General features: G+C 50.3%; 1 protein-coding gene and 1 long non-coding RNA gene across 7 annotated transcripts; one reads left to right on the top strand and one right to left on the bottom strand.

The window, feature by feature from the left end:
- Positions 1–3096: 3096 nt before the first annotated feature.
- SORL1 (sortilin related receptor 1) lies at positions 3097–49788 on the top strand. 2 transcript variants are annotated; one of them, XM_048328620.1, is made up of 49 exons: positions 3097–3330; positions 11876–11992; positions 12283–12408; positions 12686–12847; positions 13561–13628; positions 13901–14081; positions 15960–16061; positions 16811–16980; positions 17131–17323; positions 17498–17615; positions 18112–18185; positions 19801–19889; positions 20002–20180; positions 20871–21057; positions 22067–22195; positions 22414–22499; positions 24041–24213; positions 24383–24514; positions 24644–24735; positions 25353–25599; positions 26013–26151; positions 27036–27209; positions 27367–27480; positions 28472–28594; positions 28947–29066; positions 31258–31380; positions 31583–31690; positions 32121–32252; positions 32488–32619; positions 33257–33391; positions 33686–33841; positions 34218–34367; positions 34747–34875; positions 36348–36474; positions 37009–37178; positions 37430–37542; positions 37848–37952; positions 38857–38929; positions 40047–40129; positions 40387–40483; positions 41068–41252; positions 41722–41841; positions 41921–42085; positions 42838–43012; positions 43445–43551; positions 44442–44634; positions 44746–44958; positions 45540–45639; positions 49397–49788. In XM_048328620.1, exons 1-48 carry the CDS (start codon positions 3112–3114, stop codon positions 45605–45607), a joined length of 6573 nt encoding a protein of 2190 aa, XP_048184577.1. In that variant the 5' UTR covers positions 3097–3111; the 3' UTR covers positions 45608–45639; positions 49397–49788. The 2 variants fall into 2 exon arrangements, with proteins under 2 accessions (XP_048184577.1, XP_048184578.1); XM_048328621.1 differs by having other exon boundaries at positions 3257–3330; positions 31255–31380.
- LOC125338196 lies at positions 9168–104239 on the bottom strand. 5 transcript variants are annotated; one of them, XR_007208220.1, is made up of 7 exons: positions 103559–104239; positions 91917–92161; positions 16347–16642; positions 13840–15520; positions 13547–13693; positions 11724–11913; positions 9168–9244 (listed from the first exon to the last, which is right to left on the bottom strand). It is a non-coding gene; the product is annotated as an uncharacterized LOC125338196 (long non-coding RNA). The 5 variants fall into 5 exon arrangements; XR_007208219.1 differs by lacking the exon at positions 103559–104239 and adding an exon at positions 97135–97332; XR_007208223.1 differs by lacking the exon at positions 103559–104239 and adding an exon at positions 97135–97332 and having other exon boundaries at positions 14668–15520.
- Between the last annotated feature and the right edge of the window lie 19099 nt (positions 104240–123338).

Here is a 123338-nt window from a genome sequence, read left to right as displayed (position 1 = left end):
AGCTTTGCCGCTGCTTCTCTTACAGGACACACACGGGGTGTCCCTGCGCCCGTTCCATGAGCCCATTCCCCACGTTTTTCCTGACACCGGAGCCTTTGCTGCTGATTTGTTGCAACATCTTCCCTGTCCCACCCCACACGGGGCATTTTCTTCCCTCCTTTCAGCCCCCACACGATGCTCTGCCACACATCAGGGCAGGGCACATTCGTACCACACACTGAACATCCTCCTGAGAGAGACCCCAGCACACAAAGTGACCCCTGGGGTGTGAATGCAACAACCGGGTGCCTCTGACACAGCCCTGAGCCCTGCAGGAAACCCTACAACCATCATCATCCTCTGAGGAAGGCTCTGAGACCAAGGCCATGAATGGGGTGATGTCTTTGGTTCTTGTCCCTGGCATCCCTCTTTTGCTCCCTGACTCATCTCCAGCAACAAGCAATGGTTCCTTTAAGCAGCTTTGCTGTCTCAGTGAGGCTTTGTGGGGAGTGGCTGTTGCAGCCCCTCAGTCCCCTAAACCCTCTGGGACCTCTAAAGCTGAGACAGGGAAAGGTCTCGAGGAAGAGGGGAAGGAAAACCAGGGGGCCAGGGGCTCCTTGCCTTGCTCTTGGAGTTCACAGCTTTTGCTGCTGATGAAATCCAGATGGGCCTTAAAATAAACTCTGCACTGTTCCCCTCTCCCCTTTACGTCTCTTCTCAAGAAACAAAAAATACCTTGGCAAGGGAAATGTGTGTTTCCCTGCACAAAGAAAGAGCCATTCATCTGTGAGCATTTACCAGGGCTGGGGTCACCCAGGAGCTCCTGGCTAAAGCTCTCTCCCTGTGCCACCACAGGGAGCCCACAGGGGGACAGGGACCCTTCTTGGACCCTGCAAGAAGCGTGACACAAGGGCTGGGAGAGGGACAGCAAACTGCCCCACACCATTTTCCTCCATTTAGCACCTCAGCAAAGGCAGTTCCTCATTTCCTCCTATTTCTTATTCTATTCCTCATCTCCAGGTCCTTTCTGAGTCCTTCTCACCTGCCCACCACATCTGGCCCAGAGAGCAACTGGCTACAGGGATTCCCACACAGTGAGACTCCCTCACTGACTCTGCCCATACCCACGGTGACCTCCTGTCCTCCAGGGGGACATTACCCTGAGTCAAGACCTCTAAAAGCTTTATTAGGAGGGCTTATAATTGTATTGACCCGATAATTGAAACACACTAACTGGGTTTCTAAGTGAAAGCACCTCGGGGAAAGCTCTGAACAATGTTCCTGCTGTTAAGGCAAGTGAAATAAGGGGGAGCCAGACTGCCTCGGGGCTGTCCATGGGATTTATAGGCTCCCATGCCTTCACTGCTGGGCCACATCCATTTTCCTTGATGGAAATGCTGGAATGGTGCACAGCATGTGAGGCAGAGGGGTTGAAAGCCATCAGTCTGTTCTCAGCACCTCGGAGACACAAGAGGCCAGAGCCTTTTCTTAGCAGCAAAATCATGCCCATAAAAACCACCCCTGGCTTAAGAGAGACAATTTGGGGCTGAGCAACAAGCACAGCTCCACTTTCCTGTCATCTCCCAGTGTCATTTGAGTCTCCTGCCTCAAATCCTCGCCCCGCCTTCCCACCCCTGCGCTGGAACACCCAGAACACCCACGAGCCCCAGGCAGGGATGGAACAAGCTGCATTCTGAAAGGGATGCACGGTGACCAGGGGAGCAGAACCAGGGGAATCCCCACACCTGGGAGTCCAGCACTTTGAGCTGCCCCAGTAAATCAGAGTCATGGCCACTGGCATCAGTCCTGTGCTGTCCCTGCATAACCAACCAAGCATCATCTCCTGCACCAGTGAGTTATGGGCATGTCACCTATGCCAGTGTTTTATGGGAAGCACACAGCCACTGGCACAGCTCAAACCCACCCCCATGGGTGGGAGAGGTGGCAGAAAGCCCTGGAGAGACCCTGAGGGTCTCTGGCTTCCCACTCCCACCATGTCTCGCTCACCTTCCCAACTCTGCCCAGGTAAGAAGATGGCGGAAATTGAGATAAAGGCTTCTGGAGGGCTGCCAGAATCGTACCATGGGGATGCTCTGTCACAAAAACCTGAGAAATAATTTGCACCTTTTCCACTTGACATCCATCCACACCTTCACCTTCCCATCCAGAAGTGGACTTAGCTCTTCATCACACTCAGCAGCAAGGACCTGAACCCCCATTACCATGATTTTATGGTTCACACCACTGTGATTCCATCAAACCTCAGCCCGGACAATTCCGCCACTTCCCACCAGTCCTGGGGTGTTTTAGGCCCCCACCCCGGGCTGGGGGACACACCTGCAGGATGTAAGGGGGAGGAAAAATGCGGCTCGGCTTTTTTGGGGAAAACCTCACTCCTCCCCCAGAGAGAAGCAGCTGCAGTGCTTTTATTTTATTTGAGTTTATTTTATAGAATCCCAGAATGGTTTGGGTTGGAAAGGACATTAAAGCCCATCCAGTTCAACCCTCTGCCATGGGCAGGGACACCTCCCACTATCCCAGGTTGCCCCAAGCTCTGTCCAACATGGCCTTGGACACTTCCAGGCATGGGGCAGCCACAGCTGCTCTGGGCACCCTGTGCCAAGGCCTCACCACCCTCACAGGGAAGAATTTCTTCCTAACATCCCATCTAACCCTACTCTTTACCAGTTTGAAGCCTTTCCCCTTTGCCCTGTCACTCCACACCCCCTTAAACAGCTTCATTGACTTCAACACAGTTTCCTTCCATTCCCTCTTGCTCCCTTTGACTCGATTTCTGGCTGCTTCATTCCACTTTACTCCATTTCACAGAAATTCACTTGAACTTATTTCACTCCATCTCGACGGGCACCCGAGCATCCTCCGGAGAGAGAGAAAAGGAACGAGAGGGAGGAAAATAGGAAGAGGGAGAAGAAGAAGGAGCGGAGAAGAGGGGAGGGGGCCCGAGCATCCGTGCCCGCGGGGAGCGGCGGAGGAGGGGGGGGGGGCTCGCAGCGGCAGCGCTGCCCATGCACATTCTCTCCGGGCGGCGGCGCGGCTGCCGCTCCGCCCGGCTCGGCTCGGCTCCGCTCCTCCCGGCCCCGCTCCGCTCCGCCCGGCCCCGGCGGCACGAACATGGCGACACGGAGCTCTGGCGGGGCCGGCCGGGCCGCTCCGCTCCCCCGCCGGCTGCTGCCGCTGCTGCCGCTGCTGCTGCTGCTGCCGGCGGCCGCGGGCTCCCGCTCGCCGCTGCTGCTGCTCCGCGCCCCGCCGGCCCCCGCAGCCCCCGCAGAGCCCCCGCGGGGCCGCCGCGCCGCGCCGCGCCCGCCCGAGCCCATCCAGGTGTACGGACAGGTGAGCCCGCACCGGCCGTGGGGAGGGGGACACGCGCGCGGCTCGCCCCCCCCCCGGAGGGTCTCCGTCCACCGCGCTCCATCCATCACCCCCTCTCCCCATCCTCCCGCGGGGGTCGCGGCGCGTCCCGCCCGGGGAAGGGTCGGTGCGTGGGTGCGCGGCTCCGTGAGAACAGCGCGGGTTTAGGCGCCGCTGGCGCCTGCCCTCGGCTCTCCCCGCATCCCCGGCTCCCCCAGAGCCGGCTCGCCGCGGTCACGTTCGCGGTGGTACTTGCGGGCTCGTTCCCGGCGAGATGCGCTCCCAGCGGGATCAGCCAAGGGCACGCGGCGGGGATTCGGGCCGGGCATCCCCGCCGCTGAGAGCCGGGAAGGGACGGCGAGTCCCCGCGGGCGAGCGCCGGGGCAGCGGCGCCTCCAGGGATGCTCGCGGTGGGAGCCGGGCACGGAGAGGTGACGCCGGGGAAGACATGGCTATTGGCGAGGCACCGCGTCCTTCCCCGCGAGAAGGGCTGCTCTGCGTGTCTGAGCCATCCTCTACTGATCCTTGGAAAAGAAGGGGAGCGGAGTTGCTCTTTGCAGGAAAATACAGAAACTGCTGTTTCTGAAAGTACCCCTGCTCGGGCTCGATTCACTGGCAAGTTTTGCCATGAGGGCTCCCCCTCACCCCCTCTTTTCCATCTCTTTTGGGGGGGGGATGACAAATTACACTCGGACTTTCAGCAGTGGAAAGCTTCAGCCTTAAAGGTTCTACTTGATTTTTGATGTCCCCACATGCTGGATTACATTTCACTGCCCTACTTGTTCCTCCTCGCTGACACTGCCTGTGTCCCCATCACGTGCCCAACATGCTGGTGGGGAGGGGGGGGAGCCAGCCCACGGAGGGACATGGCACACTTGAGGAGAGGCTTCGAGCCTTCAGTGGCATCTGAAGGATAGTGCCTTCCCCCGGGGTGCTCTATAATTTCCCCTTTTAGCTACTCGTAGGATGAGAAGGAGCCGGTCATGAGGCAGGGCCAGCCCTGGAGCTGCTGGAGGGGCACATGCAGGGCTGGTGCTGCTCCTAAAGCCCTTCTGTTCCCTTGTTTAGGGAAAAGCTGCTTCTCCTCCCCTTGAAAATCTGCTTCGCCTCCTCTACCTCCTCAGCGTTTGGCTGTTTTTAGCATAACACAGCTACCCCATTTTAGAAGAAAACATGACACTTGTCTCTTATCTACGGAGAGACATTGGTGGCACTTTCCCTTCTGTCTCCCCGTGCCTTCCATCCAGCCCACCTGCCAGGTAGAGGGCTGCTCTGGCAGGAATGTCCCTGTCACCTGGGCACGGAGCTGCAGATCCAGGAGGGTGCAGTAACCCTGTCTCCATCTGGGACAGGACTAATAGGAAGCAGTGGGAGTTCAACAGTTTGCCATTGTTTGGGCTTTTCTCACTGCCTCAAGCTTCCAGAGGGGATTTGCCTGGAGAATGGAGTTGCTCTCACTGGCAGCAAAGCACACAGCACCCATTCCTTCCTCTGCTTTGGGGCAAATTTTACAGCCCAGGTGCATCACCGGGAAGAGTTGTTTGGTATTAAACAACAGTCCTGAGTTCTCCCAAGTGCTGCAGTGCTTTAAATCAGGGGTCTGTTTTAATAAAAGGGACCAGAGGGAGCCCGTGTGTCCTAGGCTGCGTTACAGATCTGACCACACAAGTCACTAATGCCTGGGAAGCCGGAAAAGCTGTGCAGCACCGTGCTCAGGGGTCTCGTGCCTGGTCACAAGCACCCAACAAGCCCCATGACCTCCCTCCCCCAGCTCTCTGGCACTCCAATCCCAGCAGAAAATCGTGCAGTCAAAGCACTCCTCCTCTCAGGGACATCAGCATAAGGGGCAGTGCTTGGACCGAGCATCCTCATGCCGTGTCACTGCAGTCCCTTATCTGGGACACATCCCACTCCCGTGCCTTTGGCAGGTCACTTGGCCATATGCTACGCTCTGGCTCGTGCCCCAAAACTCCCTGCCCTTTCCTGGCTCTCGACAGTGGCCCTGAAACAGGCTGGTGGGACAGCTGAGGGCCCAGGCTCAGCTCAGGGGTGCGGGAGAGCGGGGTTTGCTGCTGGTGTGGGTGATGACATCAGGGGAGCAGAGGGAGGCATGCACCGCTCTGTCTGGAACCAAGCAGGGGAAGAACATCCAAACCCTTTGTAGCTCCTCAGCAGCCAAACTCCGCTTACTCAGCACTGTCAGGAACAGGCCTGGAGCCCTCTTGCCTTGGACACCAAAGCGCAAGCACAGGATGTTGCTTGGATTCTTTATCTGGACCCTCACTGCTGATCACATCCTTGCTGGGCAGGCTGCAGCAAAACTTTCCAGGAACATCACCAAGTAACAGGACCAGCAGCCTAACCCCCTCTGTGGCTTTTCCTTGGTTTTTCTGACTCTGCAGCAGCAGCAATCAAGAGACTGAAACCCCAACTCTGGCGTCCGTCAGCTCCGAGACAGAGCGGGTTTTGTTCCCTTGCACAGCCCTCACCTCCATGGGATTGTTGGTGAGGGTTACAATGGACAGACTGTTTGAAGCAGGCACTGACACAAGACAGGACTTTTCTAGGATGCCACTGACAGCAGAGAAGCATCGCCAGGGCAAGAAAACTTCACCCCCTGGGGGCCAGCAGGGCTCCCTGAACCCTTTCCTCAAGCACGGCACCTCACCCTGCCCTCCTGCTCCTGGCACCAGCCCCCGGTCACCACTACAGTGGCTGGTCTGCCCCCCACCCTCCTGTCCCCTCACAACCTTTGTGCTCCTGCCTACATATCCCTGCTCAGACCTGGAGACAGGGCCTGGCTCCAGGATTCTCCATTTCCATGGAACCTCCCCACCATCCCACATAAATCCCGGCTGCCGGGTGTGAACCACATGGGCTGCAACAAACAGGGGAGAGAAAAGCAGCCACTTTGGCTGCCTGTGTGTGTGCTGGGCTGGAGGGTGACCATGGGCACGGCTGTGTGGCGAGTGTTGTGTCATGGCTGTGACAGACAGAGAGGAAAAATGCTGGGGCAGGAGCCCAGATTGGATCTGCTGGTCCTGAGGGGGAGAAGGGAGTTTTGAGAGCATTTACACTGCTAACACAGATCTGACCTTTACCTGCAGACATCCTTTGCCCTTCTTTGGAAAGGGTTTATCTAAAGCCACCCCCTAAAGCACATAGCTCACAAGAAGTCTTTGCCTTAAACTACGCTGGGACAAAAGACATCTTCTCTAAGTGCTGGTGGCTCCTGTGGCAGCCACTTCCCCTCTCTGCTGCCACTGCAAGGCTTGAGCCTCTCCCTGTGCCCATAACCTTCGTGTGGCTGTCACCTCTGTGCCTTCCTGTCCCCTGAACCAGTGTCAGGTTCTGCCCTAGCATCATTTTTCTCTTCCCCTTCTGGGGGGAGCTACTTCATTGCTCCCAACCTTCCTGTTTCCTGGTGATAACCAACCCTGCCTTTGAGGAAAGCACCGAGTTTTCATCATTTCCAGGCTATTTACTATGACCTGACCTCTTATCAGCCCACCACTTGACCTTGACACTGCCCATCCCTCTGTGCTGATGGAGACCTCAGATAACCTCCTCTCAAACGTGCAAAACTGGCAGAGAGCCTTGCTCCTCTCAGGAGACAGAGATGCTCTGCAGGGCGGATGCCATCCAGCCCTGGGAGCACAGACATCAGTCACGCTGCATCCTGCATCGCAACTGAACCGTACTTAATTTTGACCTACTTTGCCAGCCTGGCAGAGCCCTTCCCAGATCAGACTTTAACCTTCTGGAGGTGCCCTGGCTGGTGACAGCATGTCTCAGCCATGTCCCTTTCTTCCTCCTTTGTGTTAGCAGGTCCCCCTCCCCGTTGCTGGGTCTTTTGTGGCCACCCTAAGAAGGTTTCCTCGCTCCTGGCATTTGCTTTTTGCCAGAGCTCGATCTCTGGAAGCCACACAGTTCCTGCTCTTGGCACCGTGGTGGCTGGGAGAGGTATTTGTGGTTTTATCCATTGTTTTTCCCCTCCAGCAGCTTCCTCTCAGATCCTGTGAACGCTGTGGTGTCCCAGGGGCATCGCTCAAGCTTTCCAGAGCGGGAATGACAAGCTCATGGCGCACTTTAGACCTTCTCTGCCACCTTCATCCTTCATTATGGGGGAGTGGATTTCATCAGCCCTTCCCAAATCTGCTGGGGCAGCCTCCATTCCCATCACATGCCTGTCCCTCTATCAATTTAGGAGAGCCCAGCTTGTTTTTGGGGTTGTTTCTGGATTGCTGTCCTGACCCCAATCTTCCCCCTCCCCTACCTTTTCCATTCTCCTGGAAACAACAGCTCAGGGAGAGCTCTCTTGGTGGTGGCAGAGAGAAAACAGCCCTGCGAGCGGATGATTTCAGTATTAACTAAATTAACGCGGGGCCTGGCGCTCTCCAAAATGAGTCACCCGTGTTTCATATCAATGATTTCAGACCCTGGCATTTTCAGTCCAAGCCACAAGCAGCGCCACGGCAGGCACAGGCTGTATTTTAAAATATCATGGCAGGGCTGGAAACAGATGCTCGGGAGCAGAGCAGAAGGTGCCGTAATGAAGCTTTAGCGGGAGCGCGCGGGGAACGCGGCGTGCCGGGAACGCAGGAGCCACCCATGGCACTCTGGGGCCGGGCTCTTGCGTAAGCCCTGCCGGGGGAGGCACAGGGAATGGGGACGAAAGGCCTGGCACTTGTCTTCTGCAGCTTCCAGCGAGCTGGAATGAGGAGGAGCACGGTCAGAGCACCTTTTCTTTTTCTACCCTCTGCTATCCGGGCAGCAGCTTTGCTTCTGACCCCTTCTTCAGCCCCATCCTCATTCCCCCAGCTGCTGGGATCAAAATATTTAGCCCATTCCCCTTCTCCACGCATGTCCTGGCAGCCCTGAAGCTGTGATCCGAGCTGATGGCAACACTTGGATGGTTTCAGCAGCCGCTCACAGCCGCAGAGGACCCTTGCTCCCTGCCAGCCTCACTTATCAAACAGTAGTAATAACTTATTAACTATTTCGAAATTCCCCGGGAACTGCATTTGTTTGTGGGTCAGTTGGAGGATGGGAAAACACCCCAGTGATCCCTAGGAATCTTTGTTCTGCACTCAGTTTTACAGCACTGAGCCTCAGCCCCTGAGCTGTCACAGTGCATCACCTCCTGAGGAATCGTGAGCGCCCGGCCTGAGCTGCAGTCCCAGCCCTAGAGCTGGAGCATTAATCCTCAACAAAGCAAACCAGGGATACACACAGTGAGCTCCCAGCCCCGCTGGACACCAGGAGTAGCCCCTAATGCTGTCCTGTCACTTGTCACTGCTGTTACAAATCAGCCAGCACACGATGTTTCTGCTGGCAGCTCACCACAGCCAGCGGTGGGATTTCTGCATGGGGAAGTCACATTTCCCATGCAGAGCAGGGGCTCCAAGGCTGGGATTGAGAGTGCTCTGGGGAGGGAAGGGCTTGAGAGCAGCTCCGAGGAGCTGTTCCTGCCAGTCTCTCATCCCCTGACCACGCTGGAGCCCCGGTTTTCACATTTGTCACGTGCCAGGGGTGAGCCACCTCCACAACCAAAATCCTCCAAACTCCAAAGCTGGGCATAGGCAACCAAGAGGGACGTGACAGAAGGGAAGCTGGTGTTTAGGTGCCAAAGAACATGGATCAGGACTCTTCTCCCAGCTCGGGGCACTCGAGGAGTCAGCACTGCACTCTACCCACCCAGGTCCCCTCAGTTACTGACAGCCATCACCTCTCCAGGCTCAGCAGGGCAACCCTCCCATCTCAGCTCCCAGACATCCCCTCTGCCAGCCCAGCCTGGAGCTGCACCCCTGAAGCTCGTACCTGCTCTCGGAGGGCAGCTCCAGGGGCTGTCTTCTTCCCGTCCCATTCCTGTAGGGCATTCATTTGTTGGAAGATGCTGTTGACAAAGAAATAAACACATAGCAAAGCTAGAAACATTAACTACATTAACTACAGCTACAAGCAGCCTCTGCTGCGTCTTGGCTCCAGTTTTCACCTCCTGGACTTCATTTGGCACCTTACATATTAGGAGGACGAATTAGAATTTCATGCATATTTCATATACACTTAATGGCTTGGCAAAGACCAAAACGCTTCCCCATTAAGTGGAATTTATGCTAAATGCTGTTTCCATTAAGCACCAGTCACTGCCTGTTCAGAGGTTACACCAGTTCCCCAGGAAGGTGTCCCCTGCTAGGGGAGGTGGGGACGCTGTGACGGTGCCACAGCAGCAGGGCAGGGTCCCTAACAGCAGCCTTATTGCAAAGCTGTTCCACAAACCCCATCCTGGCTAAAGGGACACCAGCTGCTGTCTGTGGGGTCCTGGTTGGTGCTCCCCTGAGCCACCGGGGTCCCCACGGAGCTCTGAGGGGCTGCGAGGCGGCAAACACAAAACCGCACAGCTCCTAAACCCGAGCCACTGCTGTACAACCCCTTCCTGGGAGACTTACAGCATCCTTGTGCTGCCTTCTCCGGCTTTACACCCTCTACTAAGAGCTTCTCCAGCTGCTCCAAACCTTCCTGCTGAGCACTCCTCCCTCCTACCAGGGAGCCAAACCTTGCCTGCCTCCAGTTTGCCTTTAAATAGGGGCCCTGCCATAGTGAGGCTGCCTGGGCTCACCCAGCTCCTCAGGGACTAACGAAGCTCAGCTGGCTCTCCTGAACCCAAACACGTTGCCCCTGGTTTTTGGGTTTTACTGCTCTTTCGAAGTCTCCCAAAAGGAGTCCCACTGTCTGCTTTATCTTACAAGAAGAATAGCTGTAGAGTTTTACTGCTGAGGTTCAATCAAGGTGCAGATAGGAGTCTCCTTTGGTTTTCCTGCTTTTCAAACTCCTAGTGTCTGATTTCTTGTGGGAAAAAAAAAAACCAAACAAACGAGCAGTACTATTAAAAGTGACACTGAGTAACAAACCCCTCTTGACTGAGAGGATCCAAAGGGCCAAGTTTTGTGTTCCTAACAGTGCCCAACTCCAGCCCGAGCACAGCTGGGCACCCAAAAAAGCTGCACCCAAAATAACCAACAGAGATGTCGGAGATTTAAACGGGGTTATTCTGCTTCCAGAGGAGGGGAGGGGGAGCGGGAGCGCAGAGCTGCGCTGGTTCCACACCCGAGGCTGTCTGCTGGCTGTCTCAGCGGGCAGCAGCAATTCCTCCTTCTCCGCCCTGTTTCCCTGCATCCTCAAACAGCGTGTCTTCCTTTTCATTTTTTTTTAATTTTTTTTTTTTTCCGGCGGGCACGCAGGGCTCCGGCTGCGTGGCTTTGTAGCTGATGCTGCTGCCTGACCTAAATCTGCGCCGCGTTCGTGGCCCGGAGCTCCGGCGGGGTTTGCCCGGTGAGGGGGTCCCTGCCCGGGCAGCCGGGGGGCACCGGGCCCGGGGGCTGCTCCCTGCCGGGGCTGAGTTCGGTTCTCTTTCCCCTCCTGTGAGCCTATTGCATAAGAGGGATTTGAGGGTTTCTGCTTGGCTCTCCCCCCCTCCCTGGTCTCACAGAATAAAGACCTTGTTTTTCCAAGTGTTTCTCTTGCTGGAGGTTAAAGCAGCCCCTTCTTCCAGGCGGTGCTGCTCGCTGATCCCGGGGTCAGCGAGAGCTGCAGGTTATCAAGCCTAAGAAGGGCTTATCCCTGTATTTTTACAGTTTCCCGAGGCCCTGAGCTCGGGGTTAGCAGCCCTGGGCTGAGCTGTGGCGTGCGAGGGCTCAGGCACGCACGTCCTCTGCTGCAGGGAGTGGGGCACCCATCCATGGCCGAGCTGAGCTGCTGTCCCCGGCTCTCCCAGCACGCCTGCCTGTCCCTGCTCGCTGGTGACAGCCACTGAGGGTTTGTCCTGCACCTTCAGCTCCCACTGTGGTGATGCTGCGAGAGCTTCCCCATAGAAACCAGCGCTTTGCTGGCAGATACAGCACACACGGGAATAACGGCATCGTGTGTGCGCTGGAAATCGGCAGGGCCTTTGGAATCGTGGAATATCCAGAGCTGGAAGGTTCCCAGCCCCTGGCCCTGCACAGACACCCCAACAATCCCACCCTGAGAGTGCTGTCCAAATGCTCCTGGAGCTCTGGCAGCCTTGGGGCCGTGCCCATTCTCTGGGGAGCCTGGGCAGTGCCCAGCACCCTCTGGAGGAAGAACCTTTCCCTGAAATCCAGCCTAAACCTCCCCTGAAACAGCTTCCTGACAGCCCCTCGAGTCCTGTCACTGGTCACCAGAGAGAAGGCATCAGTGCCTGGCCCTCTGCTTCCCGTCAGGCAGAAAGCTGCCACTGTTTCCCTGTGGCCTCATCAGCCTGGATTTGCAAACACTTCTCAGTCCTTGGTGTGAGTTTTCTTTCTCATCATCCCCCGAATCCTATTTTTCGGAGGAAGAATAAGGGGAAAACGTACCCTTTCAGGCACATTCTGCCTACACGTTCAGGAGAGATGCCACTTTGAATGAGTTTTCCCAAAGTCTGGTATTTCCAAGGAGGGGTGGCACGAGCGGGAGCTTGCTGTGGCTGAGGCTGTGACTCAGGGTGTCCTTTCCCTTGGTGTTGCAGGTCAGCCTCAACGATTCCCACAATCAGATGGTCGTTCACTGGGCAGGAGAGAAGAGCAACGTGATTGTGGCCTTGGCCAGGGACAGCCTGTCCTTGCTGGGTCCCAAAAACAGCGATGTAAGTAACACCCCCTGGCCCTGTCCAGGTGCACCTTCTGCTTCTGGGCCAGGCAAGGTGATGGTGGCTGCTGAGCTACAGCCTGACTTGCTCTTGTGTCCTGAGAAACAAAAAAAGGCCCACGAGTTTGGGTAGAGAGGGACAAAATAATTTAATATCCTCTGTTGCCCCATGGGCTCAAGGCATGGTCGGGAAATCTCAAAGCCTTGCAGTTTAGTGAGTTTCCACCAAATCTGTCAGAAGGGAGCCCAGAACTTTGTGCTTCTCACTCTGGGGCTTCTCCTTTGCAGGTTTATGTGTCCTATGACTATGGGAAGAGCTTTAAGAAGATTTCGGAGAGGTTCAGCTTTGACGGGGGGAACAGCAGCGAGGTGGCCATTGCCCAGTTCTACCACAGCCCGGCCGACAACAAGAGGGTGAGGGCACGTGGCAGCTGGGGCTTTATCCCTGCTGTCACAGGGAGCCTGCACACCCCTTGGGCTGTCCCTGGGGCAGAGGTGGCATGTGCCAGGCACTTCTTGTATGGCTTGGTGACACTCAGAGTGTGGCGGGAGAGGGGTGGCTGGGACAGCCAAATTCTTCTCCTCCGGAGTTTGCCCTCCCAAAGGCTCCCCTGGGACATTGTCTTCATCGCTGCCAGCCTGAGCTCTGCTCTGACCTTCCCTTCTCCCCTGTCTGTCCCTCCACTCCCAGTACATCTTTGTGGACGCCTTCGCCCCGTACCTCTGGATCACCACCAACTTCTGCAACACCATCCAAGGCTTCTCCATTCCCTTCAGAGCAGCAGACCTCCTCCTGCACAGCAGGAACCCCAACCTCCTCTTGGGCTTTGACAGGTCTCACCCTAATAAGCAGGTGAGCACTTTGCTTAGGTGGGGAGCCAGCATCCTACCCCTGCCCTGCTGTGACATTCCCATGTCCCCCACAGCTGAGAGCCGCCCTGCCTTGTGCCAGGGTTCATGCTTTGGCCATTCAGGGTGTCTGATCTTGCACACAGAGCTGTCCCAAATTGGCCAGGACACTCCCTTCCCTACAGTCTCTCTTGTTCCTACCTCTGGAGAATGAGGATATAATACCTGCAGGATGGGTGTCTTACTTCCCTTCCTTTTCCTCCATCCACGCTGCTCCCGACCGTATCCATCACCCCAACAATCGTGGTCATAACTCACCACAGAGCCCTGGCAGCTGAGGCAGGATGACCTCTGCAGTGTTTCATGTGGGCCTGTGGTTTGGCTTTAGGTCCTGAATAACAAATTGCTGCTTGAATACAAACACTTTTTTCGCCCTTGGGAGCTATTGGGTAAAGATTGAAAATAGTTCCAGCACATTCAGAGAGACACAGTGAGTAAAACCTGGAGGTGAAACAGTGGGAAATCCTGCTGGTAGAAGGCTAAAGGCCAGTCTTTTGCTGTTTGGGGTGTTCTGTTAGAAAGCTTGCTGCTGCTCCAGGAGCTGCTACACGAAAAGAAGTCATGAGAGTAGTCATGGATGGACACATTGGGTCTCTTGAAGGATTGGGTCTGTTTGTGTCCCACTCCCACTGGCATTTCTCACCTTTGTCGTTGCAGCTCTGGAAATCAGACGATTTTGGCCAGACCTGGATAATGATTCAGGAACACGTGAAGTCCTTTTCTTGGTACGTATTGCGTGCACCCAGCTCCTGTCTTCTCTCATTCCTCACTTCTTGCGTTGTTTGCTGCCCTGTGGGAACCAAGAATCCGGGTACCAGGGTGTGTTCCAGCCCTGCCCCTGCTCCCCTCACCGTGCGCTGTGGGGATGTGCCACAGCGGGGTGGCAAGTGACAGCCACCCACACTGGCACCCAATGGTGTTGCCCATTCCCCCCACCCCATCTCCTTGCTCCTGCTGCCTTCTTCTCCAATCCCACCATGTCCCCTGTCCTCCCCAGGGGGGTTGAGCCCTACGACAAGCCCAGCACGGTGTACATCGAGCGGCACGAGCCCTCCGGGGCCTCCACGGTCATCCGCAGCACAGACTTCTTCCAGAGCCGGGAAAACAAGGAGATAATCCTGGAAGACGTTGAAGACTTCCAGCTCAGGGACAAATACATGTTTGCAACCAAGTCTGTGGTGAGTGACACGTGAGGAATTCGCCGCCGAGGGTCGAGGATGTGGTGCAGAACCACGGCGGGCAAGAGCATCTGCCAGGGGTGACGCCACTGCTTGCTGCACCTCACAGCCTTCAGAGCTCACATTTAGCTTGTCACAGAGGTGTCACCCAGCCTGCCTGGCAGCTGCCACCCCCGTGGGCTCACGCTGCCATGGACACAGCAGTGGCTGCCCGTGCCGCTCTCCCCGTGGTGTTTCCATACCCCGGCCTCCGGCAGGCTGGGCAGAAGTAGGTCAGCCTGCAGAGGGCTGGGACCCGGGAAAAACCACAGGATGGCTGGGAAGGACATCGGGGTGGGGGTGGCAGGGGAAGGGGGATGTGGCTTGGCAGCTCGGTGGTTATAGGAGGCTGCTTGTCAGAGGAGATTACCATCAAACGTGGACGAGGTCCAAGCAGCCTAATGTGCTCCAGCCTGGAAGGAAAGCTGGATTTTCAGTCTGTTTTCCTAAGAAAAGAGGATGTGGGTGAGCAAAAGGGGTCTTTTGGTCCCTCTGCAGCCAGAGCCTCCCTGTGCTTTTTACAGTTGTGGGCCAAATTTGGACAAACCTGAAAGGAAGCGAGGAAGTGTCGGTGCTTCCTCTGAGGGCAAGGCCTTTCTAGAGGATCAGAAACAGCACCAGAGGCACAAAGTCCTGATCCTTCTAGAATTGAAGGAGCAGCTTTCTTTTCAGAAGATGCTTTTCTCCCCTGCAGCTGCCATCGACTGTTTTAAGAAGGAACCTTTATTTAGGGGCGACTGCTGGCAGAACTCGGGAGGGTTTCCTAGGCAGAAAGTGATGGGTGTGTCACCTCTGGCCCCCTGAGCAGGCACAGCGGTGTCTGACAGAAGCACTTGCAGAGCAATTTCAGTTTCTCAGAAGCCTCTCTTGCAGGTAGTACAGTCTGTAACTCCCAGGGCCCGGCCCCTTGGCGCTGTGCCTGCTCTGTGGTTTGCAGGAGATTTTATCGAGGGCTCGCTGCTGGTGTTGGGTGAAACACTGGGGGTGGTTTGTGTCTCTGCAGAGAAGCTGCTCAGCTCAGGGACAGCATCCTGAAAGCACCAAGAGGGTTTGAGCTCCATTTGGGGGTGCTTTGGAGATTTTTCTGCTTCTGGAGCACTCAGGGGCCAGCGGGCAGCACGCCTTGCTTCCTCCTGCAGCTGTAATGGCTAAACATCAATAAAATCACCCACATTCCACACCATGGCAAACGCTGCTGGGAAATACTGAGACTGAGGGAGGCTGGCTGCAAACCCCTCATTTGGGAATCACATCCTCAGGTCTGGAATGAGGCACTTGCCTCCAAGCCTGGCCGCAGCAGGGGCGGTGCTGGGGAAAGGACAGGCTGCGTGGCAGCGGCACCCAGGGCTCTGACTTCTGCTCCTTTCCGTGGGAGGCACGGTTGCTTAGTGATACAGAGCCTGGGAAAAAAAAAAAAAAAACAGGCCGCTTATTTTTGGAGCCTAGATCTGGGTTTAGGTCCTCACCATTGGCATCCTGTATGAAATAGGTTGCCCCCAGCTTTTTTGCTTTCTCAGCTTCGCACCGGCGCCTTTTGTTTTGCGCAAATCGGTAAAAATAGGAAGGAAAGGACAGTGTGCTCTGAGGAAAGAGGAGGAATTAAAATCAGCCTGCTGACCCCCACCCAGCTGGCCAGGAAGGGCAGTTTGTCTCCTTGCTGAGCCCTGGCTGTGGCAATTTAAACCCTGAGCAGGGATCACTGCTCCCAGCATCGGGCAGCTGCCACGCTTTGCCCACATGCAGGGAGGGGGAAGTCCCAGGCACTGGGTGATCCCAGTGGAGATCAGGGTGACCTGGGGGGTGAGAGCCCCTGCTAACGTGTCCCTGTTCTCTGCACAGCGTTTGCTTGGCAGCTCACAGCCACCCTCGGTCCAGCTCTGGGTCTCCTTCAACCGCAAGCCCATGCGGGTGGCACAGTTCGTTACCAAGCACCCAATTAAGGTAAGTGGTGCTTCCCGAGCAGCCTCCCAGCTCCCTGCCTTGCCAAGGACACCCTGTGGCGTCAGCACCAGCTCCAGATGCTGCAGGAGAGGGAAGGGACCTCGAATGACCCTGCTGGGGGCGGTGGCAGAGCAAAGGCTCACGATGGGATGATCTTGTGGTTTACACGATGGCACCTGGACAGTCACCCGCTTCCGCCAGCACTGGGATGGAGGCTGGTGGCAAAGCCCAGATGCCAGAGAGGGGCTGATCCCACTGCTCTGACTCTGCTTTTGGGGACTTTACCTCTTCCCATGGCGTGGGGTGCACTGGCATGGCCTGGAGCATCCAATTCTTGCAGGCTGAGGAAGCCCAGGGCACAGGCAGGGCTTGCAAAGAGTCCTTGATCCACGGACCAGATGTGCCGTGGTGTCCCCAGGCTGGGGGGGCAATGAAGAAGGGCATGAGAAGCAAGTTCTTGGTGCTTGGCAGAGCAGTGGGGTGCACTCCCAGCCTCAGGGGGCTCCAGAGATTCAGCACGGATGGGGCTTGGCAACCAGTGGTGCTTCCAGGGGGCTTTGCAGAGCGCAGGACGGGAATCCCTGTGGGGGGAACACAACAGGAAAAGCAAAGTGAAGATTTTCCACCTGCTGAATGGAAAAAATACAAAAAGCTGGAAGGAAGCTAAGAGGAAATACAAACCAGCCTGTGTGTAAACCCTCCCTGTGTGCACACACACACACACAAAGCCCCTTCTTTGTGTCCCAAAGGAATATTACATCGCTGATGCCTCGGAGGACCAGGTGTTTGTGTGTGTCAGCCACGACAACAACCGCACCAACCTCTACATCTCGGAGGCAGAGGGCCTGAAGTTCTCCCTGTCCCTAGAAAACGTGCTCTACTACAGCCCAGGGGGAGCTGGCAGCGACACCTTGGTCAGGTAAGATGGGGCTCACCCGATGGCGAATGAGAACATCAACCAAAACCTGTGATTTCTGGCTAGGTTGGATCAATGCATTACCTTTGTCTGACGATCCCCCCTTCCCCAGACCCACGGGGGAGCTCAACTTCCACTTCACCGACCCCACAGGTACTTTGCCAACGAGCCCTTTGCGGATTTCCACCGCGTGGAAGGCGTGCAGGGCGTCTACATCGCCACGCTGATCAACGGCTCCTTCAGCGAGGAGAACATGCGCTCCGTCATCACCTTCGACAAGGGCGGCACCTGGGAGCTGCTGCAGCCCCCGGCACAGACCCACTATGGGGAGCACATCGACTGCCAGGTACCGCAGGCTGGGGTGGCACAGGGACAAGGCCCCCCAAAAAGTGGGGACGTGGTCTAGTGGTGATGGGCCGATGCCACGGCGAAGGAGTCCCTCCTCGCCTTTCCAAGCAGAGAGAGCTGCACTAGGTAGGATGAGGGAGGGATGTTGACCCACTGTGCTCTGCTTTCCCAGTTGTCCCAGGGCTGCTCTCTCCACCTGGCCCAGCGCCTGAGCCAGCTGCTGAATTTCCAGCTGCGCAGGATGCCCATCCTCTCCAAGGAGTCAGCGCCAGGACTGATCATTGCCACTGGTACTGCTTCTCCCTTGGCTCGGGGGGTGTTGTTGTCAGGACAGAGGAGCTTGGCACTATTTCGTTTGTACAAGCAGGTTATAAAATGCAATTAAGTGGTGCATTTTGCTGTCCTTTCTCTGCTGCAGTCCCTGTACAGTAATTACAGAATGAGCATTTCACTGCAGCACAGAGATGTGAGAAACCTGCTCTGTTCTGATCCTCTTTCCTGATCCTCATGAAGGGCTTCTTGAAGATTCAGAAATTCCTGTTTGTCTCGCTCTGTTCCTGAAGAACGCACACATTTGGTTTAATCATGTTTGTAGCCATGGGCTTTCCCCCCATCTGCTTTTAAAACTTGTAATAGCCCTTGAAATATTTGCTTTTGAAGGGATTAGTTTGTAGTGTGAAAAATCAGCTCCTCAATCACAGATAAAAATAGTTTGGAGGTGTCTGGCTTCCTCTTGAGCAATCACTTTGCATTCCTCAAGAAGGATGATTTCTCCCCTTCTCCCAGGCTCCGTTGGCAAGAATATGGCAAGGAAAACCAATGTTTATGTCTCGAGCAGTGCTGGAGCCAGGTGGAGAGAGGTAAGGCTGCTCTTACACCTGCCAGATCAGCCAGGGTGGTGGGGGAGCAGGGAGAATGTTGGTAGCAATATAGATAAGTTGCATTAAAGGTGGTTTCATATGAGTCCAAGAGCTGGAAGGTGCTCAATGCCTTAAAACTGAGGGAAAAAGGTCTTTAGATGAAGGACCAGAGCTGAACCTCTGGTGTGGGTGGTGGATTCAAACACAGGAGAGCTCCCTCCTCTATTTCTCCTTTTCACCTGGCAGGACTTTCCCTCAGCACGGGTCATTTGGTGTCTTTAAATGGGACTGACAGCCAGGACTTCGTCTGTGGGAGGGTTTGGAGAGGCTCTGGCTTCTTCCAGAAAAATGGGATGCTGTCCCTGGGTTTATGGGGAGTTTGCTGCTGTTTACTGAGTGGATGTTCTGGTCTGTGGCGGTGCTTGTGGTCCGCCTGTGCACTCTGCAGCCGGTGTAATGTGGTATTCCAGCATCTGCAAGCTATTTAATCCCGGGAATTGAGCAGCCTCCTTCTCCCCCGGCGAGTGCTGCGCGGTCGGGGTGAGGTCTGGGCAGCTGCAGCGGCGGTGGGGACACGCCACAGGTCTGGCTGCTGCCAGAGGTGGTTCACAGGCTGCTCCTGGCTCCAAAACCCAGCTGGAGAGCTGCCGTGGGGACCCTGCAGCCAGGCAGGAGCTCACAGATGGGGCAGGGTGTCCAAAAATGGAGACTTTCAGGTGCCAAGCTGCACAGGTTTGCCTTGAAGTGCAATTAAAACATGATGAGGGAGCACTGCCCCAAGTCACCAGCACTGACTGGTCTTTGTATCATGAGCAGAGGTGCAGAATGACCCAGCAGTGGAGCTGAGAGGCAGCACCACAACTCCCTCCCCTCGCCTTTGGCCAGCAGCAGGCTGGGAGGCTCCCTGCTCTGCAGATCACTGGGGTGATTTCAGAGCCCAGAGAAGAAAGGAACAATGCATTCAGTGCCCTGTGTAAGAATGTCCCCAAGTGTGACAGCACATCCTGTGAGCAGGGTCTGGCATGGATAAGCTCCCTGTTTTCATCCTGAAGTGCTCTGGGCTCCCTGGATGGGAAAGCAAAGCTGATTGTGTGCTGGAGGTGTAGGTGAGCGTGAAATCCAAGCTTCTTTCCACGGGATGCATGGATGAATTGTCTCCAGGGCTTGTTTCTGCATGCCATGGCCCCACTTCTCTCTGAACATTCACGAGACCTTCCACAGCCTGAGAACCAACCCTTCTCTGCAGTCCTGGGAAGGCCACGAGTTGCAGCTGGGTGTCAGGAGAGCCTCACAGACGTGACAGATGAGAGGAGGAGTGATGGGCTCTGGTTTCGTGTCATGGCGCTTCTTCCACTGATTCTTTCCGTGCACAAAGCACAGGAGGAGCAGAGTCCAGGGCTCAGGGCAGCTCTCACCCACAGCCATAAGGGGAAATGGGCTGGCTGTTCTCACCTGCAGATGGTGTCCCACAAACACTCGAATTTCTCGTGTCTCCACATGCTTGGCTTGGCCAAGGCTGAAGCATTAGCCTGGGTCAGGCAGAGTTTCTGACAAAGCCATTTTCCCCTCCGTTCAGCACAGCTCTGATCACCCCTCAGCACTGTCTCTCTTCCAGGCACTGTCTGGACCCCACTACTACACTTGGGGTGACCACGGTGGAATTCTCGTGGCCATTGCGCAAGGCACCGAGACCGACCAGCTCAAGTGAGTGTCAGGGCACAGGAACTGCCCCTGGTGCTCGGGCTGGGGATGGCAGAGAGTGCCCTGCAGCAGGCAGGAGATGCCCCTGACAGCTCTCCCAATCTCCTTTCTGCAGGTACAGCACAAACGAAGGGGAAACCTGGAAAGTCTTCACCTTCTCGGAGAAGCCGGTGTTTGTGTACGGCCTCCTGACCGAGCCCGGCGAGAAGAGCACCATATTCACTATCTTTGGCTCCTACAAGGAGAACGGCCACAGCTGGCTGATCCTGCAGATCAACACCACCGACGTGCTGGGTAAGGGGACAGGTGGCAGAGCCATCTCTGGGGTGGCTCTGTGGGTAGGAGAGAGGGCACCTCCTCGTGCCCTGTCCTTCATGTCTCATGTCCACGTGGACACAGCTGCTGAAGGCACTCATGTTCCCTGTGCTCTCCCTGTATTCCTTCCCTCCTCACTGAGGAATTTGTTGAAAAGGGGAAAGAAAAAACTTCCTTCTGAAGGCTTGTGCCTATGAATGTTTTATAACCCATTTCAGCTTTGATTGCGAGGCAGCATTTTAATCAAAGCGCAGTTAAACCCAGCAGACGAATTTGCTTGACTAAAATTTATCACTGATTCCCTCGACATTTTGTTGGGAACGGATCTGTTTGGTAACCAGAACAACTTCATTCAGATTCCCTGTCACTGCCACAGAGCTGCCTGTTCCCTCCTGTCACCGCGTGCCGCTGCACGCTCCCAGCTGGAACGCTCCTTGCCTCGCCTTTCCCTGTGGGACAGGGCTGGGGCCTTGCACTTCGGGGGAAGTTTTGTGCCAGAGGAGGGTGGAGAGGGAAGGAAGGGGCATTCCTGTGGTGTGGGGCTGGATGCCAGCACGCCTGGCACCCCTGGGCACCAGGGACATCTGCATGTCTCTGCCTGTGAACCCTTGGTCTGGGGTGCTGCAAGAGCTGCACCTTCCTGCACTCCAGCCTTGCTTCTCCTCTCAGGGGTCCCTTGCACAGAGAACGACTACAAGCTGTGGTCACCCTCGGACGAGCGAGGCAATGAATGTTTACTGGGGCATAAAACCGTTTTCAAAAGGAGGACTCCTCATGCGACCTGCTTCAATGGGGAAGATTTTGACAGGCCTGTCATGGTCTCCAACTGCTCTTGTACGAGGGAGGACTTTGAATGGTAAAATACCAATTAATTTCTTTTAGTCTGGATTGTAAATCCAAGATAAGTATCTGTGACCAATCGCTTCGAGTGAACAAATATCCAATTTACGTAGCTCGGAGTGTCGCTGCTTCATTTTATAGCAGAGAGGAAACTAAACAGAGTGAAAACATCCTTTCATTAATAACAGGGCATGAGACTTAATTAATGTCTTTAGAGGCTTTTGGGAGCCTCTGAAAGGTTCCACGGAAGAGGAATTATTGTTAATCCATCACCTTCCAAATGATAATGGATAATTTCCCATCCCAGACAGAGATCCACTAAAAATCTTTGTGATTCTTTAGCCACAGGGGTGCAGCTGGCCCTGCTATTGCACTTGGACTGCAATTCCCACAATCCTGACACTGCACAGCTTCCAGGAGCAGGAAACACGCTCTGGCAACCTGATGCAAAGGCCTGGGGTTAGAAAGGGAGCTGCTTTTCAGGGACTGTGCTTTCAGTGGAGCTCACCCCAGACCACTCCGGTCCACATCCGCCTGTCTGATGCTGAGACTAAGTCTGGCTCACCACGAGCAGACCGAGGGCAGGGCTGGTGGGATCCTGCCTCAGAATTCAGCCCTGGGCTCCCTGCAAAATCCCACTGACAAAACCTCTCTGCCCCGCAGCGGTTTCCAGAGAACAGCCGCACTGTCACTCCCATTTTACCAGCAGGACCAGCCAAGAGACAGAGCAGTGACCTGAGCCAGCCAAGCAGCAGGGCTGGGGCTTGCAGCCAGCTTTGCAGAGCACACTGGCTCAGCTCTGCCTCACCTTCCCCAGCCTGCCCAGCCACTGGCAAAGCTGATTTGCAAAATGTTCTTGAAACGTCCCGGCTGGCTCGGAGAGGTTCTGTGCAGCCAAATACCAATAACAAAAGAACAGTCACTTTGGGGTCTTAAAAATTCTGTGCAAAAATAGACTCATAGTAGAGCGTGGCTGCATTTTGTGCTTTTCCCTGTCCCTCCTTACATCTTTCTTCTCCTTGCAGTGATTTTGGCTTCAAACTGAGCGATGACTTATCCTTAGAAGTTTGTGTCCCTGACTCTGAGTTTGCTGGGAAACCCTATGACCCACCAGTCCCTTGCCCTGTTGGCTCAACCTACAGGAAGACTCGAGGGTATGTTCTGTGCTTGGGAGGGCAACCCGATCTTCCAAGTGCTGGAATTTATCATTAAAAAAACCCCAAACAACCACAAAACCCACAAAAGTGGCAGCAAACAAACGGCATGTTAGGACATACACGGCAATTAAACACCACAGCTTATTGTGGCTGCACAGGGTGGTTTGTTCACAATTTTTTCCATGGAATAAAGTGCCTGGCTCTGTGTGTTGCAGCTACAGAAAGATCTCTGGGGACACTTGCACGGGTGGAGACATCGAGTCGCGGCTCAAGGGGGAGCTGGTGCCGTGCCCGCTGGCGGGTGAGTGTGTGCAGGATCTGCTGTGGGCACAAGGGCTCCATTCATAAAACCTTTGGCTGGTGCCTGAGGGACCAGGCACAGAGTCCCAGAGGGCTCTCAGACAAAACCTGTGACGCAGGGCCCTGGGTGGGTTACAAATCGCCCTCTCCTGTCCTGTGGCCAGAGCTTCTGAGGGTCCTGCTTGGGAGCAGCGTCTGCCCACAGTGCAGAGCCCTCTGAAGCCCTCAGGGGCAGGCTGCAAGCAGGAACTCTTTTATCCTGGTCATGTCCTTGCTGTAGCTGGCTTGAACCCAACCAGAAAGACAGGAATTAGATCAAAGACACCCCAATCCTTGGGAAGATCCCCTTGGGAATGTCCCACCCTGTGACAGCCACCCTGTACAGCTGAACGATGGCCCTTTGGGGCCAGACCGGGGCTGCCCTTCAGCCCTCGCACCTCTGCCTGCCAAAATACACCCCCCATCCTTATTTTCTCCTCTCAAACATACAGGGCACTGTAACAGTCCTGTGCCCCTGTGCTGCCAGAGTTATTTGCATTCTGCTCGTTACAGCTTTAATTTAATCTGCCGTCACGAGCTGCGTGATCAGCATTGCTGCCGTGCTGCAGCTCCGGAGCCTCAGGCAGGGCAGGGGCTCATGGAAGGGCTGGGGAGCTGAGCAGGGCAGGAGGTTTCCCCTGCGCTGCCCTAAAATTTTTCAGAGCGCAAAAGATATTCCAGGTGCTCAACAGCGCAGGAAAGCATCCCCTGTGCTGGGACTCCTGCCAGCGCTGCACTTAGCTTCACTCCTGACACGTTATTCACCCCTCCGAGCCCTCTTGAGCTATTTGGAGAGCTGTGTCGGGCATGCTGAGAAGGGCCCTGCTGATTGCAAAATAAACCTGCCGTCCCCAGCGGGCCGGCCTTTGAAGTGCCGTGTTCCCAGAGTGTTTGCGGATCGTCTCCGGCTCTCTCCATGGTAACAATTTCATGTACAGTATCTGTTTCATATCTCCGTATAATCTCATTAGGGATGCACAGCCAGAGTTACCTACTGACATTAGCTCCACTCATTAATAGCATTATTGGACCTGACCGGTGGTGGGATGATGCCCGGGAAACTTTGTCCCGAACCAGGATCCCATTACCAGGACTCGGCTCCGTTTGGAAACAAAACCCACTCTGGGATATTTCCTGTGGGGCCAGCGTCCCTGAGGACTTGCAGATTTGCATCACTCCCACTCTTTTTTAATGTTTTTTTTGGAGGAAGAGGAGATCAGTATTTTGTTTCCCATTGGCAGCACTAAAGTGGGAAGAAAGGGGTTGGGGCAGGTTCTGCCAGCCGTGCCTCCTCCTCCTCCTCCTGGACCAGACAATGCCCACAGTGTGTGCCCAGCCCTATGTGAGGCTATTACCACATTCTCATTAACCTAATCCCACTGAGCCAAAGGCTCTTTGCCTCCCCGAGGTGCTAAGACCAGGGGTGAAAAACACCTGCTATTTTCTTTTTTTGCCCCTCAAGTAGCCCAGAAATGGCCCCTAAATCAGGCACTGTTGTTGCAGAAGAGAACGAGTTCATTCTCTACGCCACCCGCTACTCCATCCACCGCTACGACCTCGCCTCGGGCGTCAGCGAGGAGCTGCCCCTGGCCGGGCTCAGGGGGGCTGTGGCCCTGGATTTTGACTACGAACACAACTGCCTGTACTGGGCTGATGTCACTCTGGACATTATCCAGGTGAGCCACGAGCAGGGAGGCATCACCTCCTTGCACCCGGGTGTTGCATCCACACCCGAAATGGAAATGTTTGTCCTGGTACTCCTCCCCTCCGAGCTGCCTGTCACCTGACCTTCAGGCTGAGGCAGTTCCTCATCTTTTAATCTGATTATTTTAATTTTTTTTCCAGCGTCTTTGTCTCAACGGCAGCTCTGGGCAGGAAATAATTGTAAGCACTGGGCTGGAAACAGTGGAAGCTTTGGCTTTTGAACCTCTCAGCCAGCTGCTCTACTGGGTCAATGCTGGGATTCCCAAAATCGAGGTACAGCTCTGCCCACCCGTGGCAGTGCTTATTTTATTAAGGAGCAGTAATTGCCTGACACAGATTTCGTGTCACTTCAAGCAGTGCCCATAGCAAACACACCTGTCCTGGGTTTGGTTTTGGGTCTAGGTCGCCAATCCAGACGGAGACCTGAGACTCACCGTCCTCAACGCCTCAATACTGGAGCGACCCAGAGCCCTGGCTCTGGTTCCCCGAGATGGGTAAGACAGAAAACATCACAAGTATTTCCCTCTATTCCCCAGGGAAACTGCTGATCCTTCACCTCCTCAGGGAGGACAGCTTGGCGAGGTGAAATGGGGGACAGGCACAGCACAGTCCTGTCCTGTGGAGCCCACTGTCCCCATAGTGTCCCCAACTAAGGCACCAACTCCCTCGGGGCACCGATCACAAACTGTTTATTCCTTCCTACCCACACATACCCATTAGCAAATAACTTTTCCTGCCAGTAAAACTAGTCTGGTCAGCGGGGAAAGCTGCAGGTGAGAAACCGAGCAGTGCTCGAATTCAAGAGCCAAATGCAAGTTACATCTTTCTGGGGTTTGGCCTCGGCTGCAAACGTAGCTCTGACAAACCCGAGCAGTTCATGGCAAGGTAACCTGCAGCTGCACTCCCACCACAGAGCTTGCAGCTGAAAAGCCTCTGTGCTGCTCATAAATCTGCTGGTGGTGCTCATTAGAATTGCAGAGCTCCCTGTTCAAAGGCATGTCGGGCAGGAGACATGGAATGTAAAGCATTCCAACCTCTGCCTCTCCTAACCTGCTTCCTTTTGATGAGCTGCTCTGGGAGGATTTCGAGTAACCTCTCTGCCTGCTGCCAGGCTGATGTTCTGGACAGACTGGGGCGACTCCAGGGCTGGCATCTACAGAAGTGACATGGACGGGTCGCTGGCCGCGTGCATCGTCTCGGAGGGCGTGCGGTGGCCAAACGGCATTTCTGTGGATGACCACTGGATCTACTGGACTGAAGCCTACATGGACAGGATCGAGAGGGTCGATTTCAATGGGATGCAGAGATCTGTGATCCTGGACAGCCTCCCTCACCCCTATGCCATTGCCGTATTTAAGGTTTGTTTCCCCGTTGTCATTTTTTCCGTAGCATGCAGGCTCTGAGGCTGGTGCTGGAGGAGCACTGAGCACACTGAATTTGAAGGACAGGGATGTGATTTGGAGCAGGCATGATGCTTGCTCTCTTTCTGCTCCCGGCACATTCCCACAAATCCCTGAAACGGGCAGGCAAGTGCAGTCAAACCCAGGACCAACATTCCCAAGCAGCTGCACTGTGATGTTTGTCACCCAGCAGATCCCATTCCTGCTCGAATCCCACCTCAGGCCTTCCTCTTCCTCTCCCCGTTGGGCTGGGGACACTTTTCACTCTCAGTGTCCCCCCACATCCAGTACTGAGGGTGATTAGTGCAGCCCTGATGAGCATGGCCCTGGTGCTGTCACTCCTTGTGCTAAGAGCCAAGCCTGTGTTTCAGAATGAAATCTACTGGAACGACTGGTCACAGCTGAGTATTTTCAGAGCATCCAAAACCAGCGGCTCCAGGATGGAGATCTTGGTCGGCAGACTGAATGGGATCATGGATATGAAAATCTTTTACAGAGGAAAGACAACAGGTAATCGTGCACATGATCCTCCCTGGGATTTAGGAATGTGTTCATCCCTCATTTCCACAGGTTCCCAGCCATCCTGGCTTGCATTTCCTGAATATATCCCCATTTCTGCAGGGTTTGAGTCACTCAGGCACAGTCATAAGGAATGAGTTTCATGACTGGTATAGTCTGCTTTTTGGCTGCCAGGAGAGATGCTCCCCGTCTGGGACAGAGCTCGTAGGGCACTTGGCTGTGTGGCACCTCGCAGTTTATGTCACAGATCCTGGCTTTTCCATCAAGGTGTTGTATAGACCAAAAAACCACAGGATTTCAGGGCTGCACCAACTTTGTCCTCCTTTAACCTTCTGTCTGCGCTGTGACAAGGCACTGCTGACCCCCTTGTGCTGTTTATACCCATTTTCAGATGAGTACAAGACCACTGACGGGCTCAGCCAGCCAGCAGCCTGCAGGAGACTGGGGGGACAAGAGGCACTCTGGGGGTGTAACTCATATCCTTTGGTAGACCTCCAAAGCCACTTGGATGAGTTGTGTCCCTTAAGGGCCAATCTTTCCCCCTTAAAGGCCCTCACACTCCCTGGAGCAGATGGCTCTGTGCATTCCTAGGGGTGACCTCAGCACTCAGCCCTGCAGAGCTGGCTTTTAGTGGGATCTGAATCCAAAGCCTGGTGAAATTGGGATTCCCGTGCCTCTGTTCTGGGCTGGCTGGTGACACTGGGATTCCCGTGCCTCTGTCCTGGGCTGGCTGGTGACACTGGGATTCCTGTGCCTCTGTCCTGGGCTAGCAGTGACACTGGGATTCCCGTGCCTCTGTCCTGGGCTGGCTGGTGACACTGGGATTCCTGTGCCTCTGCCCTGACGTTGTCCCCTTCCTCCCTGCCCTGCTCCAGGGCAGAACGCCTGCATCACCAAGCCCTGCAGCCTGCTCTGCCTGCCCAGGTCCAACAACGGCCGCAGCTGCAAGTGCCCCGAGGGGGTGGCCAGCACGGTGCTGCCCAGCGGGGAGCTCAGGTGTGACTGTCCCCACGGCTACGCCATGAAGAACAACACGTGCATAAAGGAAGGTAAAGCCCTGCTCGGCTCTTGCTGCTGCCCAGTGCTGAGGTGGTTTCTGCCGTCACAAGAGGCCGGCGGGATCTGTCCTCTGTTGGGGAGGAGAGTGGCTCATTTCTGGAAGCACAGCCTCATGCCGGCTCGTTTCTGTTGTCCCTCCTGCCCCAGAGAACACGTGCCTGCCCAACCAGTACAGGTGCTCCAATGGGAACTGCATCAACAGCATCTGGCAGTGTGACAACGACAACGACTGCGGGGACATGAGCGACGAGAAGAACTGCCGTGAGTGTCCTGCCTTGGTGGCACTGGCCTGGCCACATTCAGGTGTCTGCTGGGGTGGCATCTCACCCGAGCTGATGGTCCACACTCCTTTCACAGTCAGGGAGAGCAAGAGGCGCTCTGGGGGTGGAACTCAGCTCCTTTGGTAGATTCCCAAAGCAAACTGGATGAGTTTTGTCCCAATCCCCTTAACCAGATGAGGCATCAGTGTCTAAAGTTTGGTGAGACTGATGCCAACTGTCTCTTGCACTAATTGTCTTCTGAAGCTAATTGAGGGCACAGCCAATGAGGAAAAGAGAGCAGATAGTGCTGACATGGGCCTCTTGTTGAGATAATAAATCAAGTTCACACATTAAAGATGGAGGTCACCTTTTTGTGCAAAGTTGGGACAGCCAATGCGTGCAGGAGGGGCAGATGTTCCACAGCCTTGGAAGGGTTTGGATTAGTGCACTGTGGAAAAAGGACTGGATTTGAAGTTAGGAATCCCTGAAGGACCAGGAGAGAGGCTGTTTATGCCCATTTTGTACCAGAGTCCAAGTCTGAGTTCGCTGTCTGACTCCAGGTGTGGGAAGGCGTCTGTGGGTACCCATTCCTCAGAGAGATGTCACCAGCTTGGCACAGAGCTCCTGCCTTGGATAGCAGCACTCATGCCCAGCTTCTCCCCTGTTTTGGCTGCCCTGTCCCATCCCACCACCTGAGGTTTCAATCCCCTTTGTGGGGAGTAGATGGCTCTACAACCTTGGCTTCTTGCTCCCTGCCTTGGAAGTGGACATCAGGGGCTTCATTCCTGATCCCCAGACAGAAAACTGACCCCTGTCTGCTCTGCTTTACATGGAGTGCCTAAAAATGGCATTAAAATACAAGAGCAGTAATTCAGCTTGCACTGGCAGGAGTCTGTCCCTGTCCCTCCACCTCCCTGCACTCAGTACACACCCTCAGACAACAGAACCCATCTTCTACCACCACCACCTCCTCCTCCTCCTCTCTCCATCAGCCACCACCGTGTGTGACACCGAGACCCAGTTCCGCTGCCAGGGCTCGGGGACCTGCATCCCTCTGTCCTACAAATGTGACCTGGAGGACGACTGTGGGGACAACAGCGACGAAAGTCACTGTGGTGAGTGCCCCCACTCAGACCTGCTCCCTTGTGCTGCTCAGAGCTGCTGCTCCTCTGGGTGCTGCTCAGAGGTGGCGTAGGGCAAGATCCTCCTGTTTATCCAGGCTGCCTCCTCCTCACTGACTGGGGACTGGGAAGTGGGGACAGGACCAGCATTTACAGGGTATTTGGGAATTAGGGACAGGACCATGGCGTACTGGGAAATGAGGGACAGGAGAAGAGAGCGAGGCCGTGCGCTGGTTCTTCCCCTCGCCATGTTCCAGCTGGGAGGCTTCCATGCCATCATTATCCAGCTTTCCTGCTCTGCTCCTTGGGTATTCCCATGGCCTGAAGCCCGATATTTTGTTTGCAGAGGCTCACCAGTGCAGGAACGATGAGTTCAGCTGCAGCTCAGGGATGTGCATCCGTCTGTCCTGGATGTGTGACGGGGACAACGACTGCAGGGACTGGTCAGACGAAGCGAACTGCACTGGTGAGTGCTGGGGTGTGACCAAGAACCTCCTGCTGCAGACACTTTTTACCTCCGGCCTGGCAGACACTGGCCAGCATCTTGTGCCTCAGTTTCCTGGCTTGTTAGAGCACCTTGGGGTGATGTGATGCTCCAAACCCAAGGGTTTCTTCCCCCCAGTGCCTTAGGGCTCGCTGGCAATTTGCTGACAGCTCTGAGATGCTCACACAGTGATCCAGTTTTGCTTTTTACCTGCAAGACTGCACCCACAGGCAAAGCTCTGTGGAATGGGAAGTGGTTCTGTGGCTGCTGAGCAGCCAAAGGACTCTCCTGGCAAAAAGGGCTCCCGTGTTGCAGGGCACTGACAGCATTTCACAGCTTTCACTCTGTGTCCTTGCCATTCGTTTGGTGCAGAAAACAGACACGTTCTTTGCAGCTTCTCCACAAGTAATTGCTCTCAAGAAGAGGCAGATTTAGTTTGGGAAGTTTAGTTTGGCAGTTTTAGTCCTCTTCTGGCAGCCTCATTGCTCTGTGGGCTCAAAAACCTGAAGAGGGTGTCCTAAGCAGGGAGTCCCACATGGAAGACCCACTCTTGCCTTTCTTACAACTCATATTAAAGCAGCCTGGCTGGCAGAAATAACCTTGTTCCTGCTCTGTGCCTCCTGTGCAGCAAGGCCTGTGAGCCCCAGTGTGTGTTTGGAGCTGAAAGCCACAACACTCAGCCCTCCTCACCACCACAGCGATGCTCCTCAGCAGCCTCCTGAGGTTAACACCCACACAGAGCCTTTTTCTCTTTAGAAAAGCCAACAGATAGCAGCGTATTGGTCTTTTCCACTAAAAATAATCAAGCAAAAATATCAACCAAGCCCAAAACCTAAATACTTGCAAGAGAAGAGACTTCTCAGAGTAGGCAGAGCATCAGCCCATCCGTGAAACACACAAGGTTGTATTTTTCAAGCCATATGTGGGATATTTCAAGATAAAAGCACTGTTTTCCACGGTGTGGGCAGAGATCCATGGGGAGCCTGTAGGGACCAGGACAGCCCCTGGGAATGCTGGCAGCAGCTTGGCTCTGGCAGTCTGGAGCCTTTGGGACAGAGAGCAGCACCAGCTGCTGTCCTGGGGCTCTGGCACGAGGATTTAGGAGATCGCTCTCAGGTCCCTGAGCTCCTCTTTGCTCACCCCTGTGGCATTTGCTGTGCCTGGAGCACCCAGGGCTGTAGCCTGGTGGATCCTGGTCATTAGTATTCCATGAGCGTGGCTTTCTAAGAAGGTTTAATTTATATTGGTATCACTTATCTCTCATATGAGTTTCTCCAGAGAGAATTACCATAGGAAAGGAACCTACTTCAAAAAGCGTGTCGGGTTTGTAAAGCCTGAAGTTGGAATTATCTAAGAGGATCACAGTTATTTGAGGAACATTCTGTCTGACTTCACCGGGCTGCAATTATTGCTCTTATCTAAAATAATTACATTTCACACTGAATACCTAATAGAATATTACTGCCACCAGATTGTACTGTTTCGAAATATCTGCGAGTGCGTGTCACTCTCCGACCTAAAACTCAGGATCATGCCGTTTAATTAAGTTGAACATTGCTTTTCCCAATAATTCTGAACGCTCTCCTGCTTGAGGAGCAGGATTTGTCTCTAAAGTGACAGCACAAACCAGACTGCAACCCAGATACCCCACAGGCAGATATTTCCCTGACAGGAGCCTAAGGAAAACCCCCAGGGAGAATTGTATTTCTTGTTTGCTTTGGCAACATGGAAGAGCCTTGTTTGCCTTAATTAAAAGCTCGCTCTGTCGCTGTCCTGCCCTGCACGGGGGACCCTGCAGCTCCGCCAAGCCTTGCTTGATCTCTGTGACGCTTCTCACCATCTCTGGCACGATGCCGCCACTGCCACCTTTGCACACACACCCCAAGGACTGAGATCAAAGGGAGACAGGCTGCTGACTTTGGGGAGAGCTTTGGGAGATCTCTGCCCTCCGAAAGCCATCCCCGAGGCACAGCAGGCTCGTGATCAAGACTGGCATGGAGAGGGAAAGACCATGGGGTCCATGGGGTGTTGCTCGTGCTGGGACCCGCTGTGGTGGGAGATCCTGGTGCAGGGGAAGGAGCGGGGTGTGGTGGTGTGGCCTGACTCACTTTCAGCTCAGCAGGGCCATGCTGACACCCCACACTCAGGTGTCCCCCTGCTCTGGTTTCAGCAGTTTATCACACCTGTGAGGCCTCCAGCTTCCAGTGCCACAACGGCCACTGCATCCCGCAGCGCTGGGCCTGCGACGGCGACGCCGACTGCCAGGATGGCTCTGATGAGGACCCTGCCAACTGTGGTAACGTGTCCTGTGTGTGGGGGGGACTCTGCCACGGGTGGGAGGGATTTCTGCACACCCACCGAGCTAAACCAGCTACAAATTCATGGCACAGCCCCCACCCCTCCAAAAGCCGGCACAGCGCAAAGGCAACCATGGCTTTTTGTAGCTAATTAACGAAACCCTGAAAACCACACAACATCCACCCAATTCTGGATTTCAGAGAAGAAGTGCAATGGCTTCCAGTGCCCCAATGGCACCTGCATCCCAACCAGCAAACACTGTGACGGCATCAACGACTGCTCCGACGCCTCGGATGAGCAGCACTGTGGTGGGTACCGGGGCCAGGGGGAGCTGCTGGGGCCCAGCAGCGAGGGCTGACAGCATTTCTGGTCTGTCCAAGCCTGTCCCACTGGGAGTAAAGCCCTGGGAGATAATGGGAAAGCCTTAGTGTGCAGTAGTCACAAGCCCCCTGTGAAATCGGCGGGTCAGCAAAAGGCAGACTGGGACAGACTGGGAGGACATTGCCAGGGACCTGACCAAACCCTTCCTGTGCCTGTGCCCACCCCGAGGGGTTATTTGGGGGGGGGGGGGGGGGGGCAGCCTGTGCAGGGACACAGCTCAAACCATTTGTCTTGGGAACTTTCCCTAAGTCCCTAAAATCCGCCCGCTGCGCTCAGGCGTGCGCGGATCCCAGGGGCTGACGCTGCTGTGTGCAAGGACAGCAGAGGTGCCACCCCCTGTCCTCCCCACCCCTGCAGAGCCCCTGTGCACCCGCTACATGGATTTCGTGTGCAAGAACCGGCAGCAGTGCTTGTTCCATTCCATGGTGTGCGACGGCATCATCCAGTGCCGAGACGGCTCGGACGAAGATGCCAACTACGCTGGGTGCTGTAAGTGTCACCCTGGGCACCTCTGCTGAGGGATGGGTGGGCACAGAATGAAACCAGAGGCGTGGAGAGAACCAATAATATCATGTGTTCCACTACCAGAGAGCTGCCAGCTCTCCTAAGGGGTGGCTCTAGACCGCGATGCTCTGCTCAGAAATCTGAGATTGCCCCGAGTGTGCTCCTTCCTGCTCAAGCTTTCCTGAAGCCCTTGATCTTTACACCAAACCTCTCCCTGCAGCCCAGGACCCCGAGTTCCACCGGACCTGTGACCAGTTCAGCTTCCAGTGCCAGAATGGGGTGTGCATCAGCCTGGTGTGGAAGTGTGACGGGATGGATGACTGCGGCGACTACTCCGATGAAGCAAACTGTGGTGAGCAGCACCCCCAGCGCCTCTTGCCACTGCAGCTCCAGCTTCCTTTGGATTTCAGGAGCATGGAGTCCTGTCTCCCTCACGTTTTCACTCGTGTGCATTATGTGTGTGAGTGCAGCTTTCTCTGGGCACATCACAGCGTGTCCTACCTGGACATCAGTGTCATTTCCCTCGTACTGCAGGCAGGTAAAGTGAAGCACACTGAAAACCTGGCACATCTTGTGCTTGACTGACTCTTCTGTGACCATGTTTACTGCACAGACTCCCAGCCCTGAGCAGACAGGCAGTTTTCAGCCAAACCCAATATTTACCACTGTTCCCTGGGTGGCTGTAGGAGCTGTACCCAGCCAGGCGAGGCAGCTGCAGCCTCATTTCGGAGTTGCAGGGTTTGCTCCTCCATTTCTGCCATGCTCTGGTGAATTCTGCTCTGATTTTGAGATCAGGGGTGGTGTCTGGCCACGAAGGACGCAGACAAAGCAGTGGTGGCAACAGAGTGAGGACTGGGAGGAATGGGAATGCTGGGGATGAAGAGAAAGGAATGTGCTTGTGCTGCTCAGGGCGATGCTCTCACCTCTCAGCTGTGCTGAGGGCTGCTGAGGTGACCCTGTGGCTCATGGGACTCTCCTCTCCTTGCCAGAAAACCCAACAGAAGCCCCAAACTGCTCCCGGTACTACCAGTTCCAGTGTGGGAACGGGCACTGCATCCCCAACCGGTGGAAGTGCGACGAGGAGAACGACTGTGGGGACTGGTCTGATGAGAAGGACTGTGAGGGTAAGGACGCAGTGCTGAGGCTGTGACACGGACATGATGGGGACCAGGACATGCTGAAGGATCACTCTGCCTTCCCACAGCCCCTGTGGCTCCAAAAATGCCCCATGAGTGGGCACTCTCATGCATGTTTTTACCCTGTATTTCTGGGTACCCTGATTACAGACACAATGCAGATGAAAGCACCGGGCTTGTGATGCCTCACCTGCTCCCCTCTTCCCTCTGGGTCAGCAGGGAGCAGGCAGAGCTTACACAGGAGCAGGGCCCTCAGGTCAGCTCTCCCTGGTGTATTTTTAGGGTCTCCAGTTCATCCCCTTACCACGCTGATCCCACCGACGTGCCTTCCCAACCATTTCCGCTGCAACAGCGGTGCCTGCATCATGAACAGCTGGGTGTGTGACGGCTACAAGGACTGCACGGATGGCTCTGACGAGGAGGCCTGTCCCACCTCCAGTAAGCTTCCCCCTCCCTCACCCCTTCCCTTTTCCCACATCACATCTGCAAGGCATTCTGGCCTTTCAGAGCCTTGCCAGGTTGCGGGGTTAATTTACGCATGGTGTAAAATGTCCTCCGGCCCTGGGGTCACCGTCCTGCCACCAACTGGGACACTGCTCCAGCGGCGTGGGCAGGACATTCCCTGCAAAGCAGAAGCTTTCCCAGCCCTCTGCAGTCAGGAGAGAGGATGGCTGAGGCGTCATCCTCTCCACCTGCTGGATGGAAGGAGATTGCCATCTAGTGGAGTCGGGACCCGGGCACCGCGCTCGGTCCCCGCTGCTGCCGGTGCCAGCCCGGCGGTGCCTCCGGTGCTTTCCTCCCTCTCTGTGTGCAGGACCCAACGTGACAGCCACGTCCCCAGCGCTGCCGGAGCGCTGCAGCCGCTTCGAGTTCGAGTGCCAGCAGCTGCGCAAGTGCATTCCCAACTGGAAGCGGTGTGACGGAGTGAGGGACTGCCAGGACGGCACGGACGAGAGGAGCTGCCGTAAGTGTGGGCAAGGGACTGGGTCCCACCTGGATCCTTCCCTTGGGAGGTTCCTTGTGAGGGCGGGGAAGCCTCTGAGGAGGCTTTGATTGCTGGTGAAATCCTTGCAGGAAAAAAAATCCTTTACAGAAACCAGAAATCCTTTACAGAAAAAAAAAAGAACAAAAAGCCCAAGTGGTGCTATTCCCATTAGAAGTCCAATTGTTGCTTTTCCTGGGATAAGCACCAGGTTCTTCTGAAGATACAGCCAGAAGGAGACACCCCAATATCTGACACGTCAGCCTGAGCTCCATCTCTGACACGCAGCCACCTGCAAACATTCCAGTGCTGCTGAGGGGACTTCCCTGCCTCAAGCCCTGAACTGTTCTGCCTTTTTCAGCTACTCAGAGCAGCCTGTCATGCCCCAGTGGTTTCAGATGTGAGGATGGGGAGGCCTGCCTCATGCTGACAGAGCGCTGTGATGGATATCTGGACTGCTCAGACAGCAGTGATGAGAGGAACTGCACAGGTAAGCAGCAGCCCTCTCCCATCCCTCACTCCCTGCTCCCTGGCAGCACATGGAGGAGCTCTCCTGGATTTGTGACCTTTCCCTCCCAACATCCCTGATTTATCTGCCTCTGTTCAGTTGTCCAAGCTACCTCCTCACCCATTTATCACCAGCTGGGACAAACTTCCCAGCAGCTTCTACATTGACAATTTGTCTTCCTCAGAAGACAGCACCTCAGACACAGAAAAAAAAAAAAAATCATTTTCGGATGTATAGGAGCAAAGGTGTCTATTTTACATGGCCCACAGGTGAAGCAAGAGTCTCCTGCTCTGCCCTCCTTTGCAAGGTGACCCTGGGGATGTGGCACGTGCCCTGCTGCCATCCCTGGTTGTGCCACGCTGGCCCTTGGTGGCCCTGTGGGGGCAGCGGGACAGAGCCCGCCCTGGGCTGTAACAGCGATCGATCGCTGCCTCCGGCCACCCATGAGCTTCAGCTGCTCCCCCGCTGAACTGCTGGGGGGGCCAAGCATCAATCAGGTTTAGTTCTTTAATTAAATATTGATTGGGAGAGGGCAGCAGGTTCAGGGGAGGGGGAAGGCATTGCTGAGATGCACGGCTCGGCTGCTACGCCAAGGGAAAACCATCTCTTTTCCCTTGGAAAAATTGTCTTGCCCTGCCTGTCCATGGACCCACGTGCCTGCTGGGTTGAATTCCAGCTGTTCAGGGAAAACACAGCAGCAGCAGTTTGCCTCTGCTCTGCTCGGTTTCTGTTCAGCACCAAAGCTGAGCACCCCAGCAGAGCCGAGCCACAACACTGGGATTTGGGCTCCAACACGTGGAGAGAGAGAGAGGTGGGAATGGCCTGGTGGGAGCAGGGCACGGATTTGGGGCATTCCAGATCAGCACCTCCCGTCCCCAGCACTGCCAGGGCTGGCTTCCATGGTGCTTTTATCCCCTAAGTGCCTCTGTGAAGGTCAGGCAGTGATTCAGCCACAGAGCTCGCGTCAAGGCGAGCCCCAGACTTGAACTGCCAGCCTTTGCTTGGGTGCTGCTGCTGAACACGAGATGAGATAAGGAAAAACACGCAAAGAATGGCCCTGGAGGGTGACAGGGACAGCACGGACTGATCACACCCAGGAGAAGGGTGACACCGAGCAGTTTGTACACACACACTTCCAAAACTCCCAGTATTTCATCAACAGCCACACTTTATCTTTCCTCAGGGGAAAGGAGATGCTTGCCTGACGCAGCATAAAGACATTTTGAGTGGAACTAAGAGCACCAGGGGTAAATTCCTGCTCTGAACTGCCCTCTGTGAGCGCAGTCTTCTCCAGTGATAAATTAAACATCTCATTTAAATGGTGCAGACACTCTTTCAGCCAGTGCTGTTCCTACCTCCCCTGTTGTTCGTGTTACAACCAGAACTGCTGTTTCTCTCCTGGGCACAGGGTTTGTTTCCCTGCAGTAAATTAACTTTTCCCATTGACTGCTCAGATGACACAATCGTGTACAAAGTCCAGAACCTCCAGTGGACGGCTGATTTCTCTGGTGATGTCACCCTGACGTGGGCTCGGCCAAAAAGGATGTCCTCAACCTCCTGTGTCTACAACATCTACTACAGGTACACCATCCCTCACCTGCTGTTGTAGCAGGTAAAGAGGGCAAGCGTGAGCACAGGTGTGCCTGTATTTACTGCAGAGAACTGCACAGAATCAGGCCTGAAACACTCAGAGCTCCTTAATCAAGTTCTGCTCAGAAAATCTCATATTTGGTAGCAAAAGAGACACAGGTGTACTAAGAGGGTATTTGTGACAAACTGTGTTGGTTTTCTCCCTGATTATTTACTCAAACAGTAAAGTTGTTAAAGTCTTTTTTTTTCTCCACTTGGGCCTCGTCTTTGTGGGACCATTAACAGCCAGAACAAAGATAACAAATTTGAGCACAGCAGTTGTATAAAGCTCAGGGGCTTATAAGTCACCAAGCCATGGTTAATTCAGGCTTTCCAACAGCATCTTTTCAAGATTGGTGGTGTGGCTTTACCAAAAAGAAAAACGAGCAGCAACCTTTTAAAATGGTTCCATTTTTCTGGCACAGTCTGTGTGTTCTGTGCTACAAAAGCCCATCCTGACGGGAGGGGTGTGGCTCTCTCGCGCAGGATGGTCGGTGAGAGCATCTGGAAGATCTTGGAGACCCACAGCAACAAGACCAACAGCGTTTTGAAAGTCCTCAAGCCTGACTGCACCTACCAGGTGAAAGTGCAGGTGCAGTGTCTGAGCCGGGTCTACAACACCAACGACTTCATCACGCTGCGGGCGCCCGAAGGACGTAAGCAGAGCTGCTACTCCCAGCAGTGCCCTGGCAGGTTGCTGCTGCTTTGGGCTAAAAAGTAGAGATATCCCTGCTATGAGCAAAAAGGGTCTTTCCATAAGCTTGGGAATTGTGCTGGATGGGGAGAAAGGGCCATCCACCCCTTTTGTCCCGATTTTTCAGCGTGCTTTTCCCCGCACGTTCTGCGCACACCACTGCGACTGGCACCAATATTTCTCTTTCTCACTAATAATTCTCTGTTTCTCTAGTACCAGATGCTCCCCTCAACCTTCAGCTGTCCCTGAAGAAAGAAGCTGAGGGTGTGGTGATGGGCTGGTGGAGTCCCCCCGTGAATGCCCACGGCCTCATCCGGGAATTCATCGTGAGTGCCGCTGCCCGTTGGGGCTGAGCCCAGCTCAGTGGGGTGGGGACAGCAGCACGGGCTGGCTTGCCAGCACACAGCCAGCTGCAGAGAGGGTGGGCCTGGAGTGGGACATTTTGGGGAGGAAATCTGCTGGGAGCATTGGGCAAGTTGGGAGAAGCAATGCTGCAGGGCTCCACAGCCGTGGAGTTCTTCATTTCTCCCTTTCTGAGCTGCCGTGCTTCTTTCTGCCAATATTTTGTCCCAGAGACACCTGCTGACCTGTGGTATTTTTGAGCCCTCACGCCTTGTTTTGGTGCTCCTAGGTGGAATACAGCAGCAGCGGATCCAAGGAGTGGTCATCCCTCAGAACCACCAAGAACTACACGGAGATCAGGAACCTGCAGGTCAACACTCTCTACACAGTCCGAGTGAGTGTTTCCAAAGCTCTCTCTAAGTGAGCTCTCATTACTGAGTGGCCCAAGTCCTGCACAGCCAAGAACTTGCTAAAAAACCATCTTGTTAAAGCCCTGCCCTTTATGCCAACCCACACCAGGGGCTTGGCATTTGCACTGCCAATGTCTACAGTTCCAAGGCCCTTGACTTGCTGCTTTGTCCCAGAAGGCCAGGCTGGATGACAAAGTCCTCCCTGCTAATTGCCCATTCCAATGTCACTGGATTGCACTGGATGTGGGCCAGAGATAAATTTGGTCCTTGGTGTATCAGAGGGAAAAGGAGCAGATCTGCCTGTGGGGAATGTCTGCACAGGGGAGAGGCTGGGTAATTATAGACAGAAGTAATAAGAATAGGAAATGAAAGTCTGCACAGCGAGCCCTGGGAAATGTGTGCTCTGCCATTGTCCAGCCTCCTGAGTTCTTGGGGAAGTTCACAGCGAGGTGGGCTAAAGCCCCTGCTCCAAATCAGTGTTATTCCCACAGCTGGTTGGATCTTTCCTCTCATGGCGTTCCTTCCCAATATAATCCATTCCCAAATAAATCTTTGGAAGCAGATTCAGTGCTCGCATGGACTTCCCTGGCATGGTTTAGGGCCCATGGAGTCCCAAGCTCCTTATCTCGATGGACTCCTCCAAGATCACATAAGAGAGCAGTTATCTGCAGTGAAGCTGCAGCTCCCTCCTCTTAGATTCCTTTAATTGACTTTAAGCAGTCGGCTTTAGCTCTGCATTAAGCATTTTATTGCCGAGTAATTAAGCTATTGTTTGCTTCCAAGTCCTTTTCCCAGGAGCCCTGCCAGGTCCATAACCTTGCTCTAACCTCCCGCTCTGTTTGCACTGTACGGTGTTGCTCATATTCCCTCACCCTCTCGTTTCCAAAGGTTGCTGCAGTAACCAGTCGAGGGGTGGGAAATTGGAGTGAATCCAAATCCATAACCACCATCAAAGGCAAAGGTAAATGTTGCTGTTTCGGTCAACTCAGACAAGGTAACAAAAATCAGAGTATCAGCCTGAAGTATCAGCATCCACAGCCACCTCCCTGTCCTTTATTCTCCCTGCTGAGCCTTTCACACTCTTCAACAGCTTTGCCCTTAAAAGTGGCCTGTAAAAAGTGACTTTTTCACTCAACCTGAGCTGCCTCAGAGTTTGGTGGCGCATCTGGAGGGGTCACTGACTCCTCCTCTGAGCTCTGTGGCTCAGAGGATGGATGTGCTGCCCTGGAAGTGGGCGAGGAGCCTGTCCCCTCTCTCCCAGGCTGCAGACAGGTTCCCTCAGACTTGTGTAGGCCACAGGATGGACAAGAAATTACCAACTCCATCACTCTCACCCTAAAAGGATGCTGGCTCATCCTTCTCCCTCTTAGGTCACAATTATTGTGGTTCCTCCTTTAGGTCTAGACCATAAAAAACAACCACAGCTCCCAAGAACTATCACAACATCAAAGTGACAGCAGATAAATTCAAACTGCACAGTAAATCATTTCCTTCCCAACCTGTTTTGGTTTTTTTAAGAAAAGCCTTTTGAAGTCGTTTGTATTCATGCCAAGTTTTTCATCCAAACTTATGTCCCTGCATCAAAATTGTCTGCTAATTTGCTAGATGGAAGAAGGGAAAGGAAACATCAGGCTACTCAAAGTGCAGGATTCAGATAATGTGAATTACCTGATGGTTAGAAAAGCAGAGGTAAAAAGAACAGAAATAACTTCCACTTCAGATTTTGCATGAGTGTTTGGCACCGACAGCTCCTGACCTCCCTCAGCAGCTCCTCGGAAGGCCAGGAGCTGTTAGCTGGGATAGGAGCTCATCCTGCTGAGTTCAGAGGGAAATCCCTTTGCCCAGACCCCTCCAGTTCCAGCCTGCACTGAGCAGGGCACAGATAAAGCAGCTTTTAGGTGGTTCACTTAAAAAATTACATCAGTGTCTTCTCTGAGGGGAACATGTCTTAGACAAGGTTGGGGCTTCCTGTTCTGGGAGCTGGGTGTTACCACAAAAAGCTGTATTTTATCTCCTCCCAAGAACTGTTTTTATTTCTTTGTGCTGTACTAACAGGCCTTTTCTCTCTTTCCCCCCAGCCATCCCTCCCCCTGTCATCCACATTGAGAGCTACAGTGAGGACTCCATAAGTTTCAGCCTAAAAATGACCACGAATATCAAGGTAAGAGTTTTTCCCTTTACCTCTGAGCTGGGTGAATGGTGAATAGTGGCTGGGAGAAGCTGCCACCCACTGAAGCATTGCAATTACCAGTTATTTCATGCCAAATCATTTCTTACTGCTCCCAAACTGCCCCGGGGCTCTTAATTGGGATGGAAAATACAATGCAAAGACTGTCAGGGGTCTGACAGTAACCCTGTTTCCCTGTGTGCAAGCACAGCTGAGCTGATGGCTCTGTTGTGTGTCCTTGGGCTTGACAGGTCAGTGGCTACGTGGTCAACATCTACTGGACATTCGATACCCACAGGCAGGAAAAAAGGACTCTGGTCATAGAAGGAGAAAAGTCCATCCAAAAAGGTAAATTCTGCACAAAATGTGAAGTTTTGCTTTGGTCAACACCCAGCAGAAGGATTAATGGGAGGTTATAGGATTATTTTATTTCTTTTTTTGTTTTGCTACTGGTCGTTTCTTTTTAAACAATTCTGTTTCAATCTGGAGAGGACAAAGCAGCAAATCCTCTGTTTTGAGGACCTGGAGATTTCAAGCAGATTTGGGATTTACCCCCAGAGCTGCACTAGTCCTTTCTCATCACATGGGGTTTTGTTTGTTGTTCCATCTCTAATCTGCCAAAGGGAGTAGGAACAGAACAAGCGTTTCTTGGGCTTGCATACAGCACATGTCCCTGTTAACCCCATTTCTGGTTTGGAACAATCTCAGTGTGGATATGGGAAATCATCTGGGCCCAGGAAAGCACGGGCTGGGTTGGATGCCAGGGTATCAGGTGCTTCTGTAGAAAGGAAATTACTCCAAAGGAATGGAAGCACGGCCCAGGAGAGGCAGGCTCCCGTCTGTTTGCTGCTGCTGCCCCTTCCCTCGTGCTCTCACCCCGCCCTCGCCGTGCTTTGCCTCACCTAATAGTGCCCCTTTCTCTTCTTGCTCAGTGGCCAATTTGACAGCACACACCCCCTATGAAATTTCTGCTTGGGCTAAGACGGAGCTGGGTGACAGCCCTCTGTCTTTTGTGCATGTGGTGACCAGTGGCACAAGGCCTGCGTCCCCAAGCCTCAAGGCCAAGGCCATCAACCAGACGGCGGTGGAATGCAGCTGGACCGGCCCCAGGAATGTCGTAAGGCACCAGCCCTTCCCTCATCGGCCACCCTGGGGTCTAGCTCAGAGCCTCAGAGCAGCACAGAAAACCCTGAAATCAGGATTATTTGTTTGGATTGAATTCCAAGGCCCTGAAAATTTGGGGGAGAATGAGGGAAAGAACCTCCTGCCCTTTAAATAGAAGCAAAGAAAGGATCCTTGTCCGTTTGCTCAGCCACTGATGCAGTGAGAAGTGGCTTAAATGCAGACAGCACAATGCTCCAGCAGCCTTTGAATCAACTGCTGGACCCTGAGCTGAACTCAGGGTTTTGGGTTGGGAGTTCAAAGGAAAGTGGGCAGATTGACCTTGGGCAAGAGAGAAGGAAAAGCAGGAAAAAGGGTCCAGAAGGAAAAGGGTCTTTGCTTTATGCCCCTAAAAAGTGGCAGCCAGTGGATGCTCTGGGCCGTGCCAAACCCTACACCATCCCTGTTGCGCTCTCCCTCCTCAGGTCTACGGCATCTTCTACGCCACGTCCTTCCTGGAGCTGTACAGGAGCCCCCACAACAGCACCACGAGCGCCCACAACATCACGGTGCTGGTGCAGCGGGACGAGCAGTACCTGTTCCTGGTGGGCTCCCTTCCTCCTGTCCCTCTGCCTGCCGTGGCTCCACCAGGACACAGCCCTGACCCCTGTGCCTCCCTCCCAGGTGCGGGTGATGTCTCCCTACCAAGGCCCCCCCTCGGACTACGTGGTGGTGAAGATGATCCCGGACAACCGGCTGCCGCCACGGCACCTCCACTCCGTGCACACCGGGAAGACGTTCGCCGTCATCAAGTGGGAATCGCCCTACGACTCGCCCGACCAGGACATGGTAACACCCCACAGAGCCTTCTCCTGTCCCTGTGCATGCAAAATGCTGGCTCAAAGACAGAGCCTTGCCTTTCTTCCGCTGGAGAAAGCCTGAGATCTGATCTATGCTCTACATAAAATCGTCATCAAAGTGCTGACAGCTCCGAGATCTTCATTTCCTCCCTACTGGCCCTTACCTCAGGGCTGTAATGTTTAAAAAGAGCCAGGTCTGGGATATCTGTTGCTGATTAAGTCTAAAAACAGCCCTGAGCATGTGCCAAAACACCTTTCTGGGCTTTGGCTTTGCCCAGGAGGGTAAGGCTGGGCTGGGGCACTGCCTCCTGCCCCAACAAAGCCCGGTTCTGTTCTCTGCCACGCTGGCGTACGCTCAGGTCTCGCTCCATTGAAGGCCAGTCATTTTCTCAGCAAGCTTTCCCCTCCCATTCTGGTCCAGAGACTTGAACAGCAAAGGTTTGGAGGTATAAATCTTCCCAGCAGAGCTGGAAACTCTGACAGGGTTCGCATTGCATCCTTGTGATTCACCGAGAAATACAACCTGAGGTTTTCCTCCTGCCCTCATCTGTTCCACCAACTGCATTTTCTGTATCAGTAAATGCAGATTTTTGGGCAGGGATCCAGAGAGAGGCTTGGAATTTTGCTTCCCAGGCTTTCTGTAAAGCTCAGCCTTGGTTTAAAGCAAATGTTACCCCCCCAGTTTTGCTGAAAGTCCGCAGGAAAGTGAGATTTTTTCCATCCATTTCCTCCCCCCTCCAGCTCTACGCTGTGGCAGTTAAAGATTTGGTGAGGAAAACAGATAAAATCTACAAAGTGAAGAGCCGGAACAGCACGGTGGAGTACACCATAAAGAAGCTGGAGCCAGGAGGGAAATACCACGTGATTGTCCAGCTGGGCAACATGAGCAAGGAATCCAGCATGAAGATCAACACAGGTAAGGGCCACGCCGCCCATCCTGTGCTGCCTGCAGGCTGGAGGAATGGTTCTGCAGCTCTTGGTCCTCTCCCACGGCCAAAGCCCAGTTTTGGGAGGCCTCCCAGGGGAGGTGATTACACCCCCAAATAACAGCAGTGGAGAGGAAGCGTCTCAAGTGATATCCAGTGTTTTTCTCCTGATAAATGGAGATGGAAGAACACCCATTTGGCTGTGTACACACCACCAAGTACCATTACGTTCCTACCACTGAAAAACTCCTCCCAGCTTCCACGCCACAGCATCCTCTCCCCCAGCACATCCCTTTTCCAAGCAGAGTATTGTGCTGATCCCTAAAAAAACCCACTAAGTTTCAGAAGTGACTCCATTCCTGTAAGAGAAAAGTGCCACCAGTGCTACAGCCTCACCCACTGCCACTTTTTCTCCTTTGCAGTCCCCCTGTCTGCACCGGATGCCTTAAAAATCATCACAGAAAATGACCATATTCTGCTTTTCTGGAAGAGTTTGGCATTGAAGGAAAGTAATTTCAATGAAAGCCGGGTAAGTTTTGCTGTGCCTCCTGTCCTACAGAAAACCCCGGGGCAGAGTCACTGCAAGGCTCCTTCACAGACTCTGAAATCCATCCTGTCCTTGGGGAGCCCTCTAAGAGAGCTCACTAAAATTCGTGTCACGGCTCAGGCTCTGAAGCTGATAGATCCAATCAGTCACCTTTTAGGAACATAATTACTGTCCTAGAAAAGGACAATTGTCCCTTGTGTGAAAGGACTGGGAATAGGATGCTGTCCTGCCATGCCAGGAAGTCTGAGAATTGTCATTACTCAGACTTGGATAGAAAATTTGTGAAATGTCTGTCAGAGCATGGGCAGGTAGAAAACTGCACCAAAAAAGCCATCACCCCCCTGAACTCTGTGCTTGGGTGCTCTGGGGTGGGTGCTAAGGACAGAGCGGACCAGACTGACCAAACCAGAGTCGTTTAGGTCGGAAAAGATCTCCAAGACTGGGTCCAACCTGTGCCCGATCCCCACCTTGTCACCAGCCCAGAGCACTGAGTGCCACATCCAGTTGTTTCTTGAACACCTCCAGGGATGGGGATTCAAACCTCCCTGGGCAGCCCTTCCAATGTTTAACAACCCTTTTAGTGAAGCAATTCCTCCTGATGTCCAACCTGAGCCTCCCCTGGCACAACTTGAGGCTGTGTCCTCTCATCCTGTCATTTGGGAGAAGAGAAATCTCTCCTCCCTGAACTGGTCAAGGTCCATGCACAGCAGCAGGGGTTCCTGGAGGAGGCTCCACATTTCTCCCTCCCAGCTGACAGCCCAGCAGAGTTCATCAAAGCCAGATCCAGGAGGAAAGCCAAGTTTCAAACCCCTTTTGGAGGGAGCAAACCCACCCTCCGCAGCCCAGTGATTTGGGGCTTGTGTCTCCCTCAGGGCTACGAGATTCACATGTTTGACAGCCTGATGAACATCACAGCCTATCTGGGCAACACCACGGAGAACTTCTTCAAGGTGTCCAACCTGAAGATAGGCCACAACTACTCATTCACTGTGCAGGCCCGGTGCCTGTACGGGGGGCAGATGTGTGGGGAGCCGGCCACGCTTCTCTATGACGAGCTGGGAACGGGTGAGTCCCTATTTTTTCCCTCATCCTCCTTAAAAACACTCCGGGAAGCCTCATAAATTCTTTAGAGGTGTGCAGTTGGTACAAGCAGCACCTGTGTCCCTCCCTCACCAGGTGAAGACTCCTCTGCCACCAAATCCGGCCGCCCCACGGATGTGGCTGCCATCGTGGTGCCAGTGCTGTTCCTGCTGCTGGTGACCCTGGGCATCGGCTTTGTGGTGCTGTACATGAGGCACAGGAGGCTCCAGAACAGCTTCACTGCCTTCGCCAACAGCCACTACAGCTCCCGCCTGGGCTCAGCCATCTTCTCCTCGGGGGATGATCTGGGTGCGTGGCCCCTGGTGGCATTTGGGGACGTGAAATCGGGGGCAAGAATTAATTCTTTTGTCGTGGTTTGGGCCGCTCTGGCATCACAATCTCTATGGGTTTGATCTAAGAGTACAAATCAGGGAATTACGGAGTTGTTAAATTTGGAAAAGACCTTCCAGACCATCAGGTCCAACCAGCAAAAGTTTTCCCAACCAAACTTTTTTAGCAAACTTAAACCCCTCCTTCCAATGCAAATCACTTAAAAATGCACTGGGGACGTGAAATCAGGGTGAGAATGAATTCTTTTATCATGGTTTGGGCCACTCTGCCATCACAATCTCTATGGATTTGATCTAAGAGTCCAAAGCACAGAACCATGGAAAAGTTAAGGTCGCACAGACCTTTCAGGACCATCAGGTCTGACCGAATGTTTTCCTAACCAAACGTTTTTATCACATGAAACCCCTCCTTCCAATGCAAATGGCTTAAAAACAGAATGCAAAATGTATATAAAACCAGAAATATAAACCCCAGAAATATAAAATGCAATATAAATGTTGAGGGCCCCCTAAGAGCTCTTTTTTGGGTTTGTTTTCCAGGAGATGAGGACGACGAAGCCCCAATGATAACTGGATTTTCAGATGACGTCCCCATGGTCATCGCCTGAAGCGCATTTCTGACTGTACAAAACCAAATGGTGTAAATATTTTATTTGATAAAAATAGTTGATTGTTTATTTTAAAAATGCACTTTGAGTTGCAATACGTTATTTTTATATGGGCCAAAAAAAAAAGAAAAAAATAATAATAATTTTAAGAATACACTTTGTAGTAATCAACTGTGAATTGCAGACTAGGTTGGTTGAGTAACAAATTGCTTTGATTTAACATTAATTTAGTCTTACAAGGCTATGCTTGCTGGGCATGCTTTTAAGTCTGTGAGATATTTTCCGTTGACTAAATTGGCTACTCGTTTTATTTTTCTAAGACAAGAATAAATTTATTTAAAAAAGGAAAAAAATTCAGGAGATTATATATGTAGAGAGAGATAAGTAATATAGTCCCTGAAGGTTTTGCTTTTACTTTAGGACAAAAAAAAAAAATCCTTTGGAGTTTGTTTTATATGAAAGTATTTTTGTTGTGTTAATTTATTGGGAAATCTGCTGCAGAACAGATTTCCAGAGTCGTCAGACATTGTACACATTCTTGTGTAGAACATGTGCCACTTTATCCTGCAAGGCACTCGTATCTTGGCATCCCCATCATTGTCCTTGCCATGATAATAAAAACCCTCATTTTCACATATTTTTTCTCCCTTATACAAGACCCAGTCTTTGAGCAATCTTAAGGTACCACGGCACATTTTTTAGGGATGAGTTTTGCTTCCTGCTGCTGTAGGAAGGCAAAAAACATCCCCACACCAAGATGTGCTGCCCAAACCCCTCCTGCTGCTGCCCCTGCCCATCACACGGGGCTTAATTAATCTGGAGCTTACAACCACCACATCACTGAAACAAAAAACTGCCACTTGCACCTTAAACCACATTTCCCAGGTATTTAGGATACCCCTCCTCCGTGGAGCTTCCCTCAGATGCCAGCACGGTGGTGGGACGGAAGGGGGAGCCTCCAGTGTGTGCAAATACAGATTTTCCACACTCACACAGAGCAATAATTACTGAAAATTTAAATTAATTTGGTCCACAGCAGGGATTTGATGCTCCCTCATTGGAATTTCCTAAAAGCAGCTGTAGTTTTACCTACAGCTTTAGAGATAATATAAATATACACACACACACACACATGTTATTTTCTCATCTCACGTTCCCAGCAGACACAATACTGGCTGCAGAGCCAAATGCAAATGTCTGCTTGCCACTGTTTGGAGCTTTTATTTTGTGACAGCAAAATGTGCATTTCACCAAAAAATGTGAACCTCACCACTACCTGCCAACCCAGGAGCACGACAGGAGAGGATGTTCAGGGCTCTCCCCTGTCCGTGCTCGATATATGCAAAACTCCTCACCAGGAAATACAGCACACTGTCTTGTCACACTGTTTTTGTTAAAAACAAAGGTATTTTTGCAGTGTACATTAAGTTATAATTGCAGTCTTCCTACAGATGAAGTGAGAGAGGCCAACTATGTTTTGATACACGACTGATCAGTTTAATTTCACAATAGAAAACTGTATAAAAAAGAAGTTGAAGTCTGGATGGTTTGATACTCTAGAGAAATACTGACTCTATTTTCAATTACTGCTGTTAGCATTCCCGGTGACAGATTTTTTTTTTCCCCTCCCAAAGCTGGGACCAAACTGGAATCAGATTTTTGTAAGTAGCAGCAAGCTTGCAGAGTTGCAATATTTTTACCTTGTCAGTGCATCAGGTGCTGCTCAGGAGTTGAAATTTTGAGTAAATCAACCCAGTGCACATAGCACAGTTTGCCTGGAGCTACAGCTACACAGAGAGACCAGACTCTGACCCAGAGGCTAAACGAGTCTCAAAAACATAAATCAAAAGATTTTATGCAGGAGAGGAAGCCTAAAAACAGAGATAAAGAGTACTGAACCCCTTCCTTATAAAGTACATATTTTTGGCACAGGTAAATGAAAATTGCAGTGTAGCATCCCAAAATCTGGTGCCTTTCTGCTGAGGGTTAGGAGTGGTTAAATTCTGATATTTTACTCCCCCAGAGTGAATCCTGCTGCAGTAAGATGAGCAGAATTCAGAATTTAGCCCATCTCTGTCTAGCCAGATGCCAAGGGGGACCCTTGTAACCACTTTATATCCTGCAGAAATCCCTTGGCTGGAGGTTTCCAAGCATCCCCTGGGGGACAGGTCACTCCTGGCCACTCCAAAACGCTCCTGGCTCGGGGACACTCATGCAGAGCACAGCATTTTGGGGTAACACTGTTCCCAAACCCCAGCACTCTCGGTTAAATGTAACTCCCTAACACAGCGTGGGCAGAGCAGAGCCCTCTGTGGAGTCACCCCTGAGTGCCCAGGGGTTTGGGGACACTGCAAAGCCCTCGTGGGCACAGCACTTAGAGCTGTCCCCAACGCTCCCAGCCCTCCCCTTCACTGCAAAAATCACCACTGTGCTCTCAGCAAAGCAACTTTCACAGGGCTACTGTATTTTATATATATAGAGATAGAGAAGTCTGGGCTCCAGGTGGGGAGTGAGCGGCTTCGATGAAGTTCTGGGGTAAATTGTATATTTTTATGAACTTTTGAAGCACGGAATCTTGTTCACGGAGACAGGCAGGGGGTGGGAGGGTTCTGCTGTAAATATGGCACGTGGATGTGGATGTACATTTCGTTCTGGTTTCCTTTCAGCAGCCTTATGCAATGTGACATGACTGGCTACCCTAAATTTTGGGAGGTGATTTGGGTTTACTTTGTAGGAACCCAGTGAAATGTTGGGATCTGTATGGGAAACAAGAAAAGGGTATGGAAAATACCCTGGTTAGGAGGAACTTCCACCAGTTAATTTGTGTTTGCATCCATTTCAGATGCCCACAGGTACTCTCAAGTCCGTTTGAACAAAAGACTAAGGTTGAACACTAAAGTCTGTTGAGGTTTTGGACCATGAGGCTTCTTTTGCTTTGGCTCAGACTTTTTGTGAGGGGTGCTTTTTTGTGTTGGAGCTTTGGTTTTTACAAGAAACGACAAGGAGGTACCATTTCCCAGACTGGAGACCTGACACCTATTAAAGGTCAAAAAAATGCTCTTTTCAGTCTGAGTAAATCCCTTCTGAGGGTTGCCAGCTCTGTAAAAGCTCCCTGAACCCAGCGAGAGCAGAGCCCACGCTCCGGGCGCACGCAGGAACCAGCTGGAGCAGGAGCTTCCAGCCCCTCTGGGGTTTGGCTGAGGGGCTGTACCTCAGGAAAACTGCAAGAGGGATTTCTGAGAGGGGTGAAATTCGGGGTAAAACCCCCTGCCTGCAGGTATTTGATGTGCAGAAGGGCTGGCGTGCTGCAAGTTCATGCCCCGGCTCACCCTGCCCTAACTTGTTCCAGGTGCTCCCACCTTGACACAGCCTTAGCAGGAGACAGCTGCAGGCTCAGCCCTGGGAAAAGCCTCTTTTCCTTGGACACAGATGGAGTTACAGACAGGTTTGGGAGCTCAGAGTCAGCCAAGAAGGGGAGGGGAGAGCAGAGAGACAGAGCTGGCTGCCAGCATCCACGTCTTGTGGCCTCGTGGCCAAAGGACTTTCGTGTTTGATGGTCACCTTGGTGGTCACCACATTATTTCACTCCTCCTGTTTCCAGAGTGTCCAAAACCCTCACATTATCCGCCAGGGAACCCCCACCCGAGCCAAGGAAACTCTCCCTGAGCAGAATTCCCATTCCTCGCAGGGCAGAGCTCAGTGTGAGCATCTCCATGCTTGGAATCAGAGTATATTTAATGACAAACTTCACCTACCCGCTGATGGAAAAGTAAAATGTCATTTTTTCAGGAAAAAAACCCTTTTCTGAAACAACTTTCAAGTCTCCTTCAAATGGACTTGAGGAGGGAAATGGTGCAATAACTCAGTTACTCTTGGACCCCGAGAGCATCTTCGTTCCTGGAAATAGCTGCAACATTATAATTAATCCTTCCACACCTGCATCAGTCCACAAGCAGCCAGCCTCTAATAGAGGTAGTGTCACCTTTTAATCAGGTTCTTCAAGTGAAGTTTAATGTTGTACTATTTGAATTGCTACTCTGTGTCCTTTGGTTGTTTTTTTTTTTTTTTATTCACTGATTTCTGCTATGTATTATTGCACAATTTTGAAGGAAGTTTTGTCTGTCAATTTATTTTTTTTTTCCACTTAATGATAATAATAAAAATGGATTGGGTAAACAAAACAGTTTCTGGTTTCTGAAATTGTTACCCAGCCTCTGTGTGTCTGGTGCAGGAAAAAGGAGACTTTTTTTTCTGAACATATTTTTGTTTTACAAAACCTAACAGGATCATAGAATCACCGAGTGGTTTGGGTTGGAAGGACATTAAAGCTCATCTCATTCCACCCCCTGCCATGGTCAGGGACACCTTCCACTATCCCAGGGTGCTCCAGCCTGGCCTCGGACACTTCCAGGGATCCAGGGGCAGCCACAGCTGCTCTGGGCACCCTGTGCCAGGGGCCTCCCCACCCTCCCAGGGAAGGATTCCTCCCTGATATCCAATCTAACCCTGCCCTGTGTCAGTTTGAAGCCGTTCCCCTCCTGTCAGTGCTCTCGATCAAACTGCAGGGACTGGACAAGGGCGATCAGAATCAGGACAATTGAGCTTTGTGCCGAAGGAGCAGCAGCTCCTGAGAGGTGCCACCCTCATTCCTAACGCGGTCACGTCTGCCTGTCCCTTCCCTCAAGGTCACCAACACCCCCAGACACCCAGACATCACTTCCAGCCTGTCCAAGCTTCACCTCCACGATTGCACAGCACCACCTCCCACGTTATTTTCCGTGCTTAAAACCCATTTCCACAACACCCCCCGTCCCTGCACGGTGCGTGTGCAGGTACAGCCGGCACCTGGAGAAATCCAGCAGGATCTCTGCTGGCAGGGAGAGGTAATGAGCAGGCAGCAGCTCTTCACACGTCCCTCATTTCCCAGTCCGGATAATTGGAAAGGCAACATGTGATCTTGGTGGACATAATTGAGGCGTGCGAGCATCTTAAGTGTTGCACTTCATTAACATTTAGCTTAAGGCAACGTTAACAAACAGTCGTCCCTTCCTCCCCGTCGCCCCCTCGGTGGAGAACGAAGCTGATTTTTCCGGCTGCCCCTGGAATAGATTGTTCCCCCCGGGAGGTACAAGGAGTTACACTTCATTCCCAGGCACCTACTTTCTGCTGGAGGAAGCCACGCGACTCTGAAGCCTCAGCGCTGTCACTGAGAAAATTTCAATGGAATAAGTTTGCCTCCTCTCCTAACAAAAGCTGCAGGTTTTTATGGATAGGGAAGATTTCCACCCTAATCCTTTACTACCTTCACCACAGCAAGCTATAACATTTTTCCCCACCATGATGAGAACCCATCAAAGAGGAAAATTCCAGTTGCTGGAGGAGCTTTGGATGGAGCACAAGGCACAAACCCATCCAGGAGCTGGATCCAGGCTCCCCTCACTCTGCTGCTCCTAAAAATTCTCCTCTTTCCCCCAAATAACACCAGGGGCTGCTTCCTGCAACCACAGGGAGGGGAAGATGTGGATCCTGCCTGCAGGAGCGAGGAAACCAGGTGGAAAGACAGCAAAAAATCCCTTCCCACCGTGGGTTAAGCTTTCCACAAAATCGATGGGCTCTGATCTTGAGGGAGCAGCTGAAGTTCTGGCTCACTGCTCCTCCTTTGAGCAAGCACTCCCAGTGCCTTGTGCCAGACTCCCGAACGATTGTGTTTAGCCTTTCTCAGCTGGAAAGATGAAATAACTGAGGAGATTTCACAGCAGAACTCAAGCTGGATTTTGGGATGGAGGAGCCAAGAGCTCCCAGATAGCCCAGCCAAAGGAAGGAAGGAAGAGAAGGTCTGTGGGAAGGAAAGATTAATGCTAACCATCAACATCTTGGCTCCTACCACAAACCTCCCAACCTGCCAAGTGTGGGATACAAGAAAAATGGCATCTTCCAGGATGTGAGGTTTATTTCTTTCCTGTAAATTACAGGCATCCAGAAGCCCACATCCTCAAACTCTCAGAGCTGGGCTGACATCATGCCCAGAAGATTTTCTCTCTCCAGCCTCTGCAGACTTGGGATCAACTTAGGGAGCAGACCTAGCCTCTTCTGTTTCAGAGCACCTGCGTGGGGTTGTGCTGGAAAAAATCCCAGGATGATGGACGGTCATAGAAAAGGAACTAGACAGCAGTTTGGGAAAGAGGGCCAGGAAGACACTCAGTGAGCAGGAGTTCATTAAATTCATCCTGAAGCTACAACTGGACACTGGCAGTACAGGAGGGGAACGTTTTAGAGGTGGAGGACCTGAGGCAGAGGTGGACAAGAAGTGATATTCACGTCACCAAGCCTCTCATCTCCAGGCTGGCCTGGCCAAAAGAGAAGGTTTATTTTCCCTGGATCTTTCTGTAGCCAGTGGGGGGGAAGCAGATGCCCTCCAAGGAGGAATTTGGAACCTGAATGGAAGTTTGGGGCTTGACTGATTCTCAGTCGTTTTTGTACACTGAGGGAATGGCTGCCAGTGCATTTTGTATCTCCCCAAGCCTGAGATCCCCAACGGTAGCGAGAAGAAGATGGAGAAGAGGTTGGAGGTTCCTCCTGGCCTGGGCTCTGTGCAGGATTCATCCCTGCCCAAGCTGAGAGGGTCACTCCAGGCCTTGTCTGCAGCCAAGGATGAGGCACAGCAGTTCAGAGAGTGCTTCCCTCATCCTAAAATAGGTCAGACTCTCTTTGCTATAACGGGAACTCAACGGCGACTGCCTCACACTGAGCCTTGGGACTGTAAGACACCACAGCCTACGTGAAACGAATCCCAAACCCAAGATCCGGGTGAGAACATCCCCCCTGCAGCCCAGCAGCTCCTGAAGCACACACACCCCGCAGGCTGGAGAGGAGCCCTGGCCAAACATCTCCTCTTTGTTAGCACCCCTTCCCCAGCTCCAGTGGAGAGCAGCGCCGCAGTTCCTCTCCCAACACCCTCGCCAAAGGCTCCCCCTTCTGTGCTGCCGGCCCCCTTTGGGGTTAGCCTGGCTCTCTGAAACGGCACAGCTTTCCTTCCCCCCCGCCGGGGCTTTCTCGGGATCCCTCAGAGAGCCAGGAACAGAAGCCTGGAGGCCAAATCCCAGTTGTGTGTTCAGTCACGGGACCAGCTTGGTTTCCCATCCCCTTTGCAGTAGCTCTATGGAACCCACAGCCAGCCTGTCTCTGTACCCTGGAAATTGCCACAGCAGACTCAGAGCTGGTAAAGACAATAGCGTGTTTGGCTCACTCATCTGCATCAACACCATTTCCAAATGTACTTTTCCCTCCTAAACTTATTTAACCTCGCGACCAAGAGCCACAAGGATGGCGAGCTGTTTGTTCCGAGCCCAGATCTCCCGGGAGAGCAGGCACAAAGAATAGAAGGCAGCCTGGAGAGATGGGAAGAGGGAAAATCCAGAGAGGGATTCGAATGCATCGCCCTTGGAGACTGTGCCAGTGACCTGCTAAGGGTCCAGCCATCATAAATAAATAGGCTGCGTTTATTGTCTGGCCAAGCATGGTAATGCTTGAGCCTCGTCCAGCGGGTGGGGCCACGGCCGGCCCCGCTCCCCCGTGCTGAGACAAAACAGATGTCGCTCACCCCCGGCCCGTTTTGCCGGGTGATTTGTGCTGCAGCCCCTCCTCGCCCACCATGGATCAGGGGGTTTTGTAAACGCCCCTCCCCAACCCCCCCCCCAGAACCAGAGCCAAAAACTTCCGCCGTGGTGGTGAATCCTAAGCACAAGGAGCGACAATGCCAAGGGGTGACGGTGCCAAGGGGTGACGGTGCCAAGGGGTGACGGTGCCAAGGGGCGCAGCCCAAAACCTGCGGCGATGAAAGCACCGCGTTCCTCTCCTTCTGCACAGCCCCACCAGATGCTCCCAGCGGTCCTAAACCCCTCCAAGCCAGACCCCAGATACGCTCGCGGGAGGGCAGAGCTGGGAACCGGCTCTGTCTGTACCAGAACCCATAATTCACTTTTTAACCTGTTTTTTTTGGCCGGTTCGGTCCAAAGTGGGCAGTTCCCAGCCGGCCCTACTGCCACCCATGTGCAGTAGATGGCAGCAGAAGCTTTAGTCACTGGCCACCAAACTCGAAAGGATCTCTCCTCCTCCTCCTCCCCCCACCTTTTTTTTTTTTTTTTTTACTTTTTACTTTTGGTGGCCTCAAAAATTATTAGTTCCAGATGAGCTCCCGCCATTGTAATAGTCCATTTAACCCGATCCACTCTGGGCAGAGTCAGTGCAAGTTCAAATGCAGCATTTTCACGTGTAAACCACACATCAGAGACATTTTTCTGCGCAGCTCTGGGCATTCCTCGTGCAGCAGAAAAGGGGAAATGCAGAAGGTTAAACCTCACACACACGGCCCCGGCCGTGGGCAACAATGGCACTTTGTCAAGCCAGCGCTGCCAGAGCGGGGCTGAACTTCTGAATTGAACCAGGAACCTCAGCACTGCTTCTCCCTTTGAAGATTAGCACTAATAAGCCAAACCAGTGGGTATTTTGTTTTATAAGGAAAGAGCATTTCAAGTCACGTACGCTGCTATTGTTGGACACAAAACATGTTCTGTCTCTGCCTGTGGTGACTCCAGCGACTGCTCCACGCTTGTCTTTTGCTGGGATTACCTTTATTTTTATACTATATTAAATTTACCTCCCACCATCTTTCAGGCCCGTTAAAACTGATGACGTTTCCCTGGGCTAACTACACATATATAGAGTAAAAAAATTTTATTAGCATATTATTTTGTTATCATATTCAGATTTTGCGCCTTTTGTGGGTGAAGTATTGAGAAACAATAATCAAAACTAGCAGATTTCCCTCCTACTGGAATAACAGGCGCGTCCCGTATAAACAAGCTCCATGTAAGAGGTGCATTAAATGATTTGTTTCTGGTAAACGAAGACAGCTCTAGCACAACACATGGAAAATTTCATGTTGTTTGCTTTTGTAATTCACTGTACACACAGCCTTTAATCTGAGGATCTCCAAGCACTCTGCACAGTTTAATTAAGGCCCACAACTGCCATGTTGGGGAAGTACATTAAGCGTTGTTATGCTGATTCTTTACAGATGGGCAGGCTCAGGGGCTGAGTTGTGCGCTCCAAACTTCCCTCTCCCCATCCTGGATGGGTCCTTAAAGCTTTTCCATGTGGCCTTCCCAGCGGCAGCCAGAGAAAATAGCTGAACTTAAAACCCCAACCAAACATGAAAACCTGCTTTCATCCGGGGCTGAGCCTTCCAATGTCACGCTGTACCTGCAAAGCATCTGACTGCATTCCCACTCCCTCAGTTCTGGTGGAAAACTGTGTTTCTGCCATGTGGATCAGCACAGGGCCTGGGTAATTCTGCGATTCTGCCTTAAATACCACCCCCCCCCCCCCCCCCCCCCCCCACCAGCCTGCCTGCAACGGGTTAAACCCCAAAGCCATGTACCAACATGACCCCAACATCGGGTCAGGAGCCAGACACCATCCCAAACTGAGACCTGCGGGCCCCAGATCGTCTATTTTGCTGCAGAGCTGGGAAGAAGAACATCCCAGCATCTTGGCTCCCAAACCCCCATTTTTTCCACGGTATTCTCTCCTGCGGGATCTGTATGGAAACCACTCGCAGTGCCGAAGCCACGGGACAAATGAATGGGAATTCACCCTGCCAGTGATATCCATCATGAGACACAAGGCTGCACAGGGGAGGGGCACGCTGAGCCCTAACCAGCTGCACATGTACAGTGTCTGCCTCATCCAGCCCCTGGCCTCGGGGATTGAACAGTTGCTAAACCCTGGGAGAGGGATCGGGAGCAGCCGGGTCACTCCCTGCTCCTGGCTGGTGCCCTCACACCTCAGCCACTCGAGGCCACCACTTCCTCGCTGGCCTTGGGAATGGGCAAGCAACCAGCTTTGGCCAGGGAATGAATAGGTGCTGAAGTCATTCAGCTTTTCCCAACATTGTTCCAGCTCTGGCTGCGGAGCAGTTCTCCATCTCTCCCTTTTCCGTATTCCTTCCCCCTCTCCTCTGCGAGCTCCTTTGTTCTCGTGTTTACAGCGGCATCGATTTGCTGTCAGAAAGCAACATGGCCTTGGAGTTTCTGTACACACAGCCCAAACCCAGCCGCCTGGAACCTGCCCCTCTCACACCCTGACTCTTGCCACAGGCTGCACTCGGCGTTCCAGATGTCACTGCCCCTTCCTGCTCCTCTCAAACCCGCTGGGGAGAGTGGGGGGCACAAGCCATGGCCCCTCACAGAGCCCCAGGGAAACACCTGGGCAGGGCCAGCTCCTTCTGCTCCTCTTTCAGTTCAGACGTCTCAAAGGTTTTGGTCATGTTTTCCTCTTGTGGTTTGAGAGAATCCTCTCCCTGCTGCCTGAATGAAAGTGTGGGTTTGTTCTGCGGAGTAAGCAGCCCCAGGACTGCTGTCCTCGGTGTGTTTGCAGAATAGATAGAAAACACGACAGGACAGGGCGTAAACCATCTCCCTCTGGTCTACCAAGATGAAATCCAGCTTCTGGGTCTCTCCTGAAGAGCTGAGGGATTGCTCCCAGCCCTGCTAATGCTTTAAATGGGACCATGGCCTTCATCTCACCTCATGAGGGCACCTGGGGGAAAAAACTGCCAGTGGTCTCCATGCTGGGTGCTGCACCAATTTCCATGAGCTGTTAAGAACTCCCTGCCTCTCTCAGCTTCCAGCAAACATTGCTCCAGGTTTTAGAGCACAGCTCTATTTATTGCCACCTCACAACCCTCCGGCCAAGCCTCTCGTGACCATTCCCTGGCGTGTGGTAACTCAAGTCCCTTCAGCGGCTTCTCAGAGGGCTGATGCCCCCATTTTCACTGGGTTCCAGTTTCCAGCTCCCCTCTCTTTTCCAAGCTCCATTGCTTTTACCTGCTTTTGTTCAGCTCTCCCGTGAAAGGAGGGGTTTGAAGGGGTGACAGGTCTGTAAATATATCGGATTGTCTCTGGGAAAAAAAAGGTAGAGCAGAAAGAGTGATGGATATACTCTTCCCCTCCTTGCACTTGGGACAGATGAAGGAAGATGGCAGATAATTGCTCTTTATTGTGCCCCGGGTTCACCTTAAGATGAAGGAAGTGATAAGATTTCAATTAATGTCATTTAAGATTCCCTGCAAGCTGTCCTGTTCCTTTCCTGGCTTCTTTCCTCCTCTGAAATTGTGGTCCTCAATGCTGCTTTTGTAACCCCACGGGAACTCCCTAAATGGGCCACATCCTCACCTGGTGAGCACTGTCAGGGCTCCATCGGCAGCAGCGGAGCAACGCTAATTTAGACCAGATGACAATCCCCCCGCAGCCCCGCTCTGGATTTATTATAGGGCAGGATAGATAACATACTTCATTATACAAAGCAGGGATCGTTTTCAGCTTGCCCAAGAATGAACGAGGAGCTTTTCTAATCAGCTTAAACTGATCAAGATATCCAGGCACGGAAAGCCTGATATGATACCAGGTTTCTGTGTAAGGCACCTTACGCTGAGCTTTCTTACTTCCCCGAGGACTGCAGCAAATTCCTTGGGATTGCTTCCTGGGAAAGGGAGAACGCAGGGAGCTGGAGCCCAGGGAGCTGGCATCCTGTTGAATAGCACACACACTGGGGTAGAGAGAAACCTCCACTAGATATTTGAAAAATCAGAAAAAAAAATATACTAAAAGAAATAAATGAGTGCACGAAGCTGCTGGTGAGATTTTGCACACCAGAAACATTTGAATTTTGATCTCATTTTACCTAAAGCCAGAAGAAGCACTGAATCACCAAGGTATCCTAGAACAAGCCCCAACATCTTGAAAACGTTCACACTGCTCCCTTCAGATTTTCAAAATGTCTCCTTACAAATATCTGCTGGCACGCAGTCACAACATCCTCCTTTCTGACTGTGCCGCTTCGGAATAAAGCAGAATTTCCACGCAAAGAATGACTCCCGGCTTCCACAGACTTCCTAAATCAACTAAATTATATGTATGCATTTATGGCTCCAAACAGCAGTGAAACCCCCCCCCCCCCCGACAAACATCCACCAAAGCGGCGCAAATAGCTGAGGTTCTTCCCCCCCCCCCCCCCCCCGCAGATACACTAATGTTTATTGTACCCAAGAGCATCCATTTTCGCTCCTCTCCTATATATACACGCATGACGTTTCCATGTTCTGCAGCTCAGCTCCCTGGTAACATCCCACCCTCCAGGGGAGGGGGAGAAGCCTGGGAGCAGCGGGGGAACTCAGCGAGAGACCCCCGGCTCGGGCGGGAGGAGGGTGGGGAAGGAGAGCGGGGCTGAGATTTTTGTGCCTCCTCCTCCTCGAGCACCTGAACCCAGCCCTCGCCCTGCCGGTGCTGACACGACAGAGATGCCACAGCAAACACTGATTTTCCTGCCCGTGCCCTGCAGCAGCAAACCTTCCCCTGCTCCTTTTTTCCCTTTTTTTTCTTTTACAATAGCCATTCCCAAGGTGTGAAATCTGCGGGAGGGGGGGCAGGTTGGGGAGGGGATGCTGCATCTGTGAACATGATTACAGGCTTAAAACGTGTGAAGTCTTTTCAGATTTAATGAACCAGAATGTGACTTTCATTTTGGCTGTGCATATTTTGAACCCTAATATATGTTTATTTAGTCTAATTAATTGCCTTTTTATTTTAAATTTTTCCCCTCTGAAAGATACCTGCTCAGCACTCCCAAGGATTTTGCGGTACCCACACACTAGAAAGGCTGTTCCTCCGCAGTATATGGGCTGATACCTCCTCGTTCCTGGGTTCTGCACAGGAGGAGGAGGCTGATTTGAGAAGGAAACACTGCTCTTCAACAGATTAGAAAGTCATTTTCCCCTCCTAGGTCGATAGTGAGGCGCTGCATTCACCTGATGTGGTTTGAGCAGACGCTGTGGTTGGAGATGGAAAAGTCAGACGGGGGGTGAGGAGTTGTGCAGAGCCGTGGGATTAAGGAGAGGCGGGGACAGCATGAGCGCTGCACAAGTGACCTCCTCGGAGAAAGGCAGGGACTTACATTTGTCCTCTGTGATTTCTGTCCTCCAGCTCAAGAGAGGAAAATAATATGGCAAAATAAAGCAGGAGGAGGAAGTCCTTGAATGCCAGCAACAGATATCCTGGCACATCACAACCGACTGAGCCACAAGTCTTTGAGGAGCAGGTAGCACAGGCTGGCAGCTTGGAGATGGAGAAGCTGGCACAGCCTTAAGGGAAATCCTTCCCAGCAGCTCCAGGACAAAGGGCAATGCCAGCCAGAGCCGGGGCAGGGGGTGGGAATGTTCAACCGAGCCCCTTCTGATGCAGAAGATGATTAAATAGGTGATGTTCTACAGAGAATACACACAGAGCACATATAGAGCCTTTCATCTGGAGACCTGCTTGTTGCTCTAACTGCCTTTGTCCTGCCAGCTCAAACCCCTTTTTTATTTCTCTTTTCCATCATCCTCTGGATGTGATGCAGCAGATAAAACCTCAAGTCCTGAGCATGATCCGTCCTGCTCAAGCAATCCCCATTGATCATGGATAGAAAATCTGCCTGCCCTGATGGACAGGATGATCCATAAACCCTGCCAGCTAGGGGAAAGCTGCTGACTTGAAGTGAGCAATTGCAAGGCTGCATCCCTTGTCTGCTCCCTGCAGACCTGGGGCTCAAGTCTGAAACCCTCATCGGACAGTTACCGATCACATTTTCCTGCCCTTGAAACCCTTCACCCCAAACATCAAACAGGACTTTTTTTTTTCCCCCCCTCTACTATGAAAAGTTTTTCAGGACAGGAAAACCGTTTCCTGTCCAGACCAGACACCGGCTTCCTGCAAGCTCTCCAGCAGATCATGTAATCCTACGCCCCTATTTGTGAAATGAAGATGATCGACTGCCTTTGTCTCCTCTACTCAAACGTCCAAGCTGTGGCCCTTAAAACACGCACGTGACCAGGCATAACTCTGCCCTGATCTCACACAGCACTGCAGCAATGCTCATAAATAATGGCAGAGTTACGAAAGTAGCATTTACAGTAATGCGTCAGAGCGCAGGATGACAAAATCGCCTGGGTTTACTCTGAATTTACATGAGAATAAACAAGGCCAGATTTTTGCCCTAATTCCGCAGAAGGGCCCCGGGTTGTGTGTCTGTGTTCCATCTCCTCACCCCCACAGCCTCTTACGTGGAAGTTCATTTATTTTAACACGATGAACCTGGAAATTGAAGTTTCCCCCGGCCACGCAGCCCTGCGGGCTCTGCTCAGAGGTGGCTGTGGGTGGTGGATGGGGATGTGATGAGGGTTTCGCTCCATGACTCAGCCAGGGCAAACTTTGGGCTGCCCCTACACATCCATGTGCACCCCAACAGCAACAGCACACCTCACCCTCTGGAGAAATCCATATAAACCCACCAAAACCAGCTCTGCTTTGGGAGGACAGAGAACTGAAAGGGTTAACTGGCTGCTTTAGGGATGAGCTCTGGTTACACAGAGAAAATTTAAAAAAAAAAAAACATTTTGGACATGGGCCACGAATGCAAATGCTCTGAAAAGTGGAATTGGTGAGGTCAGAGCTGGTGCTTCTGGGCTGGTAGGAATGAAATGGGGGAGTCCCCAAGGACCAGTGGGGTTTCTGTCTGGGCTGCAAAGCATGAGCCATGCTCCAGTGGGGGAAGGAGCTGTGCTGGGGAGGTCAGGGCATTTATTCCTTCCATCCTACAGCCCTGACACCTTCCCAGCTGGCCCACACGGTACCTGCTGCCTTTTCAGAGGGTGAGACTGGAGTATGGAGCTCCAAGGAGATGCTCCTGACTCCTGGCATGAGGAGAGCCAGGAGTCACCTTTCTTGCCGTGCACCCCACGGGGATTCATGGAAGCCACCATCAACTTTCAGACCCCCAAAATGCCGTAATTCTGTTAACTGGACCACTGACCCCCTGGGCCACCCTGGGGCATGCCCAGCTCTGCAAAAGCACCTCAGTGGTGGCCACAAAGGAGGTCCACGAGCCACTGCAGAGTCATGGGAGGTAACCCGTGTGTCCCTATGGTGGACTGGGGCTCCTGGCTGACAAGGGACAGGCTGGGATGACTTTTCAGGAAAAGCAACGAGCAGGAAGAGACGAAAAGGAGAGGCAGCAGCCCCAGCAAGGCTGGAGAGGGAGTTCCATCCCTCTCCGAGATGGGCTGTGGCTGCTGGCAAGCAGAGGACTGGATTTGATGACCCAGGCGATGCTTTGCTCCCGTGGGAAGGGGGATGGCTGTGGAAAAGCCGGGTGGTTATATAAGAAAACCATCTCTGCTGCGGCAGCATCACGACAGCAAAGAGCTCAGGAGGAGAGGCAGGCAAATCTGCTTGCTAGGCTGTTCCTCTGTTCAGACACTGCTGACAGCCCAAACAGGGACGGGTTTAGGGCCAGGGTCTGAAACAACGGGGTCCTGCTCGGTTACACGCCATAAAGTGGAACTTCCTGCTCAAAGACCTCTGCACAGAGCGGGATCCTGATGGATTTTCTCCAGGGTTGGGAACTGAGCTTTCCCACCAGCTGCTCTCCCGTCTCCTCCCGCCTGCATGGAATGGTTTGGGTTGGAAGGGACCTTAAAGATCATCCCAGGATGGTCCATCATGGAGTTACAGCAGCACCGCGGAGCTTTCTCCCCTTTGCGTGGGGAAAACTTAACGGAATTAATGCCAGTGATCAGAGAGTCACAGAACCACAGGATGGGGTGGGCAGGGCCGGGGGATGCGGCACGACCCCGGGGTGTCCCAGCATCCCGGGGATACCTCACAATCCCGGGATATCTCAGGATTCCCCGAATATCTCAGCAATCCCGGGATGTCTCAGGATCCCGGGATAGGGGTGGACCCGGGGATGTCTCAGGACTCGGGGATGTGCCAGGATTCCCGGGATATCCGTCTCAGGATCCCGGGATATCTCAGCATTCTCGGGATATGTGTCTCAGGATCCCAGGATATCTCACGATTCCCGGGATATCTATCTCAGCATTCCCAGGATATCTGTCTCAGGATGCCGGGATATCTCAACATTCCCGGGACATGTATCTCACGGTTCCCGGGATATCTCAGCATTCCCGGGATATCATCTCACGGTTCCCGGGATATCTGTCTCAGGATCCCGGGATATCTCAACATTCCCGGGATATGTATCTCACGGTTCCCGGGATATCTCAGCATTCCCGGGATATCATCTCACGGTTCCCAGGATAGCTGTCTCAGCATTCCCGGGATATCTATCTCAGGATCCCAGGTTATCTCAGCATTCTCGGGATATCTGTCTCAGGATCCCGGGATATCATCTCACGCTTCCCGGGATGGGGCCGGACCCGGGCCCCGCCTCGGGCGCGCGCCCCGCCCCGCCCCGCGCGCATCCCTCCTCCCTGCCCTCCCATTGGCTGCCGGCGCGGGGCCGCAGCCAATCAGCGCGCGCCTTCCCCGCCCCGCCCTGGCAACAGGGGCGGCCCCGCCGGGTTCATCTGAGGTGCGCCGGCCCCGCCGCGGCGGCAGCGCGCACGGACGGCCCGGGCGACCCGGCTCCCATCGCCCCTGGCCCGGCTCCCATCGCCCCTGGCCCGGCCCATTCCCTCGGGCACGGCCGGCCGAGCCCCAAATCCCCCTCCTGACCCCGCCCCGCCACCGCTCGGGCTGCCCCGGTACGATAAACCCGCCCTGAGCATCACCCGACAGGCGCTGAAACCACCACGAGCTGCCTGGTTTCCGTGTCACATCCCTTTCCTGGGGTATTTAATATAACTCTATATTATATATATAATATATGTAATTTTTTATATATATAATATATATATTTTTATATATAATATATATAGTATATATAATATATATACTATAAATATAGTATATATATATTATATATATAGTATATATATTATATATATAGTATACATATTATATATATATAATATACATATATTTAATATAACTCTATATTCAATTGACTTCCATATTTAATATCTATTCAATACACCTATGGATTTAATACGTACTCAATGCATTTATATATTGAATATACTTATATAATCAATATACTTATATACTCAGTGTACTTATATGCTCAATACCCTTATACATTCAATATACTTATATACTCAATATACTCATATACTCAACATATTTATATATTGAATTTACCTCGGAAAAAACCCTTAATTTTATATATATATATATATACATATATATTGAATATACAGACGCAGCCCGTTGGGGTTGCAGCGTGAGAGAAGAGTTGAAATCCGTCGCCAAAAGGTTTAGAAGAGGCTCCACGCTGCCTTTCCCATGTAAAGATCAAACCCCTCTGCTCGCTCTCCTCGCTATCATTTTTAATTAATGAAGGCAGCAATGCCTGCGGATACGGAACCGGGGAGAGAACGCCCTCCCCATCCCTCTGCTGTATTTCCTTTAAGGAAAAAAAAATGGCAGGGAATAATAATAATAATAAAAAAAATCATAATCAGCAAAGATGGCAATCGTGCAACAGATCCAGGTGATTAAGCACAACATGTTCGTGGTTTTTGCAGGGGACGAGGGGGTTACGGCTCGGGGCTGGGCTCTATGATTTATGTAAAACATTTTAGCGCACCGGAAAATAGACAGCGGAGAAAATCCAATTCCAGATGATTCAAAAGGCACAAAGACAATGGGAGAAAAGGACCAAGTTCAGCTCATTTAAACGCTGTTAATTGTTCATTCCCATAGTGAGACGGTTCCTTCTGCAAATGAGAGAACAAACCCTTTAACGCTGGGTCGGGCTTTTTTTTTTTTATTAGCACCGTGCCAGGACTGAAGTGAACCCAAATAATCTTAATCACTGCATAGTACGCGCTGTTTGATGGCTTTTTAAAGAAAGAGGGAGAAGAAAAAAAGAAGGAAAGCCGCAGATAATGCCCCACTGGCACAAAGAGCCGGAGCCAGGTTGGGAGTCACTGCAATCTGCGCCCAGACCTCTTGGAGGTCTCGAGCACCGCTAGAAACCGGCAAATGAGGGGGGGAAAAACCCTTCCGAGAGGGAACAAAGTTCCATTTACTGCTCACCGGTGAGGGCTGCGAGGGGGTGGCTGCACCTCCAGCCACGCACCGGCGTTCTGCTCGAGGTGCCCTCCACTTTATTTATCCGGTTATTTATTCATTTCCCTGCGCGAGAGCCGCACCAGAGCCGGCGCTCGGGCTCAATTTTCGGCTCCCGACAGCGATGGGCGCTGGCAGGGGAAGGTCGGAGGCTCTGGCGAGCTGCCCTCGCCCCTTGAAGCCGTGCCTGACGTGACTATAAAAGGCGAGAGGAGGGAGGAAAAAAGAAAGGGGCACGAGGAGGAGAGACGCCGCACGGATAAATGCGGCACGTTTAGGGGAGGCACAGACCCAGCTCAAGCCGGCAGGGGACACAGACCTGGCTGCCAGCCCGTGGCAGGGTCCCTCCCCAGCCCCTGGTGCCTCCCTCGGGCTAAAACACCCTGAGATGCTCGCAGGGATGCGGGTAAGGATCCTCCTCCTACCTCGGCAGCAGTGCCCTATGTCTGTCCCACCTGCGGGCTCCAGATCCCCACAAAAAGTGATTGAATTCCCTGCCCGTGCCTTTTGTGTCTCGGTGTAGCCTCTGCAGAGCAGGAGTGGCTACTGGTGCAGCCAGCATTGCTCGTCCCCAGCGCTGGCAACACAGAAATGCAAGCGAGGAGAAGCGGTTTTTCTGCAGAAAACAGAGAAATTCGCATCCATGGCTGGGAACCGCAGAGGAAAATCAACCCAGCTCGGCAATTCCTTGCCCTCTCATCTCCTGTCTGGGCTCCCAGAGGAATTCCTGGGCCCAGCCCTGCTCTTGGACCAGCTGAGGGTGCAGCGCTGCTGGGACAGGATGAGGGATGAGGCTCCTGCTGGGACTGTCCCCAGAAAAGACCCCAAAAACATCAACACTGTATTTTTCTTGCGAGTTTCCTAGTTTGTGCTGCCTTTTGGTGTGGCACAAGCTCTTCCCTACCTGGACTAACAACAACCTGGCTGGAGTCACACACTGGATGAGCAAGGAAAGGGCATTTCCCAAGCAGGAATGGCACTGGAAGTGAGGAGCATTATCCCAGCCACATTCCCGCTGCACTGCTGCCAGGACAAGTGTCCCAGGCTAGAGCAGAGGTCAAGGCTCCAGCTCTTCTCTAAGGACCTGGCCACCTTCTTTAATTTTCCATCCTTCAATTCCCACAAAATGGAAATACATTCAATATTTGCAAAACCCGGGGCTCCCCGAGGAATTGCTGTCGTTAAGGGCTCCACACATCACGGGGAAAACATTTGTTTTTGCTATTAAGAGAGCCAGTCCCCCTCACACCGAAACGCAACATCTCTGTTGTGTGTGCCTGACAGTGTTCCTGCCCTGCTCCAAAGCACGCCGAGGGAAAAACGGGAGCCTTTCACTCCATTTCAATGGACTTTGGAACAGGCCCCTCATGCAATATGCATTCAGTCATATAGTGCTGGCAGAAAAGGCTCCTGAATGAGACAAAATATCTAATCAGCTGCATTTACCCCGTGCTTCAGTCCCCCACCTGCACCAGGATTACATTTGAGAGCGTGCAAACTGTACCAGAGTTTCCTCTATAGCATCAATCACCACATTGTGCCGCCGCATTTTGCATCGGTGAGGGAAGCAATTTATAATTTGAGGCGGCTTCGAGTTAGGAAGGAACTGATTACAGCCCGAGAAGTTTGTGGCTCCCCAGAATTCCAAACCCCACGGCTCGGGAGGGAATCATGTGCGGGGGGTTTAAATGGTGCAGCGTTAAAATGGCTGCTCCACCTCAGCCTGGAGGTAGGGAAATATTCCAGGGAGAGTTGTGGTGGATCCCGAGATCCTTGTGAATGGAAATGTCATCTCCAGAATGTATATCCCATTACCTGGGAGTGGAAAGGTGCTGCTTAAAAATCTCAAAGTGCTTCAGTCGTATTTTTTGTTTTAATTTTAAGGTGAGACACAGATCTGACAACAAAGCAGAGCTGGAAGTGTTTGGGAGAGCTGCAAGCTTGGAATTTTTTCAGGCAGAAATTACATTCCCTCCATGCTGAAACCAGCATGATTTGGGGAAAATTTTGCTGTGGTGGGTGTCAAACTGAAGGAGGGTTTTGTGCTTCTGTTTCTATTCCACATTTTCCATGCTGACCTTGACAGAGAGTCTGTTTATTAAATTTGTGGGCAACACAGAGCTGGGAGAGCCCCACCAGAATGTTAAGATCAGAATTAGCCTTCAAAATTATCTGGATAAATCGAAAAATCGTCTGAAATAACTGGCTGCAATCCAACAGGGATAAAAGTACGAGATATCGGACAGAGGCAGGAATATTCCAAAGCATAAACAAGACCTGGGGTGATGATGAGCTCTGCAGAAAGAGACCCAGCAGTGGGTGACGAGCTGAACAGGGTGGTGGGGCAGAGCCTGGAGGATTTCTGCCCTTTTCCTAACTGGAGAGGATGGAGCTTGCAGGAATGAGGGAAAGGGTGCTCACATCCTGGGAAAATGATGGCTGAGGAAAGCTGGATGTGACACAACGCGAAGGAGTAAATTCAAATTCAGGCAAAGACTTGGTGCCACCATGCGGCTTGGGGAAATTCATCCTTCCCTGAACCAAACCTTGTCTGTCTTTGCTTGTTGGGTGCTCTCTTTTTTCCAGGAATGAGCCAAGAAAAACCAAGACTGTGACAAACGACAGAGAAGTTCCTTTTCCATGTCAAGACAGAGCTGTGTCCTCACTGGGAATTTGGTGCCCTGAGTTTAGACCCCTGTGTGCCTCTGGTCCCTGTGTCTGCTGCTCCTGAGCTGACCCAGACATTGCCAACCTCCTGCTGGAGAGCTGTGAAAGGTGTGGTGATCTCCTCCCTGCGTGAGTCACTTCTCTCATGGAAATTGGAAGAATTGCTATTTTACAGGTGCTGCATTGCTGCTCGAAAAATGCTCAAAGAGCCAGAGACCTCTCAAAAAAAAAAAAAAAAATTAAAAATATTCAACCAAAAAGCTGCATTTCCTGGGGGTTAAAGCATCTTCTGGCACTTGGGGGGTGATGATTATTTTTCCTGCCGTGCCACCAATTCTGCAGATGACCTTGGGCTTCTCCAGCACCCATTTCCCTCAGCCCTAGAGGAGACACCACACCACCAGCCCAGTCCCTAATGAGAAAGATACCCTGTGAGTGCAAGGTGTTATCCTTCCCCATCACTAATTACCCTCATTTATTAGCAGACCACCTCAGCATTTCTGCCTCCTCCTCTGCAGGGTAAAAGCCACACTTTTAAACACGCACAAAGCTTTCTTTTCCCTTCAAACAGCATCCTGGATTTTTGGGTAATTCTTCAGGGGTGCCACTTCCAGGAGGGGGGGGAGTGCTTCCCTCTGCCTTTATTTCTGAGGAAAACTTGTGCTGCCCCAACCCAAGGCCTTTGTGTGCATTGGCACTGCAGAAATAAAGCACCAAAATGGCAAATTCCTGATAAATGCAGCCAAGGATCCGAGAGCTGCACTCGCATTTCCCTGCTCCACGAGCACTCTAATGGGGGCCAAATTAATGTGAGATCTGTTTTTTCTCAAGGCATCACCATCACCTCAGAAGTGAAATACCATGAGGAGATCATAAATGTGTCCTTGAGGTGTAAAAGAAAGGCAGTGAAAAATATGAGCACAAATAAAAACACTGGCTCAGGCTGCACACCCTGAATATTAATTTTTCTTTTTTTTTTTTCCAAAATAGTATCTTCCTTTCAGGCTGAAGGATGTATGGCTTTATAGATAGCTGTTAACCTGACACTGACTGATAAAAGTCATCATAACTTGGGGGCTCTTCTCTTCCCACAGAGCATTTAAATGAAACCAACAATAATAATAATAAAAACCAGGAATCACTGGGAGTTTTCCCAGGGGAAATCCTGCCACTTTGTCCAGGTAGGATTCACATCCAGCTTGTGCACCTGAACTTCCTGGCCACGCTGAGACCCAGCAGTTCAGCAATCAGTGGCCACCTCCGCCCTACCTGTAGCAGCCACAGGTGAGCTGGAGCTCAGATTCTCTGAGCCAAAAGTGACTCCAAGCCAATTTTGTGGGAACACTCTGGCATTTCCCAGCTTGGAGAATCCTTGTTCCCTCCCAGAGCAAAACCCAAGCCAGAGGCTGCTTATCAGCAAACCTGGTGTGTGACTGCTGGTGTCTCACCTCTGCTCTCCTTGGAGCCAGGAGGGCTTAAGTCACTTATCCAACAATTCTGGCTGAGAGTTACAAAATAAACTCCTTTCCCCTCCTTTTCTGGGCTGTTGAGTTAAAAATCACAGAGATTTCCCCCCTTTTTAAAATCTGCCTTGCTTGGGGTTGCTTTTTTTGTTATTCCTCACCCACAACTCTGTTCAGAGCGCGTTGTTTGGCTGCAGAGCCAAGGGCTTGAAAGCCCAGCCTGCCAAAGCCCAAACTGCCCCTGCAACTCAGTCCCTGTCCCTTTGTGCCTGGGGAGGGTGGGACAGGGGGAAGGATCAGACAGGCTTAATGGCAAATTAATCATCATTATCATAACAGGCCTCGTCCATAACACACGCATTCCAAGTTATTCCAAGGGCTGCGCTCCTCCTGAAGTCACTGCTCCTTATTTTATGCACCAGCCCTGGCATGGGGAGAGACAGGAGCATAAAAAGCACAAAATCCTCAAGATCAACCCCTGCAAACTCCACGTGGACGGAAGCATTGCCCACTCTGGGATTCCTCCTTCAGGGAGGCAAAAGAAACCCCAAAACATTGAATTCCATGCCCAAACTTCTATCTGGGTGGGTGTAAATGGAGCGAGTGACCACCAAGCTGGGCAGAGGCTGGGAGAGCTCTCGAAGGAAAAGCTCTGGACCTTTTTTTTTTTTTCCTGCTTTTTCTCACAGAGTGATAAAAAAAGCCTGGCCTGGCTGGCTGTGCCAGAGCCTGCCCCGAGTTTGTGTGTCCCCAGCATTCATTAGTGATTACATGCCCCCCGAACACCTGCGAGAGCAGCTCATAAAGCACGCATTCATGGGCCCTGGCAGCACCAGCATGGGAACTGCAGGCTACAGGGCGACAGTCATTGTATCTCCAGATAAAAACATTCTCTCACTGAGCCCTCTGAAAATAGAAGCTGGCTGCAATTTCAGTTCGGCACCACACGGTATTTAAAGGAAAAAAATAAAAATAAAGAAGGGTTACTTCACCTCGGTCGCTTTTAAAGTCAGTTAAGTGCATGGCTGGGGTGCTGTCGGTGCACAGCAGCCTCTGCCACACAGCAGGGACAAATCACAGGGTCCCCAAGTGTTTCCTTGCTGGAGCATCTGGCAACGGTGCCATTTCTTCCCTTGCACTTCCCATTTATTCCCCCTTCCTGCCCACAGCAGCCCTGACAGGGGCTACAGTGTCAGGGTAGTCAGCAGGGAAAGGCCCTGCCTTCAGTGGTCCCACTGGAAGTATCAAAACACTTAAAGAAAATAAGAAGATCATTAAAAGAGAGAGAAAAAAGCACCCACGACAAATAAAAAGGCAGGAATCCTGGCAGTGAAATGTTAGAGCACAATGGTGCCTCACATCGGGGCAGGGTGTGCTGAGAGGGGTTGCAGGGGTTGGGTGCTGCCAGGGGCTGGCTCCAAATGTGTCCCCAGGTGTGGGCTGGGGGCCAAAACGCTGCCAGGACTTACAGGTGCTCGCTGGAGGTGAGCGGGTCCATGTCCCACCTGCCCTCACACAAACACAGCGTGCTGGAGACGAAGGGAATGTCACTGCCAGGGGAGAGGGAGCCCTGTATTTCGGGATTTGAAAACGAAGCCTAGTTTTGAGGAGCTTGTGAGTTTACTCCTTCCAAAAGCAGAGCAGCAAAAAGGACCTGGAGTGGTTTCGGAAGTGACACAGCACAAAGGTGGGAAGGGTCTCTGCTGGCACCGAGATGGGGGCTAATGCGGGCACCCTGAGCCCTGGGATGTGCCTCTGTTCCACACCGCCGTCCCCCGGGAGAGCTTCGGGATGGTGGCTGGAAGTGCAGCGCAGAGGGGTCCGAAGACACAATCCAGCCCTGGAATTCAGACTCCGTGTGAAAAATCCCTGCTTATTCTCCTGCACTGGGCCCCTGAAGAGAAATGAGGGTGAGGAGTTTGTCCCTGCAGCCTTTGCCATCGGCCACACCGAGCTGCTCGCACAGGAACAGAGAGGAGCTCTGCTGAAACGCCTTCATTTGCTGCCGATGCCTCAGGGGAGAAGGAGAGGCTGCCAGAAGAGTTTGGGACACTGCTCAAAGCTGCAAAGAGAGCAGCAGAAGCGGCAGCAAGGGACACCTGGATGTGTCAGTGGGATGGAGCTGGGGTCTTGCATCACTGCTTACACCAGAGCAATAATCAAGGAAGGTGATTCAGGACCTGTGACAACATCTTTTGGGTGGGAACATGCCTCTGCTGGCTTATTCAGCATCTCTGTGATGTGACAGGTGTTTCCAGGTCATCCCCTGCTCAAGATAAACCCTAAAGCTGACAAAGTACTCAGCACATCTTCATTTCTTAATGCAGATCCTCCCCTCCCACCACAAAAATGCCACCTGTACAGAACGCAGTGCCAAAAACCAGGGAGATCCAACCAAGAAGTCCCCCTCTGCTGAGTCCCAGGCTGACAGGAGTGCTTTTAACATTTATGATTCTCGAGGAGATGTCGAAAACAACTGCATTTTTAAAAACCTCTTCAAAGATTTGCTTGACACAGATTTCCCAAGCAGCCAACCTGGGGTTCACCTCATGTAAATTTTATTCCCCTAAAAATTTAAATGTCTAGTCTGAAGCAGCTATTTAAACTCCCTCTCTAGTTGGTGGAGAGGCATCACCACCTCCAGAGGGTTGTTTCTCCCATCCTAAGTCCCCCTAACTGTAGGATTATAGCAGGAAGCAGCAGTGGAAACATGTCAGGAGCATTGCAGTTAAACCACAATTCGAGAGCAGCACCAGAGGGATTTTAATGATTGCACAGAGGGCAGAAGAGCTCATTTTTCACCTCAAAAGGGAGAGGAAAACCAAGCCCTGGCAACATATTCCTGGAGCACCATCCCAATAAAGTCCCCTGTACTTTTCCAGAAGGACCCGTGCCGAGCTCGGAGCTGCTGCTGGATCCAGGGAAATGCTGGAATGCACCTGCCTCTGCCCACGTGGCCTCTTCCCCAACCACCCACAGACCATCCCAGCCCTTCCAGGCTCCTCTGCACATTCCTAGGAACCCACAGGCTGTGGTGGGACACTCCTGCCAGAGCCACCCTCCCAGACTGGCAGGAAACACCGGCCTTTGGGATCACCTCTGGTTCAACACTGGCCTTGGAGCCCCGAGGCTTGGCCTTTGGGGTTGTCCCTGTGACTTTGAGGATTTGGGAAGAGGTGCTGCATGGCTGGGAAGCTGTAGGAGGATGCCAGGCATTTCAAAGCAGGGTCCTTTTGCAGGGTGAGGAGGAAGAACCCCGGAGTTCACACACAGAGCCGGAGACCCCAAGATCAGTGCATTACATCCTACATCCTGAGCTGCCTCCAAATCCCACCATTTCCACTCTGTTGCTATTCAAGAAAGTGAAGAAAATACCATCTTCTTTCAAAGAAGGAAAAAAAGGAAAGGAAAATATGCAGCAAACTCTCCTGTGTGTGTTTTTGACTTAGTAATATCTGTAGCCAATTTTCCCAAGAGACACAAACAAACACATGCCGAACCGGAATATCAATGAGGGCTTTTTTAGAGCAGGCACATTAAAATGCAAAACAGGAGATAATGAGATAAAGCAGCAACTTACAGGTTTCTTAATTCCCGATTTTTAAAGCCCGTGAAGTAGCTCGAGGAAGGGAACTGCGCTGAATCTGGTGGAGGGCTTGGCCGGAGGGCAGCTCGTGAGGCTGGAGGAGTGACTGAGGGTAGGAGAGAGGAACAGGGAGAGGAGGGGGATCAGGGAGCCCATGAGAGGCAGGTGAGAGCGTTTAATGGCTGTGAGGTTGAATCCTCATCTGAGGGATGCTGCTCTGCACCTGTGTGCCCTGGGTTTGGAGGGGCAGAAGCAGCACAGGGAGCTGGGAATGGGGAGAAGAGGCTGGGAGGGTGGAGGCACCCTCACATCCTTCATCTCCCCGTGATGCCTCACCCTCAGACCATTGTTCCTCACTGTTAGAGCTGCTCAACACATAAAAATCACTCTGGCAGAGGAGGGGACCCCAAGAAGGGGCAGAGCACCCTCCTGCACGAGCACTGTGGGGTGCTGGGTGAATTTGGGCTCTGGGACAAGCCCGAGCTCGGCTGACGGTGTAGCAGCAGCCTCTGAGGCTTTTCTGGACTCAATACAGCCATGCTGAGCAGCAGAAAGGTGGTTTTGTTCCTCCTTTCAGAGCTCCAGCCCCGCTGAATAACAGCTCCATGTTTTCCCACCCGTCTGCCTCGCCCGCACTCCCGCAGCCCCATAGGTGACACTGGAAAATTCGGGGTCACTTTGAGGAGGTGACATTTTGGGTGCCGGTGCCAAAAAGATCATGAAAGGAAAATGAAAAGAAGAATGAATGAGAGGAAATGGAGAGAGGGGGAAAGTATAAGAAAGAGCCATTATTTAACCAGACCTGGCCAAGGGTAAAGGTTTTAATTCTTTCCAAGTGCCATATGTGGTTGCCTGTGGGGGAAAGGCAAAGCCATATTTATCTGACTGAACCAATAATTCATATCTGTTTCAGAAGCCGACTTTGGTGGATTGTAGATCTACAGCTGTTCCTAGTCTAGGTCCAGACTTTCCCGGTGGGAATCACTGTAGCAACACGTCTGACTTATAGGATTCATATGGAGGGGGATAGGAGACCCAGAACTGTAAATTCAAACCGTGTGTACGTTACTCCTATGTGTTCAATTCAAAAGCATTTAGAGCTTTTCAAAACAGTCCTTTCACTACAGGAAAACTCCCCCACACTCACAATTTAAAGGAAACAGATCTTTCATGTTTACCCTTCCTGTTTCTTGTAGGAGGTCTTGAAATAAAGGTAAGAATGCAAAGCCGTTTTATATTTTTCCAATAAAATTTGGAGCAGTTGCCCTGTTGGACGTGTGTGTGTGTGTGTGTGTGTGTGTGTGTGGAGGGGGATGGTGGATGTGTTAGGGGGGGAATAAATCACCGTGTCAGGATTAAACAAAGAAGGCTCAAGAAATACTTTGACTTTCCCTAGTTTTGCTAAGGACTACTCAAGATTATGTTTCTCCTCAAATTTGTTTTTTGACACACACGCCCCTCACAGCTTAAGGACCATCAGAGAGTGACAAGAGTATTTTTTAGTTCATTTTTACAGCAGAAACTTTGGCGTTTTCTTTTAGCTGCTTGAGGAAGAGCCACCTTTCTCCCTGGGGACACTCAGAGCTGGTGTCACTGCCGGGCACGTGGAGCTGGCCAGGTCTGCGTCTCTCGTTGCTTCTTGAGGAACTGACCCAGACCCAAACACAGAGATGGGGAAGAGAGATCCTCACCCAAACCCCATCCTGCTGAAAATGTCAGGAAGGACCACGCACTAAGGAAGAGCCAATTTCCCTCAGAGATCTGTGGCTGAATCCACGGCAGAGCCCTGCAATCCCTAAGATACCTCCCACTGCAGAGACAAAACAGTTCTGCCACAGGGCCAAAGCACAAGTCTGCCTCAAAGCTGACTTTTGTAACAGGTTTTAGCTCTTTATTGATCACAGCAGCAAACCAGGTGCTCCACAGCTACTGCAGGAGCCTGAATTAGACCTGGAAACCCAGAATGGTTTGGGTTGGAAAGGACATTAAAGATCATCCTGTTCCAACCCCCTTTCCATGGGCAGGGACACCTTCTGCTATCCCAGGCTGCTCCAAGCCCTGTCTAGCCTGGCCTGGGACACTGCCAGGGATGGGAAGTCCACAACTCTCTGGTCAACATGTTCCAGGGCCTCCCCACCCTCACAGCAAAGAATTTCCTTCCAATCTCCCATCCAGCCCTGCCCTCTGGCACTGGGAAGCCATTCCCCGTATCCTGTCCCTCCATGCCTTGTCCCAAGTCCCTCTCCAGCTCTCCTGGAGCCCCTTTAGGCGCTGGGAGTGGCTCTAATACCCCCAGAGCCTTCTTTTCTCCAGGTTGGACCCCCCCAGCATCCAGTCTTCCATTTCCCCCACTCCTTCCAGCAGATGGGTGCTGGGAGGGTGATGGATTCAGTTCTGTTTTCTGCACCTTGCCTGGGAATCCTGCCCTGCAAGGTGCAGAGAGGAGCTGCCCTCAGCCCCGTGAGCCCTGGGCTGCTGTGTTTCCTGGGCACTTGATCTCAGTTTTGTTTGCTTTCTGTCTCTCTGCCTGTGTCATGTATTATGGATGATTGCCATGTAAGCTCTCCTTGCTCACCACGCCAAGGAAAATAAGGAGTTTTGAGCTCTGAGTTAATCTGTGCTCTGTGCCTTAGCAGAGAACCACTGCAGGGCTCTTCCCTGGGCCAGGACACGACAGAAACCTCCCCAAACCAGGGATTCAGAGTTCCTTTTGCACCAGTGGAGGCTTCAGCCCATCTTCTCTTCCCTCCTGCCCTTCCCTTGCTGAATCATCCTGCTGGAGGGCTCACTGTAAACCAAAGGAACAGGAGATTAATAAGGATGGAGACAGCTCCACAAATTCCACAGTGCAAGCCCTGAGTCAGACGCCTCACAGAACAACAGAGGAAATTGTTTTCCTCCTTCCCCTAACACATGAACCGGTGGGATTTTTTTTCCTCCACTGCACTCTGGAGCACAGAGCCTGCCCAGAGGAAGGACAATTTACACCTGGGAGCACCCAGGGAACTGCCAAGGGTGAGGTTGATATCAGGGGAGTTTCAAACCTGCAGAGAGCGCGTTGCAGTTCTGACCCAGATGTCAAATCTCTGCTTCCTGTAACATCACTTGCCACGGGGTTTACTCCAAACCTTAGGAGAGAGCTGCTGTACTCCTGGAACCAAATGTCTGAGGATGGAACACAGTGGGGATGACATAAATGCATTTTAACAGGGGCATGGAACCTGGTAACTGCAGCAGGCTCAGCCCAAATCTCCACTTCCTCTGAGCAGGATGAACTTCAGCAATTCAGGCAGCATCCAGCACTTGGAAGGATCTATAAAATTTTGGCTGCAACTGTCCTTAGCTATGGATTCAGATTTCCTATAGCCCTGACCTTAGCATCTCCCCTTGAAAATGTCAATGATGAGCTGCTGCTTAATATTAATAAATTTTATCTGCATCTCAGCAAGGGCCTGCTCAGATGCTCAGGCTCAGATGAGTGCTGGGACATCTCCCTAGGTGAGGGACAATATTTCAGGACCCTCTCTTGACTCTCAAAAGAGCCAAAACCTGGTGGTACTCTTGACTCAGGTGGTGGATGGTGGTAGAAAAAGCAGGAAAATACTTTAAACGGAGTTTTTGGCCAAGAAAAATCTCCTGTTGTATGTCCTAAAAGAGGTTTTCATGGAGAATACAGTCATTTCAAGCCCTGCTCTCAAAGGCCTTATTGGTAAATTGGAGCTGACAGAAAACTGCTTCTCTCTGAATTTCCCTGGCCGAGGCGTCACGTTGTGCTGGGTGATCAATGGGACGGGCAGTGACAACTCACAGCCATTCCTGGATGACTCCAAAGGCTTTGCTGCCTCTCCTTGGGAAGGCTGAATGAAGGGAAAAACCACTCTCAGCACCCACACCAAGCTGCAGGCCCTGGACCACACACACACGATCTCCTGAGATCCAATCATCCATCTCTGCATCCATGCTGCACTGAGAGGGACCAGAGGTGGGAGCTAAAGGAGGATCCAACAACACCGTGGGACACTGAAAAATTGTTTTACACCAGTTTTTGAGGCATAGTTGGGAATATTTTAAGAATAAGAAGCAGTGCTATGGGGAAAACAGCCTGCTCTGGGTGTGGCTTCCACCTCACCTGAGCCAAAAATGGGGAGCCATCCACCTGAACACTGTTCTCTCTGCAGAGAAACCCTCGAAAGCTGCCAGCTGATACCTCTTTCCATCCTTCCCTCTCTGTTTTCCTGCTCAACAGCACCTTGGCGAAGTATTTTCTAGAAATATTTTATGATTTTGGGGTCTAGCTTGGAGACCTCCACAGGTCTCCTCCTTCTCCAGCAATTTCACAAATAAAACGCTGGCAGGGGGCTGGAAAAATCCTGTTTATCTTCTTCAGAGGGGAGGTTTCCATAGGGGAGGGGATCAAATCACAGCAGCCAGCATCTCTCCCTCGTGTTGAACCTGGAGAGAGGCCCCCTGATCTCCCCATGGACAGTTTTAAACTGGTTCCACTGGGCATACTGGAGGCACAAGTGCAGCACCCTGGCAGCAACACTCTCTCTTTCCTAATTTTTAGGGACCTCCTCACTAGTCCCAGGTGTGCTGCCCTAAAAGCGCTCTGCAGAGCACGGCACAGGGTCTGCCCCAGAGCGCCTACACTCCTCCAGGAGCCATGCTGCAAAGTCAAAAAAAAAGGGATTAAATGGTTTCCTTTCCCTCTCTGGGCTCAGCCATTCCCCACCCCCCTCCAAGGCTGGCCCTGGAAGGGGTTTTTGCCTTTTCTCAGGTGATGGGGGAGGGATCCAGCGCTGGACCCAGAGGCCCCAAACCCTGCTCTGACTTTGCTGCCTGAAGCACAGAGCTCTCAGAAAACACAGATGAAAGGGAAGCTGGGGGAGGGCTCCAGACTGGGAGAAACAACCCTCGTGGCAGGTCCTTTGGCAGGGGTCAGGCTGCAGGACACAGAGGAGATATATTAAAAGGGGAAGCTGAAGGAATCCAAATAATCAGGCTCCCCACTGGATAATGCCTTGACAAGAGGAGATGCTGCCGGAGCCAACGAAAACTGACTCGCACAGAGGGGCAGAAAAGTAAAAACTCCCTGCACAGAGGGGCTTGGGCTGGCCAGGGAGACCTGGGAGGCACGGGGGAAGGGCTGAAAGCTGGAAGGAAATTAAATAATAGCCTGAAATTCCCAGGTGAAGAACAATGGAATTGAAAACAGAAAGGCCCCTGAGAGATAAACAAATCGGGACGGAGAGGCCAAACGCAGAGAGAGAGAGACCTGGGGGCTGAATTCTGCACCCTGTCCTGCCATCCCACCCGGGCTGGAATGGGGTACAGCCCTGCCAGGCACCCCACAAGGTTTGGAGAAGGCCTAAGTGCCCATCCTAAAAATTCTTATAACCTGAACCAGCAAAGCCACATGAAAAAGATCGGTTATTCCTATTTATCTGAGGCACAGAGAGATTAAACTCAGTTCTCGTGCCCTGAAAGGCTCTTTTACACTCTGTTTGTCTAAAAGGACTTCTCAGATGATATAAAATGTCCCTACTTTCCCTGGGGAAAGCCAGCACAGCCCCACAGAGAGTTCTCAGCAAGATGAGGAATTAAATCCATGCTTGGGAATCCCAGGGAAGATCCCTGGATGTGCAAGGCCCTCAAGAGGAATATTTCATGGGATATCCATCAGGAAACAACCTGGGAGACAGAAATCCATGGAACAGCTCTGAATAACTTCTGACACAGGTGTTACAAACTGCTGGAGCCTCGCTGGCTGCGACAGATGTGTTTTGATTGAGGACATGGTCCTTGGAGGGTGGCAAATTATTGACTTGGAACCCAACAGCAAATTTTTTTGTTTTGTTTTCTTTTTTGGCAATTCTGTTGTGTTTTAAAAATTCATGGACAAGCCCTGAAAGCACTTTACCAATAAGCATTAATATTCCCAGAGGAGAAACTGAGGCCTGGGGAGTGGGAGTTGCTGCACCACGGTGCAAGAACAGGGCAAAGAACCCAGAGAGCTTCCACAGCGTTTCCTTGCCCCCCCAGCACCCACAGAGAGTCCTGCTGGGATTTACCCACTGCACTAATACTGAACCTGCCCACTCTGCTAAATTCCCTACAAATGGGAAAACGCAGGAAGCAAAGATGGAAATCTGAGTTTTCAGCTCCAACCGAAAACTGTTCCCTAGTATTGGATGCCCTTTCACACCCTGCATTCTTGCAGCACCAGCCCAGTTTGTGTTCAAAAGCCTTTTCTATTTCCTTTTCCAGTGCCACATGCTGCTGTGTCAACATGATACAGGGTCTTCCTAAACAAAGGAATGTGTGTCTAGGAACCATCCACAGGGAATGACGGCCAGAACCCCGCCAGCAGGGAAAAAAACGAGGTCCCACGCTCCTTTTTACAGCACAGCTTAAAAACTGGGAGTGGGTAGCACCTAACACCGGGTGTTGGACACAGGATGGGCGAAGTCTGACACCCTGGAGGTTCTTCCACGAGCCCAAGGATTATCCCTGCACAGAGGAGTTCATTTTTGTCCCTCTCTCTGCCCCTCAGACAGGTATGAGTGGCTGAAGGTGTGCATGGATGGGTTTGAATTCCCCCTGTGCCTGTCAACCACGGCCACAAAGACCCAGGAGAGTCATTAGACCCCGCTCTGGTCCCAGCTCTGCTCCCAGCTTGTCATTCCATCCTGGCCAAGGCACTTCCTCTGCCTTGTTGCCTTCACTCAAGCTGGTTCTGAGGCTGCAGCCAAGAAGGTTTTCATCAGAAAATGTGGTTCAGAGGGGAACATATGACCTGCAGCTGAGCTCTGTTGGGGTGTGAGACCATTGGATTGCACAGTGGCATGCCAGACCTCCTCATTTCCATGTAGGATTGATTCAGAGCACTGCCAAGGATCTGCAGGAAGCATATGCATTTGTTTAACATGGTGGGAGCACTAGGAGGAAGCTCAGGAAACATCAAGCCTTGTTGCAAGAAATCCTGCCCCTGGAAGCTCAGGAAAGTGGCCCAGGCTGAGCCAGGATGGAGTTTTCCCCCCAGGTGCCCCTGTGGGACATTGTAAAGGAGAAGTGAAGCCAAAATCAGCCTCCCTGATAACAGGGTGACCTCCACCTTTCCTGCCTTGCCTATCGCTGCAGATCCAAGCCAAGCAGAAGGGAGACGATGTGCCTTCCACCCAGTCAGTGCCCTCTCCATCTGCACTTCTAGTTTCTGTAGTTCTTTCTATTTAAGTCCAGCACAGTTTTGAAATGACACAGACGACCTCTGGACTGGAATCTCAGTGCAATTTGCCTCTGTCAGGAGAGAAAGGGAAGCCTCAGACCCGCCAGACTTCCCTCGCGAGGACTTGGCCCCTTCATTTAGAAGAAATCCTAAATATTTGTTTTAATTGCGAAATGGATCCTCATAAACCAGCAGGCCTGTGTGCTATCAGGCTTTGGATTGCATCAAGCCTGGCATGTGGGCTCATGAGGCAGATGGTCAGGGAAAAGCACCTTGGCACAGCCTTGCCTGGCATCTCGCAGACAAAGGGCTGCACCAGGGACGGCGCTGCCATCGCAGCGCCGAGGATTTTGTCTTTCATCGCCCCTTTCCAAAAGCTGGATCCAGCAGGGTGCTAAGCTTCTGTCAGTCTCTGTCAGTCCTTCACTCCCAATGTCTTTCTCCCCACAGTCTGGCTGCTGGGGGAGTGAGGTCTCTTGGCAAAGCCAAGCCTGGGTCTGTTTTCTGAGCTGCCTGCACGGCTGTGGGCGAAGCACCAGCTCTGTCTGCACCCCCAGCCCCTTCCCAGCTCCCTTTCCTGGAGGTTTTGACTGGCTCCATCTGAAGAGTGCCCAGGCACACCCCTTACAACTCAGATTTTCACAAAGATTTAACCCTGGCTGACTCCGATCCCGAATTCAGTATCTTACAACTCCCCAAAGGAACGTTTCTCACTCGTTGTTGGGGCCAGCGATGGGGTTCAGCAGTGGGGCAGCTCTGCTCCTCCAGGGAAGGGGAATGCCCTACCCAGGAATTCCAGATGTTTTCCTCTCCCTGAAACTCCCAGAAATGAGCTCCTGCTGGTCCACACCTCCCATGGAGACCGAGGAACCAGAAGAGGGTTGGACTTGCAGACTGGAGGAGGAACACTGCTGAGGATTGGCTTCCTGTGAGCTCGGGCTGGGCAACCTGGGCATGGCTCTGCACATGAAAATTTTGCCTCTATTTAAACTCTTTGAGGGATGAGTTGAGAAAAAAGCCAGATTCCTGTGGGTGCAAGTGATATTCCTCCCTGCCCTCCCTAATGGCTGCTCAGACAAACTCCAATCTAAAACGACACCAGAAACCTTTTGATGCCTCCTCATGGCCAGCATGGCCAATTTAGCCCATTTTAGGAGATCCAGCACGAGCAACGGCACAAACACAGGCTGGTAAAATTCTAGCATTTAAGAGTATTAATTTAGCCCGGCACATTAAGTCCACAGATCTTTCTGCCAATTATTTTGGATAATTGCAACTATCACCACAAACAGTTTGAGATGTACAGGATCTGCAATTATCTGTATTACCCCCCCACTGTAAATGAAAGGGATAAGGAGTAGAACCATCAGGGAACGACTTAAAGCTTCTATTTGCTGCTGGGAACATCTGAACCATTTCTCTGACACCTCCAAAAATTGATTAAGGGGAAAGGGGATGGATGAAGGGAGATTTATCTACAAACAGACTGAAAAGAGGGCCTGGGACTGCAGAAAGGTATGATGGAAAAAAGCTGAAGAATGAAATAAAAAGGGAAATAAAGGGGAAATAGTAGAAATTATTAAGTGAAGAAGCCCGACATGGTGGTTCCAGCCTTTTTCACAACCCAATTTAGGCTTTGGCTCTGCTGAAAGGTCCCGGGGGAGGATGCAGACAGCGATGGGCGCCCTGCTCTAGGGCCAGCTGGTGCCAGGTCACCCTTGCACCCGCAGCAGGGACATTGCCCACCCAGGGAGGAGCCAGGCAGAGCAGATCCAGCCGGGAATGCCACTAGAGGGCCCCTGGGCCAGCGGAATGCGGCTCACCTGGGGGCTGAGAGCTGGCCAAGCCGTCGGGGTTGAACACCTCCCGTTATCCAGACAGGTGACCTTTCACGGGGTGGCCCTTCTGCAGCCGGGCTGATGGAGATTTAGAGGGGAAAACGCTCCTTGCTCGGGCTCCAGCGCTGCTCTGGAGGTCTCCATCCAGCCCCACATCCAACCCCAGCCTGTTTTACATCTAATAAGTCAAGCACAGCCTGGAGAAGTCTGATTTCCAAGCCAGAGCAGCATCTTGCACCCATTTGAAATGTCCATTTGGAAATTCAGTGTGAATAACACAAACACAAGACAGATGCTGCCACTTACCCAAATGTCTTGGAGGAACAAATGGGAGGCGAATTTGAAAGCAAATGAAGCAACCAGATTGTAGCTCTTAAGTGGACTCTGTGCTACAGCGAGGGGAAAACTTGGCAGGGAGGGACTCAGTGCTCACCACTTTCCTTGATCTACATAAACCATAAGTGCACATGGAGCTGTTCGCTCTGAAGCTGAAGACTTAATCAGAAGCAGGTGAAAAATCCCTTTTTTTGGACCACACGTTGTGCCTCCACGGGGACAGCTCAGCCCAAAAAGCCACTGCCAGGGGCTGGCTGGGTCAGCACGGGCCCAGTGGCAGCTGCTCCAGGATGTGCAGCAACAGCAGCAGGTGCACGGGGAGATTTTGGACACAAACCCCTCATTTCACCCAACGCTGCTGCTCGGAGATGCTCCCTGTGAGAGCAGCAGCAGCACCGCGGCACCACTGAAGGTTCGGGAAGGAAACGGGGTGGAAAAGGGGTAAAAAGGTGGAAACGGTGGTTCTGTGTGCGAGCCCCGAGCCACCCAGACACTGAGCATTCACTGGGAGAGCACATTCCGTGCAGCTGGCATTGTGTCAGACTAGACTGGCTTCGTGCAGGAAATACTGAGCACTTGGACGCTCGGAGCGAGGGCTGGGAAGGCGTCCAAGATTGTGCTTCACATCTGCTCCTGCGAAGCCAGTGCGAGCCCTGTTTGAGCGTGTGGGGTAAACAACAGCAGCCCCAGCGAAACACAAGCACCAGCAAATGTGGGGGTGCTCTGGGGGCCCCCAGCCAGAACCTTTGGAAATGGGAGAGGAGCCTCATCCCGGCACAGCCGGCAAGGAGGAGATGCTGAGTGACCACAGCACAGGTCAGCCAGGGAAAGGTGCAACTCAAAGTTCAAATGTCAGCAGTTTGAGTCCTGACATCAATGAAATGCTGGAGTTAATCTGTTTTGCCCACAACATGTCCAGTAGCATACATCTCTCTTCTTAAAAATGGTCTTTTCCTTCAAGCAGTCTGAATTTATTCCTAAGAGAGCAACCCAAAAAAAAGCCAGGGATGCACAATCCCAGCCACCTCCCGACTTTCTGTTGCTTTTCCTCGTCACCTCCATAAAGCACAAGCCCATTAAATGCTTCCATTCCTGTTGTTGGCACCAATAAATCTAAATTTTCAAGCTTGGCAAACCCAGCTAAACAACTGGCATAGAGATAAATGATTCCTCAAAGATAATGTACAACTCTCATTACCCCAGGACTCCTTTTTGCTTTTTTTTATCCATCCCCCCAAATACTGGTTTGAAAGTCCTGGAAAAGCACAGCTTTCTCCCCCAGCAATAAAGGTACCAGTTTTCCCTGTGGATTCTCAGGTTTTTTTCCATAAGGAAATTCCCTGTGATATGGCAGCTTTCATCCAAACTGGGAGCAAACTGGGAGCTGGAAAAATGCAGCCTCCCCAAAGAGCCCAGAGAAGAAACTCCTTAGCAGCCAGCACCCCCTCCAACCACCCAATAAACGGCATTCAGCTCAAACTCTCCAGCACTGCAAGGGAACAGGAGAACAAAGGGATTTGGAGCATGGATTAGATCATTCCAAATGGTCTCAACATTGGTGCTTTGGGGGTTTTCTTTTTTTTTTTTTTTCTCCTCCCTCAAGCCGTGTGGCAAAGGCTGGATTTGAACCTTTGAGGACAATGTTTTGACACAAATATTTAAGCTATTTAAAATAAGTAATAACCTTCAGTTACCTTCAAGAGTATTATATTAAAAACAGAGAATGGGATTAAAACAGATTAGCTCCCAACGTTTCTTAATGTGGCAAACAGCATCAATCAGATCATATCAATGCGAGCTGACAGCTCAGGGAAATCCAGAGGAGCAGATTCCCTTAGAAAAATGAGATATTTGATCAATTCTTGTAAATTCTTTTTTCTGAGCTGTTAGAAACTGCATTGACTTCATAAAAATGTAATGACAGCTCAGCCTTTGCTTAGCATAACATCCTGAAAGTGCCTGAGAACATTGAATTAAGGCGCCCCGGCAGCGCCGTGTGTGATCGAGGAGTAAATACTGCTGTCAATTCGCTCTCCAAGTGCTGCTGCCCATCGATTTCCTACTCGGGGAAATCAGGGAAATGCCTGCCTTGCAATCCCAGCTCTCCAGCCTGCACTTTAGTGCCTGCAGACAAACTGGTGCAGAGCCCTGGTGGGATCCATCAAGTCACGAGGTGTGAAGTGAGGGGTGAGGCAGCACGAGAGCCAAAGTTTAAGGATGCAGAAATTCCCTTTCACCTGCCCCCACTCTAACCCTCCCCAGGGAAGCTGCTCCATCCCTGGAAGTGTCCAAAGGCATCTTGGGTGGGGCTTGGAGCAACCTGGGGGAGTGGAAGGTGTCCCTGCCCATGGCAGGGGATGGAAGTGGATGATCTTTAAAGTCCCTTCCAATCCAAAACACTCTGGGATTCTAGGATCCAATCCCCCCGCTTTTCCCAGCTACCCTGTTACCTCTCCCCCACGGGATGTGTCTGCTGGTCCTTAATTTCCCATCCCAGGAAGAACTGGGCAACCACATTGATGCCTTTTCCTTACATTTTGCTGGGACTCCTATAAATGATCCCAGGCAGAATTCCAGTCAGTTTTGGGTTTTTCCCTCATGTTTTGGAGTCATCTGTGCACGCCAACAAAGGAAAAACTACGGCTTATTTGTAAATTAATCACCACAGGGTTAGGTGGGATATTGGGAAGGAATTCCTGGCTGTGAGAGTAGCAAGGCCCTGGCACAGGGCGCCCAGAGCAGCTGTGGCTGCCCCTGGAAGTGTCCAAGGCCAGGTTGGACATTGGGGCTTGGAGCAGCCTGGGATGGTGGAAGGTGTCCCTGCCCAGGGCAGGGAGTAGAATTAGATGGACTTTTCCATCTCTTCCAACCCAAACCAGCCTATCTGCACTTATCCCATGGGGATCAACACCAGCAGGAACCTGGGGCCTGGCGAGAGCAGCCGCTGGAGCAGGGCAGCAGCACCACTGTCACTCGAGGGACCCGGGCTCCATTTGTGCTGCAGATCAAGCCAAGCTCCCACTCTCCAGCACAATCAAATCAAGCATGAACGAAGCAGAGCCTGGTGCTTAAAATGGCATTATCTGAGTGCTCCGTGGGAACCGCCATCCAAATCCCCCTGCATTAACTTGGCGTAATCTTGGAGAAATCTCTTCCCAACTGTTTTGAAATAAATCCTGTTAAATTCTGCAGGGAATTGGCCTTATCTCTGCACACCTGTGTGGGTTTTTTCCTACCTTTTCCCCCGTGCCTGGACAAAAGGGAGCGGGGCTGTGTGTGGCAGTGTGTGTGTGTGTCTGAGAGGAGCTAAAGAGACAATTATCTTCCGCTGAAAATAAACATCATGAAACTATAGATGCCTAATTTTTGCACCTGGAAGATCCTCTTACAGCTATTCACTACTAATCACTCTTAGCTAATAAATGAATAGAATAACTAATGTGATTAGAGTAATTTGCCTATTCATCAGGAATATTAAATGAATTGAATATTTTGTATTTGACTCGTCTCTCGCAGCATTTCCCTGATACTGTAATTAGCCCCTTGTCTGTTCCTGTGGCAAAAACACCACGTAGCCTTCGGAACAGGACACTCGGGCTCATTCTGCATCACTGGACAGATGGACACCTGCTTTTATAGCCATACCTTTCACGCTAGAATTAAATAATCCCACTGGAAAAGGCGCTGGACTCATGATGGAAGGAAGTCAGGGCAGAAAAGAAGGATAAAACCCTTGGTTTGGAGCAAGAAAGTACCCAAATAAAGAGATTTCACAGAGCAGCCACTCCTGGTCACGTTGGAGGTCACCCTAAGAGGTGACATCAGAGAGGTGGCAGTGACAGAGGAGCTGCTCTTTGGCTGGAAGCATTGCTTAGGAAGTTGTCCAGGAAATTCTTGGCCACTGTGCCTCTTTTCCCTATTTTCCAGGTGGGAATGTGACAGCTCTCTGAAGACATCCAGGTGAACTCCCAGACCTGTTAATACACGCTGGGATGGTGGCTGTTATATTTAAATCTTGCTGAGGAGTCAGGAGGAAGCTGAACTATGCAAATGATGATATAAAATAACCGGTGGGCAGATATTCAAATAAGGATTTCACTTATATACATAAAGGAAAAAAAAAAATTCAGATCTAGGATGGAGTTTTCCATATCTATACAAGGCTTTTCGAGAGAAGACAGCAAAGATTTAGAAAATTAATGCTGGTCCTTGTCTGCTTCTAGAAAATAATGGAGATATGCAGAACAACAGAGAAAAGATGCATTAATAAAATTGCCAAAGATCATCTGTCACTTCCTCTTGGTAAGAAGCCAAAGCATCTTTTAAAATGCATTTGCACTTAACCAGAATGATATCATAATCTTCCTTAGTCATATCTTTTCCTGCCTTCCTGCTACTCCACAAAGCAGACAGCGAGCTTTGCAGGAGACAAACTCAAAATGCTGCATTAAAATTAAAAAAGGGAGGAGGCTGCACAGAAAAGCTGCACAAACAGAATCACCTTGAGCTGAACCTTGAGCAAGAAATACACAGGGCACGTTCAGAGCAGGGAAGGAAATTAAGGAGGGGAAAACAATGAATTATTGCAGGCTTCAGGGTTCTCCAGTCTGGAGAGCTCTAAAATCAAGATGTCACACAACCCTTTTGCTGTGCTTGGTTGGAGTGATGCAGATATGAGGTGGTTGTAATCTTTGGAAAAGATTGGAGTTAATAATTATGGTTTCATTTGGGTTTCACTGCCTCTCTTTCCCAGCTGACCCCACACAGAATCAAGTCCCCTTTTCACATTTATTTGTGTCTCTTGGTTTTGGGGTTGTGGGGTTGTTTTTTTCTGGGTTTTGGGTGGGGTTTTTTTTTTTTTTTATATAGCTGCAAAGAAACCTGGACCTAAAACGTGAGTATCACTGGAATTCTGCATCAGCCTCCATCCTTATTAATTATGCCATAAATCTCTACCTGAACTCCCAGATGTCCCCGTGCTGAAGCAAGATCTGGATTCCTGTTTCAGAGCTGAGCTATTGTGAATCACGCACAGCTACCTGGAGAACATCCTTCGAGGCACAGACAAGGCAAAGTCTCTTCTCAATTCTTTCATATCTTGTTACACAACAAAATTTCTTTCCCAGCTACCCACAGCTCCTCACCATTATTTTACTGCCTTCCTACTTAGACCTGGAATTTTCACTGTGAACCTGAAGCCAGTTTCACAGATTTATTTAGGTATTTTTAACACTCCCCCCGCCCTTAATTTCTCCTTTCAGATTGCTTTCAGACAGCAAGAGTGTAAACCACTTTGATTCCTGGGTTGTTGTGAGAAAAATGCTATATGAATGAATAAGTTACAATAATAATAATACATTACAGTGATAATGATGGATGTGTTTTAAACAAAGCCTCTGGCTGCCAGTGTGGAGGAGCTATGGAAAAATCAAAGATAATCTTGCATGAGGAGAATTGTAATGAGAAAGACCTGGAATATTTTATCTCTGAACTGCTCCTATCTGCTCGCCCCAGATCAGGGCTGTCCCAGTTTGACTTGAAGAGTGTGGCAGGTCTGGAACTAAATTTAGGCCCAGGTGCTCTGCTGCTGTCAGGGAGGGAGTGGTTGGATCCATCCCGGATTCATTCCTGGCCCCGCGGGCTCCGAGCCTCGGCCCCAGCGTGGGGCAGGACCCCGTGGTGCTCAGCACTGCACACACACACACACACAGAGCCCGTTTCATCCTCAAAGCCTCTGCCAGCCAGCCAGATGAAAGCAGAGAAAGAGATTAAAAGCTTCGCCCCAGCCGCCCAACAGGTCACTGGCAGGGCTGGGAAGAGCTCTCCCACTGTCACGCCAGAGTCTCCAGGAGAAACCCGCCCTGACAGTCCTGTCTCACTGCTGGGAAAGGGCAGGTGGACCTTAATACAGCTCATTTCTATAGGAAAATGGGGATATTGGGTCAAACTCGGTGCCTGCAGAATGCTACAGCTCAAACCAACAGGAATGCTCTGAACAAAACCTCCTGGTTTATGTAAAGAATGAGATTTTTATAGGAAGGGCCTCATAATTTATCCTAGTGGGGATACATCCTTTTCAGTTTTATCTCACCAGCTGTTTATCAAAATATCACCTCTAACACAAGCATAAATTGGGCTGGAGTGACAACCCACAATTTCTTTAGGCACGTGCACCTGTACAGTTGTTAAGGAGAGCTCCTCAATCACAGGGATTTTGGAAGTACAACAGAGACACCGAGTCCAAGACAGAAATCTTTTCTACCAGATTTTTCTGCCAGACCTCGGGATGCTAAAAAGCTGAGGGATACCCTCTACAAAATATAAGGCAGAATAATGTAATGTGTCTAAATTTCAGCAGCATCCCGAGATCTGGGTGACTGCAAAGCCTCTTCAGCCACACTAAGTATAAGACACAAAGCAGCAGAGCCTTGCAAGCTCCCTAAAATGCTTTGGAGGCTCCACAATCCTCCCCCTCCACCAAGCCCTCAGCCTGTGCAAATCCCTGGCGTGCAAGGCTTGGGCTTGGGGGTCTCTGGGGCTGGGGGGGGATTTACTCCTGGCCACTGATTTGAACGTGTGCTGAGCCAACATCCCGATTTCCTGCACTGCCTAAATCTCTCCACCCTCAGGACAGCTCCTAGGACAGACCCTGAGAAAGTAATCTCATGATTTATGAGGTTTTCTAACAATGGCAATAAGCAAGGCAGCGTTTTAAGCAGCTAACTGAATTGGGATGTGGGCTGGCTTTTTTCTTTTTCCACAGCACAATGTGGATCTATTTAGCCCTTCCAGCTTGAATTTCAGCCTTTCTTTGCCCATGAGAAAGCCTGGTAAATGGGATTTGGGCTAGGAGCTATAGGGGAGAATATCTTTTAATTAACCAGGAGGGTGGCTCAGGGAAGATGCAGCACTGCCTCTGAGCTGAGTTTCCAGCGAGACAGTCGAGTACAAATTAAAGTAGAGCAGTAAATGCAAATCAAATTCCTGATGGCTCCGATTTACCTGGGCTTGTGGAGGACTGGGACGACTCCGGTGCTGCTCTGCAGGCAGGACACTGCCCCTCACCCGACCATTTCCACCTGAGCAGCTCAGGTGATGTCAATCCACAAAGATTTTTTTCCCCCTGAGCTCAGGGGTGCCCTGTCTCTATTTTCAAGGCAAGGCAATCAAACCTCTCATTACACTGCTGGTAGGGAAATATTTTTCCTGAGAACACAGCGAGTTCCTCCACCCAGAAAGCACAAAGTGGGCACAGATCCTGCCCTTTCTGCATCAGCAGCGTGGCTGGGGGCTCCTGCAGAGCAGGGAGGTCACGCTGAGCACGGCTCCACTGTGACTCCTGTGTCACCTGCAGGACACAGGAGGTGACCAAAGGCAGAGCAGGATTCATACCCACAAAATATTCAAACTGTGGGGAGGTTGGAACAGAGGCAAACCTTTGAGGAACAGCTGGAAAGACACAAGCTCAGGAAAGGCCAGAGATGGGGCAGCGCAGAGCGCTTCCCAAGCAGCCCTAATGGGAACTCTCACCTTGCTAAAGGCTGAGTGAAGCAAAAACGAGGCGCAGCTCCAGGAGAAACCAAACTTCCCCAGTGCCAGCACCCAGGGAATGGCTGTGCCTGCTCCCAGCATGGACACGGGGATGGAGCCGAGCCCAGAGCCTGATCCTGATACCCCCACGACTTCATTCAGTGCTGGCCCACACCCATCCCTCCCTCGCCATCCCTCCCGTGGCCCCATCGTGCTCTCCCTCGCCAAGTCCCGCAGAGTTTCGCTGGACAAGGCCTGTGAGTTAAATTTACATTTTATTTGAACAATGTTTCATCTTGTTCCTGTGTGTCTCCGCTGGCGATGAGGCAGTGAGAAGCTGATGAAATTTATTCCTGCTCTTGCTGCCATGCTGTATAAATAAAGGGAAAGGAATAAAATACTTCTCCAACAGGAAGTGTGAAGGCTTTAATGCTTTGTTTAAATATGCAGTTGAGAGACTTTGTTTATCACGCAGCATCTGTATGTGCCCACAGCTGAAATTTGCTCCCTAAAATTAAAAGATCTCGCTTTGAATGCATTTTTTATCTATGTCACACCACCAAACCTGGTGGATTTACCCTTAAATCTATGCTGGGTAAGAATCCCCCCCAAAAAGATGCCCAGGAACAACATGGCCACTGTATTCGTGTATCTCAGGTACTGTGAACTCTGGCTGGCTGCATTTCCCAAGAATAATTGGTGTATACACACACACACAGGGAGATTTATATTCCCCTGCATCTCGGGCTATATACAATATGATTTAAATGGCACAGGCACTGGAGAAAGTGGACAGTAAAGCGTACAGTATTTGAAAATAAACATAAAGCAAAACGGTTTGACATCCTATTTCACTTAAAATGTAAATGGTGAACATTCAGGGCATGATTTACAACCTTTTTAAAAGCACAAATGTTTTCTCTTTTTGGCCCCCTCACTCAGATGCCACAAATCAGGAGAATTCTTTGCAGCATCAAGAAATCCCCCGTGGTGGGTTGGCTCCTTTTTGTTGCTATCCTAAGGAACAGACATGGATCCCCCAGATCAGTTTTCCTGCCTCTCTTTTTGTTTTCCCCTCTGGTGTCTTGGACTGGAATGTGTCTGCATTGTGAATTTTAGGCTGTAGGCTCTCAGGGAGAGAGGAGGGAGAGGAAGGGGATGGGATATGTGAGGAGCCTGTTGCTCAAGAGCTCATTATTGCAGCCAGGGTAAACACCTTTCCATGCCCTCAGTCCTGGCTGTACCACTGCTCCCATCACAGTGTGGGGAATCCCTAAATTCCCTGATTCCTGCTGCTGCCTGGAGGTGCTGACACAGGAGAGCATCCAGATGTGCTCACAAGCTCTGCGCACGTCGCTTTTTGGGGGTCCAGCCTAACCTGTCTCTGCTGTATTCCAAAATAGCATCACTTTGTGCTGGTACCATCCCTGCACCTCCCTTCTCCTCACCCACCACCAACACAGTAAAGATGCAGAAGAGAAACTGCCCTGCACTGTTCTTCTCCCAGCAGAGCACACGGAAGATACCTGAGAAGCTTTTTCAGGATTGAGCCCCTTTCATTCCCAGATCACAGAACATTCTGAGCTGGATGGGATGCACAAGGTGCAGCTCTTAAGGGAATGGTCCACATCAGCTGGGCAAGAACTGACCGGAGTTCCAGCTCCAACACACAAAACCCAAAGAACCAACAGTGTCTTGTGCCCCTGAGCCATCATCTACTGACCCCCACAAGGCACAAGTCCATGAAACCTGATCTCCAGGAGACCTTCCTGCATGGAGAGGAGGAGTAGACAGCCCCACCAAAGTGGTCCTTGTGCAGCTCCATGGCACCAGCACATTCCAGTCTCAAACCACGGCCACACCACAGGGATACCCCAAAAACACTTCCCAGCACCTCCTGTCCCTTTCCCAAGGCACTGGGATGCAGGATGCTGCTCTGAGCATCTGTTCTGGGTGCAGGGCTGGGTCACAGAGGACTCTGCACGACCTGAGCACACCCTGGAGCCTCCGCCCTCCTCCCGGCCCTACAGCAGAGCCAGCCCCGAGTTTCCAGCCGCACCATCCAGCCCTTAAATCTTTAATAACCTTTCTTTTCTTTACTCAGAGCACACGAGTGTGAGCACATCTTCCCAGATCAAACCGAATCCTTAATTTAAGCAGCTGTTAATAAGGGTTAAATCTGCCGGCTGCGGTGGCCCCTCCGCTCCCTCTTCCCTGCTCTCACAATCAATGGAGCGGGAAGCCTGAAGGGTGTCCATTTTGAAAGCCATAATGAATCATTTTTCCTTAGCAAATCTGGCAAACTTCAATCCTGGTTCCTGCAGCCTCCCTTTCACATGTCCAAGCCCTCTGTGACACATCAAATTTAATGAGACTGCACAGACCTCAAATAAGGCACTGTAGCACTGCTGGGATACTTTATTAAGGAGGATCAGACAGAATGTGTTTGCTGTTTAAGAGCCTTTAAAGGCAAATTACACTTCTTTTTGGGGGGATGAGAGCCTCCCATTTTTGTTCAGTCTCTGGCCCTCCTCAAACACATCCTGCAGGCCAATTCAAACACAGAGTTAAGGTTTCTGCAAACAGGGAAAGCAGCAAAATTGGCAGCGAGGGCTCAGGGACCAGCGAGGCTCGATTGAAGGTTGTGGGGTAGGACACAGACAAAGGAACGTGTTATTTCACAAAATAATAATAATAATAATAATAACAATAATAATAATAATAATAATCTGCCTCTGACAAGCTGTGCGAGGGAACACCCCACCCTGCTAGCAGGTGCTGCCCTGGTAGGTCCAGGGAAAGGCCAAATTAACCCTCTCTGGCTGGTGGTGAGGTGGGAAAAACTTTCTAGAAAGATCATAAAATCCTAGAGTGGTTTGGGTTGGAAGGGACCTTAAAGCCCATCCAGTCCCAGCCCTCAAGAGGGATGATGTGAGATACGTGCTGAGCCATCCTTGGGGACAAGCTGGGGCAGCCCTTGAAGAATGGGGAAAATGAACCCTTATTTTTATTGCAATATCCATATAAATAAATACAACCCCCGGAAGCAGGCAGAGTGCAGCTTTGCACATTCCAGGTTTTGGGGCAAGGGAGGCTCTTTGGTTTTGCTTGGTCTGCTTGTGGACGCTGTAAGAGGTTCAAGATAAATCCTGGATGACTTCAGGAGTTTTTTCCAGCCATAACCAGCTAAGGTTATGTCCTTGCAGACTTTTTTCCCTCAGAAAATCCCATTCTGTGCGAGGACTCGGCGCTGTGACTTTTGCTGGAGACTGCAGCAGACTCGTGGCTTAGCAACCTCCTGCTTAATTCAGAGCATCTCTTTTGAGATCATCGTGTTCAGCTTCTCTGTGTCCACCTCTGGCCACGTCCAGCTCTAAAAAGAGCTGTAATTTATTTCAGCCAGTGCCCAGGCTGCTGGACAAGGCAGTAGAAAGCCAAAACGAGTCTCTCAGCCTATGGATTCCAACTTAATTGGGGTTTATAGGGAAATATAAAAATTGGACTGGCTTCCAGAGAGCTCTCAAGGGTGCCTAAGGAGGAAAGTCTGTGTCTCAGATTTTTTTGAGACTAGAGGAAAATGATAACATTTTTACCTTGTTGGAGTGAGGACCCAGCCTTCCAAAAAGTGCAGTAAGAAATAAAATCCTTTAAACATCAGAAATGCTTTGGTTGCAGGATAAACCCAGAGATGTTTCCTGCATCAGGACAACTGAGGCAGAATCTGTGAGAGGTTTAATTTGACTTTTCTTCTCCATCTTTGGCTGTCTGAGAAGGTTTGGGGCTCTGCACGGCGAACACAGTGGCCATTTGGATCCAGGTCACATTTTCTCTGAAGCACCTGCATTTGGAATCACAGGAAGAGTGTGGTTAATGGATCAGTTTAATGACATCAGTTCTGATCCATCTCTAATTAAGGGCTCTGCCAGGAATACAGTCAAGCAATTCTAATGGCCCAGAGGAAAAATTGTGAAGTCAGGTAGTGAAATTTGCTTATTAGACAAAATGGGAAGAAGGAGTGCAGGGGCACAGAAATCAATATGAAAGCACACGGAGAGAGCCCAGCTAATGAAGTTCAGTGCTCAGAAGTGGAATTACAAAACCCTGCCCTGCTAACAGCCTCGAGGATGTTCACCTGGAAAAGGTCCAGTTTACGTGAACTTCTAAACAATTTGTTGCACGCTCCAGCTTCCTCAGCTGGAGGATTTCACCACTTCTGGGTTTGTGTGTCTCTCAGTGCTTTTAGAGACAGCTCCATGTCTCCTTCTAGAGCCAGTTCCCTTCCAGTGGTGCCTGTGGTGGGATATTCCCAGGATTTATAGCCAGGATGGTGACAAGACTCTTGAGGATGGAGAAAGGTAGGGTCACACCTGTAGCCTGGAAACTTCTTGGATAAATGCTATAATGGCCACCAGTAAATCCCAATAAACGTTATGACACAAGTATCCCTGGAAAATTATTCACCTGTGGCCTTTTTATCCAAGGAACTTTTCAGTCTGTTCCCACCGCAGCCATTCCGGTGGAAGGTGTCCCTGCCCATGGCAGAGGGCTGGAATGAAAGGATCTTTAAGGTCCTTCCCAACCCAAACCATTCTGGGCTTCTGTGATTAGCACAGAGGAGACGCATGTAAAAAACAAAAAGCCAGAGAGAAACGCTGATTCTGCCAAAAAATTAAAACCTATTTATTCTGTGGTTATCTACAGAGTGCTGGGGAGGGAAATATTTATAGGTGGGATAGTTACCGCTCCAAACCCTTCACTTGCAGGCTGGTAGAAGAGGAACAAACCAGACTCTTAGGTTTTTTGTTTGATTGGTTTTTTTGGGGGAGTTTTCATATTTTTAGGGGGAAAAGTTAGCTGAAGTTTATGAGCTTGAGCTGTGGAGCAGAGCCTTTTGTGTCTCGCTAGCCCACATAATTGCACTCCCCCCTCCTCTCACCCGGTGGCAAAGGAATGTAGGTGGAATGTCTTTACACGGAGAGCGGCTCACGCAGGGACTGCACAATGAGGGGAAGAAACAGGAGCCAATCTAAGTAAAGGATCAGGCAAGGAAAATAATATTGGGCTGTCTGCTACCACGTCTAACCCCGTGAAATGCCTCCATGAATCCCCTGCTTCCTTCTGTCTTAAAATGTCCTCCTCCATCCCAAAGGTTCAGGGCACATATCTTGTTACAGTCTCCTTTCTAACACTTCGCTTTCCCCCCTCTCCTTTCATCCTGCTGCCGCAGATATATTTACTGGCAACGGAAAAAATCAATAAAGGAGAAGGAAATGACTTGGCAGCCTTCCGAAGTGTTAAAATAATTCTCATCTAATTGAGCCCCATTGTTTTTAAACAATATTGCCAGCGGTGCAGCTCAGGAGCTTGGCCTCGATTTTCAGAAGCAACTGGTGATTTGGGGTGGTTCTGACTTTTTGGGGTGGCCTTAAAGGGACCAGTTTGGCACAGCCACGTGGGAAACACGGAGGCCCCTCCATCACACTCCTGAATTTATCTGTCCCTCGAGGGATCCCACCCCACAAGTTTCATTTGGGGGCATATTTGAGCACAGCAGCCCTAAGAAAGGCTGGACATCCCATAAACTATCCCAGCTGCCTCTCACCAGAGAAAACTGGGAATGATATTAGCAACCAACAGCCTGAACCAGGTGCATTCCAATCTGTCAATTCCTCGTGTGAGTTATTGCTACTTAAATACAGACTTTCTGTCCCAGCAGTGAAATATTCTGGCACGTGCTGTGCAAGAACATAGAGATCTGACCTTCACACTGAGCTGCTCCTTGTAAGCTGGAATCTCTCCTGGAATTCCGATTTTCCCACATTTTGTGGTGTATTTTGGAAAATCAGAAGAAGGAGGACTCGAAACGTTGAGATGCCCAAAGATCCTCTCTGTTCCCACACAAAATATTTCCTCCACAGCTCCAATTAAAACCCAAAGAACTTCATTTCTATTTAGACTTTAAAAAAAAAGTGGTTTTGCTATACAAAAACAGAAGTGAAAAGTCATTTCCAAATGGAAAATTGGAGCATTTAATTTGGAAGAAGATGGGAAGCACATCTCCACTTCAGGAATGCTCAGTCTTGAGTTGAATCAGAGTCAGTAAGTTGGGGTTTGTTCCAAAAAAAAGGCTTTTCTCAGGGAGGCAGCAGCTTAAATGAAAAGCGTCCCTTTATCAATATTTTGGCAGCTAAATGTTTAGAAATTAAGTGTTCTCTGCTTCCACTTCATTGCAGGAGAACACGATCCCACTTCTCACACCTGGAAAATACCAGGATTTGCCTTTTTTTTCCAAGATATCTCCCTCTGGCACCCATGGAAACAGCAATTAGTGCTGTCACTGCTGGGCTTTGCTGAGTTAAACACCCACTATCACCTGGAGCCCCAATTTGAACCTCGTTTAGGTACCAAGTGACCAGCATGGGGAGTGCCTGCGTTTTTCCCGATCTCTGATTTTCCTGGAATGTGTCTTTGGCAGGACTGGGTCTGGCTGAGTGGAGCTACACGTGGAAGGACACTTTTTGTGGGCTGAGCTTGTGACAACAAGAGCTTGGTTTGGGGATGCTCTTCCCACTGCCTCCCCTGCTGCCTTTGGTGTGTGGACATCCTGCACCCCAGGAGACAGCCCTTTGTAGACGTAGAGATCCCTTTTTAGACCCCGAGATGCCCTCTTAGCCCCAGAGATGCCCTTTCAGACCTAAAGAACCCTTTTTAGACCCAGAGATCCCCTTTTTAGACCTAAAGACTCCCTTTTAGAACTAGAGATCCTCTTTTTAATCTAGAGATCCCATTAAGACCCAGAGATCCCCTTTCAGACCCCGAGATCCCTTTTAGACCAAGAAATTCCCTATTTAGACCTAGAGATCCCCATTTTAGGCCTAGAAATCCCCTTTCAGACCTAGAATTCCCATTTCAGACCCAGAGATCCCCTTTTAGACCTAGAGATCCCTCTTTAAACACTTGCACATAAATCCCATCCCCTCCAAGAGCATTTTTATCCAAGACGCATCGACACCAACAATCAGGAAATTATTCTGATGGAAAAACCCACTCCTAAAGTCCAGGTGTGTCCATGCCCAGAGCCCTCAGCACGCTCCAGCTGAGAGCAGCCGCTCTCCTCCACCATCCCAGCTTTTATTCCTGCTGGGAACGTGAGCAAACCACACAGGAAGGGAATTCTCTGCTGCTCCCCAAGAGCCAAATGTGCACAAACACCCACAAACGTGCACCTCTGTGCCTTGGAGGTCCTGGGGAGAGGCCTTTCTCTCTCTCTCTCTCTCTTTCTCTCAGCATGAGAGGAATGAATTTTTTGGGTGGGAAACATCTGCCCTTCTCTGGGGTTTATTGGCAGGGATGCACATGGCCCTCATAATGGGGCCCATTGTGCGTGCACGAGCACAAAGAGGGTAAATCAATAAACCAGGAAAGCCTCAGTTGTTGGATCGAATGCCAGCCATATCTAATGCCTCCAGGATGCCTCCTGAGCCCACCAGGTCCTTCTCGTTTGATGCCTTCACTTCCTGGGTATCCCAAAAAGAAAAAAAACCCAAGATATTAACTTTCCTTTACAAAAATGGCTTGTGAGAACGCAGGGCCAGGGAAAAGTTTCAGCTTGACCAGCCTCAGCGTCTGCATGGGCTGTGTGGGATAAAGGCGAGTCCAGCACGACCTTGTGGGAACACCAGAGGGGTGGGATCCCACATTCCCACCCCAAAGGTGCCATCAGCACCCCATAATGGGATGATGTTTCTGTGCTACCTCCCAGCAGCCCCACTGCCCTCAGATGGAAGCAAAAATCCATCCAGATTCTCCACAGTGGAAACATCCATCATCTCCCCAGCAAGGACAAAACAGGGACGTTCCCAGCTAACTGAAAAGCAGCCTTAGAGCAGGGAGTGGATTTAAAGGATCTTGGGAGCCCTGTCATCGTGCCACCAGCACTGGCCATGGCCACTCAGTGCCCAGGTCAGCCTTTCTTCCACGTAAGCTGGCACCAGGGGAAGGAGCTGCGTTTCAAACCAGCACCAGCCTTTGGCAGAGGGGCTCAGAGTAGAATAATGATGATGGGATTAGGGAAAAAAAGAAGAATTCATAAAAAACTAAATTAAAAATCACACCTTGCTTCACATTGGAAATCGGACTCGGCCACCGCGCTGAGGTTTGGAGCAAACCTCTTTAAATGCAACCCATTGTGTAGGGAAATTCTCCCTGGGCTCTGGGTTTCCAGCACAGCATTACTGCAGCGCCCCACGTTCCTGAAATCCCCTGGAAAGCTGCGGAAAAAGCACCGTCCTGGCAGGTCTGGCTGTGGTATGTGAATTTTTTGGGACAAGTCTCTGCAAGAGCTGCTGAGCTGCAGAGACAAAACCACTGGCAGAGGGTGGCACAGGCAGTTCCCACCCAGCTCCTCTCAGCTCATGTCTGACACGGCAGAATCAGCTGGCTGGGATACATTTTTCTTTCCCCTCTCCCCCAAAACACACGTGCAAGTTCTGAGTGGCAGACAAAGAGAAACAAGTGCTGCTTTTTTTTGGTGTTTCCCTCCTTTCTCTTCATTTCCTCGTCCCAGTAGCAAAAGGGGAAATTGAGGGGACAGACACGACTGAGTTTGCACTGAAGGGGAAGCAATAAAATCTTCCTATATGCAATAACAACCTCTGCTACTCCTAAATATCCCCAAACTGTCAGAAATAAAGACGTTGAAATAGGCTGGTCTGGTTTTTTGTTTTGCCCACCCATGATAAAATGCAGTTTTCCTCCTCACAGATTGAGAGTTGAGCAAAAGTAGGAGTGAAGATAACACAAGTTCTGTACCTTCTGCTCTGCAAATGCTCCTTTAACCTTGTGCAGCATCCAGCAAACTTGATGGAATCGTTCAGGTCGGAAAAAACCTCTAAAATCATCCAATCCAATCATCAGCCAGTCTCTCAAATAATAAAAACATGTCAAATATTCTTCTCCTTTTCTTCTTCTTCTTGTTCACTCCCCTCGGATTTATGGCATTTGTTGGGAAGCACCTGCACGTGAAGGGTGAAAAGGGAGATTTTGTTCTGTGCCTGCAGTTGGTAGCACAGATTTGGGGACTCTGCCGTGGGACATGGGCACCGGAGGGTGGCAAACAGGCACTGCCATCCCGTGGGAGAGTGTCCCTGCAGGCGTTTAGGAGGACACAACCCTGAGGGTCTGATTTCACAGAATATCCTGAGTGGGAAGAGACCCACGAGGATCATCCACTCCATCTCCTGGCCCTTCACAATCCCAAAAATCCCACTCTGTCCCTGAGAGCATTGTCCTGGAGCTCCGGCAGCCATTCCCAGGGGAGCCTGTTCAGTGCCCCACACCCTCTGGGGAAAGAAACCTTTCCTAAAATCCAACAAAACCTCCCCTGGCACAGCTCCAGTTGTTCCCCCAGGTCTTGTCCCTGGTCACAGAGAGATCGGATTTGTGTCCTTGGCCTTTTGGGGCTTCATATCCCAATCCTTCCAAAGGAAAGAAAGCACAGTGAGGTTCGCTTTCATTTTTCCTCAGAAAGCACCAGGACGAGGCATACCTAAAGGGAAGGGGCCAGCAGGGTGTGGGACTGAGGCACTCAGGTGAAAAAAACCCCAACCCCAGCTGAGTTATTTGAGGGTGTAAAAGCCTCCCCCAAAAGCCCTGCCAATAAAGGGCCCGTGTTTCACACGTTGTTAGGCCGCAGCCGTGAGCCGGGGCGGGGGAGCCCTTTGGAAAGGGGCTGTTCCTGTGTGAAAATCCAGTTGTGAGGGGCTGGGAGGCACAGCTGGACACAGCTGCACACAGCTGCAGGCTGGTACTGGAGCTGCAGCCTTGTGGCAGCCAGCTCTGGCATGTGCACAGGAGGCCCGGCAAGGGGAAGGGGAAGGGGAAGCGCAGTTCGCTCCTGGCTGAGCCAGGAACATCCACCTTCTGCCACAGCTCCATGTTCCTCGCTTCACGCTCCTCTCTCCCCTTTCTTTTCTCTTTTTTTTTAATTTACTGAACAAAAAAAAAATCCTCCCTTTTGATCCCTTTCTCCTGGCAAGTTTCCAAACGCTCCGAGCATCCGACTGGACTCTCAGTATCACCCCAGGCTGGGATGGATAAATCCCACAGCTCCCAAACACCCAGAGGGGAGAATGCTGCTGCTCCCCCAAGCTTTCCATGCTCCCAAACCAGTTCCAGAAGGGGGAGAAGCTGCTGCTCTCCCAACCCTTTCCATGCTCCCAAACCTTTCCATGCTTCCAAAGCAGTCCCAGAAGGCTGCATCTGTTCTGCCTGATCTTTGTGGTGTACGTGGACACGCAGATACTTGGAATTAACAACGGCTTGGAAGGATTTTTGTATTCACACATGACGCAAGAGCAGGGGAAGGAGGGTGAAGGCAGATTAGGATCTGGCCCACCACATGGAACAGGAATATTTGTGCAAAATATTAATTTATTGTCCCTGAGAAAGCAGCAAACTCTCAGGAAGTGGCATTTCATGGGCATTTACTTATTTAGGAAGCACGTGAGATGCCCAGTGGTTGTTGGAACAGGTGACGAACATCAAAATAAATCAGCTTTCCTTCAACATGAGCAACCAGCTCTCCATCCCCAACATACTTGATGTCCAGGAGATCTTTAACAAGGACCCAACAAACCCTAAATTGCTCCAAAATGGCTCTGCTGGCCATCAAAGCCTCATTCAGGCCCTTGCCAGCGGGGTAACGCAGCACCGCAGCGAATGGTAAAAAACAAAATAAATGTATTTTAGTGCTGGCTTCTGGCCAGATCTCCAAGTCAGTAAAATGGGAAACCAACGTGGGCTGGCTGAACCGGCTGTTTGAACTCTGCCCACTTACAAGGTGGTGCTTCCATGGAGATGCCGGTGGGGGAGATGGGGAGGAGGAACAGCAGCAGAGACAGGCAGAGCCCTGGCTTCCTGCTGAAGGCAGCATCAGAAGCTCAGAGGTAAAGGAAAGGAACTCACCAGGCTGACATTTGAAGGGTTAATGGGATTTAAGCTTTGATCTCCCAAGAAAACATGCTGAAAACGTAGCCCAAGGCATGCTCACCATTTTGTTTGCCTGTAAAACAATGCAATTTGATTTTTGTTGGCTTGTTGTTTTTAAGTGGAACCTCATGGGTGTTCTGTTAAATTCAGCCCACAAAAGCAATTTGTGTCATTTTAATGCAGCTCCTGTGCTAGAAATGTTTGTTTTTAAATGCAAGTTTTATTGTTTTCATTGTTGGCACATTAAAAGCTCGATCAATACGAAAAGCAATTCATGATGTCGCCCTTCAAAATTCCAGCCTTATCTACCCCATAAATTGGGGCAAATTTCAAAGCGTGAGGAATAACACGAGCTCATTCTTTTGGAATATGAAAAGAATAATTCCAGATCGTTTCTGCTTTGACCTGTCCCTATCCATCATCTGCCTTAATATTTACAGGCGAGCCAGGCTGAGATACAGCTCTGGGACAGAGGATGGAGCAGAGCATTCTGTGATTTGTTACATGGTAGTTATATTTTAGTGCAGACATCACTTCTAAAACGGAAGAGAAGCCTTCTTTCTGCAGGAAACGTCCAATTCCTGACCAGATACGAAGTGTTTGGGCACAGATTAAAAAAATTCTCCTCAAAATGGGGACGACTCCTGCAAAAAGGGTCAGAACCCAAAGCCTGCCCTCAGGTCTGTCTCCTGATCTACTACTGGCTTTACATTTAGCCTTGTACAGTTCCTTCTACCTCTCAGGGCCTCCTTTTCCCACCTTTACCCAGGGGACAACACTACAGTGGGTTTCTTGCTCTTTGATATTTGAAACATGCTCCGAGATTCCTCAGGTGGAGGCAGGAGAAAGAAATCATTATTGTTATATTTTTATAGCCCGTTTCTCCCTGCAGGGTCCCGGAGGTATTTTAAAGTCTTCATAGTCTTGGGCAAGAAGGAGCAAAGAACAATCAGAGTAAATCTGCAGGAGCAGAAGCAGGATCACTGCAGCAGGAGCTGGACATGGATGATCCCTGTGGGTCCCTCCCAGCTCAGGATATTCCGTGGTTCTCTGACAGATGATTGGATGTGGAGCTGCCACTTCCATTTCCCCTCAAACATCCCCTTCTGATTTCATTTTTCCTTAAAGAGGTTGGCATTACAAGCAGGAACAGGGATAGCGTCAGGTATGACTCTGCATGCCTTCACACCTCATGAAATCCCATCCAGAATGGTAAAATTAATGAGGAAAATTGCCTACTGCAGCAATTTCTGAAATAGCTGTAAATGTTTTATTGCCCGAGCATATGCAACAGCAACTTTAGCAAACATGCTCCAGCGAGTGTGATGGAGAAAGGATACAACAGGATCTTTTGGAGAGGCAGACAGCCATGGGCAGACTCTATTCCTAAATAAATTGGCATTAATCAGCTGATGGCTGCACAGCTTCCTGTAGCAAACCACGCTCAGCAAAGACATTCCCGCTGTATCTCCTTGGTTTCCTGATAATGCCACCACCAGACTGGCGCTTTTCAAAACATTAATTGAGCTGAAAATGTGCCACAGGGGCTGTTTGGTGTCTCAAAATCAAATTGGGTTTGGGTGGGCACCCCAGTAAAGTCTTCAGGGAAATGGAAGGACACTTGCTCGGAGCTCCCACCACCCATGGAATTGTTTCTCTCAGGTCAAAGACGTCTCAGCTGGAGAAATAAAAGAGAAATGACTGCCTGGTAAATGTGGGGATCCTGCCACCAACCCACAGCAGGAGGGGCTCCATCACAGACACCATGGCTGCAGAGGTAGGGCCATTTGTCCACCCTGTCCATCCAGGGCCACTCCACCCAGGCAGGGAAGGACACCAGTGTTCAAGCAAACTTCCCAAAGCACCTCCAAACTCACTGTTGGTGACCAATGGGTGGCTGGTCCTAAGGAGTCACAGGGAAGGACACTGCAGACCCATGACAAGGACTAGAAGGTCAAATAAGGGCACCAAACCAGCCTGGTGACCTTCTGCTGCTGCTGGACCTTGGTGTCCATCACCTCCCACGTGCTGCCAGCCCACCAGGCCCCCGCAGCAGGGACAAAGTGCCAGGGGGGCTCTGAGGAGGTGGCAGGAGCCTTCACATGAGGGATTTGAAAGGCCCTCAAGAGTCACTCACAGGGGGAGCAGAAAGGAAACCAAAGGACTGAAGTGGCCACTCCTCACCTTGTAAAGAAGATTTGAACCCGAGGGGTGCAGAGCACCAGGAGCTCCCCGTTTACCCAGCCCAGGCTGCTCAAAGCTTCTGGCATCTTGCAAGCTCAGCTCAGAGCTGCAGAACTTATTCATTAGACCAGCAAATAGCTGGGGATAACTCATCTATATGCTGGAAGAGGCTCCCAGAAAACATTTGCTAAATAATTTAGGAACAAAACCCAGCAATGATAATAAAAAAAAAAAAAAAAACCCCCCAAGAAGTTTGCTCCCAGATGATCTGCAAATACAAAACAGCAGTAAGTCTATCAGATGAACTCACCTAGTGCTACTCTCATATTCCCTACCATCCTCCCAATCCTCATTCTCCTCTGATTCAGCAGCTTTCCTCCTTTTGGCATTTCTGGCTGGCAGGGCTGGATGTACTTGGTTAGAATTCAATACCACGAGGGGGTTTAGTAACTGAAAGCTGCCTTTTTTTTTTTCCTCCTTTTTTCCCCTCCTCTCTTCAGCAGCTCACAGGAGGTAAACAAAAGTTTAGAAGGGTGCCCTGTATGATTAAGGTCAGTCAAGTTTAAACTGCTTCAGTCCTCCTCAGGTTCCACCAGTAAAAGTCAAAAGCTCCCTTTACGTTCTTCAATTAAATTAAAAGAGGAAAAATGAAACTGCTCTTTGAAATCTCTGGATCAGCTGAAAAATATGAGAGCAGAGCCCTTGCCAGGGTGCTGTAACATTCAAGAGGAGCCTGTCCCAGGTGCTGTGCAAAAGCACATTGCCCAAGACAGGTCTGGACTCTCATTAAAAACTTTAAATGAAGTAAAGCAAGGAAGACGAGAATGAGACTAAGAAAATGAGCACCAAGCTGGAATTCACTTGCTGGCCCTCCTCCAAGCCAAGGCTCAGCTCTGTGTGTTACTTTTAAGATCAGTGTCATGCAGGGGCCTTCAGCCAGAGGCTGCTTTCTGTGGATGGACAGCCACTACCATGGTCCCTCTGGAACCATCCCTTCTACCACACCATCCTTGAACCCAGTTTTCAAAATCACTGCAAAGGGGGGAAAGAAATATTAACAGTGAGGAGACAGATGGTGCCATAATAAAATCCTCTCTCTCTTCTTACTTTTTTCCACTGCTTTTGCTTATCAGGACAGCTCCCCCAAAAGCAGATCGTGCTTGCACTCCACATGTTCATTTTGTGCCTGCTAGATGATCCAAACGAAGAGCTGAAAACCTTTCAGAGCTGATGGCACTGATCTGATGACCTGATGAAGGCTCAAACCAAGAACCAGTTACTAAGGAAATAAAGACAAACCATGGCTGCTCTCCAAAAGAACTCATAAATCTAAACATCTCCTGCTTGCTCTCCTGTAACAGCTCTAATATTTCTTCTGCTTTTACCTTGTGAAGGCTGCTCATTATTACTTTCACCTCTTAGCCTCTCTCAGGATGTCAGCTCCATCTGCCACAACATATCTGGAGCGAATCTCAGAAAGCGCAGTTCAGGTGCTCACTTCTCCCTTCCCCCTGAATTCTCATACTTGACACAACCCTTCAGAATACACAGAATATTTTTTTCAATCAACACACTGCAGTCTCCTCACCTCTCGACTTCTTTTTTTCCCTCTGCCTCTCCATCCCCAATCACTCTCTGCTCATCCTTCACTTCATTCTTACCTTGGGATTACTGAGAGTCATACAGAGGGTGATGCCTCATTTTGCTTAGTAATGGTTTTGCTGAACATCTCAGCCTCCACTTCAGCTGGTACATTAGCAACCAGAGAATAAACTCTAATTGTTTTGACACTCTACCACTTGCCAACCCTGAGCACAGGTAGCACTGAAGGCTGCAGCCTTCAGCTCTGCTTCAAGGAGCAGAGAATTCCAGCCTTTGTTGACTCGTACTTGGCTTCTCCCGTACAAATGTTTTCTGAACTCCTTTCATCTCTACCTCACTGCTGCTGAGCATGTCATTTTCCATTCCCTGTTATTCAACAGCCTTTATATTCACACGCAGCCCAATTTTCTGCCAATATCATCTTTTCATTTATGTCAACTGGATTACATGTTGCTCCTACCTGCCTCCGAGTTACCGCTCATTTTCTGTGTCAGGTGAAGTTATCTCACAGCACACAGAGCGGGTTTTATTCCACAATCGCATTCCTTTATGCCTTCAAATTGCTTGCCACAGAGCAGGCTGTAACTCTCCTCTGCTGTAAAGCTCATCAAGACAAAATAGAAGTATGGGAGCTGGCACTGAGGGTTCTGGTCAGCTGCTCCTCCAGCACGAGCCTTTTTCCAGGAATTATAGGAACAGACATCGCTGAAGAAGATTCTAACACTTGTGGGATGAATAACCTGTCAGTAGGTGAGGCTTTCTCTCTTGTCACATTAATTAGCAGTCATCTCCTTCCTTTAAACATAATCCTTCCAAGACTCCCAGCCTTATTTATTTATTTTTGCCCCTGCAGTTGGGTGTTCTCCCTCCGCGGTCGGGGCTGGCGTCAGTAGATGGCACTGTGACATTCACTCTTCCAGCTTCCTTTTTGTTCAGCCTACGAGCAGAGCTTTGAGAGTTTTTACTAAATTTTTGTGTGCGTATTATAATTAGTTTTTGTTTATGTGAGGTTCTGGAGTCCTTCGGGAGCAAACTGTGGAAGCAGGGAGGTAATTTGCTTTTCTGCTTTCGCCCCACACTCTGATTGAGGTCAGTTCTTGAGCCAGAAGAAGTCTCTGGGTACCAGTCACCGAGGTGATGCTGAGATTCCTGTAAGAAGGGATTATCCCGCATATTATTCCACCACTCTTGCTGCAAGGCTGGCACACCAGACTAAACAGGGCAATTAAAGTGTGCATACAGGGGCACTGCCCTCCAGCAGCTCGGCAATCTCCAGTGCCCAGCTCTTTTTGCCCCGAGACAGCAGATCCGTGGGGCTGTCTCTAGGAGAGGACTCTGGCCTCCAAAGAACAGCACGTGCAAGTGGAAACCCATCCTTTGAGTCCTTTGGTTGAATTCCTAATGTTGGGAATACAACTACAAACCCAGGACTCATTAGCAAACGTGGTACCCCCAAATTCAAAATCTGATTATTTACAGAGATCTAGACTGGGGTTGGTCCAACACATTTGAAACCTGTGGAATGTCAAGACAAAAAGGACACAAAAAAGAATAAAATTCAGTGCAAAAATATGAAATGAGAAAGCCTCCCAACTGGCTTAGCCAACACCATCAGTGTCAGATGCCTTCAGTTATTTGCTTTCTTTTTGGAGGGAGAAAATAACAAACATTGTTATGTTTTATCCGTGCTTAACTCGGGATTCTTGATCTGACGATACCTGGAAACCTCAGTGAAGGCACAGAGCCCTGTTGAGCTAAGTGCTTTTCAAATAGGAGATAATAAATGGATTTAGATGAAGATGTTATCAACTGATTTCACAGAAACCCTTCTCTTTTTTTAAAAAAAAAAAGTGTGAGCTGAATATTTATCAAGTTTTTTACTAAAGCACCTTTAAATTTTTCTTGTGTTTTCTCCTCTGTTTTGAGCAGCAAGTCCACCCCTCCCTTTTAAATTTTGGTGATGATTTAGCAGTGAGTAGCATTTCATAGATGCAAAAAGACAGCAGCAAGTGAGGGAAAGTAGAATTATAAAAAATTCACCCAAAAAAGAAGTGTTAGCATAAACATCTCTCGTAAATATAAACACGTGCCCATAGATTCAGGCACACCCCTGCACAGAGTGCATTTCAGTGTACAAAATGTCCTTTTGACCTCCTAGGATGAAGTGTCCTTAGCAAGAATTACAATTATCATCAAAGGTTGATTAGCAAGTGTCAGATTGACAAGGAGTCATCAGCAAATATAAATATAGGTCCTGGAAGGAATAGAAAGCCTTTGTGGGAGCTGATAGCTCCTTCCAGCACTGAACCTTGATTTTCTACTTCTCCATGACTTTATTTTTAATCAAAGGATGTCAGAGAGAGGAGAACAGCTCCGTGGGCTTTAATATCTGCCCATAAAATATATTCCTCAGAGTGTGACTGACCAGTTGTAACACCCCTGAGACAAGGACAACTCGGGAAAAAAGTTGTGAGTTACTTCAGGGAGGATTTTTTGACATCAGAGACCCCCGAGATGTAGCAGGGGAATTATTTTCCTTTAACATGCTTACAGCTAAAGGATTGGCTTCCATTCAACTAATAGAAGTGTTAGTGCTTAGAGCCTGCATGCCTGGCATTCCTGCAGTAATACAATTCTGTATTAAAATCTATTCCAGTCGCTTGATTTATGAAAATGGTTAAAACGTGCTGCACTCATTCCCAGCTCATTGGATCAAAAGGAGGGGGGGGGGGGGGGGAAAAATAGAGAGAATTAATTTTTAAACAGAAAGAAAAAGCAAGTGAGAGAGGACACGCTGCTGTCCCTATCTCAGAAGTGAAGCTCCAGTCCGTATAAAAGTTGCCTGTATCCAAAATGTGACAATTTTATTTCAGAAGGTGACGACGTTTTAAGAATTTGTTGCAACTTGCGGACAAAGCCGCGGTTGATTCGCTCTCCAGCATTCCCTGGATTTTGTAATATGTCAATACATCATGTTAATGCAAGTTTTTAAAAAAGGGGAAGAGAAAGCAAAAGCTCCCTTCCTTTTTAAGTATGAGTAATCTATCCAAATCCTACTGAGACACACAAAGGAACGCCGGCAATTTTCCCTTTCATAAAATGCGGACTTTCTTTAAATACTTCCTCCCTACATTTTCAAAGCAGGGCTGTATGAAATGAAGGGGAAATGACACCCTTCCCCATTGAAAAGGAGATTATGTAAAACTGCCTGGAGAAGCCAGCCGTGTTAATGCAAATACAAGTATGATCTTATTCATAAGTTGCCATTGTGCTGGCAGAACATGCCTTGGCTCCGTGTGTCCACCTCCAGCTCCGGGTGAGGACGAAAACCCTTTTCTTTCGGGATACGTGCCGCCCCTGGTTTGCAAATAAATATGAAACCCCAAAGATCACTTTAAAGGAGTGGAGGGCTCCATTTGCCATTGTGCTGAGCACTCGATGCCACTTGAAGTTAATGAGAGCAGTCAGCAGCCCTGACAATAAGGCACAGCGAGGATTTTGTGTGCCCAAAGGTGCTGGGGACACTCCAGGAGCAGCCAGGGCTCCTTCCCCACTCTTAGGCAGCAGCCAAAGCACCGAGTGGGGACAGCCTGGCCCTAGGAAGGGTTTGAAAAAGTCAAACCCTGCCTGTGCCACTGGTTGCGTTAGACACAGCCCCTCCTTCTGCCAGCCACTCCAAGATTTCCTCCAGCTGGAAAAGTCCAGGTCATTCCCATCCTCTCCCACACCCTCAGCTGCAGGACACGCTGCATCGGTGCCTTGCTCCCCCCTTGAAAGATTAAAATCATGGACTCCTTAACGTTGGACAAGAGCTCTGAGATCATCAAGTCCAGCCTTTAGTTCAGACCCTAGGCCTGGAACTGTGGGATCAAAGCATCAATTCACCCCAGACCGCATTCGAGACCAAGTGATGCCTCAGAGGAAAATAAAGCACAGGGAAAAGTTGTCCTTGCAAAGCTCTGAAGTCCAATCAAAACCCAGCTCCTGGTTGAAAAATTCAAGATGTAGGCACATGAATTTGTCCTTTTGAAAGGGAAGAATATTGCATGGAGTAAGGGAGATGGGATGCCCTCAGCCACCAAAAGGACAATGAAATAGAACATGGGTGGAGAAGCTGTGCTACAGCAAACAGACACTGAACCTGACCCTTACATTGCTCAAAGTGCCCCTCAAGGCATTTTATTCTTGTATGTGAACAAGAAAAGTCAATCCTGGTACGTTTTTAAGGTAACTTTACAAGGGAGCTGACCCTCTTTCTTCTGTTGACCACTTTTTAATCTTCTCTGCTTCCCATGGAAACTCCTGGTCATGTGAGGAAGCCCAAGGCCTTGGCTGTGTGTATTTAACTTTGGGCCGCTAAAGAAGGTCTAATCAATCTTCATTACATGTGGCTTTTGAAATAGATGCCTACACTGAATGCCCTTCCTGTGCAGCTCCAGTCCAGAGGAGTTTCTGGCTCAGCTTGGAGGACCCTGGGGTCTTTTCATAGGAAGGGCTGTTCAGTATTTGATGGAGAAATGATTACACAACTCTTCCTACCCTGTCCCACTTATATATGGCAGCTGTTACCAGTCAAACTGTATTTATTTGTTTGCTAGCTAAAGGTAGATAATGGCCAGGCTAAACCAAAACTCCTCAGCTATTTTTTAATTGTCAGTACTTCTTCAGAGCAGAAAGGTTTGATTCTCCCCAAAGCTTCAAGAGAGTTAATTCCTGTGTTTTAAAATAAGAGCAATACCAGGTCATTTGATAGAAAAATCTACCTATATTAATTCCTGGGGGGTTGGTTTTGGTTATTTAGGGTTTTTTTTTTTAAAGAATACCTCAAAATATACAACAGGAGTTTACTGTTTGCATCACAGCAATCTGAGCTAGTTTTAAGTGAACATCTAAAATACAAGGTTTTTTAAGCTACAAGAAACCAAAAATTAATGTAAGCTGTATTTTAGCAGTGGCAGTGCAAAGACCTGCAGAGCTTGGTTCAGCAGTCAGGGGCCAAACCCAAGCCTGTGGCTGAAGGTCTGGCCTTTTGGAAATGTGCAAAACGTCATTGACCCCAACATGGGGGAAATTCTGATTTCCAGGCATTTAATTACTTTGCTTTTTAGATCCATTTCCATTGGATAGCAGCACATTAGATCATTGCCCAAAATCTTTATCTGAGGGGTCACATTTCCAAGTGTTTCTCTACTACAAGGACTCAAACATGACATGCATCAACACCCAAAAAAAGAGGAGATGTGGGGAGAAGCTGACTAAATTTAGGGATTTGCTCTTTTTTATTTACTATTTTGGCAGAATTGGGGGAAAGAAAGTTAACTTCCTCTCGTCCTCCCAGCCAGTTTTATTCTTTAATCTCCCCAAAGAATTATTAAATCTTTTAAAAGATCAAACACTCGGATCTTTCACAAAGGTTGTCACAATGAATTCATTTGCAGAGCTTTCATCCCTCCTTCCCCACTGTGCTGAAATAATGTTGACTATTTTTCCCTGTCTCCCTGGCTTGCTGGAAAGATCCAGTGGCAGAGGTTGTTGGAAGGACTCGATCTCCCACTCTTTTCCCACCTGGCACTGAAATATCCCCAGGAATTAAAAATGCAGGTGGCGGGACCTTGCTGTGGCTGTGCTGTCCGAAAAGGAGCCTTGCAAAAGGTGGTTTATGGCACTGCAGAGCAGAGGGAAAGGGAATAGCAGTGATCCCTAAAAAGGAAGGGTGATCCCTAAAAATTCCAGCCTTTAGGCGTGCTCCTCTTGGTTTAAGAGAGCACATCTGATGTTATTGCTTGGTAGCCCAATTAGTACTGGTCAGCGTTGCTTAGAACATCGAATCTCTTTGGTTTAATTAGAGATAGCTCAATTAACAAACACACACACACCCCACAGCAGCAACACAGAGAGATACAATTGACAAAATAACACCATTTTGTTCAGTTTCTTACAGAACCAGAGTCTTTCCTGCCAAAACTTTTAAAGCAAAGATGTTTTAGACAGAGAATATTCATTACCCTGAAGACTGGTCTGCTTCAAATGAGAAACATTTTAAAATAAACGATTTTATACTAAAACAAAAATTTAAAATTGCTGCATTTTCAGAATCCACCCTGAGTTTTACCACACGCCAATGAATCCTCTCAGAGCAGCAAATTATTTTTTTAATTAATCATTTGGCCTTCTAACGGGGTGTGGGGGGAGCAAAGCCAGAGCAGTTTTGGATCAAGTTTTCGGGTTTAATACCCAACAGGTCACGTTGCCCCCATGATATTCCATGTTCTCTGTGACTGAGAGCAGCCAGGATGGGGAGCAGAAGAGGAATGCACGAGGGTGTGGTGCCAGGGATAAAGGAGAGGTGCAGATTGTTTAGTCTCTCACCTCATAAATCCACCTCTCCCTGATTACAAAACACCATTTCTGAGGGACTCAAAGAAGGGATCATTCTGTTTTGAAAACCCTGCTCTTTGATCTGAGGGCATCAAATCTCTCTCCAAGCTGAGCCCTGAGCTTGGATGACACAGGGAACTCTCCTGACATCATTTTTGGGGCCACAGCGTTATCTGGAATACTTCAGGTGCAGAGGAAACCACAAAATGTGATGGAGAATGCAGAGAACAACACCCTTGGAAATGGGGATTTATAAATGGGACAAGCATCTCAGTTCCTCCCTACCAGCTTTAAAAAGCAATCCAAATATCATTTCAGCTCTTCATTTTCCACAAATTGCAAGTTTTCTGTGTTCTGGTCAGACATTTCCTCAGCCCCATCACAGAGGGTGCTCCAGACTCTCCAACAAAGAGCACACCAGAACAATAAAACAACAAATGCACACCTCTGTTAAGAACAATAAGACTCCCCCAGGCTAAATGAGAAAAGAGAAGCCTGGGAAATTGGGTAAAAAAATGGAAATTCCGTGATTTATGGAACTACCAATGCTTCAGCCCGTTGCTTTCCCAAAACCACACAGAGCTTTTGAGGAAAAACAAGTAACTTCTTTTCCAGATCAAGGACAAGGAGATTCAAAGATCCATCCCACTTTTTGAAGGCCAGAAGGAGCAGATCCAGTCCCCAGAAGAAGTTGGATTTCACAAGGCTTTGGCTCATCCTCGCAGCTCGTTGCACAACCTCCCCCCACAAACCAACCCAAACATATTTGGTTTCAGCTGGCAAAACTGACATTGCTTCCTTAGAAAGTCATCAGATTTGGGGTTTTATTACCAATCAGCAAATTTAGCTGTGCCTGCCCAGTAGATCAAACATTAAGGATTCCAAATTACCACCAAGGCAGGGCTCAGTAATGAAAAATGGATCACGTTTGACCTGTGTGTTAATTAAGCGCGTTTTCCTATATGAGGAGGTTTCCATCTTTATAAACACCAATAAAACACCTTTTGAACAGGTTCTAATACATAACAGGATTTCCATAAATCCTCCCCTTTGCCCCCAAATTATAGAGAAGTTCTGATCTTCTTTGGAAATGATCAGCTGTCTGAGGATCTATGAATTTAATGTCATTTAATACAACCAAAGTCCATAAGCTTCTAGAAACAGCTACAAAAATCCAAGGAAAGAAACAACTGTCAAATAACCACACCAATAAATTCTTGCACTACTGACTTATTAATTTTTTACTTTAACCATGATTATTATTAAATGTCACAGAGCCATTCCATGACGGTCTTGATTTCTTGTGTCTCTGCCCCAAGAAAACATTTCTTATATCCCAACCACAGGCTTTGCTTTCCCAAAAGTGAATTTGCTCAGGGACTGCACAACAGGTGGGCACCAGAGTGATGTGAGCAGGAACTGCACCTCCATGGGGAGGTTCAAGCTCAAGCTCATTTTCTCCTCCATCTTTCATAGTGAAGAATGGAGTTGTGAGAGTCAGCAGCTCACACAGAATCCTGGAGTCACAGAAACACTCCTTAGAAATCAATCTCCTTGAGCTGATCAGAAAAATCCTGCTAAGCTGACTGATTTGGTCAAAATTTAGAGCACAACAGTCCCTAGCTGATAATTTTGACTGATTTGCTAAAGGATGATGAGCAGAAGGAGCAGCAAACCCAACGAGGTGAATTTTCAGCTCAGTGTCGTTGGCCAAATGGTGCAAATGGAGCCGGTTCCCACCTCCTTTTCCTGCCCAGCCTCCAGCTCTCTGCTTTCCCTGTCCCATAGTTGGATGTGGCTGTGTTTTGGCTGCTCTTGCCTGGTTTTCTGCTGCTCCCAGCAGCTGTAGGCAACTGGTTCCTCCCCACCATCTGCCCAGCCTGGATCACTGCTCTGTCTCACGCTGTGCCTGAGCAAAGACCTCGTTCAAAGCTGAGGTAAATTGGCATTTGCAGCCCAGGGACCTTTGGAGGACAGGAGCTCCAACTTCTGTCCATTCAGGTCAAACCTTTATGCCAATATCCAAAAGTTTCTGGGAGCCATCCTACTTTTCACAGCCCTCCTTCAGCTGACCCTAAATAAAGCAGCTTTTGAGGTCTGTTGTGCTCACAGGTAGCTCAAATCTTGTTGTCTCCCTTCCAGTCCTGCTTTGTCATCCACATCCCCCTGCTTCCCTGGCACTCCCATTGGCATTCATCTTCCATATCCAAAATAACCTTTTCCTGCATTTTCACTTTAAAGAAAACCATCACCGAGGGCGAGAGCTGAATTACAACATGGGGATGTTATAAGAATTCACCATTACGAGACATTTTATTATTGAATGCTGAAGGAGAGACCTGATCTAAAGCAGGAAGAAAATCAACCAATCACTTATGGCAACAAAAAAAATTGGAGAAAAGGGAAACGTTGGTGTTTTAAGGAAAAAGAGAAGATAAATAAAACCCCATTTCCTTTCAAAGAGCAAGGAGTTTTCTCCTCATCTGAAGCTGAGCACGGATCTCTCCCCCCTCAACACCATTATCATTTTTCTCCACCAAATTTTTAAATATAACACCTAACACTAATTTTGGGAGCTGGAAGAGCTTTGCAGAGCAGCACAAGTTTAGGGGATTCTGAGTTCAGCTCCAAACTCACCCTCACAGAGGCCCAAGCCAGAAAAAGGAGCCATGGGGATGATTTACCTTCCAGTTCAGCCCATGCTCAAGCATTCCCAGAATTTGGGACTCTGCCATAAATCAGCTGCAGGCATCCAGCAAATTGGATGGGACTCTGCAGAACTGGAACTTCAGGTTGCAATCCCCATCCATTTCAGGGCCCATTCCCATTTTGTTAAATTAATTTTAGCACTTTTTTTCTCCCCCTATTTTTTTTTTTTTTTTCCACCTTAATCCTGGTGCTGTAATGAGGCTGGGATGGGATGTTATGGGTTATATAATGTGTGCTGATATTTGAGGTTTCATACATTATCGGGCCAGGATTAAGGCTGATTAAGGGAGCGCAAAAGAGGAAAGAAAGGAAGGAGATGGGGTTTTATATGACTAAAAATCACATTTTCATTGCTACATCCAACACTCAGTTCCCTTAAACCAGTGATTTTACTATTGATGGATGGTGGAATTAAGGCCCAGAGATTGCTCTGCCCTCCTTGCAGGCGAGGAAAGTTATTGTCCCTGTCTCCCACCGCCCTTCCCACATGCAGGCAGCAGCTGTAAACCTGATGCCACAAAATCCAGGCCAGTGTTGCCTCCTCCCCCACAGCCCCACTCGCTGAAGCCAAGGTTTTGCCCAACATATGGTCCAGAATTCACTGCCATAAATCATCTTGGCTGTCAGCTCCTGCAGCAGGTTGGGCCAGACCCAGGAAAGGCTGAGGGGGTCTGCAGGTACCAAAATCTCTACCAGGATCTGAGATTGCCTGGATTAGTAGCCAGCTATTCCCAAGGACGAGCCTCCATCCCCTATCTATCTGAAAATTCCAGCGTTTCAATCTCAGAATTGACTCAAGTGGGTCCAGAAGTATTGTAGGATCAAGGAATTCAGTGTGGAGGTACCAATTCCCCTGGCTGTGCTCAGACTGCAGCAATCCTACCGGAATTAGCAACAACAACAAAGGTGATATGATGACTCTTTCCAGGGAAAAAACACCCACAGAGAGGTGGGTGGTGACACCAATGCTTGACACAATGACACCGTGGATGGAACATCCACCCTGAAGTTCATTTTGCGCTGTCCTGACCCTTAAAATGGATTTAAATAACTCCATAAAGTCATCAAGCTTGGAAAAGAGGTCTAAAATGAAGTCCAACCATCACCGAGCCCCACCAAACCCCATGCTCAAGTGCCACATCCAGACATTTTTTGAACCCTTCCAGAGATGGTGATTCCACCACTCCCATTCCAAAGCTTTACAACCCTTCCCATGAAAATATTTCTCCTGACATCTGCTCTAAACCTCCCCGGGAGCTTTCCAGGGAAGCCTCTCCGTGCTGTAGGTACCAGGAACGAGTTCAGGAGGAGAAGAAAAGGTGGGAAATGCCCAGAACAGGGAAGGAGCAGCATCCCTGGGCTCTGGTCCTGCTCTCTGGGTGTTTATCCAGGGACTGCTTAATGCAAAATGCAAGAGCTGTCCCAAATCCATGCATTTATTGTTAATGGCACTTGAAGTCAAAAGCACACTGATTCATTTAGTGGGGAATAATCATTTACTGTATTAGCTAATCTATTTATCAATATCAAGTCAATTATTACGAGGCATAGAGAGGGGCTGGTAATTATGCAATGTAAACAGAAAGGATGGGATGGGGGAGTAATTCTATTTACTCATAATTCCAAGTATTGGAAAACAGTCACAGTGGCTGCAGAACAGAGCCCACCTTAAAGAAACAACAGCAGAAAAGTCTCCCCCAAACGGGATTTTGGAATCAATAGTTTCAACCATTAAAATATTTAGAGCTGTGACAGCTCTTTTTTGTGTTACTGCCTGTATGAGCCTTAAAAACATATGAAGTACTTATAAATATCAAATAGGATTCTGAATATCCCACAGTTTGGATCCTTCTGACACATCCTTGAATTCAAAATTTATCCCAACGTATCCATATTTTCATCTGCAAGGATGACCAAGCAAAAAAATCTTTGTGGAGAACCAGAGATAAAACCACCAAAATAACGTATGAGTAGGCTAAGAATTAATTCGCAAGAATATAAATTAAAACTGCCATCAGGCAGGTGGACAAGTAGAATAAATCTAATCTGGTTTCATGATTCTTTCAGATTTGATAATTTCTCTCACAGCTGTGCTGTGAAAATATTTTTTGTGTCGCAAAAATTTTAGTCCCAATAATTGCTGCAGTCTCTGGAAGGACCCTGCCCCTAATGTCTGCCTAACACAGAATAAACCCAAAAAGCTTTAAGTACTTTTGGCACCATCACCTCCTGCTTCCACGTTTGTTTCCAAGCCCCCAATCCACCAAACTGAGCAGTGTTTCAGGGTTGTTTGGGGTTTTTTTTAAACACCTGAATCTGATCATTTCACTCATTATTCCAGTCCCACATCCACCCTCTGCCATTTAACAGATGATTTACTTAATCGATATTAAAGCTTCCAAGAACTGCAATTGTCTTATTTCCAATAATTTGCAGCATCGTATTGAGGTCACCCCGCTCCATTCCAGGCTAGAATTCCGTGCTGGCTCTGCAACAGCGAGGAATTTTATTGGCCTTAACCTTTTAAAAAGTTATCTGCACTAAGAATAGCAAAACATTACCACGCACTCAATTTTTAATGGAGTTCCAACAGAAGAACCCAATCTATTCATAGTTTTTATGGCTTCAGCACTCCCATCTCTCTTTCCTTCTGCTCCCTTGCCATACATAATAAATAATTATGGGCATCCATGGGACACAGGAAAATATTGGCAGCTTTGGTCTTTATTCAGGGACTGGGGATGGGAGCGTTATCAGAGTCCCTTTCCCCACTAATCAGTGTCCCACACCCAGACCCTCTCCAGTGGCACTTTGCTGGGGGAAAAAAATCTGTGCAGACAGCAGCAGAGCTCTGTTTTCTGCATTGAAAAGCTCCTAACCAGGTGTTACTTCAGGCATGGGACTGGGAATTGTGGATGTCCCTCAAGGAAGTAGAGAAATAAGAACAAGGGGAGACCCTTTTGTCTCACCAGTTTTCACGGGCATACTCATTTAGTGGCACATATTCCTCCAAATGCCACATTGCATCTTGAAAAATCTCAACTCCTGGCTTTGGTGATGTCACGGGGCAACAAATTTGGCTTGGTGGGAATGTTTGATTTAATCAGATTGGGACAAATCATAACTGGCTAATTCTTGAATAATGTGAGGGTCTGACACTTGCATTGTTCCTTTTTTTTCCCTCCTGGTTTTTGTTTTTTGTTGTTGTTGTTGTTGTTTGGTTTTTTTTTTTTTAATTAAAAAAAACAGGTTTAGGGGTATCACTGCACAGAGGAGCATTTCACACCCTGGAAAACAGAGTTCTTAAATCCCTCCACCCTTCTTTTTTAAAAACAATACATTGAAATTGGGAAAACTGTGAAACAAAACATTTTGTCTTTAGCTTTATCTTGCCCTGAGCTCTGGCAACGACAGCTCAGCATCAACCAGAGGTAGAAAGGGGCAAATTTCACAGCAGGCAGAGAAGCCACCTCAACACCAATTGTTGTAGGAATTAACCAGTGGCTGCTCTTACCCCTCAGACCCAAGTGGCACCACAACAAATTTCCAGCAACATCAGAACACACCCGAGGGCGCCAAGGGATGAATCTTTTGCCTACAAGCTTTAAATTCGTTATTTTTAACTCTGTCCTTTCCAATGGTCACAAAACAAGACTTGAGGTGCTCTGCAAAGTAAAAAATTGTGATGCAAAAAAAAAAAAAAAAGGGTGGAAAAAAAAGAGATTTTTGCCTCAGTTCTTCCTTAAATCCTCATCACCCTCCTGGCAGGGCTGAGGTGAAATGGTGCCAGGTGGGGATTTCATCAAAAACCAGAGAGCAGAAGATGCTGAAAGTCCCAACTCTCTCCCTCCTGCAGCCCCTGCACGGAGGGGAAATGGTGGGGTTAAGAAAATAAAGTTTTCTCCCAGTAAGGCAGGCACATAATGAATACAGCATTATTATGCAGAAGGCCTCTTGAGACAGCGGCCTAAAAAATTCCGCTGGAAAAGGAAACACCTGTTGGAATATTAACTAGGACAAAGTCAAGCAAGGAGAAAAAGGATAGGTGGCCAAGAGGTCGGAAAATCGAAGAGGAAATGTTGGAGGGATTTTTCTTTATTTTTTTAAAAAGTGTGACATTGGTCATATTTGAGTTTTTAGCACAGCAAACTGCCTTCTCTTCATGCAAGGATCTAGAGGTGACAGAAAAGGTGAAAAAAAGCCAATATTGAGCAAATTATCTTGGTTTGTAAGAGCAGAATTGTGTTGGGCATCCTTAAACTGTACAGCCTAACCAGATACCTCCAGGAGCTGATGGGTTCCAGCTACTGGAAACCACTTACAGCTCGTGTTTAAGAATAAGGAATAAAAGAATATTATTAAATAAAGAAAATGAAGAATATTATTAGTTATTTTTAAGAAAAATCTCAAAATCTATTTTGACCAAGGGAAGTTTCCTATCAAGCTGAACTCACCATCAGTTTCACAGATCTCCAAAGATTAAATTAAAAAGGAATAAATTCCATCTTGCTTTTGCACAATCCCCAAGTTCCTTGGAGAATTCCAGCATCCTTCCCTCCCCATGGCTCTGTCTGGGAGACTGAGGCACAGGAGACGGAAACCAGAGACCCTGCATCACTCCGGGCAAGGAGAATTTAACTGTGGAAAACGCAAGCAAAGAAAACAGAATTCAGAAAGGCCCAGCACAGTTTTGGTCCCAAGGCTGCGCCCAGGACATCCAAAACCAAAAATCCTCCTGTGACCTCTGCTGTACATCCCAGTGCCAGGGCTGTAAAATGCCAACACCCCAAACCAGTCAGGGCTTTTTTTTTTTCTTTAGGAAGGTGAGCAAAGCTCACATTCTGCAGCATTTGCTGCCTGACTGGAAGGTGCATCATCAGCCAGTCCCTGTCTTCAGCTGAACATCCAATTCAGGAGGATTTAGCACAGGTCTGAGAGCACTATAAAGCAGATGAGCACTTAGACCATGCTAGGAAACATGATCCTTAGTTGTAGAGCACTTGTAAGCATTTTTTTCCCTCCAATATTTTAAAGGGAATAATGTTTCTTTCCCTATAATACACCGGAGGAGTGTTTCAATCCTCTTGTAAAAGTCCCTGCAGAGCATGAAAATAACGTGTTGCAAAGGTTTAAACTTGACATGTTGGGGGGGGGGGGGTGCTGAGCTCTGCAGGGCTCAGCTCTCCAGCACAGCTCTGTAGACAGGGAGGGAAAGCTGGGATGCAGAGGCTGAGCATGGGATGCCCATTCCCAGAATGTCAGCCTTTGGAACAGGCTGGATACAGAAAATAATAACAGGAGATGCAAAGCACAAAGCTCTTTCAGCCAGGCAGCCATTTCCCACTGCCTGCCTGGAGGAGGAGGAGAAGAAGAAAGAGAAAGGAGGAGAAAAAAATAAATAAAAACCTAAACCCCAGCCACTTACAGGGATCTGTCTTGGCAGCTTAGCAAAAAAAAAAACCCCAGAGCGGTGCTTTCAGCTGAGCCCCTACACCACAGCCGGGATGTCTGACCAGCATCTCCGTGCTCTGCAGCGGATCGATTCCCCACCGCAGCCCCGCAAAGACTCAAGGAAGGAGCAGGAGCCGGCCCCAGACCTATCGACTGGGAGGAACGAACCCTCCGGCTCTGCCTCCTGCCGCTGCTCTCCAAGAACCGAGCCCCCCCTGCTCGAGGTACTCGTATTTTACAGACGGCTCAGGCTCATCCCTTTTATAATGAGCTTCGCTTTATCCTGATTACCTGGAAAGCACATCAGCCTGTCATATCCAGCCCCGGTAATCCTTAACCCTTCCCACGCTGCCTCCATCCCACTGCAGCGCCGGGGAGCCTGGACTTGATTTTCCCCTTCGGGTTTTTTCTCCCTGGAAAATCTCGGTGGCTGCTCCCAGCTGGAGGCTGGAGCGGTGGGGAAGCTCTCTCAAGAACACACGAGGTTGTTTCCTCTGCTGGAGCAGCGGCTTTCACACGGCCAGGGAAGATTTGAGCAGGCACGTGTGTGAAGGAGAGCAGGGGTGAGCGTGATGATGATGAAGGGGAGAGGTACCAACAGCGAGGCCGGCCCAAAACAGAGGTTTCAGCACATCCTAAAACATCAAAGACATCCCTGGCCATGGCAGCAAGTTGGAAATGGATGATTTTTGAGGTCTTTTCCATCCTAAACCAGTCTGGGATTCTGTGAGCACAAAATTCCCGTTGTTCTCTCAGCCCAGCACCACTGTGGGTGTCACCCTCCTGGGCTTCGTTTATTCAGGCAATAAATCCTCCAGAAGGAATCACCTCCCTATCTTGTATTTATCACTGGAATATATCCACAAAGGGGGGGGAATGATCTCAGCTGCTGCCTATAAGTGTATTCTTACATTAAAAAAGAAATCCCAAACTTGGATAAAACAATTTCATGTTTTTGTAAGTAGTTAAAACCATAGTAAAACTTCAATTAGAGTTTTGTAGGGAAAAAAAAAAAAAAATCAAAATTAAAAATCTTCTAAGGTACCACACTCAAAAAGAACTTTGGAGGTGCTATCACATAACAACTGCAACAGGTTTATTACTGGTACCAATAAAAATAAAATTGACACAGACAAGACAGTGGCTTGGTGGCAGTTCTGTGGCTCCACAGCCATCTCAGACTCTCTCACCTGGATTTAACACAGAAATCTAAACTTTGCAAAGCAAATCTTTGGATGGTGGAATGCTACAGCCTTTTAAAACCCATAACATTTAACATGAACTTGAACCTGGCAGGGAAGAAGAGTTGTGCACAGCGAGAGCGTAATTTTAGAAAAAGCAAAAATACCTTGGCAAATTGAAATTTAGCCAGGACATGAGCACAGCTCGCTGAAAGTGAATTGCAGGCTCTCAAAAGAGGCACAGATCTTTCCCTTTTGCAAAAGACAGGGATCCAAACCTTTAGATTCCCCAATCCATGTGGAAAGTGCAGGAGAGGAACAAGAAAGCCACGTGGCTCAGCTGAGGAACATTGTGTTCTTCTCCCTGTGACTACAAGCAAATTATTTAGTCACTTGGTGACTGTTTTCTCCATCTGTGGAAGAGAATAATATTGAATGCTCACTTTGCCCACACAGCATTAGTAAAAACTCTTTCAAAAGGTGCATTTTCCAGCATGGCAGCACCATCAGGGGTTTCCTTCTGCCCAGACCTCCATGCAAAGCAACACCTTTGGAAGAGTCAGGAGTTCTTTTCCCAGCTTTAGCAAATTTGCATTGTGGGTTAATTAATTTCTATCGAGGGCTTGCCGAATGCCGCAGGAAAAGGCACTGCAGAGATGGAAAGTCATTTTTATAGTGCTGAGATGAGGCCAAGGGAAACAGATTTGGATCGGAACCTATAAAGCTCTGAGCTCGGCTCTCTCATAATAGTAATTAATGAATGAGACGGCAAACATTTGTTTTTCGGGCCAAACTATCACCTTGATATGAAATGCCTGAAATAATTTCAAAGCAAAATATTTAAGTCGTAAATCTGTCGGCGCACCCCGAAAAGCGTTTGAATTTAATCTCCTGGGTTGTGCTGGGCACTGGGCTCTTCCTGTACAGCTTTTACTGCTACGATCTTGATAAGGGCACTCGGAGGTGAGAAACCGAGCTCAATAATTCACACCCCGCCTAAAAGGCAGTGCTGAGCCTAAGCCCTGCTCGCGAATTACACCTGAAGCCACCAAATCTCGTCTGGCTGGTGGGAAGGAAGGAAAAGGGTGAGGGGAAGGACGCTGCAGGGATGGGGAGACACTTCAAACAGCAACCTGAGCCTGTTCAGGTGCCCTTGGGGCAGGAAGGAGGGTGGGAGCGCGCAGGTGGAGGGAGGATCCAGCATCAACCCGCTGCTGGTTCCATCAGCCTGGCAACTGTTTATGCAAACAATCCGGCTGACTCATTAAAGCGCTGCTCTGATCAGCTATTAATTGTAACTGACAGATTAAGAGGGGAACAGCATGAGACAGATACTTCAGGAGCGAGAGCAAAACATACCGGGAGCTGAATCTGTGTTTCAATTCCGGCACCCTGCTCCCCGCCCCCAGCCCTGCCTTTGTCACCGCGGCTCCCTCGCTCCGCATCGCTCGGCGCCCACCTCGGCAGCCCTGCATTCCCAGCAAGGGCTCCCAGGGGCTCCCGCGGCATTCCAGGGAGCCCACGGCAGCAGCCCCGCGTTCTGCTCGCCCCGCCGAGGGCTCGGGGCAGCGCGGATGCTGCCGGTGTCGCCCGCTGCGGTGCCATCCCTCTCACGGCCCGTGCGCGTTCTCGGGGCTCTGATCCCCTCAGATGCTGCCTGATACCGATGGAAGGAAGGGCTGAGATGGATGCTTGCTCTTTTTCGTTTCCCTAAGCTGATAGACAGGACTTGTCAACTGCGATCAAGAAAAAAATAGCTCAAAACCTGCTACTGTTCTCTTACATATTTCATGTTCTCCGTGCAGCGGGGAAGTCCCAGCCCTAAAAAATTCTTGCTTTGAATTAGAAAAAAAAAAAAAAACACCCAACCTCTTGTAAAAGCCACACCTGGCTGTCACACAGGCCACAGTGAATTTGGGGAACTCAGCGGCACAGGAGGTTACAAAGGCCATTGATAAAAAGGAATTTTAAGTGCATGTACATTAATAAATAGAAGAAAGGCCCACCTGAGCTGGCAAATACGAGAACTCAGGTCACCAGTAGTTAATGGCACGTTCTGGGGAGCTGTGAAGGCATTGCTGGCATTCTTCTGGAGCTCTGAGCATCAGCTCCTGGCTCCTGCTAAGGGCTGGAAGCTGGTGACAAGGACCTTGAACCAAACACAGCTGATTTTACAGACAAACCCTCTGGGGGTTTCACCCAGCTCTTGAAAAGCACACAAGGCCACTGGACCCAGGATAAATCCAACTCCAGAACTGCCTTAAGTCCTGACTCAAGTTTTGCCCTTCCCCTTTCTCCTCCCCTTTTTCTACCCCACTGGGCTTGATTTCAAAAATGAAAACACCTGACCCTTCTCTCTTTTTTGGTGGGCCCTGAGAAGCAAACCTGAAGTGAATGAACTTTGTGCTGAAGGAGCCAAGATCCATGATAGGAATTTCATTTCTTTTCCCATACCCTTCAAACAGTGCCAGCACCATCCGGGCTTGCCTTGGACCCTGGAGCCACCCAAACCTGAAACCCAGACCTCAGGAATCCTCAGCTTCTGCCATGGAATCAGAACTGTGATCCCCTTAAGCCCCTTCCCCTCTCCCTTGGCAAGGAGGAAGGATCACTAATAGGGCTGGGCAGTAATTAGTCATTAAGCCCCGTATCCCATTAAGAGTTGCCAACAGCAGATGCCAAGGGAAGGGTGGGAGGGGGGCCTCAGTGCACATTGATATTCCCCCAATATTCCCTTCTGGCTTTCAGTGACATGGAAATATCTCTAAGGGCTGCTGGAGGATGGGGCTGGGCTCTGTTCAGTGTGACAGGATGAGGAGCAATGGCCACAAAATAAAACACAACAAGTTCCACCTCAACACGAGGAAGAAGCTCTTCCCATGGAGGTGGCAGAGCCCTGGAGCAGCTGCCCAGGGAGGATGTGGAGTGTCCTTGTCTGGAGACATCCCAAAATCACCTGGGCACGTTCCTGGGTCACCTGCCTGGGCATTGGGGTTGCTCTGAGGGATGTCCAGAGGTCCCTTCCACCCCCAGCTATTCTCTGATCCAAGGATTTTGGGACAGCAGTGGGATCTTTGTCCCTGGTCTGGCATTCCCTTCCTTCCCAGCAAACCTTTAACCCCCAAGGGCACGTCCCCTGCCTTTGAGTGAATAATGGGGTGGATGAGCTGGGCAACATCTTGCCCATAATATTCCCCCAAAAACCCCTTTATTTCCTGCAGAGATAAGAATATCTCCCATCTTTATGAGTTCCACATTGCAATCAATGTGGTCTGCATTTAAAAAGCACACACAAACATGAATCCATCTATCTATAGGCTGGGTATGTTTCCATCCACACCATCCAGACAGAATATTTTGCCACACTCTGCAGGATTAAGTGCACATTGCCACGGAGAAATAAATAAATAAACAACCAGCAATTTCTCAATTTCTTCCTGCTGTGTGGCAGTGGTGAAAATTGCTTGGAAATAGGGAACTATTATAAATATTCTATATATAACCGCACATTGTGGAGGGAAGGGGAGAGGAGGGGAAAGGGGAGAAGGTTGGTGTGCTTGAAAAATGGGAACACAAAGGAGGGCATAGAAACCTACCCAGCCATTTCCACCTCGGTGCTATTTATAGCTGCAGTGTTGGGAGGTGTTTGTTTAAAGGGGCACTGGAGGAGCATGGAGGGACCAAGCCCTCCCTGAAGGAGGCATGCAAACAATATTCCCCTGGCCAAGGGAAGGAGAACTCGTCTGGCCTGAAAAATCTCGGCTGTTCTTGCTTTTTTCCTTTTTCTTAGGTTTTTTTTTCCCCCCTTTTCAGAGCTGAAGTTTTAAATTGTGTTTGCTTCCTCGTTAACACTTTTATTCCTCTACCCAGGGAGGTGGCTCTCTGGTTTTGGGGTCGGACCCCAAACTGAAAAGAGAAGAAAGAGGGAAATTAGCAAACATTTCTGCCACCATCCTTCCCAAATTTCCCTTCTTTACAGCAGGCACTGGCAAGGGGAATCAAATTTCAAAATGTTCTGGTAAACTCCACAGTTGGTCGAAAGTAAAAATGAAAAATATTCGCCTGAGCGCTGCCAATTCTGCTGCGAATGCATTTAGTTTTGAAATTCAGTAGAAATATTGAAATAATTGGGATGAAAAATCCAACCAGCTCCTCGGAGAACCCTTTGCTTCTGAAGAGTTATAGTAGGAACCCCTGAAGAGCTCTCTATTGTTCCCTTGTGAGATGCCATATGGAGTAGGAGGGGTGGGAACTCGAGGGAAGAGTTATGACAATGAAAACAAAAACATAAATAAAATAAAGGAAGTTCTGTGTTCTCTGCGGGGACATGGCTGAGGACTCACCAGCCCAGCCACAAGACATTTCTGCTCCTCGAGCAGGGCGTGGGGAGGATGGCAACAGCACGGGAGGGTTCTCTCAGCCCTGGTTTTTACAGAAAATGTGGAGGCCAGCGAGTGAAGGAGCATCCCTGGAGGCTCCGTGGATTTTGCCATGCTCCAGTCAGCACTTCCAGCTCAGCCC

This window comes from Corvus hawaiiensis, chromosome 25 (assembly GCF_020740725.1).
Source record: "Corvus hawaiiensis isolate bCorHaw1 chromosome 25, bCorHaw1.pri.cur, whole genome shotgun sequence".
Taxonomy (NCBI): Eukaryota; Metazoa; Chordata; class Aves; order Passeriformes; family Corvidae; genus Corvus; species Corvus hawaiiensis.
This window is presented reverse-complemented; position numbering and strand designations above follow the sequence as displayed.

Excerpts from the sequence above, each read along its gene's own strand:
- SORL1 (XM_048328620.1), top strand. The coding sequence starts at position 3,112 with ATGGCGACACGGAGCTCTGGCGGGGCCGGCCGGGCCGCTCCGCTCCCC. Across the intron at positions 28,595-28,946 it reads CAGCGACGAAAGTCACTGTG|AGGCTCACCAGTGCAGGAAC; the intron begins GTGAGTGCCCCC and ends TTTTGTTTGCAG. Across the intron at positions 34,876-36,347 it reads TGATGAGAGGAACTGCACAG|ATGACACAATCGTGTACAAA; the intron begins GTAAGCAGCAGC and ends TTGACTGCTCAG.